The sequence below is a fragment of the Leuciscus leuciscus genome (assembly GCF_965113295.1).
Source record: "Leuciscus leuciscus genome assembly, chromosome: 18".
Classification (NCBI taxonomy): domain Eukaryota; kingdom Metazoa; phylum Chordata; class Actinopteri; order Cypriniformes; family Leuciscidae; genus Leuciscus; species Leuciscus leuciscus.
In genome coordinates, this window is record NC_138742.1 from 10728634 (window position 1) to 10841056 (window position 112423).

At 37.8% G+C, this 112423-nt stretch overlaps 6 protein-coding genes across 10 annotated transcripts in view; 3 read left to right on the forward strand and 3 right to left on the reverse strand.

Annotated features, from left to right (window-relative positions):
• The window catches only part of coq10a (coenzyme Q10A), a 14624-nt gene extending 7740 nt beyond the window's left edge, over nucleotides 1-6884 (forward strand). Inside the window, exon 5 of the mRNA XM_082146276.1 lies at nucleotides 5228-6884. Coding sequence (XP_082002402.1) covers nucleotides 5228-5395 — 168 coding nt within the window. The 3' untranslated portion in view covers nucleotides 5396-6884. The remainder of the gene's footprint in view (nucleotides 1-5227) is intronic.
• A 2009-nt stretch (nucleotides 6885-8893) lies between these two features.
• cs (citrate synthase) lies at nucleotides 8894-25829 on the reverse strand. Its single transcript, XM_082146229.1, has 11 exons — nucleotides 25671-25829; nucleotides 19659-19706; nucleotides 19296-19403; nucleotides 18183-18248; nucleotides 17493-17624; nucleotides 15311-15499; nucleotides 15000-15199; nucleotides 12011-12140; nucleotides 11810-11911; nucleotides 11450-11659; nucleotides 8894-10783 (listed from the first exon to the last, which is right to left on the reverse strand). Exons 1-11 carry the CDS (start codon nucleotides 25719-25721, stop codon nucleotides 10613-10615), a joined length of 1407 nt encoding a protein of 468 aa, XP_082002355.1. The 5' UTR covers nucleotides 25722-25829; the 3' UTR covers nucleotides 8894-10612.
• A 476-nt stretch (nucleotides 25830-26305) lies between these two features.
• On the reverse strand, nucleotides 26306-84016 carry LOC309481317 (inactive dipeptidyl peptidase 10). 3 transcript variants are annotated; one of them, XM_082146195.1, is made up of 25 exons: nucleotides 83844-84016; nucleotides 63184-63298; nucleotides 61837-61932; nucleotides 59894-59988; nucleotides 57061-57132; nucleotides 50758-50810; nucleotides 50134-50215; nucleotides 48314-48434; nucleotides 47877-48031; nucleotides 47599-47696; nucleotides 41548-41671; nucleotides 40187-40231; nucleotides 39886-39990; nucleotides 38198-38289; nucleotides 37550-37597; nucleotides 35693-35811; nucleotides 35565-35612; nucleotides 33575-33673; nucleotides 33065-33131; nucleotides 31410-31604; nucleotides 31063-31117; nucleotides 30463-30562; nucleotides 30157-30215; nucleotides 29093-29165; nucleotides 26306-29007 (listed from the first exon to the last, which is right to left on the reverse strand). In XM_082146195.1, exons 1-25 carry the CDS (start codon nucleotides 83880-83882, stop codon nucleotides 28784-28786), a joined length of 2379 nt encoding a protein of 792 aa, XP_082002321.1. In that variant the 5' UTR covers nucleotides 83883-84016; the 3' UTR covers nucleotides 26306-28783. The 3 variants fall into 3 exon arrangements, with proteins under 3 accessions (XP_082002321.1, XP_082002320.1, XP_082002322.1); XM_082146194.1 differs by having other exon boundaries at nucleotides 63184-63301; XM_082146196.1 differs by lacking the exons at nucleotides 50758-50810; nucleotides 61837-61932; nucleotides 63184-63298; nucleotides 83844-84016 and having other exon boundaries at nucleotides 59894-59958.
• A 1679-nt stretch (nucleotides 84017-85695) lies between these two features.
• Nucleotides 85696-95153, forward strand: racgap1 (Rac GTPase activating protein 1). 3 transcript variants are annotated; one of them, XR_014199983.1, is made up of 18 exons: nucleotides 85696-85824; nucleotides 86393-86483; nucleotides 86593-86795; nucleotides 86882-87024; nucleotides 88508-88577; nucleotides 88724-88777; nucleotides 88862-88939; nucleotides 89250-89367; nucleotides 89801-89952; nucleotides 90531-90695; nucleotides 90833-90928; nucleotides 91015-91213; nucleotides 92422-92527; nucleotides 93353-93485; nucleotides 93595-93724; nucleotides 93816-93927; nucleotides 94023-94660; nucleotides 94714-95153. XR_014199983.1 is itself a non-coding variant. In XM_082146198.1 (17 exons), the coding sequence occupies exons 2-17, from the start codon at nucleotides 86399-86401 to the stop codon at nucleotides 94096-94098; spliced, it is 1920 nt and encodes a 639-aa protein (XP_082002324.1). In that variant the 5' UTR covers nucleotides 85696-85824; nucleotides 86393-86398; the 3' UTR covers nucleotides 94099-95153. The 3 variants fall into 3 exon arrangements, 1 of the variants encoding a protein (XP_082002324.1); XR_014199984.1 differs by having other exon boundaries at nucleotides 85696-85820; XM_082146198.1 differs by having other exon boundaries at nucleotides 94023-95153.
• Nucleotides 95154-95373: 220 nt separating this feature from the next.
• On the reverse strand, nucleotides 95374-100147 carry LOC309481361 (uncharacterized protein). The gene is made up of 5 exons (XM_082146268.1): nucleotides 99815-100147; nucleotides 98526-98631; nucleotides 98230-98336; nucleotides 97611-97783; nucleotides 95374-95778 (listed from the first exon to the last, which is right to left on the reverse strand). The coding sequence occupies exons 1-5, from the start codon at nucleotides 99972-99974 to the stop codon at nucleotides 95491-95493; spliced, it is 834 nt and encodes a 277-aa protein (XP_082002394.1). The 5' UTR covers nucleotides 99975-100147; the 3' UTR covers nucleotides 95374-95490.
• Nucleotides 98765-106875, forward strand: bin2a (bridging integrator 2a). Its single transcript, XM_082146230.1, has 14 exons — nucleotides 98765-98928; nucleotides 100891-101046; nucleotides 101575-101655; nucleotides 101745-101799; nucleotides 101884-101978; nucleotides 102375-102470; nucleotides 102596-102703; nucleotides 102894-102979; nucleotides 103389-103464; nucleotides 103554-103636; nucleotides 103747-103851; nucleotides 105716-106163; nucleotides 106291-106369; nucleotides 106492-106875. Exons 2-13 carry the CDS (start codon nucleotides 100954-100956, stop codon nucleotides 106357-106359), a joined length of 1395 nt encoding a protein of 464 aa, XP_082002356.1. The 5' UTR covers nucleotides 98765-98928; nucleotides 100891-100953; the 3' UTR covers nucleotides 106360-106369; nucleotides 106492-106875.
• Nucleotides 106876-112423: the final 5548 nt, after the last annotated feature.

Below are 112423 nucleotides of genomic sequence, written 5' to 3' on the forward strand. Positions count from 1 at the left end.
AGAGCTCTTTGGTGGATCTGCTCAATGTGGCTCCCCGTAGTCCCAGGTCCTTGAGCAGACGTGATGTTGATCTGCCCACAAAGCCTCTGGCTCCCACCTCCACCGGGTACAGCCTCACACTCCATCCACTTTCCCTGCACTCCGCAACCAGATCTGCATACTTTGCCTTCTTTCTTTCATAGGCAGCTTCCAGTCCCTCCTCCCATGGCACTGTCAGCTCGATCAGTATTACTGACTTCACAGCTGCAGACCACAGCACCACGTCTGGTCTTAGGGTGGTGCTGCATATCTCCTGTGGGAACTGGAGCTGCCTTCCCAAGTCTACTTCCATCTTCCACACCGCCCCTGGTGTTAATAGCTTGGCGGGTTGTCTCTTGATGGTATGCCTTGCGTGTTCCCCCTGCCTAATGAAGTGGATCCTGCATTGGCTCCCTGATGGACTCTGGTTGTTTGCCTCCTGTCGACTTTCCTCCAGCACCTCTGCCAGCTTCCTGAGCACTTGGTCATGCCGCCATCTGAGCCGACCCTGTGTCAGTGCTGTTTTACAGCCCGATAGAATATGCTGGAGTGAGGCATTGATGGTCCCACAGAGGTCACAGGATTGCTCTGTTCCAAGCCATTGGTGGAGGTTTTTAGGGCTCGGGAGGGTGTCGTATGTTGCCCTAATAAGGAAACTGAGCCGAGCCTGTGGCAGTTTCCAGAAATCTGCCCAGTTGATTGCTCGGCTCGCAACACCCTCCCAAGTTGTCCACCGCCCCTGCTGCCCCTGTACCACAGACCTAACTCTGATCTCCTCCTGCTCAATCCTGGTGACCTCTGCAACAACAAGGTCCTTCCTCTCCTTCCTACTTGCCTTGGACCATGGGATGGGTGGCTTGCTCCATCCAAGGCCTGCCCGCCCTGTCTGGACCATGCCCACGACTTGTTGATGTTGCAGTCTTACCATCACCTTCTGCACCTCCTCCTTGGCCCTCCACTTCCTTCCAGTCTCAACTCTGGCATTTGCATCAGCCACTGTCCTGTCGGAGGAGTCCCTTAATTCCATCACCAGCCTTGCTTTCTCCTGCCTATAGCCCAGGGTGATGGATTTCAGGGGTAGCTGGAGTGAGTTCAATCCATACAGGCCAGCAGCTGAAAAGCACCGTGGTAGGCCAAGCCATTTACGGATGAAGGAGTTGGCTTTTGCCTCCATCCGGCTTACGGCTGATGAGGTGACTTCACACAGCTTCAGAGGCCACATCACCCTTGGGTACAGGGTGAAGTGATAACACCACACCTTGTACTTTCCAGGTAACTGGCTTGCGTCAATCTTGGATAGGCCTTCTGACAGCTGCAGGAGGATGATTTTCCCCATATCCTTGTCTGAGAGACCAGATGTATAAAGTCTTCCTAGGCTTCGGATGGGCTGATCCACGATGCGGGGGATGTCTTCCCCGCTAATGGTGAAGGTGAGTCTGTCATTTCTCTCCCCCTTTCGCAATGAGAGGCTCCTTGACTTCTGCGGCTTGAACTTCATCCTGGCCCAGGTGATCAGCTCATCCAGCCTCTTAAGTAGCCTAGATGTGCATGGGGCGGTTCGTAAGAGGCAGGTGATGTCATCCATATAGCTCCTTAGGGGCGGGAGCCTCTGGCCTGCAGACAACCGGACCCCACCCACCACCTGCCTTGCCCCAATCAGGATGACCTCAAATGCTGCCACGAAGAGGATGGGGGAAATGGAGCATCCCATTGCGATCCCTACTTCCAGTTGTTGCCAGCAAGTGGTGAACTTCTTCAGTGCAAAGCACATGTGCATGTCCTGGAAGTAGTTCATGATCATGGTCCTGATGTTGTCTGGGATGTAGAAGAATTCCAAAGCGTAGGCTATGAGCAGGTGTGGTACTGACCCATAGGCATTGGCTAGATCTAGCCATATGACGTGCAGATCTTTCTTCTCCCTCTTAGTGGTCTGGATCTGTTCCCAAATCATGGAAGCATGCTCCACACAGCCAGGAAAACCTGGAATCCCGGCTTTCTGGCAGCTGGTATCAATGTAGTTGTTCTCCATGAGGTAGATGGACATTTTCCTTGCCATCACAGAGAAGAAGATTTTCCCCTCCACATTCAGTAGAGCTATGCTCCTGAACTGCTCGATGGTCTTGGCGTTCTGTTGTTTGGGAATAGAGACTGCCACTGCCCTCTGCCACTCGGATGGTATGGTCTGTTTAGTCCAGGTGATTCTCATCAGGGTCCATAGCAGCTTCAGCACTCCTGGGCAGTTCTTATACAGCTTGTACGGTATTCCGTTCGGGCCTGGTGCTGAAGCAGATCTTGCCCGCTGGATCACCTGCATGACCTCGCTGAGCTTGGGTGGTGATACGTCAAACAGGGCTGATGGTTCTGAGGGTCTAGGCACATACCCTGGCGAGCCTAGGGGGTTGTTTCTTGCTGGGTCACTGTACTGAGTGCGAATGTGCTCCTGTAGTTCTTCTTTAGAGATGTCCAGGGTTCCACTTGTCTTCTCCTCCAGGAGCCCGTGTGCATGCCGAAATGGATTCCTGAAGAAACTCGATCTTTCCTTCTCTTTCCTTTTTCTCCGTCTTCTAATGCGTTCTGCCCTCCGGAGGTTAGCAAGGCGTCTTCTGATCTCATCCCAGAGAGCTTTCAGGCCCTCCTTCTCAGACTCCTCTGCCTTCCTCCAACGTTTGCGAAGCTGCCTTCTGCTTGCCACCAGGTCATCAATCTCTTTCTCTCTCCTGCCCTTTGATCTTATTGCGGCTTCTCTGATGGTCACTTCGCCATACCTGTTGCTGCATTCTTCATACAGGATTTCTCCGAACAGATTTAGCTTGGCTACCACTGACCCGCGCAGAGCTTTTTGCAGCAGCCCGCTCAGATGTTCGTCCAACTTTCTCCACTCCTCAGCTTCGTTGGCCTTTGGCCACTTGATCTTATTCCTTCGGAGTGGGTTCTTCAGGTTCCTGGGCCCCTGGCTCAACTCTGATCTTGAGTCACTCGGGGGTGCTACTGGGTTCACTTCTTGGGGTAAATCAACCTCCCTTTCTTCCTCCTCCTTCCTTTCCTCCTGCTCTACCTCTGCAACATTGGGCCCGTTGGCACTGTGGTTGTCAACCCGGCCTTGGATCCCATTTGTCTGACCTGCCCTTACCAGAGCAGTGCAAGGTTGCATCAGGCTACCACCACCACACTTCATCTTTCCCATGTGGATGTGAAGTCCCCTCAAAGTTGTTGTTTTTTCCCAGCCACACCCACATTTCCTTGGGATCTTCTCTTTTGCCGATATCCTTGCGTTCGTTACCGTGTGGTCCATCCTTGTTGGCCCTTCTTTCATCCCGCCTCTCGGAGGGCCTTCGGGTTGAGGAGGGCCTTCGGGTTGATTAATATAGTACTATACTGTTTATTAGGGGTGTGATGAGACGCTTAGCTCACGAGACGAGAGACGAGATTGGGTTCACGAGAACAAACCGAGACGAGATTTTTGCACTGTATTTTTAAGAAATCCTCAATGACAAAATTCATGACTGGAAAAATAGTCTGCAGGTGCATTTTGAAATGTTTTAACTAATGAATGAATGAATGTAATTTCGGTTATGCATTGAAAGACAACAAAATACAAGAACTGTAAAAGTTTTTGCCACAAACTCAGCTGACTGGCTTCTCTCCTGTATGATTTGATATGAGTCTCTTCAGACTTTACTGTACATGAACAGTACTGTACAGGGAGCTCGCGTTTTACTTTCACTTTCAAATTTGCGATCGCACGTACTCTGTGTATAGGGAAGCGGTGGTGTTTAGCACGCATTCATTTATCAGATGCTTAGGCTCTGTTACGCAACAAATCCTCCGCCATGGTCTTGTCATGAGCGGAGCAGACGTTTACAATTGAAGCGACCGTTATCCAACTGAATTAAATAGTTTTTATTTCTATAAAAAAGGCAAAACAACAGTGGAGGCTCAATGTAGCGGTGGTATACTCTATGCTAATTTCACCCTCACTCTCCGTCATGGCAATATCGCGAGACAGCTTTTCATCTCGATGAGAAATCTCGTCATTTTTTAATATTGCATCACACCCCTAGTATTTATTAATATTTTTAATTAGTTATTATAATATTTTAAGTCCTTGTTAGTTTGAGTCATTTAGTTTTTTTGGTCAGTTTTATTCATTTTTATATATATCAGTACAGGCCAAAAGTTTGGAAACATTACTATTTTTAATGTTTTTGAAAGAATTTTCTTCTGCTCATCAAGCCTGCGTTTATTTGATAAAAAATACAGAAAAAAAATGTAATATTGTGATATATTATTACAATTTAAAATAATTGGTTTTCAATTTATTATACTTTAAATTATCATTTATTTCTGTGATGCAAAGCTGAATTTTCAGGATCATTACTCCAGTCTATCACATGATCCTTTAGAAATCATCATAATATGATGATTCATTATCAAAGTTGGAAACAGTTCTGCTGTTTAATATTTTTTCATAACCTGTGATACTTTTTTAGGATACTTTGATGAATAAAAAAATAAAAAAAGCAGTTTTTTAAAAAATTGAAATCTTTTGTAACAACAATATACACTACTGGTCAGTAATTTTTTTTTTTGAAATAAATCAAAACTTTTATTCAGCAAGGATGTGTTAAATTGATAAAAAAGTGATAGTAAAGAAGATTAATAATATTATTAGAAAATATTTTTTTATTTTGAATAAATGCAGTTCTTTTTAACCTTTTATTCATCAAATATATTAGGCAGCAGAACTGTTATTACACTCATAATAAATCAGAATATTAGAATGATTTCTAAAGGATCATGTGATAGACTGGATGTCACATGTGACACTGAAGACTGGAGTAATGATGCTGAAAATGCATCACAGAAATACATTATTTTTCTATTTATTTATTTTTTATTGTTTATAGTGTTTTTAGTTTTAGTAATTTTAGTAAATTTTTATAAATGCAGCTAAACCAAAATAAAAACAAGTTCAAATTATAAAAAAAAAAAAATTATTTCAGTGTAGTTATTGTTTATCTCTACATTTTCAAACGTTTTTCAATAGTTTTAGTTAACAATAATAACACTGGTGGACGGCAGCAGTTTCTAGGGTGGGAGTGTTCGGTGATGTTTGATCAAAGAATCAGTGTTTGTTAGGAAGTAAACCTACCATGTGTGTAAATGTTTCTCTCTCTCTGTCTGGATGTCGTTGGCTTCCCCCCCACAGATCTCGTTCGAGTTCCGCTCACTTCTGCATTCGCAGTTAGCGACGGTGTTTTTCGACGAGGTGGTGAAGCAGATGGTGGCCGCGTTTGAGCGGAGAGCGTGTAAACTGTACGGGCCCGAGACGAGGATACCCCGTGAGCTCATGTTTCACGAGATCCATCAAACGTGAGGTGCATCGTCACACCGGACTCGTCTGCATCTGGAACTCGCAAAACTCTTTAGATTATCGCATGACAAATCACATCACTAGATTTACATTGGGATGGTACGATGGATACCATTTACTTATAGATGATATTTCAGTTCATTTGAGGTATTGGACCTTGAACATTTGCTTTTTGACTGAATGAAGATTATAATTGATTTCCGTAAGATTTAAAAGTTGAGCAAAACACTCGAACGTTTCATTAGGGTTTCATCTCGTTTACATATTCTTTCCTGCTAATGGGTTTGTTGGGGCCAAATCTGAAGAACTTATTACTGAAACTGAAAGGGATGTTTTAGGTGAAATCTGTCGCACGCTGTTGATTACCACACGAAATAATTTCGGTTTGTACCTCAGTTTTTAAAAACAACCAATAAAACACAGCACAACCATTGTTTACTTGCCTCACTGCAAATGCAAATGCGCAGCTTTGACGCATTTTTATGCTTTTAAGTCAATATTATTTTCTGTGGTGATTGACAGCATGCGAAATGCACGGATTTAACCCAGAATATTCCTTTATACAACTAGATATGAACATACATAGTGAGAATTCAAAATGCTTGAATTTGAACACGCTTGCAATGAGTTACTTGTCTTTCACACTGCACTGAATTTATAATATTCATCTCAAGAAGTCGCACTCGAGGTTTGAGACTTCAATCACAACTGTAAATATAACGAACATAAATTATACAGTTAGAGTGACGTCTGACGCCTCCCACCTATATATTTATGCTTATAGACAACAGAAAACCTTGTTTATAGAAGTAGTGTATTGTAATGAAGGTGAATTATAGTTAGCATGCTAACTCAGGGCTTTTGGAGAAATCCAAATGGAAGAAATGGAAGACAGCCTATTGTTCCCTAATAGTGATCCCAGTTTGTGCCTGTTCATGTAGACTGTGCCATTTTTTGTTTTGTTGCTACATCAATGTCTGTTTAAACACTACTTTATTCATTTATTGTGATTTCTTCGAAAACTACAGTATGAGCTGGTAAATACAAGCATAGTAAACGGTTTTGTTTTTGTGTTTTTTGAACGCTTATTTTATGAGATTTTATTTTGAGCCATTTCAATGCCTTATCTAAGAGTTCATGGCATGTATAAATGACTTCAAATAACGTTGTCGAGATGTCGACTGAGTATCAAACACCCGTCTAAGAGTCTTCCATGGAAATAACGTCACCATCAGTAGATTCATTGGGCGTATCATAAAATAAAAAAAAAGACCTTGTTAAATGTCTGTAAAGTGAGAATGTTTGGTTGAACAACTGTGAATAACAACCAAAGAGATAATCAGTGCTTCATAAGAGCAAGTGGTTTTAGGAACAAATTCTCCATGAAGTGAATGTTATCTGTTCAGTAAACCTTAATTATTGTCAGTGTTATAATCTTGCACAAGCATTTATTTTAATTTGAAAATCTATAAATTTATTTCAAAACCTATAATTTGTGTGTGTTTTAATTGAAGTGCTTGAGAACAGATTAATTTGAAAGCAAAGTACAACTTGTTGGATTTGGATATGCATTGACCCTTTTGTTTTCTTTCTTGCCTCTTAAGTTGAAGCACACTGCTAGCTCACCTTTAAGGACAAAGGTCTCCGCGCTGAGGAGATACTGGAGTACTTGTGAAAACATAACAGTGGTGAACGCCAGGGGACAAAGAATACAGCGTGAAGCTGGCAGTGGAGGTTGAGGAAATCTGAGTAAGGTGCTGGTATCTGGGTCATGTATTTATAACGGCGTGAGAGACTAGTGGAGTTTCTTATTCATGCTGCCTTCTTGACCTGAAGATCTTTACACAGAATTCACCATTAAAACCGAACTTGAGTTAACCAATCCACTAACTCTTTCCCCGTCAGCAATATATCAAAAGCAAAACAGTTTTGACGTTAATTGATGGAATTTTGTGTCTCAGGAAATTAGTGATTTATGACATTGTATTATGTTGAATATCAAAGTTTTTTGTCTATTTGCTAATGAGGGATTTGTGGACACTTTTGTTTTGAATTTCTAATTAATAAAATTAGACCCTTGGGTAAGATGACCCCCCTGAATGGGCACAGAAGGCCTATAGTAGCATATTACGTTTTTTATTTCATTTTTTTTATTTAACACATTGTAATTAATGGGGTTATTATTTAATTAGATGTACACTTCAGATATCTTCACTTTCATTTAAACCTATAGGTGTTAATTGAGTGAAATCATTCAATTTGATTTCAGTTTCTATTATGACATATCTTCAATTCATTAAGTAAATATCCATATATGCCTGTATACAAGTCATAGAATAATTTTTCTTTCAGATAAAATTTACTGGGATTCTGCTTTGTCTGTCATTGGTTATTCAATTATTCAACTAAATTGTCAAAATAAAATTAAATAGTATAGTTGATTTTAGTATTTTTACATTAATTCCACTTTAATAAATACATAAATAAGAATTATATCAAAAGTAATTTATACATTCTGTACATCTTTAATATTTGACATTTTGTGCTATGACATAAAAATTAGCAAATGTGTTTATATTTATTTCCTATAATAACACATCATCGCCCAGCACATGCAAACTTTTATCTAAATATGTTAGTTTTAGAAGTAAATCCACATTGATCTTAAGGGGGGCATCTTTCCCCATGTAACCCTAATGACTCCTAGTTGCAGTTAATTACCGTTAGTAGAATGTCTAAAGTGGACCATCAAAATAAAGTGCTACCATATTTTGAATTAGCATTTTTTTTTAGATTTTCAGTTATAATTTTATACTTTGTTAGTTGTTTTTATGAAATAGTCAAAATTAAAGTTCAGTAAATCTCAGTAAGTTGCAAAGGCAACAGTTTTTCATATATTCATATTTTATTTCTGCTTTATTTCAATTACTGACATTTTTAACAGTTTTAGTTACCAATAACAAAACTACTCTAATGTTGTTTTGTTCCCAATGTTCTTCAAAATATGTGTTCCGCAGAAGAAAGCAAGTCTTAGAGGTTTGGAGTGACATGAGGGGTGAGTAAATGACAAGAGTTTTCATTTTTGGGTGATCTCTATCCCTTATATTTTGGTTAATCCTTTATTCCTTAAAAGTAGTTTAGATGTTCCAAAGCTATCGAAATATGGCATTTCTCTGTTTCCACTAAGAACATTTCAGTGAACAGTTCTTGAACCAATTTTATAATCTAAAGAATTCAATTTTGTGGAATGTGAAAATATTCCTTGGACCTTAAAGGTTCTTCATGGAAACACTAAAGAACCTTTATTTTTAAGAGTATCTCTTATTTGGGTGTCTACTAGTAACCAGAATATTGGCTTAGGTTAATATGTTTACATTGGCAATTACATTATGGACAGCTGAATGGTAGAATGTGATCAAATTTGATAAATATCAAAATCTTGAGCATATAAAGACATTGAAAGTGTTTCATGTTGAAAAGAAGAAAAAAAATCCTCAAAGGGTTTGTTAAAAACATTTATTGGTTTTCCTTTTTTTTGTCAAGTTTTCCCATTTTTTTCTTTTTTGTTCACCTAAGCTTCTTTTCCCAATCAATCCAGACTCATTTGAACCCCATTCTCTTGTTCCCCTCCCCATTTTTCCCTGGTGGATCCGACTTCAACCAATTCTCTCCATATTCACATTCCTCATTATTTAAATTAACCCGACGGAGCATAACCCAGTCACGTACATCATGATGAAAACAGTCACACTGGAACAGGGCACGGCAAACCAGACAGATATTCTCACGCTATTAAGATGAGTGGGGTTATACGCACAGATGATGATGATGGGGGAGGGGGAAAGTGCCATTGGAGTGCTTATGGACCGACTAGCCTAAATAGCTGCTAGATTATCCAAAAACAACCTGAGAGCAAGCGTGCAAGAGAGCAGGACTCGTGTGCGCCACAGCAGAGGTCAGATCAGATGTACAAGTCATGTTTTAAATTCTATTAAAGGTATAGTTTATTAAAAATAAAGGGTTAAATGAGTCATTATAGATGGTTGTGAGGGATGGTGAGACTGTTTTGATATGCAGTTCATACAATCAAACTATATTTACATGAATAAATAAAACCACAAATTATGTATACCTACACAAAATGACAGCTTTTCTCTTTATACAAGACATCGTTCATCAAAACACTGAAAAAAAAAGGGAAACAAACTCTAAACAGGTAAAAAGGTAGCAGATTTTGAACGCTCTTGGATGAACGTACAAATGAATGCCACAAATTCGACTTGCTCTCAAGTTGGTACACGAATCACCTGCGACTACAATAACTTGTGTGAATGACACAAATCTTAAAACAAATCAAAGCCAATATGTCCACTGATTAAATAAAGAGGAAAGGGAGGGGGATTGGAAGGACTGGTTAGTTTAAATAAAAAGGGCACCACATGTGCACACAGGAAGATGAAGACGATTGGTTGAAGTCAGAGAGCAATATGAGAGATAACTTAAAGGGGCAGTACCCTTTTAAACAAATATACAAGCTTCCCAAGTTGAACTGAACTCATAGAATCAATTCTATTGAGAGGACCGTTTTGCCGCCATGGAGTGCTCTTACAAGGAGAAACGTGATGTTAGCTATATATGAACGCAATGTCAAACTTCATCGAATTATCGGACAGGCTCAGAGCAGGGCTTTGACGATTCGTTTCCTCACACAAACAGAGGCTCAAGTGATCTCGGGGAGAATAAAAATACAAGACTAAAACTGAAATAGTTGGTGTGACGGCTAGTATTCAATAGTCATTCTTTAATTTAAATAGGAGAGAAGTGATTTCTGGGAAGATATCTTACTCTCTCGGCTGTGTTTTTGGACAATAACACGGCCCACCCCCACTACATCCATAGCTGCGTCATTCAAGCTGGTCATACGGTCTGGAAAATCGGCATGAAATGCGGGAAAACTGAAGAGGAGTGACCAAGTGATGACTGTAATGCGTCTACACATTTCCTGTGAAAATTTAGCTGTAAATGTGGTTTTGGGAATGAAAGACTAATAAGTGTGTAAATGGGATGTGTAATCTTGACGTTCTATATTAATAAAGGCCCTTTTTAGATGAAATTTAAAAGTGTACTGTCTCTTTGAATCCCTTAGCCCGGAGGCTTGTTTCTAATAGTTTAAGCTCCTCCCCTTCCTGTTCTCACTCCGCTGGCATGGTCTCTCCCTCTCTAGCCTGATTTGGCCCCAACTAGAGAAATAAGTCCATCCGTGCTCATGGACTTGGGACGCTCCAGAGGGAAGCCAAGCGCTCTGCTCCACACCAGCTGGGCGAGGACGCCCAAAGCCCGGGATACGCCGAACAACACAGTGTAATAGTTCATCTCAGTCATGCCATAATACTGCAAAACACAAGAGTGCAAATATGAGAGGATTTCAGAGCAAATAGAAAAATAGATGTAAACTGTACAAATAGAAAAGGGCAACAAAAAAAAAGGATTAATATAAATAAAATTAAATGTTTAAAGTGTAAACAAACATTAAATGTATTTAATAGATTACATATATTTTTTTTTTTAGTTATACGTGACAAAACTACTACATTAAATTGTTTGCCTGGGGAAATGTTTACAGCGGTCATTATAAAAACATTGTTTTTAAGTGCAAAGTACAAGTGCAAAATGTCATGCTTGACTATTCAGAATCTAGTATTCAAAAGTAGTATGTAATAGGACCAGGTATATTTATGACTAACATAAATTGGGTAAATTTAAATTTCATATATATTAATTACTTCTGACAAATAAATAAATATAAATATTACATTATATATGGTTATTTTATGCTATTTTCACCGCAAAAATAGGGTAAAATAATAAATGAATTAACATATTCAAACTAATAAATATTTTTAAAAATAAATAATTTACATACAGAAAGGTAAGATAGATATACAAGATAATTTAGGGGCACTTGACAAAAATGATACAGACCTGTACTAAAAATGCCACGGATCATCTTTTAAAATCACATTTATATGTATTATCGGCTGATTTCTGGTGTCTTACTTGCAACAGGACTCCGCTGTGAGCATCTACATTGGGCCAGGGGTTCTTGGCCTTGCCCTGCTCCAGAAGCACATTGGGTACGATCTTGTAGAGTTGAGCTACCAGCTTGAACATGGGGTCATTGGGAAGGTGCTTGAGGGCAAACTCGCGTTGACAGGCGTAGCGGGGATCGGTCTTCCTCAGCACAGCGTGGCCATAGCCTGGGACCACCTGAATAATGACATGAGAGAGAGAACAATCAGTGTGAATAATCATCCATTATACTTTGATCCATCTGTACTGAGTTTCACAACCCCATCTTTTGTAAGTTCATGCATTTCCTATTGAAACAGTGAGTTGGAACATATCAAAGGCACTCACTCTGCCTGATTTGAGTGTGTTCCAAATGTAATCTCTCATTTTCTCATCCGACACCTCACCCCCGAGCTCCTTCTGCAGGGCTGTCAGCCACACCAGCACCTCCTACAGGACAGAGGAGGAAATGCATGAATGAAATGCAAAGCTGGTTAGTATTTCATAACCAAATGTCCTGTGCAACACGAAGCACATTAAGGCACAAACCTGATTGGCCAGTCCGTGCAGGGGTCCGGCCAGGCCATTCATAGCAGCACTGAAGGAGAGGTAGGGGTCAGATAGGGCACTGCCGACCAGGTGACTAGTGTGCGCGCTGACGTTTCCACCCTCATGGTCACTGGAGAGAAACAGAAGCACACAAGGTTAAGGACACTAAGCTAGATTGTAGACTGGCAAACTAACACAACCACATGAGGGCAGACTTAATTCATTTGAATATTCTATACAGATCCCCTTCTTTCCTAACAAGTACACTAGTAAGTTGGGTGTTGTTCCTTGCTGACTGAACAATGCGTGTACAGTCTAAAGTCACTGGCCAGTGGGAGATTAAGTTAGATCAATAAACGTATAAGTCGCAAGCCAAACACCACACAATCATTTTTCAAAATGTAAAGTTAATGAGGTGTGTCAGTTTAACGCCATTAACGGTTATTAGAGAATTTAAATACACAGATGTTTTGGGAATTTTATTGGATTTCAAATACAATATTTATTAGTATATTTTGTTTATTATTAATTCAAAGAGTTTATTACCTAAGGCTTTTTATGTAACTCATTTGCATCCATTTATTCAGCAATAAAAGTGACAACTGCTTTTGATAGCGTAGATTGCATGTCTCACCGGTCTAAAGTCCCATTCAACACTGCTGTGTGTTAAACATCTTATCTTGATTAATCTGTCAGTTATTTATTCGTCCACTAATCAGACAGCTAATCCACATCCTGATCAATGATGGTTGCAGCCCTAGAAAAAAAAACATTTCTTGACGTTGTTGAGCATGTTCCTGCAGAGGAAGGTAGAGCAAATCGTTTGCTTTTAATATTACACCACTGCTCTTCACATCATTTTCAGTGTCAGATTGTGGATGTTTTTCCTATTAAGAGCCAATTTACAGTATTGTACTTGTGCTATTGATGTTTAATGGCATGAATGATCCAGTCTGGTAATAGACATCAGGTGCATTCAGGTCTCCACTGGAAATACAAGCTTTTCTCAAAAAGCTTGACGACTCCGAGAGAACACTAGAGAGCTTTTCTGAGAGCAATCACAAAGGTTAAAAGTCCAAGCTGACCTTATTCCTCATGACTGCCTAGAACCTAACAGTGGAGGAGGAGTTTACGACGAATGAGTCAGTGAGTTTTGTAGGTCATATGATTCGAACTAACGAACTAACATTAGTTTTTCTTGCAGGAACAACAATCAAATGTTTTTGAACTATGTATGTGTCGCCTTTTGGCTAAAACTCGTGACTTGGGTTGTGCGAGTTTAAAAATAACAAATATGGGAAATGAAACTAGAGAGATGTCTAAACTTGAAACCTTGTGGTTACCTAGTAACAAGAGGGCTTGTCTATGAAAACCAATCAAATTGTGGGGAAATTATGTAATGTTTCATGTCATTTTGCCATACCACTTATTCTATAAAAACTGTTGTATTCGTGTTTGCTGGTGGGATTCTCAATTAAATTTGTCTGAGATCCTCCGGCCATGATGTATTATTCTTTTTGGGGGAGATTCTTTGAGAACTGCTCGGGATCTCCTTCGGCAATGATTAAAGCATTTAAAGGACATATACTGAAATCTGTTGGTTTATTATTGCTGTGTAGCAAGTCAGATAAGGGAGCAAGCTAGTTAGGGGAACAAGTTAGTTAGGTGACTCGGCCGATGTCGACTGTAGATGTGCTAGAGCAGGGGTTCTCAAACTTTTTGAGTGTGTGGACCACTATTTGTAATCAAGAATTTTCGCGGACCACCTCATAATACACATAATAAAATATGTCTACACACAGTCCTACCTGAATTAATCTGCACCTCTAAATAGGCTTACTAGCACTAAAACTATAACTGGTCATCACATCACAGGCTTGTTAAAGGAAAGTTTACTGCACACAACGGCTGCCACATATTTAATTTATTTATTTAGGCTACTCAAGCGCCCAGGGCATAATCAGGTTCATTTGAACAACAGGCTTATTTCCATAGCAATGTAGTATGAAATCTATACAGTAATAAGAACACTGGAATATAGTCAACATTTCAAAACCTTTGGCGATTTTAGGGGATTATTATTATTAATCTTCACAGTTTTACAAGTCCTCAAAAAGTTTGTCCACTTAACAGCACATCTGCAAAACATTTCAGAAACGCGAGATCAAGAAACTAACTGGAAATTAAATAATAACAGGCCTTATTCATTCCATTTATAAACATTTCGTTTCATATAAACTGCCTATGCCTAACTGTGCGTTCACACACCGGACGCGAATAGCGCGTCAAATTCAAAAAGGAATTATGTGAAATTCGCGCCTACCGCGTCTAGTGATACGCTTGACCACTTTGTATCAATTCGCGCGTCAAGAGCTAAATTGACGCGCGTAAAAACAAAAGTTTGAAGCGAAATTTCGTCCGTTGTGAACGCACCATTAAAGGCTATGCGTGTGATGTGATAATGAGAACATATTTGCCTCTGCCCTTTTCTCTTCAGAGAACCTGTTGCTATCCACCGAACCAATGTTGTGGTTCTAACGGCACTGAACTTGAATGTCACGGCCGAACACCACTAGGCTATTTTAGTAATCACACAATAACTTGACAATTTAATTAAAATGTTATATCAATATAGGCCTACATATTCTTTTTACTTTTCTTTTTTTATGGGAATTTCCTGGTAAAAAAAATATTATTTTATATTTTATTTAGCCTTTCCACGGACCACCTGCAGTACCCTCACGGACCACTAGTGGTCCGCGGACCACAGTTTGAGAATGGCTGTGCTAGAGTATAAATATTATTGAACGGGGACGTCGACTGTAGACGAGACCCAGAGAAACTAACGTCGACTGTAGGCGTTCGGGGACGTCGATTGTAGATGAGACAAAGAGAAACTAACGCCGACTGTAGACATTAGGGGACGTCGATTGTAGATGAGACCCAGGTACGTAGTTAGGTTTAGGGAAAAATCTACCACAATTATCACCTGTGAATGGTGAGGTACAGCCTCATGAGTTCTGTGAACTGTGGCTCGCTGTAGCCCAGCATGTTGGTGAAGTTGTGTGACCAGTCCAGGTTGGAGTCGATGGCACCGATGCTGCTGCCTTCACGGTATAAGTTGCGGTAGATCTTGGCCGCCACGCAGGGGAGCTTGGCGATCAAGTCCATTGAGTCTTCGTACACAAACTATAAATAAGCAAATAAATATCTTAGTCAATAGTCATTTTAGTCTTATCATCAGGATCTTTACACATTTAACCAATAAAGTTTCTAGAACAAATATTTTCAACCACTCACCTCCCAGTACTTGGCCTTGTTAACTCCCTCAGAGTAAGCCCGAGCAAAACTACTCTCACTGTTCAGAGCCGTGATGGCGGCGCTGAACTGAGACATTGGGTGCAGGTTGGTGGGGAAGTTGTCGAGCATGGTAACCACATGAGAGGGAAGGGCCGCGCGCTTAGCCCACTCCTTGGACAACCAACTCACCTGAGGAGTTAAATGAGGGGAAATAGATTTTTGTGGCAAGTTACTACATGGAGATACACACATATACACATACACAACAACTAGAAGCTCAAGAAAACAAAAATAATCACTTACAAGTTTAAAAAAAAAATCTCAAATAAGTTTATCAATAAAATAATTTTGGTAAGCAATCATGTAAGTGGGATGATTTTTTCTGTTTTGTGTCAGAATCGTAAACACCTTATTGGGGTTTATTTTGTGATACATACAGACCGACTGTACATTTTCCTTTATGTTAATATTAGGGGCTTTCGCACCGGTTGTTCTAGGAACTTGGTTATAGCATCTCTAGCCACTAGGGTCGTTCCCCAAGAACAAACTGTTCCCCTAGGGCAATTTTCCTGGTTGCATTCACACTGCCAGTAGGAACTCTGAAGTGACGTAAGCCACACTTGTTGTGACTTATTTTGACTGCACTGAGAACGGCAGAGCCTGAGCACACATCGCTCCCATTCTCCGTATTCATTAGTTTACGGTTTGTTTAACAGTCCTGTCTAATACGTTATTACTGTTACATGATTGCTTACCAAAGAAAGTAGACAGTATATGAAGTATTAGGCGTTTGCCGTGCAGTTGATGCCCAATATCGCTAGCTGGGCAGAAACACATTCATGTTTCGCTTGGTCCGCTCAATGTTGCGTTGGATTTTCTCCTTAGCGTAAAGGTTGAGAGGCCCTTCTAATCACTGTTTTCCATGTTCGTAGAGTTAGTTTATGGAGTAAATATATAGGCTATAAACTGTGTTTACACAGCTTTTTTTTTAAATGGTGGGTGCTGGTGTTTCACGTGCATTCAGCCAATCATCATACACTAGGGCTTGCATAGACTAGTCGAGTAGTCGATAGATCGACTACTTCAACCACTAGTCGACGCTGTCGGAAACAATCGACTACTCGAGCGTCCATTAACCATAAATGAATTAAAAATGGCGAACGTCACCAACAGACGCCACACGTCAGATGTGTGGAAGTATTTCATCAAGGATGACAAAAATATTGTAATTGGCCAACTCTGCAAGAGGCCGTTCACATATTGCGTTTAAAAACGTGTGGAAAGCGCGGCCGCTGTCTCCTACAAGCGCTCGCGCTCCCATGGCGTCTGTCGGTGCTATGCAACCGTGAACTGCGCTCTCCATGATGACGATGAAGAAGTATCAGCAAAGGATTAATTGATTTCTAGCCCTTGCATTAGCTTTACTACTAGATATATTTCTGGAGATGAGAAGGAAAAACCCGCCTGGAAAAACTAGCGCACCACGTTGTTTCCATATGAGCGCGCTCGCCGCGCTCCTACATTTGAAATAACGACCTTGAGCGCGAAAAAGACGCGATATGTGAACGGCCCCTAGAAGCAGACGTCTGAAATGAAAGGCAAGAACGGCTATTTATTTGGCTTTAGACTGTTACATGAAAATTTAAAAATGAAATGTCATAATTATAATGTTTTGAGAGTTTACTTATGTAATTGTTGCATTAGGCTATGAATTAATAAATGTTTATTGATAAGATCTAGCTATTTCATGTCTTTTCATTTAAAGTAGCATGAACCACGAGTAGTCGAGTAACTCGAGTATTGTTTTGATAAGGAATCGACTAGCAGAAATCAGTAGTCGTGCAACCCCTATCATACACTTACGTCACTGGTAGTTTATTGCACTAGGTTAGACCCTACTCTGAAGTAGGAGCTAATTAAGTGTCCCCAAAAGGAGTTCCTAGAACTAAAATCGTTCCTAGTTAGTGCGGTGCAAACACGCCAAAAAACGGGTATTTCCACCATTAATTCTAGGAACTATGATATGATTCCTCCGGTGCAAAAGTCCCTATATTAAGATCTACGCAAAGAGAGCTGGAACAAAACTCTTTGTTTCTCAATAGATATTTCCTCTATTGCACCATGAATTTCTTTAACGGGTAACACTGCAGTGAATATGAAAAATGAATGAATTCCTCCTCACCTGCTCATCAGTGGGCACCTGTCCTGTGATCAGCAGCCAGAACAGACCCTCTGGCAGCGGCTCCTCTCCGCCGGATGCTTTGGGCAACAGCTGCTGACATTCTGGAATGCTGTAACCACGGAAACGGATGCCCTAAAGACGCGATCGATAAACACAGGGAGGGCATCAGTACGTTTGACTGAATAAAGTAAACAAGGAGAACTGGCGCTTCAAACTCTGACAGGGTTCAGGGGTTAGTAGGATAAATACTAACCCAATGTATATATTTATCCAAGGCACCGTCGTGCAACTATCTATTTTTAGCATACAGCAGCACTGTGTGCAAATAATGAGCTTATATGACATCATTCATGGTACATTTTCAAAACCTGAAATGCCTATTTTACGTGTCAAGGATAAATGCATATTGACGGCTCAATTTTATGGGAAACAGGAGCTTTTAGTCTGTTTTGAATTAAAATAGTATGTATAACAAATAAGAACAATACAATTATATTCTAATAATAATAAAAAATAGCAATAGTAATAAATTACTTCTAAGACTTTTATTAATATTATAATTTCATGCCAAAAAAAAGGCATTACATTTATTTATGATTAACAAATGTTTAAATAAATATAACCTGGTTTTAAGCTACATTTTAGCAACACCGGGTTGACAGCACATGACGTGTGTGTGTGTGTTCTCACCTCATCAGGGTCGAGCACAGAGGTCTCGTACACTAAACCCTTCATGCCTCTCATTCCTCCATAAACCTGTTGAACAGAAAAACAGCACTCAAATATTACTGAGATACGTCTATCATCACCCTTTTGTGATGTTTTCCAGTCCACCATCTCACTTCTCTGCCCTATATTTCTTGTGTGTCACATTTTGAGTAATTATGCCCCTTGGATGCAGTTAAGTCTGCAATGTAGAATAACTGGCAGTGAGACAAAGACCACATGACTCAGCTGAAAGAACAGCCATGAGAGCAGCAGCACTCACACCATAGCCTGAGGGTCCTTGAGAAAACAGTCGTCCAATCAGAGGGCAAAACACTATTACTGTGTTTGTGGGGGTGTGCAGCACCATATCATGTGAGATAGAACTGGTCAGGCATGTTAGGCAACACTTGCTCGTGTCATCAGTCAGACGAAACAGAACCTGGCTGAGTAAGGGGTGATAGATCCTAAATTTAAGCCAATGACTCCTAGCCAGTTACTCAGAAAGAATACAATATTAGTAATTGTATTAATAATTGATTTACTTCACTAATAAAATGACCATCTTCAGGATTATTAATAATCCTCAATGATATCCAGTAAAATATGAGTAACCAGGAAACATTTCTGATTTGTGTTGATAAAGTGGTATTTGAGTCTTAAATGGGGCTTAAAGGTTAGAAACATTAAGTAATAAGGTACTGTAAATATCACGATTTAAGTGTTGTGTGTACAACACGGAACAGCCTTATTGTTTTTTACACACACACATTTTTTTAAAAACTATTCTAAGCATAAAGAACAATCCTCTGATAAAAGTGAATCTCTGATATGTAAGAAAAGTGTGAGTGGTGTTGAAGTGAATTACTGTATCAGTGTTGATTCTTAACAAAAACAAACTACTAAAAATCGTTTGTTAAAATAAATAAAAAAATATTAGAGACTAGAATTTGTTTTAATGTTGAACATTGAACAATGTTGCCTTGGCAAGTAACTGAAATAAAATGAGTTTAAGTACTAAAATGACTAGACTTAGTACTATAAAAACCTTCCAGACATGATTTACAGTAATGGTGAGTGCAGTGATGTTTCTCTCACCATGTCCACCGTTATCTGACCGATTGGAGTTTTGCCATGCTGCTGTTTGAAGTTTTTGATCCTGCTCTGCTCTTTAGGGACGAGGTCTGCCAAGACATCTTTTAAATTCTGCAGAAGTTCAAGGGAAAAAAGGTCAGTGTTTGGTTAGTGAATCTGGCAAAAACAGATTTAATAACTGCCTAAAATGCATTATAAAGGACAAAGTGCTGTTTGAGGTTCAAAAAAGTATAGACAGACATTTGATAGTGACTCAGCCTTTCAAAAGCAAGGCTGTGATCTAATCTCAGTAAGTGCAATTAATATCTGAAGTCTGGTTCTGGCTGTGATTATAGATCCAGGATCTGAAACGATGCAGATACATACCGTGGATGCGCTGACATTTCTGGCAGCCACAACAACGCATGCTGCATTCTGGAAGAGAAAAGAAAATACAGACTTTGATGAAAGATGCAAAGCAGGGGAAGTTCATCATCACAACCAGGGTTAGCAGAGATTTCACTGCAGAAGGTTTGCTGACAGCTGCAAGGCAGGTGGACTTTAGTTACACAATGCAAAACGTATCAGTTGCCAAGGCAATGCTTTTTCTTTGGACTCAAATTACAAAGCTTCTTATTACAATTCGTTTTGCTGGACCAAATGCTTTCAACTGGGTCTGAAGTCAAAAACCCAGAAAACAGTTTACGTCTACAGTGATACACACGTAAAACAACATAATCTGTAAAGCATTTCTCTATTATCTATTACAACTTTGCCAATTAGCAGCTGTTTTTTTCTGTCCAAGAGAGGCACAGCACACGTATTACATGATAGACCAGAAAGACTGCCAGAGAAACCAGATGTGTGAGTGTGTCTTAAACTTTCACCACTGTGCCATTGATCATGATCACCTTGTGTGGGATTCAATCCTACAAATGTAATACCGAGATATAGGACCTAATACAATTTAATTATAGCATTAAGAAATAGGCTATGTAATGGCAATATTTCAAGAACAGAAAGGAGCCCATGTGCAACAGAACACAATGGATTCTGACAGATCCAAGCTTATTCTATTACAGAATTCCTTCAAGAAGAATGATGAGTTTTTCCTGTATGGCCCATCCCTTTCCTACATCAAGATACATCCTTAATTCTATATATAGCTTTAGATTAAGAGCCCTGTCTGATCGACACACAGCAGGACCAGAGATAAACTGCCACTGCAGAATGACTCAAGCACGGACGTAAAGCCGGGTCAGATTGGCAAGCCTTCTGGGGAGATGATTCTCCTAACAGAATATAGTCACTGGAGTCATCATTAATCCTCTACACACACACACACACACAGGCAGCTGTTTATAGCATTTAGCAATGGATTGTGAAATTGAAAAGATGTTTAGCTTAAAAAAAGGTAATTTACCTACAACCCAATACAACATGTCAGTGAGTATTACAAAGAGAAGCAGTGCTCACATTTTCTTTAGCAAATTTAAAAATAGTGATGCACCAATAAAATTCTGGCTGATACTGAGAAGCCAATAATTATTTTGATGGTATGGGCGATAACTGATAAATGGATATTAAAATTGTATACTAGTATTTTGTCCAAAGAAATTTCAAAATAAAACACTAAAAACAAAAAAATTATTTTAAATGCTACAAGTGACAATATAATGTACAGTGTGAAAAATGGATGTTCCTTCTGAGATTTGCAAAAGATTACAGTTAATAGTGTTATTGACTATGATTTTCATTTTGAATGATTAAAGCGTAAGAAAGCACCAATCAATTTTAATGTAAAAGGAGTAAATGAGCATGCACAATCAAATAACTAATATTGACATACACGCAAACTCTCTAACATTGCCCTTGAATGTATTATTGATATATTATCAATTGTGCATAAAAATGCTGTGAAAAGAGCTTACTTTTATTTATTTTCTATCAGTCTTTAATATGCAAAACAAACAGCACAAGACAGAGAAAGCAGGGCTGCAGTGCACACACTGGTTTGCTTTCACCTGAAGGGTCAGACTAAGACTGGGCGATTGAGCTGGATTATACAGGGAATGACTGCAAAGCCAATACTTCCTACACCGTGAGCCTCCTGATCGCCATGCAAGTCAGTCAGTGCACCAACATCAGACACACCCGTCACTCTGTCTGCACTATAGCTAAAGATTTCTCTTTGTCCAGAAATAAAGAGCAGCCTGACACACCTTGCATGACATACAGTAGCTGTGTGACCAGAAAACCATTCAAATCAGTCAATCATCATTTATGAGGTGGCCTTTATTGTTGCTGATAAGAAAATGCTTGTCTCTGACCTTCCCTCAAGTCTATGGCCGTAATCTGTGGGAAAGGTGATCATACTGGCAGCTGTTAGTTTGACCCCATTGCAACGAAGAGGAGGGCGATTACATAAGCCTCTGTAGTCTGTACTAGTGGCGGAATTCCTAAATGAAAACGATTCCACTGTCTGTCTATTAAATGTTTGACAAGTACGATCACAGCGGAACAATCAAATCCGCATTGCGCTGCCGTTGACATGTCTAGGTATGAAACAGCTTCACAAACAGTATTTTCAACCACACAGTTTCATTATTTCTGGGTTACAAACATTCAAATTATCACAGAAGCACTGGTATTAAAGTTTATAGTTCGGATATAAACACGGTCTACGGTAGTGAATCTAGCGATCAAAATAAATCACCTTTTGAAAGGAACTTGATGCTTCAAATAACAATTGAATCGATTACATTGACACCAGTAGGTGGCGACAAGTGACTTAAAACATTTATTTGCCATTGAATCATTCAAGAGATTTGTTAAAAAAATCTCAGATACAGCCAGTAATTAACTAAGTGAAGTCCTTAGGAGTGAGTCATTAAATCATTCATTCAATCCGTTCATCATTCCTTCAAAAAAAATTTTTTTTAATTAATTAAATATATTTTTAAATAGACTGCAGCAATTAACATTTGGTCAGAACCTCTAGTTAGTAAATTAGGCTACACATTATTTTGTTTAGTTGTCTATTCAGAATTGTGGGATAATGGTGAACAATTTGAATTGTATTTGAACAATATTTGAAAAAAAAAATGTATTCTCAATATATCCACAACAGGGATGGAAATTATTTTGTCCACCGGCCACTGTGGCTGGTGGATTTCAAAATCTACCAGCCACTCAATGTTTTTACCAGCCACTTTCTTGTTTTTAACCGACAATGTGTAACTGCATGTGAAAATTAATACTACAAGATCTACAATACTTAAGCAGTTTATTTAATCTCAAGTCTCAATGAAATACTGACATTTTCTCTTTCTCTCTTATATATATTTCTCTTTTTTACCTGGATGTGGCATTTGAATGATTCGTGGTCTTTTATGGCTTCCAGTTTTAGGTTTTTAGTCCCAACAATGAAACTAGGGCTGGGCGATATGGACCAAAAGTCATATCCCGATTATTTAGGCTGAATATCGATATACGATATATATCCCGATATTTTTTCCGCAAAGTGAGAGCAAATGTTCAGTCAAAGTCAAAGCCAAATATGACATGTCACAAGTAGTTTTATTGAAACCGGCTATTTCCACACACACAAGTACTGTCCCCCTTTACTTAACATAAATTGTAAGAATATGACTAATAGTAAAGACTAGTACTAATAAATAAACATTAGGCCTATGCTAAAGCTATTAAATAGCAGTTCCAAACTAGTTTTTGTTAATACAATGTTGGTATGAGCCACTAGAGTCATTTAAAAATATAAAAAATAACACAAAGAAAAATAAAGTGGCATTTTGGGGTTAATATGGAAACGACAGTTACCATGGTGAATACACAATATTAACAATAACTGTTAATGAACCATGGAAACTGCTTCTGGTGAATAGTATGAAAATCATCCCTGCATTACTTTTATTTTGTGTAATTTACAACGTAACGGCGTTGCATGCTCGTAGTTTATTTTGCACTTTATATACAGTGAGGCGATACACAGCGCGCGCCGCCACATTTGCGCGTGCATTTGAAGAGTGTTCGCTATGAGAACAGGATAACGGCTGACGTGACAGGACAAGAAAGTCCGTTTTTCTGAGGTGAAAGACTTTATTTCAGCGTACACTTATGTCCTCTAAAAGTGTCCGCCGTCTGTGTGAAACAGTATATTTTTATTTACCCGCCACGGTGGCCGGTAGGTGAAGCGAATTTACCCGCCACAACACAAAATCACCCGCATTTGGCTGGTGCTAATTTCCATCCCTGATCCACAACCGTGCAGCTCTAGGTGAATGAAAACATGAAATAGCTTATACAATGTAATGAGCCAATACAATTCATTAACAGTGTTTCCTATTAATTACCCAGACTTGCATAATTTCTAACATTTCTATGGAAGTTTACAACATTACACTAGATTTGTAATGAGAATGTCACAAAAACATAAAAGGTCTCTGCAGTTTTCCACAAAAAAATAAAAGCTAAAGGGTTTAACACTTGCAAGTGAAGAAATTAAGACAATTTAGTAATTTGACAAAAGTAAAATAACTATTATACTTACTATGAAATATCCCTTTTTTTATTTTACAGTGTAGTTTTAAAACAATGTAATATGCATTTAATTAATTCAGCTTTTAATTATGTATTTTAATTAAAAAAAATGCTACATTACATTTTTGGAGGAAAATGTGACTGTTTCTACAAGGACAACTCAAAAATGTACAAATTAAATGCACAACTACAAATCCTATGGTGCAATGTATGCTATATAACAATAACCTTGGCAACAGCATCAGGACCACGTCACAAATGCTGCAGAGAATAGGTCTAGTGCATTTGCAAAGGGATACTGGCCAGCTAGCAATCTTGTTGACTTTTCACTCATTTCCTATTGTGACTACTGCAGCACAGACTATTCTACAGAGCCAGCCTACATCCAGAACAGACACAAGGGTCGGCGTGTTAGCAGGGATCACTAGTAATACCATATGGAGGAAACCCTGCACAGACAAAAGGACTCTTTGTGAGTTTTCTTTAGGAAGGGAAAATGTATAAAAGATTGACAGGTAATGCTCTATTGTCTTCCAAAACTCCTCTGTGCTTTGTTTAGATGAAACACCTTGTCTTCCTATACTCAAAGCAGATGACAGGTGGACAGCTGTGTCAGACGGGTCAGACGTGCTGAATAAGTTGTCCACCAACTGAATGCTTTATTAGGAACGGCTCTTTATGGTACCACTGCATAATAATCCATTCACATAGCCAAGCAAATCTCCCAGCAGTGTCATTTGATTTAAGTCTACAAGTGTTTGCAAAGCAGACTACTAAATCTGAACAAGGTCCACCACATTACCAATAAAACACGAAAATTATGCAAGTACAGTACAGAAATGCACCTTGGTCACTCCTGTCCTATGAACTGATAATCAGCAGATTACATAAATGTAATACAATGCAGAAGAAAAGGCAGAGAAACTAGTAATGGTGTACACAGGTCATCTAGGGGTGCGAACGGAGGGTTAACCCTGAATGACAAGAGCACAGTGACCTATATAATACCATAACGTCATTCCGACACAATTGAGACAGTAGGCTATATGGATAGGCTAAGTGCAGGTTTCTTTAGGTTATATATAAGTGACACTTTTTCCACTCATTTTTTCTCATCTAGATGTGACATGTTAAACATCACCAGTCACACATTTTGTTCAAGGGAGTTCATAACAAGGAGAACATAACTATAATGAGGTATTGAGCAACTCTGCAAACTATTGAAACTATTCAGACATTAATGAATGAATGACAATCCTGAAGGTCAAGTCAGCCACAGAGAAAAACAAGAAGAGTGACCTGTCAGACTACAGCTAAACAGGTGCAGATCGAAGATGTCAAAGTGACTGTTCAATTTTAGTTACATTAGATCAACTGAAACTGGTTAAAGTGTTTAATTTCATGTGAAAGGACGTCAACTACGCAACTGGGCTTCAGAAACACCTCAGTAAACCAAATATAACGGTGTATCTTTACATAGCTAAATGAAAACATTCTTAAAACTCAATTTTGTCCGTTTCCTTAGACAGCTTGATTGAAGTGCGCTTTAAAAGTTAAAATACAAATTTGAACGTCTGATAACATTTTTGAAAGCCTATAACGTTAGTCAAGCACAATTGGTATTGAAAGACAGCCACTGATTTAAATATAGAGTTATAGGGGGAGACACAAAAACAGAATATGTTTCATGCATTAATGACCTAAAGTAGATGATCGATATGGTCTATTATTACTGGCTGTCTGTCACTACGGTAATCTATGCTATGCTAAGCTAAGCTAAGCTAACCTAACCAGGTAGAAGCCTGTGTTTCCCTCACTCAATTTAAAATAAAACTTTCCTACCTTTGAACTGAGGAGCCTTGGGGCTAGTCTGCTGATAGAGAGGAAGGACATTGTTCGTTTATGTGTGTATAAATATTACAAGTGGTTCTTTATCGACCCCTGCTTGAAGGTGCCCCTCTCGCTACCGTGCTCGCAGTGAAGGTTGAAAAAGGAACTCGAGGGCCTGTTGTAAGCGCGGTTTGAGTCAGCCAGGGCCTGGTGAGGTTTGGAACGGCGAGACACGTTCTGATTGGTTGAAAAGGAGAGAGATGTTTTTGATTGGCGACAAGTCACATCGCTTTTTCATTTGATTGGCTCAAAGACAGAACGGCTATAAATTATTCAGACGTATACGTTCAGCTGTAGGTTGTTCTTTAAACTGCCTGTCTAGAAATAGAATGACAGATATGCTCATGTAAAGTCAAGTGTAGTCATGTGGTTTTTTTTTAACAGTTTCTTTGTTAATTTTGTAACTGTAAGGGCACCTTGACCTACACAAATAGAGAACGTATCTCCAAAATTAAATGCCTTTAAAATGAACAATATTCAATAAAGGTTTGAATTATATCAATATCAGCTAGTCTGGTGTGAATAACATTCCTTTGGCTGCTTTGATATGGGCATCGTCCTGCAATGACTTGAAACTGCATCTACACAAAGATTTCAGACTTTATTGGAAAAGGGTCATTAGATACAAATATATAGATACAGAAGCTCAAGGACGTTCATTTCAGACTTCATGCTGCCTGTAACATTGTCATTGCTCTGGTTGGAAGGATTTTCTTGGACCTACAACACAACAGAACATTCTGAGATATGTAACTTGCTTAGTTGCATCACAATGTCAACACACATAACTTACAAGATTTCTACATATACATTTCAGCAATACATGAAGGTCACAAAAAATAGGTTTAATAAAATATTTTTTTGATTGGTGAATGAGAAGGTTGAAGACTGGTGGGACGACTGAGATCTTGTGTTCTATGACTAGAAACTTTAAAATACTTAAAACAGTTTTTTTTTTTTTTTTTGCCAAACTGTTTTCTCATAATCATTATCATCATTAGTTGATGGTGTTTTAAAAAATATGATGTCACTGTGTTATGAGCTGGTGAACTTCTGGATTCTCAAACCTGCATATATTGATAAAGACTACTATTCAAAAGTTTGGGGTCTGTAAGATTTTTTAATGTTTTTGAAAGAAAAAAAAAGTGTAATATGCTGATTTGCTGCGCAAGGAACATTTCTTATTATTGATGTTGAAAACAGTATTTTTTATTTATTTATTTTTTGTGGAAACCATGATTTAAAAAAAATCATAATTCTTTGATGAATAAAGAAAGTTCAAAAGAAACAAATTTATTTGAAACAGATGCATCCTTGTTGAATAAAAGTATTAATTTCTTTAATAATATCTTACTGACCCCAAAGATCCGAACGGTAGTGTATATAAAAGCATATAATGCAAATACATGCTTTTGTTTTACATAATTTAGTACCATGGTGTATATAAAAGTACTCTGTTTTTACCAACCAATAACTTTACCATGGTACCACCACAGGACATTTTTGTCACAAATATAAATTAATGAAATGCTGCACACAATTTTTAAATTTTTTTTAACTAAATGCACAAATTGCCACATTCAAAACTGTAACATAAGTCAGTACCAAAAGGTTTGGTCACAGAGTATTTGGCACATTTGATCTGTAAACATAAAATCTGCATATGCATGACAATGGCAACGGAAATTGTGTTTGCTTGCCAGCTAAAATATAGTTACTCTCGGTGTGAAATTGCACACAGCAGGGCTTGACGTTTATGAAGAGATATGATGTATGCTGGAGAGCTTATGAGGCTTCTGTAAACAGCAGCATGCAGTGTGATTCATTGATTTTGTACAGCAAGGACAGCCTGTGTACTCATACCGCAATGCTTTGGAGATGTTTAAAACTCGCTGTCTGTGCACATCGTGCGCTTTGGTTTAGCACACTGTATGCAATTTCTACATTTTTATCATCAATTTCTATTGAGTTTGGCACAGATATTATGAATAGTCAGAGTATACAGCACCATGCAGCCGATTTGTCATGCATATAAAGAACCAGGTTCAAATAACATGTTGCAGTGTACATTTTATCAAATCTTCCACAGTATAGGCTAGACCAAAACACTGGCCATTTACAGCCAATAACAATGTCTGTTTGGCTGATTAACAGATGTTCGGTTTGGTCAATGAATTGGAAACTACTTCGGATTTTTTTGTGAATTTGAAATAAATATTGTTTAAAACGGGCAATAATTTCATGTCAGCAATCTCATTTGCAGTCATTATTGTAGTACCTATCAGCATTATCATCCACTCTTCTTTTATAGATATTAGCATAGTCCATAATGAAAAAAACATATCAGTTCAGTGTTATTTTAGTATTCTTAATATATTATAGTATTTAATATTTGGTTTTATTTTTATATGTTCAGCTTTAATTTTAGTTTACGTTTTAGTAATTTTGTCATTTTTAAATATATCTATCTAGCTTTAATTTATTTTAACTATTTACATTTTAGTTGCCAAGACAACATTTCTAATTTTCGTTTTAAGTTCTAATATTCATATTGTATTGATTTCAGCTATAGCTTAACTTTAGCTTTCAGTTAACAAAATGACTTTTAATAGTGTTACAATACTGTATCTGTTGACTACTGGTACAGTATTTCCAACTTCACTATCCATGCTGGACAAACCATTAGTTCTCTCTCACCACAAGGTGTCGCTACAACATCAAGGCTAATCAACATGCCTATGTATGCAGCATCTTTTACCCATTTCATACATAAACTGACTAAAGATGTTGATTGTCCTTAGGCATTATACTGTGTGTGATTTACTTGAAAACTGTATAAACCAGACCAGTTGTGTTTCATCTTCCTGGACACACAAGAGACATTTACGGTTGTAGTCTGAACAAAAATAAAAGCTTCCCAAAGTTGAGTTTGTGGTGAATAGCTGGTGGATTTGGTCCTCTTGATCTCCATTTTGCTCTCTTTTCCTTTGGTGAAATAATGCAACCTGAAGTTAGTCACCATAATGGGCACCTTTGAGGACCGAGAGAGGACACGGTGGACGAGATCACTCTTCCTCCTCGTCCTCCTCCTCTTCCTCCTCCGTGATGAGGAAGGGGTCGTATTTGAGGCAGTTGTGGAGGTACTGAAGGAGGGTGCGGTGCAGGTGTTGAGTGCTCCGCTCTTCTCTCAAGGTGTGGCCTTCATCTGGGTACAGCTGAAGGGTGTAGTTGGCCTCTACCTTCACCAGACGACTCAACAACTCGGCGCTGTGTTGGAAATGTACCCGCGCTAAACACACACAAACAAGTAGAATATTACTTAAAATCCACAAATGATGTATCTGATTTTAAATTTCATTATTATGTAAGCTAACCATCTGCTGTCCCATGTATGAGGAGGAAGTTTTCGTCTTTTAGCGTATTGATGTTGTCCAACAAAGACGCAGTCTGCAAAGACACAACAGAAACGTGTGACTTTGTTAGGTCAGTGAATACAGTGGCAGAAGTTTAGTTAGTATATGTTATATTGGTATCTCAATCACTATATAAAAAGGTAATTGTAGTTTTGTGACTACAAATGTGACTTTATATCCAATTTTGGGTATAAATAACTAACTTTATGTCACAATGTGACTTTAAATCTAAAAATGTTGACTGTTTATGTAACTGTAACATATGTGACTAAATTTCACAATTGTGATTGTTTCTCATAAGTGTATCTTTGTGTCACAATGTGACTTTATATCTCACAAATGTGACTGTTTCTCGTAACTGTAACTTTGTCACAATGTGACTTTATATCTCACAAATGTGACAGTTTCTCGTAACTGTTACTTTGTCACAATGTAACTTTATACTGTATATCACAATTGTGACTTTGTTTCTCGTAACTGTTACAATGTGACTGATTCTCATAACTGATACTTTAAAGACTTTAAATCTCACAAATATGACTTTGTTTCTCTTAACTGTAACTGTCACAATGTAACACTATATGCCACAACTTCATATCTCACAATTGTGACTGTTTCTTGTAACTAACTTTGTCACAATATAACATGTCTTGAAATATCACAATTGTGATTTTGTTTTTGCTCTCAATTACCCGACAATGTGACCTTAAATCTCACAATTGTGGCTTTATAATGTAACAATGTAACTTAGTGTCACAATGTAGCTACAATTTGTCACAATTTTACTTTAAATCTCACAACTGTGACTTTGTTTTCCATAACTGTAACTTTGGATGTTACAATTGTGTATTTTTTTCTTGTAACTGTAACTGTCACAATGAGACTTTGTTTCTTGTAACTGTAACTTTGTCACAATGCAACGTGTCTTATTTTACCTTTTTTATTTTTTACTCTGTGGCACAAATAAGCGTCTATAACATAATGCTTGATAATGAATGAAAAAGTTATTGATGCAAAAAGCCCACCATGTATGAGTGCTCCTCTTTAGTTGGAAGGCCTAGATATCTCTCTGAGAAGGCAGCACCTGAAAAACCAGGTTGAAATTATTTTCACCCATAAATCTGAAATTAAACTGCAGTACACTACAGATTATACCATTTATCAAATGTAAAAAAGTAGTACCAGGACACTTTGATATATACCATGGGACTGAATGATTACCATATCACATACCATGGTATTTTGAAGTACTCCAAGGCACTTCAAAGAATGTCTAGAAATACTGTTCTTCCATAGTGCAGTTTTTGCTAGTGTATGGATCTGGAACTCACTATAGAGCTTGAAGTCTGTGATGGGAGCCATGACAGCGGCACATTTGAACATCTGATCGGTTGCAGTCAACATCTTTAAACCTAAATAGCCACCGAATCCCTGTGAGGACAAATGAAGGCTGATGTCAGAGCTCTGCAACTGAAGACTGAAATCAAAGTACATATCCTAAGTGAGAATATGATGCAAGTCTACAAAGGGATTCATTTGCTTAGAAGATGTGTATTAAAGCAATAGGCCTTGAGAGGCCTTTAGATTGGGTTGACCACTTTTAAGTGCTGCTATTTGAAGTTATGCAACATCGAAACCCCATTAACCACCAAAAAAAATAAGAATCAATGTAATGCTGTAAAGTTTATCTGTGTTTTTTAAACACCAATTTTCTTGGGTGTTGAATGTCAGGGGTGTTTGCCAGGGCATTGCTATGCAGTTGCTAAGGTGTTCTGAGTGTTTTTAATACATTGCTAAGGTGATATATAGCTCATTAGCCTAACTGTAGGCTGTTTACTGTTGCCAACATGCAAAAATCAGCTATTTATTCAAATGCTCCTCCAATAAGATGTTAGAGCTTGCATTCTAAAATTTCACAACATATATTTTACCTTTCCATAAACAGCAATTCTTCTCCCATCAATGTATGGCAGCTGCATTAACCATCTGTTATGAAACATGCACATTTTAGGTGCTATTTAGCAGTTATGATAAATGGCTGGTCTTTTAAAAGCAGCCAATGTATTAATAACTATGCTGAGACATACACATCGCCTTGAGCAAAAAGTAGGTTCAATTAAATTAGGCAAGCAAGCGTTCAACAAAATATGGAAGAAAACCCAGCGTCTGCTTTAGAGCATAAAGCTTTTCCTAATCAGATATTTTGTGGCGTAATGTGCAAAATGACTTTTCTATTACAGGTATTATTCTTAATAACTGATAAGAGAGAATGACTCACTCCACGACTCCTAGCTTGTCTTTAAAGCGGAGGGAGCCCAGTTTACGAGGGTCCAGGATGCTGCTTTTCTGTCCCTGCGAGGCCCGGCTTTTGCTGTCGATCCAGGCCAGCGCCACTCCATGCAGGCTGGACAAAACCTCTGGCCAGCCCAGGGTGAACTCCTCTGTTACCGACTCCCTGCCAGGAACACTGTCACTAGAGGTGCAGAGACCAATGGATGGATGGAGGTGTTGACACAATGTCACATTGTAGATTAAAAAGACATTAGCACACACTTCTTGCATCTCAATCAAGCATGTGCATATTGCTTATTAATAACGCAGCATTCATAAATCATGTAGCCTAACCAACTACGGCAAGGGAGAGTCTTAACTAGATTTGCATTTCCAAAAGGAGATATAGCTGCTTGCAAGGCAGCAAAAGAAGTTATATGCTAAAAATTAGAGCTGCTTTGTCACTGTCAAGACACTCAGCACGTATCTTGTTTTCTGAATGCAACACTGGCTTATTATTACTTAGTAGTATATGCTACAGTATAGAGTATACACTGCTTACTATTTAAAAAATAGTTATTAAAACATTAAGCATTAGCTCAGCATGAACGTTTTAAGTAGAAGCATGCTACATTCTTGTCACATTACCTTCTAATGTTGCAATTTTAACTAATATTATTTTTTTATTAAACAGCATACATTATTTTTGGTTTATCCATCACACTAGAAATGGAAGGTCAAGTCGAGTGCATTGCATTGTGGGATGTATAATTTAAGTTTCATATATGCCAGAAAGACCAAATGCAATTCAGTATGCAAATGTTTCATTAAGAGGAGCTTAATTATGATTATTATGCATTTGAAAAAAACTGAATGTTTAATAAATGTAATTACTATGGACGTTTGTACCTCAGAATAAACAAACAAGAAAGGTTTCTACGACTTAACTTCTCGTAGAAGTTGTAACTGTGACTTCATATCTCACACATCTAAAAAATTCTTTTTTTTAGAAACAGCAAATTTATTTGTCATGTTTATTACTTTTTGTCTCAAATTAAATCAAGTAAAAAAAAAAAAAAATGTTTGGCTACCGTCAACTGTTTGGTTACCAACATTCTTCAAAATATCTTATTTTGTGTTCAACAGAGGAAAGAAGTTTGGAACAACATAGGGGTGAGTAAATGATGCTACTATCCCTTCAAGCAGCACAGCTGTTTTCAGCATTGATAATAAATGTTTCTCGAGCAGCAGATCATCATAGAATGATTTCTGAAGGATCATGTGACACTGAAGACTGGAGTAATGATGCTGAAAATTCAGCTTTAGCTATCACAGGAATACATTAAATTTTAAATAAAACATATTCAAATAGAATCAGTTATATTAAATTGTAATATTATTTCACACTATTGTTGTTTTTACTGTATTTGTGATCAAATTAATGCAGCCTTGGTGAGCAGGAAAAAAAAACAAAAAAAATCTTACCAACTGCAAACAGTGTGACCTTTTATATCTCATAATGCGACTTTTTTATTTAAAATTTTATCTCATAATAACCTGTCTTTCTTTTTACTCTAAAGCAGAGATGGGCTTCCATACAATATAAAGCAGCCTTACTAACAATATCATACAGGTGCTAGTGAAATGCTGGGAGACACTTACATGATAATAAGGAGAGGGTGCAGGTTTCCCTCGTACCCAGGGGGCAGGGACATCTTCAGATCTAGGTCTGTAATTATTAGCAAAGGCAGTTAAAACAGAACAAACGGCCGTTTCTACTGTACCATACTGCAAGGAAGTCTTGGTACCGGCTCATCAATATTCCAACCACTGGCAAATGAGCTCCCATGAGCATGTTGGTTTTAACAGACTCTCAGTAACACACACACACACATGCACAAACAAATACAGTCGGGGGACCTGATGCAAAAAGCATGTGCAATTTATATACAGAGATGTGCACATGTGCAAACCCCATCATACAAGCAAAAACACACACGCAAAGAAGCCACGATGGGCTTCCCCTAAAGGCAGGTACCGCTGTGAGGATCCAATTAGCAAAACCGGAACAATTACCTGATTGATTCTTAAATCTAGTTGGCTTTGTAAAAGGTTGAGATCAATTTATGCTAAAAGGAGGAATGTAATCAGTTACTTAAGAAATCTTTTTACCGCTGTTGTCGGAAGATAGCGTCTGGAAAACTGTCTCAGAGAGCCTCTTGGTTTCAAGAGACATAGCGAGGAGGCTGTTGTCTTCCACCAGCATGTAACCTGGAAATGCAGCACATAGACTTAATATATTTTTGGCATTAAACCAGAACGATCAACCACCATGGAGTATTTAAATGTTAAGACTATGAAATAAAGGATGAAGCCAGATAATAAAATTTAAAAGATATTATGCAGCACTTTTAGATGTTTTAGTGAACTCTCTCACTACAACAAACTCTTAAAATACTCAGTGGGGTGCTTTCATACTAATACAATCTATTTTCTTGAAAGAATAATTTTCTAAAGCAAATGTGAGTGGATGCTTGGGTGTTGCTTTGTGGTCACCAAGGTATTCTAGACTGTTTTCTATTTTAATATATTTTGAAATCCTGTGATGGCAAAGCTGAATTTTCAGCATCATTACTCCAGTCTTCAGTGTCACATGATCCTTCAGAAATAATTTCATTTAGTGGGCAACCACTCACCTATCATGATCGACAATGAGCAAATTAGAAAGGTTTCTTCGTATAAGCATTTAGGTTTATTTATTGATAATAACCTATATATTGACATAACGTGTCATTAGGTGCAACAAAAAATGTGCTTCCTTTGGAGGCTTAGGGAGGCGTTCATTTTTGAAACACAATGAAGATTTTTTTTTGATGAAATCTGAGAGCTTTCTGTCCCTCCATTGACAGCTACACAACCACCACTTTGATGCTTCAAAAAGTTAATAAAGAGATCGTAAAACGAATCCATATAAATTGAGCGGTTTATTTTCTGAAATTTTCTGAAGAGATTTGATTACTTTATACTATGAACACATTCAATTTAGTATTTTACCCTCATTGGTACTCATTGGTTCTTGCTGAGGCTGAAACGTGCTGCGTAACACGAGAATGAACCTCATTGGTTCTTGCGGAAGCTCAAACATGCTGCGTAACATGAGAATGAACCTCATTGGTTCTTGCGGAAGCTCAAACATGCTGCGTAACATGAGAATGAACCTCATTGGTCCTTGTGGAAGCTCAAAACTGCTGCGTAACACATGAAAGAACCTCATTGGTCCTTGTGGAAGCGCAAAACTGCTGCGTAACACATGAAAGAACCTCATTGGTCCTTGTGGAAGCTCAAAACTGCTGCGTAACACAAGAATGAACGTCATTGGTCCTTGTGGAAGCTCAAAACTGCTGCGTAACACAAGAATGAACCTCATTGGTCCTTGTGGAAGCTCAAAACTGCTGTGTAACACAAGAATGAACGTCATTGGTCCTTGTGGAAGCTCAAAACTGCTGCGTAACACAAGAATGAACCTCATTGGTCCTTGTGGAAGCTCAAAAAACATGCTTGAGCTTCCATCTACCACAACTGATGTGTGAGTTGATGAATGTTTATATGTAAATAAAAGCCTAAATTCAATCTGTTCCATCATATATAGTGATCGAGTCTCTCCATAAAATTTGGACTAAACCGCTTAATTCATATGGATTAGATTTACGATCTCTTTATAAACTTTTTTAAGCATCAAAAGTAGTAGTTGCGTCAGCTGTCTATGGAGGGATGTGTTCCTAAGATGAACAAAAATAGTACAGGTTTGGAACGACATGAGGGTGTGTAATTAATGACATCATTTTAATTCGAAGTCAAGTACAATTTAATTTAACATTCATGTTCATAGTAAAAAAACATCCTAGATGAATTACGCAGACACATTTTTTACGTAGGATTGTGGGTTTATTTGAGTTCCTATCCTAACTCAACTAAGTATGAACAACAATAATTGTAATACTTGCCTTAGAAGCAGAAAAATGTTCACCAGGGTGCATTTATAAAAAATATTTGTCTACTTTTTTGACACAATTTTATTAGTAACCAATATCTTTCTTTCCCACAGCCACACATGGCTGACTAAAAAACAGCTTGTAATGAGGAAAGTATTAATTCTACTCACTGGATGGATCACTTGTGCTGTGAATGGTCACCTTTGGGACACCTGGGCCTGTAAAATTATGACAGAGATGAGACGTGCATCTTTATTCATCCACCTAAATGTGTGTTTGAGAGAGTCAGTGACCTTACCCAAGCAATAGAGGGTAAAGTATGTCTGATTGTGGCTGAAGTCCGCTTTGAAGAAGCTGCATCGCTCAAACAGGTTGCATGTCAGACACTGGCGATGAAACACTCCTCCAAGCTCCACACTAGTCAACAAGCATGCATTTCATTATTTTACAACCCATCATCTTTATGCCATCAACCTCTGCTAAAAGTGTTCTGCGTTTGTACAGCGATTAGAATATACAACTTACAAAATGTTTATCATAAACTAGCGCCAGGCCCAGAATCTGCCCTACCTAAATTTACAGGCAGGAGCCGCTACTGCCATCGATAACAATCACAGTATTCTTCAGTACAAAAATGAACACTGTCATAATTTACTCCACCTCATGTCTTTATAAACCTGTCTGACCTTCTTCTGTGAAACAAAATGAAACATTTTTAACCCTCTGGTTGTGGATTTAATTTTTTCCCAAAAATGCTAGTCATTTTTAACACATTGGACAAAAACATACTGAATTTGCTCACACAGGGTATATCAACTTCTCAAAAATTATTTTATCATTTTTAAGCATGTTTTCCCTGCCTTCTTCCCTACACTTGTGGTGTTACTGGTTAAAAATTACGACCTACAAATAATACTTAAATATTTTGTTATGCTATGCTATTGCCAAAAAATGGATACAATCTTTTCATCAGCTTGTTTTCTTTCAATTAGGAAAGGTTTTGCATTTCGTTTTTTGGAACTGATTGAGGCCTCACTGATCTGAGCTTATGCACCTCTGTTTTTTTGAGGTGAATAAGGCCTACGATCAATCAGTTCCAAAAAGAATACAAAACCGGTTCTAATTGAAAGAAAACAAGAATATTTGATAATAAAATAGCATAATGGGACATTTAAAAAGGCCAGTATTTTTGACTGGGAACACCAAATTAGGTAAAGGATTTTCAACAGAGCACAAGAGTTAATGATATTCATGCTGCTCTTTTCCATAAAATGAAAGCATATATTGACCAGGATTGCCAAATTCATGAAGCATAAAATGAACACTAAACTTTTTTGTCTTTACTGTCCCTTTTTGATAAATTGAATGCATCCTTGATAAAAAATATATATATTTTTTTTTTTTAACTTAAAGACTTTTGAACGATAATGTACATGTTTGGCTTAACTATCCCTAGAACTTCCAGTATGTGAAACACACACGCTGAGCTAGTTTTCAATTATCCACTTGCTTGAGCCCAATGCTGGACCTTTGCACTTTCGCCATATATTGCTCGGATGGTCGCAATAAAAAATCTATGAGAAATTGTGGCCCACGGAGAGCAAGTGAGAGGCTCAAAGCATTAATCAAAGGTTAGAGAACACCGTTTAAATCTTTGTGAGGTTCAGCACCTCCCCCTCTGCCCGTCTCCTTTTCAACCTTCTCTATCTCTCTCTGCCTCTTGCTCTAGCTCTCTAAGCTGCCGTTTCTGTTAAACGAATTAGCTGGGCTTCTTGCCTGGAGCTCACTAGGGGTAAAAAAAAAAAACTATTGGGTTTTCACGAATGTCCCCGAAAACGCATCTCAGATACGTTTCGATGTAAACTGGAAGGATTTAATTGATTACAGCACAAGCCATCGATGAACATTCACACTGAGAAACTGGACCGTCAATGCGCATAAAGAATATCAACATGTAATGATGATAAGGACGTCCAAAACCCACAAACCTATTGAGGAAATTAAATATCTCACAACACAACAGGGTGTGCAAATGCTGTCAGACTGATTTAGATGCAAATGCGCAGCACAGCATGAGAGGTGCAGAATTCCTAGACAGTGATGATAAAATACTCAATTACAGCTTAAAAGACATATCGTTCGGGACAGAACCCACCTGTATAAGTGTCTACTCTGCTGCGACTCCTCCGTGCTCAGAAAATAGCTACAGGGGAAAAACACATTAAGGAAATCTGAAAAGGTTTTTAGAGTTACTATGTAGTCAGTCATTTATCCTTTAATAATAGAGTCTACTTCCACATACTGCCTTATTTCAGCTGCATGCTAAGTAGGATTGTATCTGTTACACATGCAAAGTAGGGAAGACTGTGACATGCATTCATTTCTGTCAGTACCAGATTAATTGTAAGTCATTGATTTACGGGCCTAAACTTTGATTTGAGCTATAGATCTGACTATTTATAAATATTCATGCATTGAAAAGATAAAAAAGTCTTTTTTTTTCTGAAAAAGCTATCACTTCTGGGATGGTTATTCAAGAGGGTTTGTTTTATGCGGCCGCAATTAGAGAACAACGGCGTGAGAAAATGACAGAGTCATTACAGTCAATTCAGCATTCAATTACTGTATTCATTTTAATTAAGTGCCATCTATGCTGATTCAGTGGGATAAATTGGATTGCTAGGAGTAAATAATGCTATAATTACTCGTATTAGGTAGTTTGGTTGACTATGAGATGCTTTACGACACAGTCTTGAGGCTTTTGAGTCAAAATGGTTTGCTCATAAAATTCGATCTGTCATACATTTTATCGTTCTCCTCATCGAGCGCGCACAGCGAGGTTACATCCCAGTTCCCTGACGTTAGAAAGCGAGGAGATACAGAAGGAGTGGAAGCCTGAAGAAAAAGAAAGAGAAAGAGATAGATAAAGCTTATATGAGGTCTAAAGAGAAGGCGGGTTGTAATGGAAAGCAAGTGGACAGGAAGATGAGGAAACATTAGACAATGTGAAATATCCAATCTAAAGAAAATGACAGAAAAAAATGTATATAATAATGTACTGTATATGTTCACTTATTTATTTAATTTCAGATTTTATATACACCACTGAGCCAAAACACCTGCCTAATATGCTGTTGGTCCTCCACGTGCTGCCAAAACAGCGCTGAGTGGTCAAGGCATGAACTCTACAAGACCCCTGAAGGTGTCCTGTGGGATCTGACATCAAGACATTAGCAGCAGATCCTTCAAGTCCTGTAGGATATGAGGTGGAGCCACCGTGGATCGAACTTGTTGGTCCAGCACATCCACAGATGCTCAATTGGTTTGAGATCTGGGTAATTTGGAGGCCAGGGCAACATCTTCTGCTCTTCATTGTGTTCCTCAAATCATTCCCGAATAATGTGTGCAGAGTGCATTATCCAGCTGAAAGTGGCCATTTCCACCAGGAAACACCATTGTCATCCACGTGATGTAAAAGAAAACAGGACTAGAACTAAGACGGACCAGGCGACCTTCCATGGTCCAGTTCCGACGCTCACGTGCCCATTGTAGGCGCTTTCGGCAGTGGACAGGGGTCATCATAGGCACTATAAGCTACTACTACTCTAAGGAGCCACATATGCAGCAGAGTGCAATGCACTGTGTGTTGTGACATTCCTCCCATAACCATCATTAAAATTTTGAGTGACTTGTGCCACAGTAGACCTTATGTTGGCTCGGACTAGACAGGCTGGCTTTCGTTGCCCTAGTGCATCAGTTAGCCTTGGGCGTCCAACACCCAGTAGCCAGCTTGTGGTTTGTCTTTCCTCGGACCACTGTTGGTAAATTCTCACCACTGACCGTGAGAAACTCGCAAGCCTTACTGTTTCAGAGATACTCTGACCCAGTCGCCTTGCCATAACAATTTGGCTTTTGTCCAAGTCCCTCAGATCTTGATTCCTGCCCATTTCTTCTGCATCCACCACGTTGATTACAAGAACTGATTGTTTGCGTCCAATCCAATCTACCCAGACCTTAATATGTGGCCTTGTTAGAAGATGATCAACAGAATTTGGATCACCTGTGACTGGTCATAATGTTTTGGCTCATCAGTATATGTATAGATAAAACTTATATTAGGTTTAAAGAGAAGGCGAGGAATAATGGAAAGCAGTGGACGGGAAGATAAAGGAAGATAGATATATATTAATATATGTAATGTTTTTATATAGGAATATAAGAGCAGATTGGTGTATGTAACTCGTGATATAAATTTGTAAATGACTTCAAAAATTCAAAAAACTAAAATCTAAATTAACATAACTATTTATTCAAATGAAAGTCTAACAGTTAAAATGAGAGAAAGACAATACACAGGGGTTCAACATCGCCCCCACTTGCAATAAAAAGTCACATACACGTATGGTACTTCAGGTTTCTAATCACGAAGTTTATAAGTGCATCTAATTTCACTGTGCATAGCATGAGTACGAAATTATTCCACCCACAGACCTGAGCGGGGAGACTGGCGATGTGGAGGAACTCCCCACGGGCCCCTTGCTTGGCAGGCAGAATGAGGTAAAACAGGGAACCATCTGCCGTGAACAATGGCTCCTCCTGTAGGACAAGCCACCATCAATATGCATTCCTCCAACAGATCAACGAGAGACAACACCATTTTGATGCAATTCATTTCTTGCCAAGGTGGATGCAGCTTTTAGGAACCAAAGAACAGAATCTGAGAACTGAGAGAGAGAGAGAGAGAGAGAGAGAGAGAGAGAGAGAGAGAGAGAGAGAGAGAGGCTGAACATACCTGCCGCTGGTTGTTGTGCCAAAAGTCCATCACCATTTGGTGCTTCTAAAGATTAAAGATGTTTTAAAAGGATTAGACATGTTATATATTAGAAGTAAAATATGTTTTTTAAATCATTTGTTCTCTTCTGCCTGCCAGGGAGAGTAGTACATCATAACAAACTCCACCGCTAACGCAGAGTTTCAGGCAATCCATCATTCTCATTGGCATCACATTTAGGAAGTGCATGTTTCATTTTTATCTGCAGTTTAGATGTGCTGTCTGCAACAACTAGAGTTCCACATCAATTCCATTAGGCTGTTCTAAATTTTTACTTTATTTATGAATTATGGTACATAATAATTTCCTCTTTTTACATTTAGATTGCTGTTATCTAACACTTAAAGTTAATCTTAAAACAGATTAACTGTTTACCCTAAAGGGACATGTAGTGGAGTATGACTTGTTTTCATGAATTTTTAAAATCTCTATATAAAATGAATGGGAAAATACACTATCATTGACATTTTTACACTATCATTCAAAAGTTTGGGTTCAGTCAAATTTTCATTTAGTTTTTAAAAGAAAATAAATTAATACTTTCATTCAAGCAAGGGTGCATTCATTTGATCAAAAGTGACAGCAAAACCATTTACAATGTTACAAAAGATATTAATATTTCATATAAATGCTGTCCTTTTGAACTTTCTGTTCATTAAAGAATGGCATATATCATTTTTTGTATGTAATACTATAACAATGTTTATTTATAAGATTTGATTGCTTAAATATTTGTATACATTTGAATATTAAGTAGTTTGCATGGAGATTAATTTAAGCTAAAATCACGTAATAAAAGAATTGTGGCTTGTCCAAAAATCTTCGATCACCGCTCAACAACCTCAGAGCTCATGGTCTTGAGATGTTTATAAACATTATTGTTAAAAATCAATTTCTCTATGGAGAAAATGAATGGGAGTTTTACTTCCCGTGCCAAACTCTGTTATGTATTTCAACACAGCTCCCAATGCCTCCAATTATAAAACTCTGTTGACAGATTTATCAACACACAGGGTGTAGAAATCAAACAAGAACTGCACATCCCTGTCAGACACTCCCGTGCGCATGCATTCAATCACTCGGACATAAAAAGGGAATGACCTTTAGGCATTAAGACAGGCTGCGCATTAAAATTCAGGCTTAAAAGTAAAGCTGAGTTAGTCTTTCACGCCTCCAGAAGGAAATTAAGCTGAGCTGGCAGAAGAGAAGCAAGCGATTCTCTGTATGTTCTGAGCAGAATAAAGAGTGAGAGCCAGATCGATGGATCCTTTAAGAGTAAAGATACCCAGTGGGGAGCAGTGGATGAGCTGGAAACCCCTCACCTCTGAGCAGGCTCCTGTCGTGGCCTCACACACACACAGCACGGACTGGTTCTGGACACGGTTCAACCAGCGCACAGTCAGACGGGTGCTGCTTATCCAGCTCACCATAGAGATGTAGCTATCTCTAGAGAAAGAGAGAGAGATTCAGAATCACCACTTTATTCATTATTTCGGTAACGCTTTAAAATAAGGTCTCATTTAACTGTCACCCCCCTTTTTGAGAATGTACATTAAAATGCACTATTCAAGCTTAAATGGTTGTAATTCAAGAATGCTTTGGAGTATAGACCTAAGTTTGGTCTTGTTTTAAAGGGAAAAAATAGCAGATTATTGCTGAAGTGAAAGCACTTCAAAAAATTAAAGTATGAAAAAGTTATGGAAGTTTAAATTTACATTAAATCAAATATAATTTTTTTCATATTTTTCTTTTATATAAAACATATATTTTACAAAATATGTTTTACAAAAAAATTACTATAAAATCAAAGCCATATATCTAACCAAGTTGTGTTCCAAATGTGAAGTTGATATCACAAAAATTGAAGTTCCCATGAGATTTTGTTTAGGCGTATTACCAAAAATAGCCACCGGGTGTCATTGAATTCCATTGAATTTAACTGTATGCATTCTAACATAACAAATGAATAAATTTCTGTCCAAATATCACTTCTGTCACAAAATATGGAACCTTGAGACTCAGACCTTTCTGACAATATGTGTTTTGTCAAGATTAGAAAATATTTTTATCATAAATTATGAAACATAATGATGCCCAAAAGGGGAGGAGCCTGATCAAATAATTTAGAGTACCGTTTCTATGGTAACACAATGTCCAATTTCAAAACAGTTTTCACAGGATGAATTCTGAGATCGTAAGCTTTCAAATGATACCTAATTTATGATAACTACTAAAATATGTAATGTAATAAAAAAAGGCGATAAAAAAATATAATATAATATTTTAGAGGATAATATATATATTATACTTTTTAGAAGATAATATTATTTTATATTTTTTTATTGACAAATACTAGATTAAATGTTTTATTATGAACTTTTAGCATGAAAACCAAAGTTTCAATTATTAAAAGTGTGTGCGTCGACTTTTTGTGACAAACGCCAGAACTCCTGTTATGATGTAGATTTTTTGAGGTGCACTCTTGTCATAAATTCATCTTTTACTGTTCCTGCATAAATTGTAACAAAAAACAGTGCTGAAATATCTGTTAAGGAGTCTTAGACCATTCCAACGATATATAATTTGTCATGATTAAATTAGGATTTAATTGTAATATAGTGACGTAAACGTAGGCGTCCCGTATACGGGACGGTGACAGTTAAGGGGTTAACATTAGTTAGTGCATTAACTAATGTTAACAGATACGACTTTGATTCTAAAAATGTAGTTGTGGAAATTAAATTGAACTAACAGTTCTTGAACAGTACTTTTACAGCATTTATTAATCTTAATGTCAAGTCAAGTCACCTTTATTTATATAACGCTTTGTATCAAAGCAGCTTCACAGTGATAACATGAAAATAATACAACAAAGTTTGTTTCTAGAAGAAAATTGCGTCATCGTCCACCCTAAGTAGGGTAGATCAATAATATTGTTGAATATTAAAAGTCCCCAACTAAGCAAGCCAAAAGCCAAGGCAACAGTGGCAAGGAACCAAAACTCCATCAGGTGACAGATTGGAGAAAAAAACTTTCATGGGTGGAATAAACATATGGCAGGATATTTACTTTCTGAACCCTAGGCTTTACACCTCTGCAAAATCAAACTTTATTGAAACAGTCTATTATAATCAATTTTGAGTCAAGAAGACTATATATTCTAAATGGTTTTATAACACAATTCCAAGCCTTTTTCATCAGTAATGTTGCTCCGTGTCAGTTTTTTTATGTTTAGCTAGTACATTTCCCCAGTTTAGTTGGCTAAAATCTTTTTTAACCTGTTTTCTTGTCATATTTACAGTTTATCATCTAGCAGATGCTTTTATCCAAAGTAACTGGCAAATGAGGAACACCACAAGCAATATTAGAGCATTGCTTTATGTTTGTTAACATATTGTGATGTTTATTATGACCGCCGCTAGCGTAGCTAGCCGGTCATATAGGGATTGTCAAAGTTTTTTTTTTTTTTTTTTTTCGTCACCTTACTGAATTTTTCGTCAACGATACCAGGGACACCGAAGCACCGGGGAACATGAAATTTGGTGGGCATGTAGCCCCACTAGACTTCTAAGGAAAAATTTCGTTTGGTCCCCGGGGGCCACTCCCCCCCCGCGCTGGGGCCCCCTTAAATTTTTCGTCAACGATACCAGGGACACCGAAACACCGGGGAACATGAAATTTGGTGGGCATGTAGCCCCACTAGACTTCTAAGGAAAAATTTCGTTTGGTCCCCGGGGGCCACTCCCCCCCCCGCGCTGGGCCCCCCCAAACCCAAAAAAATGCAGTTTTTCCTAAATAACTACCTGAACCGTGGCACCGAGGATGAAGACATTTTTATGGTATGTTGGTCTACTAGACTTTTACGGAAAAATTTCGTTTGGTCCGCGGGGGCCACTTCCCCCCCCGTGCTGGGGCCCCCGTAAATTTTTCGTCAACGATACCAGGGACACCGAAACACCGAAACACCGGGGAACATGAAATTTGGTGGGCATGTAGCCCCACTAGACTTCTAAGGAAAAATTTCGTTTGGTCCCCGGGGGCCACTCCACCCCCGCGCTGGGCCCCCCCAAACCCAAAAAAATGCAGTTTTTCCTAAATAACTACCTGAACCGTGGCACCGAGGATGAAGAAATTTTTATGGTATGTTGGTCTACTAGACTTTTACGGAAAAATTTCGTTTGGTCCCCGGGGGCCACTTCCCCCCCCCCCCGCGCTGGGGCCCCCTTAAATTTTTCGTCAACGATACCAGGGACACCGAAACACCGGGGAACATGAAATTTGGTGGGCATGTAGCCCCACTAGACTTCTAAGGAAAAATTTCGTTTGGTCCCCGGGGGCCACTCCCCCCCCGCGCTGGGCCCCCCCAAACCCAAAAAAATTCAGTTTTTCCTAAATAACTACCTGAACCGTGGCACCGAGGATGAAGAAATTTTTATGGTATGTTGGTCTACTAGACTTTTACGGAAAAATTTCGTTTGGTCCGCGGGGGCCACTTCCCCCCCCGCGCTGGGGCCCCCGTAAATTTTTCGTCAACGATACCAGGGACACCGAAACACCGGGGAACATGAAATTTGGTGGGCATGTAGCCCCACTAGACTTCTAAGGAAAAATTTCGTTTGGTCCTCGGGGGCCACTCCCCCCCCGCGCTGGGCCCCCCCAAACCCAAAAAAATGCAGTTTTTCCTAAATAACTACCTGAACCGTGGCACCGAGGATGAAGACATTTTTGTGGTATGTTGGTCTACTAGACTTTTACGGAAAAATTTAATTTGGTCCCCGGGGGCCACTTCCCCCCCCCGCGCTGGGGCCCCCGTAAATTTTTCGTCAACCATACCAGGGACACCGAAACACCGGGGAACATGAAATTTGGTGGGCATGTAGCCCCACTAGACTTCTAAGGAAAAATTTCGTTTGGTCCCCGGGGGCCACTCCCCCCCCGCGCTGGGCCCCTCCAAACCCAAAAAAATGCAGTTTTTCCTAAATAACTACCTGAACCGTGGCACCGAGGATGAAGACATTTTTATGGTATGTTGGTCTACTAGACTTTTACGGAAAAATTTCGTTTGGTCCCCGGGGCCACTTCCCCCCCCGCGCTGGGGCCCCCGTAAATTTTTCGTCAACGATACCAGGGACACCGAAGCACCGGGGAACATGAAATTTGGTGGGCATGTAGCCCCACTAGACTTCTACGGAAAAATTTCGTTTGGTCCCCGGGGGCCACTCCCCCCCCGCGCTGGGCCCCCCCAAACCCAAAAAAATTCAGTTTTTCCCAAATAACTACCTGAACCGTGGCACCGAGGATGAAGAAATTTTTATGGTATGTTCGTCTACTAGACTTTTACGGAAAAATTTCGTTTGGTCCCCGGGGGCCACTCCCCCCTCCCCGCGCTGGGGCCCCCGTAAATTTTTCGTCAACGATACCAGGGACACCGAAGCACCGGGGAACATGAAATTTGGTGGGCATGTAGCCCCACTACACTTCTACGGAAAAATTTCGTTTGGTCCCCGGGGGCCACTCCCCCCCCGCGCTGGGCCCCCCCAAACCCCCAAAAATGCAGTTTTTCCTAAATAACTACCTGAACCGTGGCACCGAGGATGAAGAAATTTTTATGGTATGTTGGTCTACTAGACTTTTACGGAAAAATTTCGTTTGGTCCCCGGGGGCCACTTCCCCCCCCTGCGCTGGGGCCCCCGTAAATTTTTCGTCAACGATACCAGGGACACCGAAACACCGGGGAACATGAAATTTGGTGGGCATGTAGCCCCACTAGACTTCTACGGAAAAATTTCGTTTGGTCCCCGGGGGCCATTTATTTTTGTGGAAAGCCAGTGCAGGCCTGAGCGGCGGTCATATTTTGTACCGCGATGCGGTACATCTAGTTGTTGTAATTTTGGCCAGGTCTCTCAAGCAAAATGAGACTTTAGCCAGACTCGCTCTCCCAGTTTAAAACTAGATTAAAGTCGCATATCTTCAGCCAGGCATTCATATAATCCTACAGTTCAAACTACAATCCGGCCTCTAGCTCATAAATGCCAGAGGAGAACTGGCCCCCGACTGAGCCTGGGTTCTCCCAAGGTTTTTTTTTTCTCCATTAGGTCACCTGATGGAGTTTTAGGACACCATTAGGTCACTTGATGGAGTTTTTCGGTTCCTTGCCACTGTTGCCTTTGGCTTGCTCAGTTGGGGATATTTTGGGGATATTTAATTTAATTTTATCAATCAATAAATTCCACTTGAAACAAACTTTGTTGTATTATTTTAATTTAATACTGTGAAGCTGCTTTGATACAATCTGTATTGTGAAAAGCGCTATACAAATAAACTTGACTTGACTTGACTTGACTTTAATCTCAAGGGACTAACCTTGTAAAATAAAGGTTTAATTGAATCACACTCAGCGAATGATTTTTAGAAAGCTGACTGCCATCAAGAACAAAAATCAGCATGAAAGCTATACGTTTAGAGTGAGGATTCATTTTCCAGCAGGACAAAGACTCAAAGCACACAGCAAAAACGAAAAATGAAGAATGGCTTAAATACAGAAGGTTGGTATTCTGGAGCGGCACAGCCCGAGCCAAGGCTTGAATCCAATTGAAGATCAGCAGTAAGACCTGAAATTGCTGTCCACTGCCATTCTCCATCTAATCTGGCAGAGCAGGAGCATATTTTCTCTGAGGAATGGCCAATAATTCCACAATCTAAATGTGGAAAGCTCACACCGACAAACCTAGGATGATACAGGCTGTGCTTTTTGGACTATAGGGGTTGGGGTAAACAACAAAAAATATTCATAAAAAAGTAACTTACTAAAGACAAGAAGTTATCACTGCAAATATAATAAAATCTTCAGTGAGTAACATCAAACCACTCTTAATAATCCAATGCACAATGTTGCCACAGGGCAACAACCCCGTTTTCTTTGGTTTGCATATGCATAATGCATTTAAAATGGTAATAAAAGTGTTAATAATGAAGGAATTACTTTGAATAAAATACTAAAAACTTCATCTTTATAACACTACATCCATTTTCAAGTCTTATTCTGGCAGTATGCACAGTGTGGAGAACAATTGATCATAATGTTCACCCATTAAAAAACATTCACATTTGGAGAGTTAACTTCATTTTAGCATCATACAAATTATTTGCATATCATGAAGAACTTCTTAAATGTGTTTGGTGCCTAAGCAACACTTGCAATGTTTTTAACATCATGCATAAAAGATTTAGTTTAATAAATAGACAGTCAAGATACATTTTGGCATATGTTTAAAAGGATATTAAAAATTAACAGCTCTGTATCCACAGCATGTGCACTGCATATGTTGCATGTTCGCAATTACGGACACATGTTAATGAAAGATAAACTTCACCTGCTGTTCTGGGAGTCTGGAGGAATCATCTCTAACGTGTGAGCTGGACCGTATAAATTCACCACAAACAGACTGGCTGATGGGATTCTGGAACCTGCCTGTACAGAGCAATACTTTTAACATTATCAAATTAAAGACAAAATGCTCTTGCAGTCTGCAAATAGTGCAAATGCTTGCATTCATTATTCAATATAGACTTTTATTGTGGTTTCCGATTCATTTTGAGGTTATTTAGCCATATAAAAGAAATTTGTGTGCTGCATGTCAACTGTTTTTACCTTTGGATATGGGTAGAGGACGTTAGAAGGGTAGACCCCACCCAGGAAGTGATGTATCTCCATAAAAGGCGTGGCTGAGTTGTTAATGGACAGATACGCCAGGCGTGCGCCGTCTTTGGCCCACCAGAACGCAGGATATTTCAGCAATATCTCCTCTAAAGTTGAACAAGGTAAGGGAAAGAAATTAAATTTTGATGAGGCTAATTAACCCACACACATATCATCATAGACCTACGCTTATGATCATAAATCTCATTTACCTTTCTCATTGTGTATTTATAAGGCCAAATGAGATAATAATCTCTTCATGAATACTGGAATGTCTTCAAGGGACTTTCAAAATTGTCTCAAAGTACACACAGAATTAAGGTGACTCATTATAGTGATGGACTGAAAGAGAGAGTATTGAAGGGGACGACTCATCCAAAATCACTGACCCTCATAGGTCCAATCAGACAGCCCATTAACCACCATTCCATTTCTGCCCGTGGCTGTCAGACGCATTGCCTTGCTAGACACATCTGGCTTGTAGTAGATGTCATTCTCAAAGATATAGACCTGGAATCAACAAAGAGACACAACCAGCATTAATAGATGAAGTCATAATCCAACACTCTTAAAAATAAGGTTCCAAAAGGTTGGGGTTTTTTTCACAGTGATGCCATAGAAGAACCATTTTGGGTTCCACAAAGTTTTTCTTAGAGTGAAGAACATTTTTATAATCTAAAGAACCTTTTTCCACTATAAAGAACCTTTTGTGGAATGGAAAGGTTCCATGGATGTTAGAGGTTCTTCATGGAACCATCAACGCCTATAAAGAACCTTTAATTTTAAGAGTGAAGACTAGATGTCGCCTTAAAGACATTCGTTCCAATGAACTGCCGTAGACAAGGCGACATCTAGTGTTTATATCTATGCACCAGTCTGCGTACACGTCAGATCAGATCACTTGGACATGGCTGTGTATAAGTGGTAAAAACAATATAAATACTGTTCGTTTTCTCACACAAACCGCTCGTTTCGTGTCTTAGGCCATCAATGTGTACTTACGATGGGGAATTGTTTAATTTGGACGATGGGGAATTGTTTTAATTTGGACTCTGTGCATGCTCTTTGAGACAGTGACCATAGACCTGCATTATATGACTGACAGACAAGAACGGTTTGACCTAAAAATATAAAAATTGAAACTACTGCGGAAAAAAAGCATCTTGGATGCCCTTGAGGTAAGCTAAAATTAATTTCAAAGTGAACTATCCCTTTAAGACCAGGATTTTGTCGGTCAATGGCGAAGTCTATTTCAGTCGCCTCAAAATAGTAACGCGCCAACAATGTGCCTGAACCAAGCGGCAACCTCCACTTGAAACCAACACGGAAGTGAATTAAACGGCAATTCATCAACTGGCCGCTTGAGGCTGGCTGCAAAAGTGAGTCAAATCTGCATCTCTCCCGTGTTGAAATGCCCAACTTTACAGCAGAAAAAAACATGTTTACAGCCTGGAGCAAAAAGTGGCTTTGGTCTATACAGCTAATTTTGCCCTTCATGACAACTGTGAGGGGGTTGAATTTTTTTTAGAACACATCCGTTTAAATTATATTAAGCCTTAAATTTCTGCATAATTAAGGGTGTGTCCACTTTTGAGTGACAGGTGGATTCCCGCTGCTGTGGTCATTAGTCATCATTAGCCGTTTGTCTGCTGTCTGTTAGCCGTCACGTTAGGGTTTTTCGCCCATTTTCGTTTATCCGGGAGTGACGCATTGCCAAGATGGCGACGGTCGGCTACGCCCACTTTAGGCTTCAAAAACGGTCTTCAGAAACGTATGGGTGACGTCACAGACACTACGTCCATATTTTTTTACAGTCTATGGCCTGAACACACCTCGTTTTCAGACCAGAACGCCCATGGGCGCACAAATGGGCGCAAATGCATTTGCTATTTAAACAATGTGGCGCAGGACGTGAAATGATAACTGCGTCAGGCTGAAACTAGCAAAAAACACTTGCGTCGATGCATTGCTCTGAGTGTATGATAGGGGACCATTGGATCATTCTGTGATAATTTTGCGTCTTTTAAAAAAAGCTTGATGCTGGTCACTATTCACTGCCATTATATGGACAAGCGCAAGTGTGACATTTAGAAAGAAAAAAATTAACACCATTGTGAGTAATTCATGACTTAAATTTCATTTTGGGTGAAAAGGGTAAACTATCCCTTTAAGGAAGCTCGCTATAATACAATAGAACAAAGATCCTCACCAACTGGTTCCCTTGAGGTCCCCACGCTGCATACTGAAGTACAGACGTATCCTCCTCTGAAGGGGTGAGGTCCATAATCTCCCTAAGATATGCAGACACACACACATGGATTGAACTATTACATCACAGACATTTGAAGCACTACATAACACAAATTAATCTGGTTCTGGGTCATTTTTAGAGTGCTTGAAAGGGCTCGTAAAAACAGCACGATGCAGATGCAGAGTTAATACGAAATGAAAGTGAAGTATACAGAGAGGCAGGGGTCTGGACATGCAATGAAACCACAGCTAAGGCTAAATGATCTGTGAATTCTGCCATAACAAGCAAATGGGCTTCAAGACATTCTTTTAAGTTTCACTGCTCTTTCACAACCACAAGCAATAATCTCAGGCTTTTATCAACAAACAGAACATAGCAAATCCCTGTCAGGGCATTCAGGAAATTGCAGGTTAGTGAAAAAAACAATTCATCCAGCAGAGACCTGTCAACATCAGAACAAATAGTACCTTTTCCATACTTTTATGTAATCAATGCCAAACACAGAGGGACCTGTGGACTGGTTTTCGGTTGTGCACATGCCCAGTACAGGCCATGCAGTGAGGAACCTCTGTCTCTACCTACCCGCTGGCCACTGTGTAGATTGCAAAGGATGCTGTGAAGGACTGTGAGAATACCTGGAAAGGGGCAGAGGACATGGTGGATCCCTAAATTGTACACACAAACTATGTACGGAATAGCATACCACCACACTATTTCTGCAGTGTTTATGTGTATGTGACTGTATTAACATTTTCTGTATGCATGAATTTTCAGGATTATAGGATTATACTACCTTATGCTGCCAAAATGTGCAGTATAAGAACTATAAAACAAAGAATATATGCAATCCACTCAACTAGACCGTCAATTTCCAGTGTGATGAGTAAACCAAAAGTAATATTAATCACAATATTAAACATTTTAAAAAAGTTTGGAGGCAGTAAGACTTTAATGCTTTTTAAGTATTTTATGCTCACCATGGCTGCATTTATTTGATATGGCGGAAAACAGTAAAAACATTAATATTGTAAAATATTATTGCAATTTCAAAAAACTGTAATTTGACTATATTTTAAAACGCTTTGATTAATTTTCAGCATCATTACTCCAGTCTTCAGTGACACATTATCCTTCTGAAATATATGCTGATTTTCTGCTGAAAAAACATTTCTTATTATTATCAATGTTGGAAACAGTAATGCTGGTTCATATTTTTGTGGAAACTGTGATACATTTTTTCAAGATTCTTAAATGAATAGGAAGTTCGAAAAGAACAGCATTTATTTGCAATAGAAATCTTTTGTAAAATGATAAATGTCTTCACGGTCACATTCGGTGTTGGGGGAAGTTACTATTAAAAGTAATGCATTACAATATTGCGTTGCTCCCTAAAAAGGTAACTCGTGTATTTGCTGTGCTTAGTTTTATTGAAAAGGTTGTGCTACTTTTGCATTACTTTTTCTCTGCTTGTTTGTTTTTTAATACTTTTGCCGATTTGTGTAATATTCTGAGTTTGCATTTCACTGTTTTTATTCATTTTGAGGAATACTGAATCTGTTTTTGTGCAAGTGAGATGAAAAAATGCATGTTCACGGTAAAGTCTAGAACAACAAAAACCATCATGTTTTCACAGCCCACACAACGCCTTTGCACTTACGATATCTTTTAACATGGCAACAGGAGAGGTGTCATTCAGTAAATGGGAAAACAAAGTAACATGCGTTACTTATTTTAAAAAAGTAACTCATATTTTGTTTTAAATTTAAAAGTAATTTGTTACTAAGTAATCTGATTACTTACTCACATTACTAGTAATGCATTACCCCCAACACTGGTCACATTTGCGGATTATAAAATGGGTAGTTCTGGTCGTTGATGCTGATTGGTCTATGTTTTATTTAAGGCCTGAAGGGGTTGACTATATTCACAATACAGCACAGCCTCTCGTACCATATTGCTTAGATAGAAGTATTAATTTCTTACAAAAAACTCTTACTGACCTCAAACTATCGAAAGATGTGTATGCTCTGTAGTATGCAGTATGCTAGTATCCCATTCTGAACATAGCACACGCTTGTGCACACGCTCAGTTCTTACAGCTCATAATATCTTTCACTCTCTCACTGCATGACAGCACAACTATGGGTGGTTAATGAATCATTTAAATTCATTTCAATTTCAAGCTTCATTCAGCTGATTCAATTGAGGAGCATCATGAGTAAAAGAAGCAATTCTTTAGAAAACTATTTATTTGATTTCACAATCAAATCTGGCCCCCAAATTGGTTTGACTCTTATGAGAACGGTACATCACATGTATGGGGTCATATGACAGAATGATAGCGGAACATGCCCCATCTCTATCAACGTGATCATTGGGGTCAATATCCCTCCAAAAAAAAGGATCCACTTGCGTAACAAATTCACAGCTTGAAAGTCACTCCAATGGATTAGCATGTCAAAGATGACCTAAATCAATAGAAGTGTCCTTTAGGCCTCTAAAGACAATTGTGCATTTTGTCAGTACAGCATGGTTTATTGCAATGCATTTGGCTATATGAAGATTTGTATATTGATCAGTTAGGTCTGTAATGATTTGTGTAAAATTAGATGTATGGATTGCTGCAGCATCAGTACAGAACGCAGTGTGGCGACAAGCTTCAAACTGCACTCGTTTCCCAAAAGCCTAATAGGATTGAAAGTCATGCCCTGCACTGCATACTAAAAACAGAACAGCCGACTGTCGCACTGTCTGGCACTGTATAGAAGTGAGCTTAAACAATTATTTCATTAAAAAAATGAATGTTTGAGGTCAGTAAAATAAGATTTTTCTTTTGAAAGACATTGATGTTTATTTAGCAAGGACACATTAAATTGGTCAAATATGGCAGTTAAGAAATTTTAAATATTATTTAAAAAAGTTATATTTCAAATAAATGCTGTTATTTTGAACTTATATTCATGAACGAATCCTGAATAAAAATGTATCACTGTTTCCACAAAAATATTAGGCAGCACAACTGTTTGCAACATTGATAATAATAAGAAATATTTCTTGAGCAAATCAGCATATTAGAATGATTTCTGAAGGATCATGTGACACTGAAGACTGGAGTAATGATGCTGAAAATTCAGCTTTGCCGTCACAGGAATAAATGACATTTTAAAATATATGCTATAAAATAAACAACAGTTATTTTAAATTGTAATAATATTTCCCAATATTGCTGTTTTACATTTTTGATCAAATAAAACCAGCCTTATTGGTAAGTAGAAGAGACTTATTTCTGAAACATTAAAAAAAATCTTGCTGACCTCAAACTTTTGAACAGTAGGCTACTGTATCTCAATATTAAAAAGGCAGACACAAGTGTTTGTGTGCATATGAGTACAATCTCAAAGTGTGTAGTGTTAAGTTTGAGCACATTTTCTCTGAGTGTAAGACTCTGTGTGTTGATTATAGGAAAAGAGATTGTGGATTCCCGCTGAGAGTCATAAATCCTCTTTTTGCAAGGAATTAATATCCCTACGGCAAACAGTGGAAGAAATATTGCTAATGTGGGAATTTGGATGGTTGTGACATTGGCATAGTAATTGCACAAATTTGCTCAATAATACTGAATGCGGTACTAAACAACCCACACAATTCTCAGTGCCAAAAGTGCAAGATCTGCCCTAGTTTGCCTTTCCCGCCTGCCTTTTTTCATTCTGTTCTCTTCTCTCTGTAGTGTTGATTCTCACTGTATAATCTTTCGATTCATGTTCATCACAACACGTCTTCCTCTGGGCTTTAAGTCTGAGGTTGCTCTGGTTCTCATAATACGTGCCTCTTTATTTGTGAATCCCTGTAGACATTTTAGCTTTTTTCCACTAACTCTGACTTCCTTTAGCACGTACTGTGCCTTAAAAGGGATAGTCCACAAATATAAACAATCATGCAGCTGAGATTTGTTATAGAGTATATTGATTCAAGTGAGTATACTGTACACAGGTAAAGTAGGACTCAACTTTTAATATATCACTGGGCAAAAAAAGAAGCAAAGCGGTCATGTACAACTTTAGAGAAGTGTTTTGAAGTCCAAGCTTTGTGTGAGAAACAAACCAAAATTTATGATGTTATTTACTGATAATTTTCCCCTCCAGTGAGCTGTTAACCAATGTGACTGAGAATCAAATCAGTCTGATTGAATGAATCATTCAAGGCTGAATTTCCAAAAAGCATTGCAAACCCAAGTAGATCTTAGAGACTATTGGAGCCAATAGTTTTTATATCTACTTAGGCTTACAATGCTTTTGGAAAACACAGCACAGACTAGTTTTGTGAACAAACTGTTCATGAATCAGATATTTGCTACATCTTTAATGAACTCTTACGAAAGTGCTTAGAATGGGCATCAAATTGTCACACACAAAGCTTTCGTATGACGTCAGGTGACTTGGAATAAAGTGTATGAGACATATCTGTGATGGTTTTGTGAGTATGAGACATATGAACTACTTCTGTGATGCTTTTGTGTCATTTTAGAAGTTCAAAAGCCTTCTTTTGTGTTCTACAGAAGAAAAAGTCATACAGGTTTGGATTTGGAATGACATGAGGGTGAGTAAATGACAGATAGCTTGATTTTTGATGAATTATCCCTTTACATTTGACATCCTTTTCCCACCCTCAGCATTCTCTTTAACTCTGTGTCTTTTGATTTGGCTCAGGCTATCCCTCATGCTGTCTTTCTCAGTTTCTATTTCACTCTCTCAATATACATTTCGCTTGCACCCTCGTTTTCTTTGTGACACTCGCCTTCCTTCCCTTTTGCTTTTTTCCTTTTCCATTTTCTTCCTTCCCTTGCAATTTCACCTCACTATGCTGGTGTCCCCTTTTATATTTTCCTATGTCCCTCTTTTCCTTATCTCCCAGTTTCCAATCTCTCTGCACACATTCACACATCCAATTCATTCCGTCTCTATGATTGATTTCGATTGGACAGCGTGATCTAAGGGCGACTGCAGATCACATCGTTTTTATCCTCGTTTCTTCAGTCACCGTATCCCCCCCCCCCCCCCCTCCTCACTCTCAGTTCAGTTGCTTGAGCCGTAAACTGCCTCAGTCAGCACATAATCTCTAGAGATAGAGGGAAATGGGGGGAGAGAGATCAAGGAAGAGAGATAGCAATTGTGACTAGAAGAGGTGGAGAACTAACAGAGAAATCCCTTGTTTCCCTGCAGATGTGACCACACAGATTGGCTTTATTTATCCTGTGAGACAGGAATGTACAAAGAAAGAGTAAAGGAATGTACAAAGAGACAAAGAAAGAAAGAAATGTAAAAAATCCTTTAAGATTTTTTTGCATTGTGACAATTTTCTCATGATAATTGTAATTTTAGTCCAAATGAAGTGCTTTTAAATGTACAGACTATCTTTACACTTTATGTATTACACTGTATACATACATACATACATAAACACACACACACACACACACACACACACACACATAAACACACACACACACACACACACACACACACACACACACACACACACACACACACACACACACACACACACACACACACACACATACATACATACATATACTGTATACATACATACATACATTACATACGTACTACATACAGTCATTAAATTAATCTCAATGCAAACCATAAATAATAGTGATAAAATAGGCTCTACTTAATATTCTATTTATGCAGAAATAATTTCTTATTTTGGTGTGAAATGTGAGGTGGACATGATTCACCACATCCACCACTTGTCACATTCTTTGAGACAAATGCACGATACAGAACACATTTAAATGAGCAAAAAAAAGCAATATTCACAAGAGACGGTGAGAGAGAGAGAGAGAGAGAGAGAGAGAGAGAGAGAGAGAGAGAGCGCAACTCAGGAGAGAGTAAGAATGGACTGTCAGTGTTTTCACTCACTGCCTGTTTTTTCCTATTTTTCTTCTTCTCTATTACTCATGTCTATACCCTGCTTAGTTGTTCTCTTTTGAGAAGAGAGAACGCTACTCCAGAAATTATTATTTTCTGAAGTGGAGGTTCAGCAGGGGGATAAGAACTACAGATTGCTGTGGTTGCTCAGACAAATAGCCTACAAGGTGTTTATGCTCAGCCTGTTTCTAAAACCTGCTGTAATCACAAAGGCTTGCCCTAGTGCGATGCTACAATTCAGTGCCAAACAGCTCCTCTTCTCTGTTTCCATCTCTGAGACTCTGCCTGTCAGTATCCCTTCTTCTTTCTTTCTATACACCCGAGCTCCTTTGTGTTTGAATATTCTATTCCGTCCACGTTTGTTGTTGATCGTAGCAGTGTTCATTGTTGAACATGCTGCAGAAATTATGGGGCTGAAAGAGTTTCCTCCAGTCTAGATAAAAGTTTGTAATTCATCTTTAAAAACACATAACATTATTGAGATATCTTCTTCAAAGTAATCACAATATAATTATCGTTTCATAGCAGTTCATGTAATCTAATTAAAAAAAGATAGCTTCTGATATTATATGTGACATTTAAAGGGCATTATTTGTCATATTTACATACAGTAGGCGACATCACATACATCATAAAGCGATTTTGCCAATAGAATTGCTTTGTGGTCCAGCTGGGATATGATTCTGTGTGGGATAAACAGCAAGACAACAGCTGTCTAATGCAGTGGCTAAGTTGGCTAGACGGGTAAAATTGCTTGTACAGCACATTTATTAAAAACAATAGACAGAGAGCCCTCATCTATGATATAAAACCTTGTGTGTTGCAATGGCACAAAAAGAAGATAATCTGTGGAAGCAATAAAAAAGCCATTTTCTCTTACGGGTAATGTGGAAATGAGACCACTGCTTCTTGGTGTTTTTCTGCTCATATTACTCACATGGTGGATATTATAAGCCATCAGGATGAACCTCTTATCAGCTGAAACCTGGAACTTCATGGACTTCAGATCCTAAAACGGGAACCCAGAAATAACTTTTAACATTTCGATCGCCCCCTGGTGGTTGGCTGTAGTATATATCATTAACACTGCCTTCTTTAGAATAACTTTATAACGGTGACCGGGAAGGGACATGTTCGGTTCACTTAGTTTTGTCGTGGCCACAACATATAAACTCGTGGGAACGTGATAATATGTTGTTGCCACGAGATATTAATTCGTGGGAACGTCATATTAAGTCATGGGAACGTGATAATAAATCGTGGCCACGAGATCATGTTGTTGAGGTAACGACATCATTATGTCGTGGCCACGCGATGTAAAGTCGTGGCCTCGAGATCATATGTTGAGTGAACGATATATTTTTCTCGTGGCCACAACTTCATATTTTGAGAGAACGACATCTATTTCTCGTAGCCACGAGTTATGTTGAGGGAACCACACTCCGGTCTATAACATATACAGCAGTCGGAGATGGAGATGACTGATGAAATAACATTTTACTTTGAATTAGGAATGTCATATAAAGATATAGTGCGCTCTCTGGCATTAAAACATGGGTACGTAAGAAGACACCTGAAACACATTCTTAAGTTGAATGGGCTTTTTCTACGGAAATTTCCACGAGAAACGGATGACGTTCCCTCAACATATTAAGTCGTGGCCACGAGAAACGGATGTCGTTCCCTCAACATATTAAGTCGTGGCCACGAGAAACGGATGCCATTCCCTCAACATATTAAGTCGTGGCCACGAGAAACGGATGCCGTTCCCTCAACATATTAAAGGGTTAGTTCACCCAAAAATGAAAATTCTGTCAGTAATTACTCACCCTCATGTTGTTCCAACCGCGTAAGACCTTCGTTCATCTTCGGAACACAAATTAAGATATTTTTGATGAAATCTGAGAGCTGATAACTTCTCCGTAGGCTGCTAGGTGGCCCAAACTTGCTGGCCCAGAAAAGTTATTAAAGAGATCGTTAATATAGTCCAAGTGACTACAGTGGCTCAATCTTAAGTATATCAAGCGACGAGAATACTTTTTGTGCGCAAAAACAAACAAAAATAACGACTTTATTCCACTATTCATTTCCTTCTCTCTGGGCCTCGTAAGTGTTTTTGCGCAGCGCGTCTGTGTTACACGTCACCACGTAGGCTCACTATTGGCCGACGCTGGTCATGTGTGTGACGCGCAGCGCAAAAACACTACGCAAACCAACTAGAGGCCCAGAGAGAAGGAAATGAATAGTGGAATAAAGTCGTTATTTTTGTTTGTTTTTGCGCACAAAAAGTATTCTCGTCACTTGATATACTTAAGATTGAGCCACTGTAGTCACTTGGACTATATTAACGATCTCTTTAATAACTTTTCTGGGCCAGCAAGTTTGGGCCACCTAGCAGCCTACGGAGAAGTTATCAGCTCTCAGATTTCATCAAAAATATCTTAATTTGTGTTCCGAAGATGAACGAAGGTCTTACGCGGTTGGAACAACATGAGGGTGAGTAATTACTGACAGAATTTTCATTTTTGGGTGAACTAACCCTTTAAGTCGTGGCCTCGAGAAACGGATGCCGTTCCCTCAACATATTAAGTCGTGGCCACGAGAAACGGATGCCGTTCCCTCAACATATTAAGTCTTGGCCACGAGAAACGGATGCCGTTCCCTCAACATATTAAGTCGTGGCCACGAGAAACGGAGGCCGTTCCCTCAACATATTAAGTCTTGGCCACGAGAAACGGATGTCGTTCCCTCAACATATTAAGTCGTGGCCACGAGAAACGGATGCCGTTCCCTCAACATATTAAGTCGTGGCCTCGAGAAACGGATGTCGTTCCCTCAACATATTAAGTTGTAGCCATGAGAAACAGTTGTCGTTCGCTCAACATACGATCTCGTGCCAACAAGATATCATGACGTTCCCACGACTTAATATCACGTTCCCACGAGTTTATATGTTGTGGCCACGACAAAACTAAGTGAACCGAACATGTCCCCTACCGGTCACTGTACTTTTTTAACCGCTTCTGGGATATTTTGGCTTTGTTTCTCTATTGTGGAAGGAAGTGGAGACAGGTCCTTCATCTTTTTTTACAGTCTCCATTACAAAATGCCATGGAGAAAACTTGAATTCTTCCCTTTAAAACACCCATAATCTGCAATCCATGAATGCAGAAAGTGTATTGTGGCTAAGAAATGTTGTTGGGGCATAAAGCCAATGTGACGAGTGTAACAGCGTTGACTGTGGGAGGCTTTAGAGGAGAAGTATCTGCTATCGCAACAACATTCCATTGAGCGTCTGAGGCAATGACCCATATATGATTCTCAGTGTAACCCAGCTGCAGCGTTCAAAGGGTGGCCCTGCTGAAACAGTCTCTTTGATGACACATGCTGTGGGATCAACTGGGGAGAAGTGCAGAGAGGTGGAATAAAAGACAAAGCATTAACTATTAGAGCTTTGGAAGCCAAAACACTATTTGCTCTCTCTTTGCTAATTTTTTTGGCATTCTGATTCTTTCTTCAAAGACATTCAGCTACCAGTCCATACACTCTCGCTATGAAGTGACCCATTTGTCAGGTTCCATAAGAATGGAGCTAATGGAGTTGTACGTCTTGTCCTGCTCACATGCCTCAAGGGGTTTGTAACTCTCCAGAGAGCTGCTTTACGCTGGTGGTTTGGGACGAGGACAGGGCTTGTACAAGTATGTGCCTTTGCATGGCCTTTATGTGCTATGCTGCTGTCTTCAATGTGAATGCATGCATGTGTAACTCACCAGGGTGCTATTGTCCAATAGCGTGGTGGTTAGATTTGTGCTGAGATTGTGGATTAAAACGTGACCCTCCTGGGTGCAAAATGACACCTCGTTCTCTGTAAAACATGAAAATTAACATTCAGTAGCTGAGCTCAAGACTGGCCTGCACCTAGACTGCATCCTAATAAGAACATGTGCTTCTCTGGTGATGGGAAAGTCTACTATCATACCATTCATATTTTTATCCAGAAAGGATGCACTGAAATTACTAAAATCGAGAATAATATATATATATAATATATATATATATATAAAGTATATGTATTAGGGCTGTCAAAATTGCTCAAAAATGACGTTCGAATATTCCCTCTAAAAAACACACGAATATTCGAACTATTCGAACATCTGTTTGCGCATTTTTTCAATGCCGCGCATTACGTCAATAACAGGACAAATTAATACAAAGAGACATACATAACTTGTATAGGTAGTTAATTTAAGTTTAAACATATTTGACAATGTATTACCAACACAAAACCAAGTAAATAAATGGCCAAGACCGCAGACCTCAGTCTCGCTCACTCGCAGGCACTCTCTCTCTCTCTCTCTCTCTCTCGCGCTCACGCTCTCTCTGCTCATTTAAATGAACAACAATAAGCACATGTTGAGTGCTGATCAAGAGTTTTGTGCAAGCAATTTAAGGTCGCGACTCTTGCCCCAAATATAGCAGGCTTCATTCAGTAATTGAAACAAATGTATTAACATTAATTGAAGTTTTACAGTATAGAACCGACATTGAACGCTCCGAGCGAGCTGTGGTAAACATGGAACTTTTCTGTTTAACGTTAAATAAAATGAGGCACACAATTCCGAGAAATATGACAACGAAGAACTTTTACCCTGAGGTTCATAAAAAATAAAGTGCTATTACAAAAAGAAAAAGGCTACTTACATTATTGGTGCTTGTATTAAAAAAAGGAAAAACTGACTGCAATTTATTCCATTGTCTTTTAGTGCACTGTCAACTTTCAGCAGTGACGCTGTTCTAGACAGTGCGACTCGTGTGACCTGTCCCTCAGGCAGCGCGCGCGCCCACTCACAAAGCAGACAGCCGCGCCTCTGCTTCCGCGGGCGTGTTTTTCCATATTCGAAATTCACATTCGAATATTAATTTTCACGTTCGAATTTCTGTTTTTTAAAACTATTCGAATATATATTCGAATTTAGAATATTCGTTGACAGCCCTAATATGTATACAGTATATACAGTCAGTATATACAATTTTGATAATAATTTGAAATGTTTCTTGACCACCAGATCAGCATTGATGATAGAGGAATGATTTCTGATTAAGGATCATGTGACACTGAAGACTGGAGTAATGATGCTGAAAATTCAGCTTTGCCATCACACAAATAAACAATAAAAATCGTACTGACCACAATTGTTTGAACTGTAGAGTACATACTTTTGAGAAAACTTTTGAGGAACTCAATCTATAAGTGACTTTCTTAAGTCAAACCATATCAAAATGGGGTAGGATTATTATAAAATACAAATACACGTCAATTTTAACTTTTAGATTCATATAGTTAACTTCTGCAACTCACATTCCTTATATTACTACATAAATTTGAGAGTGTCAATGTGTCAGGGGCAATATTAGCCCTACAGACACCTTTATAATACTATTTTCAATGTATTATGATTTAGGATGCACTAATATTAATTGTGCATGCTATATAATGAAGAGTGAATAGAAATGCATCCTGATGAATGCCACGTTTATTGAAAAGTAAATCGAACATTTCAACTATTAGCAGAAAAACACATCCAGTCTCCCATTACATTTCAAGACAATGAATTGTTGCACTCCAGGAGCTCTAAATGTCCACATAGATCAAATAAATGAACCTAAGACATTCCCCTGAAACACTGTTTGTAAAATATAATGACGTTTTTACCATTTAGCCACGTCGCACATGGGTCGTGAACTCTGAAATCCTCGCTCTCTAGGTTCTCCAGAGTGAGACGAGACCGCAGCAGGAGGTGAGACTCGTCTGAAATATAAAATCAGGCAATCAGTTAAGAACAACCACAACTCCTGAGGACAAATCCTGTCTATTAGAAAAATCTACAGGAATGTCTAATAAAATCAAATATTGATGCTACTGATGCAAATGCAGTAGGCTGTTAGAAAAAAAAAAAGATAAAAAATAAATAACCAATTAAATGCCGGAATGTGGTTCCAGACATTGAAAAAATGTGCACTCAGCATTTTTTTTTTCTTAATAACATTTTTACACAAAAATATTTTTGCATGTAAATCATAAACCCCCGGTTTCACAGACAAGGCTTAAGCCTAGTCCTAGACTAAAATGCATGTTTGAGTTGTTTTAACTGAAAGCAACTTGCACTTATATTTCTAAAAATGTGTCAGTGCCATTGTTTTGTCTCAAGATGCACATCAGTAATGTAATGGTTTTTTTTTTAAGGCATGTTTATAAAAGCTTTAAGCTTCTAAAATCTCCTAATTGAACTAAACCCTAATCTAAGCCCTGTCTTTGAAACCAGGCCATATTGTTTTAGTTCAAAATTAAGTTACCATGCAATTGGTTTTATTTACTGAATATGACTTTTAAAAAAATATATTGTTTAATATTCTGTTATGCTATGATTTAGAAGAACATGTTGTGTGTCGCTTCCAAAATGAACGTGCCAAGGTAAAACTTAGATTTGGCCATTTGGACCCAGCTGACAATATAACTGAAACTCTTCTATAACCCAACATAGCAGATCATTAAACATAACTCTCCCTTTTCTCATCTTCCTCAACAACAAATAAAATAATTACACTTAATTTCAACTTTTATTCTCCCTATCCCGTCTTCCGCAAAGCATGCTGGTAAAATAAAAAGCTCAATGAATGCAAACAAAGAAAAATCTTGTAGGTACTGTAGTGGCAATGCACACGGATTGAGCGAAGTTCTACTATAGAAATGTATGTTATTTTGCACCCAAACAAAAATACTTCTGTTGCACAGCCACATTTTAAGAGCTAACCTGAGCACGCAGCAAAAATCTATTCTGAGTGTTGCTTGCTTTGTTTCCTCTTGTCTTTTTCGTATTTTTATTTGTGAATGGATGTCTTATATATGAGCTCGCTCACATAAACCCTCTATAATCTTCTTTTGTATTTCCCATCTCTCTTTCTTCCCTTATTGTAGCTGATCTCACATCTCTCTTCCTTTATCCTTGGTTCACCACCTCATTCAATTTATATTCATTAACTTCTTCATTCTCCAACTTACCGGGGGTGAGGAGAAAAATTGAGAGGGTGACCAGAGACATGACCCCCAGGATGACCACCATGGCGATACCAATTCCCTTCCAATTCCGAGGAGGTCCTCCCGAGCTGACATGATCCTGCTCAAAAAACAAAATAAAAGTAACTGCATTAACTTTCCTCCCCTCATACACATAGTCTCCCCACCGCTGAGGGAGAATGTATTAGTGCTGCCTCATTTGCACTGCCTCAGAGCAGGGATTTCATGTGAGACGTGTGTATCAGTGCAGCAACCCTCCGGGGAAGAACAAAAGGACTTCTCTCTGACAGAAATCTGTGTCATTTAGAACAATCCTTCATAAAGCCGACAAGGAAAGAATTCCTCGAGTGAAAAATTAGAAGCTAATTGAGTCTCAGATTTCTGTTGTGTCTTAATTTCCACCGAATGGTGCCTCATTTCACCTTTTTAATGGGGCTTGTGTATGATAAAGTGTGTGTGGGGGCGTCATTTTACACTATGAGGGATGCGATGTTAGCATTTCGGGGTTTGGAAGCTTGCAGAGATGCGTTCTCGACTGTTTTTCGAAGCTGAATCTACACAGCAACAAAGCAATGCGGATGAGACGAGCCAGAGTTCTGTTACGAAACAGTATATTAGATGTGTTTTCAGCTCCCAGAATGCCTCTGTGACAGCCAAGGCTGAAGCAAAAAGCTTTAGCGGTGTATCTGACGGGCAGGTTGGGATGGTTACGAGACCATCAGTCATGATCAGGAACAATAAACAGCCACTTCAAGGCTATAGTGGAAAATCACTGCTGGTGGCAAAGAGGGGAGGACCGCAGAGTAAGTGTTTACTCATTGACTGTCCATAAAACTTAGTCTTCATTATCTCTGTGTCTTATGTTTGTGGTTTCAGAGGGAGAAGTTAAGCCACCTCTTCTCACCTTCCCTCGGGGTAGAGGTGAATGAGAGATCTGTGTTAGTAGAGGGGGGGGGGGGGGGGGAGACTCATATCTTCACCAGCTGGCATCCTGGCAGACTCTAACCTCAGCTGTCCCAGGACAAAAAGAGCAGCACAAGAGCCGACTGCCTGCCATCTCTCACCTAAACACCTTCTGACTGGCTGCCTGTAGTGCTGTATGCACCATCTCAGTAAGATGATGTGAAGGGTGTTGTCGTTGTTGTCAAGTCCTGACAATAAAATTGATAAAATTGGATTAAAACTGCTAAATAAATATTTATTTTCCATGTTGATAACTAATAATATTAACTAATATATATTAAAGACATATTAAATTTTTTTTTTTTGATGAGTTTATTGAACCTTTAGACAAAATGTTTCTTTTTGTTGAGAATCATATTTGATACATTAGGCTTTTATGGCTCATAACAGTATGCTATTGTGAGAATATGGAGCTCATACTTAGGGTGGAAAAAACATTATTTTGTTATAAGCACAAATAGGCAATTTGGTGCAGATGTTATTATTTATAAGGCCAAAAGTTATGAAATTCTGATAATGCAAGCAGACTACTACCATAACATGCATATAAATATCAGTTGTCACTCTATAATATATTTTTCAATCATTTGTCTTAATATGATATTAGTGTCATGTGTTAGTTTTGTGATCAAAACTTTAATTGTGGGGGCAAAACATAAAGAAATCCAATTCAATGATGATTGAGATATTTACAAATAAACGTTCCTCAAAAGCCTGATATACTCACATTTTAAAATGATGGATAATCAAATCCAAATTCAGTCCAGTGAGTGTTCATCTTGACATATTACTAACGATATAAAAGTCATTCTTACGTTTACTTTATAAAAATCAGTGAAGAAAAATCAAATGAAGACTTCACAACTAAACGACCTGAAGGGGGACATTTTTTTAATAATACTATGTAATGGAGGACAGCTATAGTAAGAGCTGTGCGAGTAAACCTCACTCCCCTGATCTCAAGAGGCTCACTAGCGACTGGCCCTAGTGGCTGCAGTCTTTAATGTCCATGTTAGCGTGCATGCTTCCCATGCCGGAAACTCCGGTTTGAATCCGGCTCGGAGTGATGCGATTATAAAGGTTACAACTACAATGCCTTTTACTTGCAAAAAATTATAAACAATCAATCAGACGACTAAACGCATGTAGTTGTGTGCAACAGGTTTCATCCAAGTTTTAATCATGTTGATAATTTAGACGCCATATTTTGCATATCAAATATAATATAGTAAGCTTTACATAGGGTTAAATGTTTATCATTGTATAAAGGTTATGTTCAGATCAGAATGAAATAGTTACTGCTATGCTGTATGATGCCTACTGTTTATTACTATGAAACAGGAATTATTCTATGTAGCATTCTACAATTACATGACCTCATCACTTTGCATATTTAATTCACCAAGCAATGTTCAGCTATCATCTTGCAACATTTTTTATCCAAATTTGTAAATTGGCAAAAATGTATTTATTATTTCAACATGTAAGCAGCAGCAGCACTATTCTCATTTGGCAAGAACAAAAAATAAGTTTTAAAAAAAAAATCTCAGCATACATTTCTCAATAAGCAATAATATCACAATGGAAATTGACAGTCAAGATGAGCACACTGCATTGTGGGATTTAATTCAGTTATCCAGATATTCTATGACTGAATTTAGAGTAGCATGCTTTTACTATTTCAGTCATATCTTTATATGCTAAAAATAGTAAGAGTAGCATGCTATTCCAAATTCAGTATTTGCATATACGGTGTGGAGTATTAAAGTAGTATGCTATTCCACAGTTAGTCAATGCATAACTGTTTTATTTTATTTTATTAGTAGGCGGTATTTAGTGTACACTGTGCAGTCTGCAGCATGTTAGTATGTCTGCAAACTATTTTATTTGCAATTTTGATGGAGACAAAAATACAGCTTCCGCCAACTTTAATAAGAAAGTGCAGACAATCGTAAAATTTCCAAACATACACGCACGGAAATTAGCGGTTATATTTCTGTGGCCTAAATTCACAGCTTTATCAAATTTAATTAGAGCCTCAGAATTCTTGGATACTGTTCATTGTTGTTAAACAAAAAGATAACTTCAAAAGCTTCAGAGGTTGCCAGCATGGATTCTAGCCAGCGGCTCATTATTAATAGATCTTACTGAAGCTTCACACAATTAAAACATCTGCTGATAGTGTCTGATAAATCTATCTGCACTCAGCACTCAGCAGCAGAGAGAATAAAACAGAATCATAACACAATTGGCTCTCTTTTCAGATTCTACAGATCTATAACACTTGCACTTCAAAAAGTAATTTCCTTACATCAAGCTCATTCAGAATCAGTTCAAGCCCCCTGAACTTCATTATCATGAGACACAATGCTATCAGATCAGAATAAATGATACTGTCTGCTGCACTGAAAAAAATCTTTTTATAAATAATTTTTACTTGGTTTCCATAAAAACTTAGGAGTTGGTAAGATTTTTTTTTTTTTTATTGATTATTTTATTAATCAAGGATGCATTTATGTTTAAAAATGAAAAATGCTGAAAAAAACTGTTTTCAACATCGATCATAATAAGAAATGTTTCTTGAGCAACAAATCCGCATATTAGTATGATTTCTGAAGGAAGGCTTTGCCATCACAGGAATTACATTGTCAATAGATAACAGTTATTTTAAATTGTAATAATATTTCACAAATTACTGTTTTACTGTATTTTTGATCAAATATATTTAAGAAGCAAAATGACACAAAGAAGACTTTAAGTAATTTTTTTCTTGATCCTATTTTAATCCTATTTTTTTAAACTTGTTTTTCATGTATTAAGTGCAAAAATATAACATCCTTTAGAGCGGTCTAACACGATTTGCCAGTTGGGTTTAAAATAAACTGAAAAACAAGAAAAGAATACAGATTAAGATGATGCTTTTGTCAGTATAAGATTGTGACCCACTCACACTCCCCCGTTACAGCCACAACAACACAATTAACGTAATTTGTTCAGACTGTTGAATACAAGACTGAGACTGTTTTCATTTCAAAGGCGTCTCTCTCATTACGGGCTGAGAGCCCAGTATTTTCTGTGTTAAAGCTTCATCAGCTCGGTTTCCGCAGGTCCCCTGAGCCCTGAAATGATACTACACTACAAATTAGGATGACTCTGTTGGCAAACAGGGGAGAACCCTGCATCATAGATGAGAGAGTATCTTCAAACTTGCATGGTAATGCATAAACTGGGAGAGAATTCCCCATCTGAGGGATGCAGTGCTGTCTTAACTCCCAGATAGTGATAGACTGATAGATAGGTAAACTATATGACCAATTTCATGGTAACAATTAATCACAACTAATCACAACATTTAATTAGTTATAATTAGTAATAAATAATTAATTTAAAATTGAATTAACTTAAAATTGACTAAAATTGGAGGGGGGGGGGGTTGTTTTGTTTTTGTGGATAATCAATGAATGAACTACTTTACCAGTGATCAAGGAAACCCTTTTTTTCCCCATTCACTATGAATACAGAACAACAACAACAACAATAGCCTAATAATAATCAAATAATATTTTAATTGTATAATTTAAATTATAAAAAATAAACAAACAAATAAATAAATAAATATATTACTATTGCAATAATTCTATTATACTATAAAATATTAAAATACAGAAAAATCACAATCACTAGGATCAGGGAAAAAAACAGCTGCTTCACTTTATGCAACTTTTCTGTTAAAAATATTATCTTTTTGCTAGATTGCAAAAAAAAAAAAAAAAAAAACATTAATTATGTTATCTTCAACTTTTAATTTATATCACATATAAGCCTATCGGTAAACTGTATATAATAATCAATATATGAATGTAACTTGAATGTAGCTTGAATGTAAGCTTGAATGTAACTCTACACCTTTGCCTCATTCCTATAAGCGGTTTCATGAATATGCTAAATTAGCCCCGCCCCCAATCACTCACACCAGCTCAGAGATCCACTTGTCTACTTGCATGACGTATTTCCTCTATTTGGCCCAAGTCTTCAAGTTGGCTTAAAGTCCGTGTGAACCGGAAGTTGCAAACGACTTTTCTCCAGTGCTGTGACGTATTTCCCAGTGAAAAGGAATATTGAACAGAGGGCAGGGTTTTACTCTAGCGCTCCTCCTCTCCATCTCTCGCTCATTACAGACTAACGATTTGAGGGGAGTGGTTAAGCGTTTCCCAACCAAAATTCTCAAACCTACGTCATCAGGGAAGGTCCTCCAATGCAGAGGAGAGGGGCATTTTCAGATTTTGATTAAAGATTACGAAGCCCCAAAAAAATGTTTGGTGTTTTAACTTGCACGGATTAATTGTTCACCACAAGACTAGTAATATGCGCTAACAAAGTAAATACGGTCCATTTTGATTTCAGTTGGACTTTAAAGACTGAAAGTGTGTGTAGAACCTTTGATTACTTGATGGGACAGAGGTGTGTTTACAGAACTTTTATTAATTATATTTTCAATACTTTGCATTTTAAAATAAACTTCTACATGTCTGTTCAGTAGTCGCTATGTAACTAACAGAAGACGCAAATTTAAAATTGCTCCGAAGCGGTATTCGGTATTCATTTAGGGCACTGCACTTTGGCATTTTTAAGACATGGGAAAGTCTTGCACACTTACTTCCTGTCGCGTACACAAACTATTAAGTGGCCAAGACAGCAAGTGTGGGTAGGCCTATTTGGACAAGGCATGACTTTGGTTCACTGCAGTTTTAAGGAGAAAATACTCAACAATGGTGTTGACTTATGAATTTGCATATGGTTTGTCTTAGTTGTAAATGTTTGTAAATCTGGCCCTATATCTTTCATTCTATTTAAATATATACCTTTTAATCTATATATTTTAATCAGCAGTAGTCATTAGGTGACATGTTCATTACAGCATCATCTCGGAGATCTCGAATAGATTGATTAACAGAAGTTATTACTCCGCCACCTGTGAGCGACGTCATATTGTTGAAACAATGTGGTTCAAACCACAGAGGTGTGACCACGTTTCGCGAAACAGTCGTGACTAGTTGGTTAGTTTCACGAACGATGCATCGTATATGGTAGTTAATCAGCGGGTTACATTGGTGTATGGGAAACGCACCTCAGATCAAGAGATTTAACGATTCTGATAGCCGTTGTGAAAAGAAAGGTGACAAATAGAGCCATGGAGTAAAAGTGAAAGCAGCTGGCCTGCAAAAACCTTGGCATGGTTGTCAAAGTGACACATTTTTCAGCCGGGCAGAGTCCCAAGTAGACAGATTTCTCATTGTATTCCCCTCAAGCACTCAGTTCACAGAGCAGCGCCTCTACAAAGCTGTCAGTCACATATATTGTGCCACTCCTGCAATGCAGAAAGCAAGGCTCCGCGTGGGCGAAAAATCTCATTAACAATGCTCCTGTGCTATAGGAGGAAGAAAAACATGTTTAGAGGTTTGATAAATGTACATCACATAGGAAAGATCTACCTAACCTCAGAGCAAGCAGATGAGATCGATACAAAGGGAAGTGAGGGGAACTCCAGCGGGAAATAATTAATATGAGAGCGGGGAGCTAATGTGAGTGTTCTGAGAGACATACAAAAACCTGTGCCGAACCGTGAACTGTGATCCTTTGGGATTACATGTGGGCCAATATGGGTTTGTTAATGGGGGATGCTGATATAGAGACCAAAGCGGCTGGCTACCTACACAATGCTGCTATAGCTATACATAATATAATTTAATAACAGCAAATGAAATGTACACCAAATTGCTTAAATGAAATGAATGCTTATTTTACTTAGCCTACTATATACTCGATTTAAAGAAAACACCTTTTTTTAGTATCCATTGTAATACCTTGAGAAAACTATAGCATTCCCAGTCTCAATAGCAGTAGATCCACTGGAACTTCCTCCGGAAGTACGCAGTTTTAATACTGAAATTGATTACGGGAAAAATGGTGTCCTGATTGCAACAAATTTCATGCTTTTAAAATCCCTCCCAAAAAAATCTTGTTTTGTTATAATAAAATACTTGTGATTCATTTGTTGCTTTCAAAAAATTGCCGTAACCAGGTATTTAAAAAATGGATCTGTTACACATGCAGTGGCAGGGAAGAGGAGAGGCGAGAATCTAAGTTCAGCCGTTTTTATTAAGAAAACACAATGAAAAGCAGGTGAAAAGCATGAAATGCAGATGCCAAAAATCCAAACAGAAGAAGCAGAAAGAAACTGAAAGAAACATACATCACAACAAGGCTGAAGATAATCCAAGCAAAACACAAATCCAAACAGAAATGCAATAGTCTTACCAGGGGAATGTAAAGACACAAACTAACTCAAAATATCAGAGAAATACAGAACATCAGGAGCAGAACTGGAAACACAGAGCAATGAATGACACAAATGAGTGCATCAACAAAACAGCAATGACTGGACAAGACAATCAACACAGGAAACACTAGGGTATAGCCCTCAGGGTGTCTTGGAGGAGTGAAGTGCTGCAACATCTAGCTACTGAAGTGCCTCAGGGCTCAGTGCTTGGACCACTTCTCTTCTCCATCTACATGACATAGCAGCAGTGATAGTGGTCTTTAATGAGCCGAAGAGAGCGCATGTCACACCTCTCTTCATCAATTTGCAGTGGTTGCCAATAGCACCTCGCATCAAATTCAAGGCATGTTTGCCTAAAGAATGACCACTGGCTCTGCACCCCCATACCTAAACTCACTTTTTCAGACTTATGTGCCTTCCAGAAGCTTGCGTTCTGCAAGTGAACGGCACCGTGTGGTGCCATCCGAAAAGTCAAAATCACTTTCACTGACCTTTACTTGGGACTTTTCCCAGCTGGTGGAATGACCTGCCTAACTCAACCCGAGCAGCAGAAACGGCTAAAGATGCATCTTTTTCATCAACACCTGACCTGTTAATACTAACGCTTCATATTCTATTATATTTCTATTCTAATTATATTTATTTTATGTAAAAAAAAAAAAAAACTACGTGTACTGTGCTACGCAAACTTGGACTTGTCACAGCAATACATCTTACTGATGTCTGAGTGGCTCAATTTACTGATGGTTGCCATTCTGTATAACATTAAATAAAGCAACAGCACAATTTTTCACTTTGCTCTCTAGGGATTCTGCACGCATCTGTGGGGACCGAGTAATTTATAAATGAGACTCATGGGAACTTCTGCACTGCAGTGTTTGGCCATGATGAAAAATCACAGTTGTATTTTATTTCACAGTACGTGCACTTACGTGTACTTACCTAAGAAAGTACTAGGTAATATAAGGTAACTACATGGGTTAAGGTTAAGGTAAGTTCAGGGTTAGTACTTTATTACCCAGTTATTGCAATTACTATAATAAGTATATAGTATGAGGAACAGGACTGTAAAATAAAGTGCTACCAAAATCACTTGAGCCAAATCACAGAGCTAATGTGATGCATCTGAGCTTTGCATAATCCTGGAACATACGGTGGAGTCCTGTTAAGCAAACTTTAAAGCAGTCTTTCAAACCCCGAGGGCAAACAAATTATCTGCAATCCAGTAATATCAGCTACGGCCAGTAAATAGATATGAAATGAATATTGACAAATTCATTATACTGAATTGAAGCCACACCATGTCTAATTGTGATGACTGATGCTGACTAAATAGACGAAGCAATAACTGATTTCCATAAAATGAGCCCCTAAATTGTTATTTTGTTAATGTGTTAGCTCTTGATAAACGAGGAACGTTAAATTGCTAAAGGTGTTTAAAAATAATTTGACAGACACATTAATGTAGTCATTCTGAATGATAGCAAGCATTGAACACAAATGTTTTTTTGGTTTTTTTTTGGTGTAAAAGTCCATCCACATTACTGATAGCAACTTTTTCTTTTCCAGTTTTTTTCAAGCAACCCACATTAAAACATAATTTAATCAACTACAGCTCCGCACTGATTTCTGCCAGGAAATAATTACTGTTGTTTTGCCACCTTCCCAGAAGGTAAGGAAGATAGGATGGATTGATGGATGGATGGGTGGATGGATTATGTAACCTCTGTATTTACATGGGAAACGATCAGTGAGGTGCGTACAAGAAAACTAGATATGTGACCCTGGATCACAAAACCAGTCACATGTCGCACAGGTATATTTGTGGCAATAGCCAACAAAACATTGTATTGGTCAAAATTATCGATTTTTCTTTTATGCCAAAAATCATTAGGATATTAAGTAAAGATCATGTTCCATGAAGATATTTTGTAAATTTCCTATCGTAAATATGTAAAAAAAAATATTTTTCTGAGTGAATGAAGCACAATTGCAAACATAAATGGGTAGCCTACTTTAAAGACGATTTTCTCAATGTTTTGATTTTTTGCACCCTCAAGATTCCAGATTTTCAAATAGTTGTATCTCGGCCAAACACTGTCCTATCCTAACAAACCATCAATGGAAAGCTTATTTATTCAGCTTTCAGGTTATGTATGAATCTCAATTTTAAACAATGTACCCATATGACTGGTTTTGTGGTCCAGGGTCACATATTCATAACAGCCAGTGCACTGAGCATATGAAAGTTTTCAGTTGCATAATTAAGCAGACGTTTCTCAAATTTTTCTCGTTTGCAGCTTTCACGTCATGTTCACACAGCAGCAGAATACAAAATCACACCAGTCAATTTTCAGGATTTACAACTGCATTATCGGAAAGCCCTTGCTGTGTGAACGGAACCGGACTGGACAACTATAGTTGTATGTCATACAGTATGAGAGAGCTGTTCTGGTTTCGGTAACATATAACGACAGAGATTTGATTTTGCTGCATTCACACTGTACAGCGAGACAAAGCGAGCGACACAATTCAATTAATTTCAATGGAGGGCAGGCAATTTCCTGCGACACAAGCGACAGTGACTTTTGGTGACAGGATGTAGGCGTGTCCAGCAATGATAAATTTGTAATATGTTGAACTTTATGCATATTAAGAGCGACTTTTGGGAGCGACAACCAATAGGATGGATGTCAAACTCCACCCATTGGCTCTGCAGTTAAAGGTTGTATCAGCGATTTCAGGCCCAAAAAAGGCCCAAACATAAATGATCACATTCATGTAATCTTTCCTAGCGATCCGCTAGCTGCCCACCCCATAAGCAGGCCGTCAAAAAAACGCGTCTCTGTAGGCAGCCTAGGCTCTGAGATCTGCACACAAAAACTATTGGTTTCACCAACCACTCAAAACCAATCACCGACAGGCGGTGGGTGTTGTGAGGTTTTGCGCTCGTGTACGGCTGCACGCGAAGTCGGAGCTGAAGAAGAAGCCAGCGTCTATCAACGAAAAAGAGAAATTGAACATGGCTGAGTCAATCCCCAAGAGGAGGAGGAGGATTAGGGCGAGGGAATACCATCGTGATTATTCCAAGACTATTTATTTTGGTTTTGAGTGGTTGGTGAAACCATAGATATCATATATAAACGCTAGATGTCTTATGGCGCCGTTACTTCCGGCATCACCGTTCGGCCATCTTGTCACAGTGAAGCTGTGAATTAAGGTGAGTGATCAGCATGCACACAAATCCTCTTATCTCGCTGAAATCTTGACGGATTTACAAACGGTTTGGTTTCTTACAAACGTTATTAACGTGGCTATAATTCCGAATGCTTGAACATGTATGTTATAATTATTCATATGTATGCAGTGTATGAATGCAGTGTCATAACTACATCTCTGACGTTTATAACAAACCAAACCGTTTGAAAATCGGTAGAAAATTTAGCAAGTTATGGTTATTTAAAAGTACATACACCATTAAACGAGTGAGCGAGCGCCCTGTGATAAGATGGCCGCCACATGCGGACGTCGACCTCCATTGGCCAGCAGCGCGCACGAGACATCTAGCCTTTATATATGATATCTATGGGTGAAACCAATTGTTTCTGTGTGCAGATCTCAGAGCCTAGGCTGCCTACAGAGATGCGTTTTTTTGACGGTCTGCTTATGGGGCGGGCAGCTAGCAGATCGTTAGGAAAGATTAGATGAATGTGATCATTTATGTTTGGGCGTTTTTTGGGCCTGAAATCGCTGATACAACCTTTAACAGCCACTCTATATTCTTATAATTTAGGATACCTCTCTGTGTACATATTGTGGTACTCGCCCTGCTGACTAACGGTGCATTCACGCGGGACGTCAGCATTAATACTTCACATTTACTTTGAATGGGTGACTTTATCATGCGTTACCTGAACTGAATTGTGGGTTCCCTTGCGTAACATCCATAGACTGTAAAGAGGTCATGTCACTTGTGGCAAAAGTTGAAACATTTTCAACTATCAAGCACCAGCGCAGCCGTCAGCCTATCAGATCCCCTTTATGCAAATACCAGCACGTTGCAGTCCAAGCTGGAACTTGGCAATGTGATTGGCTGTTGTCACTATGAAGGTCGAATCAGCACCAAGCTTCAGACACGTCCTCCGTCAAGCATCGAAGCCCCGTGTGAATGCAGTGTAAATAGTTTTGTGAACCCAGATAGACCACCGCTTGCGTTTTCGCTGCAGATAAATAGCCGCAATTGCAAAAAGCAATTTGCTATTTCTTGTTAATCTTTAATATTAAGCATTTTATGATTCCATTTATATTTAGGATAACGTGTTTTTTCCCTCCAAAATGTTTGTTTTTAGAGGCAACAAAACTGAATAAATAAATAAATACATGACACTAATGGTCAGTGTCTTGTTGTGATAGCACCAAAGAGCCACAGAGTTTACACTGCTCTGGAGAATCAACCATATTGCCTGTGCTCATTAACTGGGATAGGTGTTTTTACAGAAAAATAACACTTTTAACAGCATTCAAGATTAAATTGAAACATTCCGACAATCCTATCCAACAAAACAGATCAGCTGTAAATTCATAATGACCTGCTCTTGATGTGAGTTCAACACATTGGTGCCAAACATATGGTGAACTCCATATGCTCCGCTTCCGTGACATTATCCAAACTGCAAGCACTATTCCAGGACAGTCTACATACTGTAACCCCCTGTGTGCAACTTCGTGACACCAGCAAATGTAGCGTAGCATGATTTCTCCTCTAAATTTCATCATTTGAATATTGAATTCTTTCACTTTTTCATAGTTTGAATGCCTGTTGTTGATGTCGAGTTACAGCATGTTGCTCTATTGCTCCTGCAGAAGCTGTCACTGGCCGGATGGGAAGGATATCATAACACGAGGAGGTGGAGAGAAGGCACCTGCAGACCTTTTATTATCCATCCACAGTGTAGCTCTGGATTCAGAGTCATGACAGTGTTGGTAGTGCCTCCTCTGTGTGCTCCCTTAGCCATCAGAAAGTCTTACCACCCTCCTTCACTTTTCAAACATCCCACAGGTCCTAGGCTTCACAAAGGACACCGTGGATGGAGCGCGGCAGCCCCCGCAAATCTGTCTCCCTCATTCTAGCTACAGACAGGAAAACAACTCAGAGATGGTTTTCATGCCACTGAGTGAATCATACATGTCAAATGTAAGCAAGGATGACAGATTTATGTGATGTGAACTCTGAAAAAGTTTGCATTAGTGTCAAGTTTACACATCATTAATAAAATACATCAATGATATTGTACAAATAATAAGAGGAGACGAATGTGATGCAGCCGAACGTCTATATGGGGATGATTAGGAGGCCATGATGGACAGAGGCCAATGGGAAAATTTGGCCAGGATTCCGGGGCATACTCTTTTCAACATACTATGCGTTGGGACATACTTATTTTAATCTCACATACTGTTTAGGATGGATAATATGGACATTGAGACACAGGGTATAATCATATATATATTTAAGTAACTTTAATTCATTTAACTCACTACTTGCTTATATGATTACATTTTCAGCACTATAATGTGAAGTGTGACCCAATCCTCATTAGACAATTAAATGATTTAGAGAAGTCATCACAGAATAGAAGTGAGTGTTGTACTAGTACTGTGTGACAGGGCTCTACATTATGCCTTTACTGTGGTAATGAGGGGAAGCTAATTCCCACAATTAATTTTGAAAGATTTCACTTCATGCAAATTGTCTGACTAATCACTGCAATTTAAGCACCAACCTCAGAATACAAATATAAATGGGCATGAGATGTTTTCTAATAAAGTCACATTTGTTGATGGACTTCAAGAGTGGATTAGTAGTGTTAGGAGTGTCATTACGCTCTTAAGAGTGTTTTTCTCATTCCCTGGGTTGTCTTTTTTCACTTCATCATTTTTACCACTTTCCCTTACCCTTTTTCCTTGGTCTCTACCTTTTTTATCTTCTTAGTGCACAATAGATGCTCAGGTCCATATTCATATCCTTAATGAATAAAGCCACAGTGGCACAAGTGCAGATTGTGAGCAACACTGATTGGGCTGTAATGTGTTTGAACTATACAGAGCAAAATAAAATAGGACAAAATAAAAATACTGCTACTATTATTTATATTTATGTGTATATACATATATCCGCATATTTGTATGGTATATAGGGTATATTTACCCTCTATTTTAGATATCAGCATCAGCATTAGTCATTAAAAAACTAAAAAGAGGAGGAAGCGAAAGAGAAGAATATGGAAGTGGTCATGGCTAGGGAAAAAGAGGCTAACTTGGCATGTCAATTTTGATAATTGAGCTTGAGGTAAGTTAGAAGTTTTAAGTTTTAGCACCATGTCGCGTTGATCAATACAGCATTTTATGTTGAACTTTTATTGGCTAGTCAGTAGATGTAGGTCGTAGCACCAAACACACTGTGAAATGATCATGCTAAATTTCGAACACTGTCAGAAAATTATTGCAGGCTATCTTTGGTCGCAAGACCGTGACAACGGTCGTCTTTGAAACTCTCTCACTGTACGACGACCACCATTTAGGAGCCACAAAAATCGCCACGATTGGACATCTTTCATCTGGGACAGCCCAAAATCGTATAATGTATACTGTACATTAGTAATACGTCACCCCAAAAGGAAGTCGGCTATTATGGGTAGTTTGAAAAACGCATGCTCTGGATTTTGATATACTCCTCCAAGTGGATTCATGCGATTGCCACCTAACTTGGTCACCATGAAGCCGAGACAAAGATGATGCTAAATTATGAGCGAATTTGAGATATCTCGAATGGTTTGGCTGTGGTGAGGCAACATTTTATGGCAAAAAGAGAAACAGGAAGTGTGTTATAACTTCTGCATACTTACATACAGTTTGACAACTGTATGTTCTTTTAAGAAGGCTGATCACAAAGTTATAGCACCAACTGGCAGCAGGAAATTTGTCATTTTCAAAATGCTGTGAAATCGGCCACTTATTTTTACCAGATTTACATCAAACATCATCAGAATAATGCCAAGACCGGCAGAGTAGAGAGGCCGACGGACCAGGGCAATTTCGATGGCCTAGAAGCCTGAGGCTGACGGAGGTGGCGACAGGAATCGGCTGACCGGGGCGAACAAGGATGGCGGGGAGGTCGGAGAAAGGTAGGAGCCTGATGACGCCATAGGGGTTGAGGGTGTAAGCGCCGCCGGAATCCCAGAAGTCCGTGCTGAGCGACGACCACTGGAGCTGGACCTGAAGAGATGAGTGAGTCCAGCAGAGTCTCAGGGCAGACGGGAAGATCTCTGAACGGGACCGGAGCAAGCAAATATACGGACCGGACCAGCGAAGAAGGTGAGGATTTTGAGGGTGGGGATCTGGGTGGGAACTGGATACGCGGACCAAGGATCTATTAGGTTCAGGAACGCTCCTGGCTCCAGGGTGGCTGATCAGCAGACTTAGACTCCAGGGCTTTGATGGTATCTGGCTCTGGTTCCTGGACGAGATTCGTGGGTGCCTCGGGCTCGCTTGCTGTGAGGGAGAGGCCGTCATCCTGGAGCATTCAACCCAAATACCCCAGCAACCTTCGTTTCTCGGGGAAGAGGAGATGCAACGCTGGTCAGTCCATAGTTTTTTAATTACTTGTTTTAGAGGGTTGGTTATTCTGTTACGGACTGATGGCTGTAGAAAGCGCATGACGAAGGAGAGGATTAGAAATCAAATAGCAAATTTAAAAGAATCACGACCACATTCAACACAAACAATAACCGACAAAGGACTGAACAGAACAGGGAGTATATACACATAGTAAATGAGGAAACTAAACAGGAACGGCTGAACAAGGATAAACTAATCAGTAACCATAGAAACTAATTAGAACTCATACAGACACAACAGGAATGAACTAAACAAAACATAATTGTGACACTATGACATGAAATTAATCTAAATTTAAATGATCTCATGGATGTGGCTGTTGTGGTTTGAGGTCATAGTGGCTCCAGCTGCTGCACTAAATATGGCATATTTAAACAACTTTGATGCAATCCTTTTATATTTACCCACATTAAATGCATATTGCCTACCATGCACAGTTTCCCTAAAGCCACCGGGGTGGCAGGGGCCCAGAGGCTTGGGCCCGGCATCGCTGCTTGCAGCTATATTTTTCAGATTTGGTTCTCTAAACTATTTGATTTGTTTTAAAATGTAGATCATAATAATCATATACATTTAGTTGTAACTTCGAGGAAAACTAATTTAATATGCTTTTGAGTAATTACTTTTTAAATAACATCAATTCAATAACAAATAACAACATATTCATTCCCAAGTAAAATGTGTAGCTTAACAATTAGAGATAGCCTAGAAAATTAAAATGGCAATACCTTAGCTTAAGTAATAATAATAGAAATACAACTAATAATATTTTTTATCTTATGTCGGAAAACAGAAAAAAAATGTTATTATTATAATTATTATAATTATTATTAATAACATAATAATATATAATAAATATTTATTATTTAAATATAATACAAAATAAAGAATAAAATAATACTACATTAAAATAATAATATAAAAGCATATAATATTGTTCATATATAATAACAATATTATTATAAAAATAAAACTATAAAAATGAACAAATCAGTTCTGTATTGTTAAATAATCTGTAGCAGACAGAACGAACGAACGAACAAACAAACAATCGATAGATCAATAGATAGATATTGTGCAATCTCTAATAGCTATAGATTGTCTCATGGACATTAACAGAGTATGTGTATTAAAAGAGAAAGCCAAAAAGCAAAAGCTTTGTTTAATACAAAGTACTGACATCAGCAACATAGAAGTTTTGGGGATGAATCATTTACAGCTGTCAGGCAATATTGTCTAAGAAATATGACTCGCATTTAATTGGCATCTGGTTAATGAGAAGACACTAAGCCTTAGATATTAGACATAGAATGCTTTATTAATGATCTTTCAAAGCAAACAGAAAGCCCACTCAATCATGATCAGTCTAGGGGTAACTGTCAGGATGTGCTCAGAGTATCTGCCTAAAGCGGATAGCACAAAGTCAGCGCAAATCATGGTTTTCCTGCGGCGGTAATGAGATGCATTGGTTCTACTGAGGTTTAGGATATGAAATATTACCATCAGAAAGCAAATCTGCATTCTGAATAAATAACATCTAACTGGAGGTGTTTGCAGTCATATACTTTCACAGATATACGCTATCTATGAGGAAACTTGTCTATATCAATTTGCAACTGCTAAAGCCTCCTAAATAGTGGGACCAGAAAAAGAGCAAGGACCAAATTATGGCTGCATTTGAAAATGCAAAGAGCAACCGCACTAATCTCCAGCCAACTCTGGCTGTTTGATCCAACACCTCCTGAATAGAGAACGCTTGCTGTGAAACAGCTCCTAGTGAATAGAGAAAAAGCAAAGCAAATGCTTGAAAGGTTGTTATGCAGTTCGAATCAATGATACAAAGTACTGTTACATAATTAATAAGTTTCCTGTACAGAATCATTCACGTTAACATTTCAAGCAGGTGAGAAAGTGGTCACTGTCTCAGGAGACCTTCCTCCTGTAAATGATCTAAGAGGAAAAAAGATAGAATTCTAAATATCATTTCCTCATGTAATGGACTATAGGATTTGTTGATGGATAACACTTTCCAAATGGATCAATGTATTTTGCTATACATAATATTTTAATACGTATTATTTGATGGACTAGATTCAGTGTTATTTAGTTTCATTAAGATACTATTATATAGTTTTTCATTAATATTTTGAATTATAGATTGTATTTTTATATTTTCCGGTTTTTAATTTTTGTTAAAGGTTTAGTCATTTGACATTTGTATTAGTTTATTTTTTTATATGTACTATATTTTAAGCTATATAGCCTACGGAATAATACCATATCGTGTTCATTAATTTTAATTAAGTTTAATCAATTTAGTTTTAATTTTAGTTTTAGTACTTTAAGTTAAATTAAATGAAAATAAGACATTTTGCCTTGGTTCTTGTATATTTAATTTTATTTCAGTTAACATTTATTTTATTTCAAGTAACTAAAATGTCTTTTTTTTATGGTTTTGGTTTTAGTTTATATAATAATAATAACCCTGACTAGATTTTTTTTACAACTTTATTTATTTATTTTTGCCACCACAATATAGTTGCCAGGGTGTTGATTTCTTGACAACATACTACTTTTATATTATATTATATTATATTATATTATATTATATTATAAATATTTGGGACAAAACACAACTTATTTCCAAGCTACATTGTAAAATGTAGCCTGGAATGTTCATTCCAGAACACTTGATGAGACAGATCTTTTCTTGCTTAGGTCAGCAAGCATAGGTTGATCTGACAAGAGGAGAGAGTCATCTCAAACCTTACTGTCATGTCGATAGAATAATTTCCCATCACTCATCATTTAGATGACAAACCATCATTTTAAAGGTGTACTCAAGGTCATTTTGAACTTGACCAATTAAATAACCTGAATAGTACTTTTGTAAATATGTTTGAAATCAAATCACTGACCTTATACAATCTTTGTTTGTGTTGTTTGATTAACATTAATGAGCTGCGCGGATCCAATATACTGTTACACATGCATTTTCTTTTTTAACTGTTTACGTTCACTTCATACATAACTAACTGTTTACATGAATGATAACCAAGACAAGCATTTTATTTGGCCATATAAGCTGCGGAAGAGAACTGAATTCAGGATCGCTTGATGTTCGAGAGGTGTGTGCAAGTACTGAATTGAGTTATTTTCCGCGGCACAACTCTTTTGACCATGTTTGGGGCAAATATGGACAAACCCAACCGTTGGGTTTAAAATTTGTATTTCAAAAATTAAACCGACGGTTGTTTTTTTCCATATTCGATCCAAACAGGGTTGAAACAACCCAGCATTTTTTAGTGTGTACATTTGCAATATTTTAATAATTTTGATATATTGTGCAGCCCTACTAATTGCACATTGAATTTCATCAGTGCCGTAGTTATTTGAAAAACAATTTACAGGAATGGTGCAGAATATTAGTTTTCAGATGTGAAGGGGGAAATACAATGCAAAAGAAACTAATTACTCTGGGTGTTTCTTATCGGCTGGAAACAGAGCAGCATGCACAGTCCCACTCACTCTAGATACATGGTAATAAAATGTATTATGGATGGAGACATAATAGATTAATATAGAAACTGCACATTGCATGTTATATGACATGTATCTTATCTTGCATTTGGCATGAGAGTATTGACAGACGTTGTGCACCTAGACTTAACTGTTGTTGTTTTCTACCACTTTTCTCTGGCCGTTTACCACCAATCTTTCTACACTCTTAATGGTCAAGGCACCATGCAGAAGATATGCAAATGAGGTGGAGACTACAAAAGGAAGGAGTGATTTGATTATGTTTCAGTTAAAGATGCATCATATGAGTCATCTGCAACCATCGATGAGAAACACTGCTCCTTCACACTCTCTTACACTTACAACATTCTAGGCTCTTACACAAACATTTTAGAAATAAGTGCCATTTGCTAGATAACAAATGGTGATCATCTTTATCAGTTAAGCATGAATTACTATGCAAACACTGACTAGGCAAGGAGGTAAAAATCTGTTTTTGAAAGAGATGTGAAAATAAAATTGATATGGGTGAAACCTGTCAATAACATTTCCAAGTCATATTTCACCCCAAAGTCAAAGGAAAAGGAAGAAAATAAAACCTGTTTAAGACCTTTTGCATTGACATTTCACAACAATTAAAGTTGGCATGAAAATATAGTTGTCATGGTCTTTTCTTGTGGCGTATATCCGAATGAAACAGCTTTTCGAACAAGCAAAAATGTAGGGTGGGACTAGATTTTTGGTCTATCGAGAATTGATTGGATCGTTGTGGTTTGCTATTGCTGGGATTTCATGTGAGTGACAGGTATTTTTATATTGAATTTACATTCAAGAACAGTTTGTTATGTTATCTGATGTTGAAAATGGGTATTTGTTATCATATTATTTTTTATTTATTATCGTAATCATTAACACACTGGTTTGTCGCACAAATATTTTATCGTTTACTGCACTTTGTTGTCCTAGTATAGAGGCTACTGAATTGGAAGTCTCGCACATTCACAGGAAACAGCTTACTTCTGGATTTAAAAATAAGGCGGATATCAATATTTGTCATTACTAACTTTGATTTACAGTGATATTTTGTGCTTAATTTTGCTTAACAATGCAAATCCCATACAGTAATAAAGAGGTCATCTCTGTTTTGACGTTTTCTCAGTCACATGACAACAAAATGGCGTTTTACATGCTGCAAACACTTTGATATGGCAGACTAAGTTTTTTTTATATTTCATAAAAAGATAGTACTATTTTAAAAGAAATTAGAAGAAATTTGCTTCACTGCTTATGTTTAATAAATATATTAACACACATATATATATATATATATATATATATATATATTGCCAAACTACCATTTCCTTACTTTTCTGGCTGTTTAATGTGACTTGCAACCGCAGCCATAGCAACATTTTTTTTTACTTTAAACCTTACAAATAATATTAAAATGACCTTTAAACGTTTTTGTCATAATGTATTCGAGCAATTTTTGTATGCACATAATAGAAATGTTCGTCATTGAACCATAGATATTTGTGCAGGCTATGATTGATAACTTGTCTCATTTCAGTTTCTTGGAAAAGATCGCGGCTCTGAGGTAAACGTCCAGCAGCTCTTGCCATCTTCACAGCGAATTTACACCAGTTCAAGTCAGATATCTGATTCGTTCAGTTTGCGCTACTAAACAACACACATTTCGAACTCAGATATTAAAATCTTAATGTAGAAGTTGAAACGGCAGCCTGATATTAAGCTCTGTCGGAAAAGCCCTACTTCAATTAATCAATGAGTCACTGGAAAGCACTGCAGTAGTAACTGGTGTGACGGACCGAAACCGACAGAGGGATACGGACAGTTCCTCTGAAAGTATGAATGAAAACCGAGTCGAATCAATGTGACCAACGCCTGTGCTGAGCAAGCGTTTGTTTAATATACTTTGACGGATACATGAGTTGAAACAAGCTTAGATACAGTTTATAAACAGGATTTGAAAGGGTCGTGTGCACAGATTTGTATTCTCTCGCACGTGCACGCGCTCCCTCGCTGCGGCTAGTTCACACAGATGTGTAAAAATAAATACAAAATATCGTCAGTCTGCATTTAGTCTTTGTTCATGCAAAAGATACAACATGCTTTTTATCTTTACCAGCTCTGTTGTCATGTTCTGCTGTGTGGTGGCAATCATGTTTGCAGGATTCAGCACCGATATCTCCTGATGCAGTTCACTGCTCTTCCAGCACTTGAAAGCCTTGTTTGAGTTGGTGTTGCTGCAAGTTGCACTGCACACCCCACTAGCGGATCTGTTTGATATGATGGTGTAAAGTTGGCCATCCCTCTCTCTCTCTCTCTCTCTCTCTCTCTCTCTCCCTCTCTCTCTTCCACAGTTACAGTTGGATATTAATCAAGACAACACGTTGCTTTTTCTGGCTTCAGCCCCTTTTTCGACTTTCACTGTGTCTGAGCGATCAGTCACACTGTGCACACTTGATGAACAGTGATCTGGAAGATAGATAGATAGATAGATAGATAGATAGATAGATAGATAGATAGATAGATAGATAGATAGATAGATAGATAGATAGATAGATAGATAGATAGATAGGGTGCATACAGTCACATACTATTTTTAAGGAATAGGCATACATAATAAAATATGAATGCATCAACAGAAAGGAAATATTAATTAATTAATTTATCTAATTAATTTATGTATGGCCTACTTAAATTACCAGCATGAAAAGCAGCCCAGGACAGGGGTTTTCAATCTTTTATGCCAGGGACCCCCAAATATGATCATCCCCACACAAGGGACCCCCATCCTAAAAATGTAAAAGGCAGCTTGTATGTATAATGACCCGCATTTACACTGTTAAGATTAATATCTTAAACAAGAAGGGTGGCTGGCCGCACACTGATCCACTCAAGACTGACTTTTTTTTTATTTTATTTTTTTTTATTGCATCGTGCAAAAAAGTGCAATGTGCATGTGGGTTAAAAACAGAATAGACACCAGCAAGCAAAAGTTTCAGCACATTGCTATCTTCAGTGCTCCTTCGGACCCCCAAATATGATCATCCCCACACAAGGGACCCCCATCCTAAAAATGTAAAAGGCAGCTTGTATGTATAATGACCCGCATTTACACTGTTAAGATTAAAATCCTAACATAAATATAATTTTAGTTTTGATTGTAACATCGTTACAGTTCTTTTTCCACTCAGAATAATGGTTAGGCCTACTGTATTGTTTTATTTTATTCTATTATTTATTTAAAACAAATGTAGTTGTTTATTTTAACCTAATTGATTTGGTTAGTTAGTTTGTTTAATTTGTTTTTAATTAGGCTATTTATTTAGGCTATTTTAAATTTTATACACTGCCTTTCTCTGAACTTTTCCACAGAGACTTAATTGCTACTCCTGGGCGGTGAAGTCATTCACACATATTTCATACTTGCACCAACACTGATATTTTCTGAAATCTGGTCTAATTATTTTACTTCTGTTGTAGGCAATATTATTAAACATTTTTGCTAGGTTTAAATTATAAGATACTAAAGCCAAACAAGAGCCAAAAAAGATATCAGCCAAGAGGGAGCATTTTAATTTTACAGTTTTATAATTCGATTTGATTATTATTATTATAGTTTATCAAGTGAAAGAGATTGCAGTTGCCTATGTCCAATTTGTAGCTATAAAACAATTCTATAAGCCTATATTTAAATTATTATAGTTTGTTGATGGAAACCCGATTTTTTCGACACCAACAGTAGGCTACAGCATGGTACAGCCATAGGGTACAGCAGACCAAAAAAAACAACAACATAAAAACATGGTAAGCAATTTCTTATACTGCTACAGCCTTTTTTTACAGTCTGTTTTACAGCAGACGCGCTGCATGTACGTACTGCGTCAACGTGCTTACGTCAGCATGCCCGAGTTGCGATGATTGGCTGGCGGGTAAATTTGAAACGCAACTTCTTTAGACGCTAACGTTAACAAGTAACAACACATCCGGGTAAACTCGGTTGGACAAACCGGTGCTGTGGTCCCTGGAAAATATATATGTTCAAGTTATAATCTTGCGTTATATCGTTTACACACAAGGCTGGGCGTCTACAACAGTACGTAAGTTATATTACATGGCAAACCAATGTTTGTTTGTTACTAATGACGAGCCGTTTAGAAAACACATGCTAGTGTTTTACTGTAACTTACTTCTATTGTTCACCATTAACGTTAAACCTATTGTGATTTAAACGTGTTTGGACTGTTGTTGTTTACGGTTGTAACGTTACTTTCATCATCCTAGCAAAAACAAGTTTTATACTATTTTATTAATATTGTTACACTAACAGTGTAGTACACTTATGTATTTTTAAAAGTAAGTTATTACTATTTTGTCACTTTATCCACTTTCACTATTTTAGATTGAAACTACTTCTATTATTCTATTATTATGTATCTTATGCAGATACATAATATCAATGTTCATCATTGGCCACGCCTATAATATTTTGAATGACCGAAAAGCCACAGATGTCCAAACAGTGGGGTGTGTGATCTCGAGATATTAACAATAATTGTATACCAGAAATAAATTGATTGGTCTCAAAAGGATGTTACTGGAAGCAAATTAAATCTAGCAAGTTGTTTGAACTGGTGCACACAATTAAAATGTTTTTCTGCAATGCAGGAGGACATGGAGACTGCTGTGATCAATCTTCACAGTGTTTTTGAAAGCCTGCGGGCACAAGCTGATGTTCTCAATGAAAGCATTGAGCCCCGTAAGTACTGGCTGTGTTGAATATTTGAAATAAAATGCATGCATGCTGTAGTACACTGTCTCAATCTCTCCCATTAAATATTCACTGCAATTCTTTGTCTCATTGTCAGAGTTCATTCAGATGGCCTTGAACTTTGAGGACAGTCGTCGTAAATGGCTGAGAGTCGAGCATGAGCTAAATGCATGCAAGGAGGTGCTCACCAAGGCCGAGACAGAGCGAGGAGCATTGGAGGTTAAACTCAAACATGCCCGCAACCAGGTGGATGTGGAGATCCGTCGGAGACAGAAAGCTGAGGCCGACTGTGCAAAACTGGTTTGTAGTCCTCTTTTTGCATGGTACTGTAGACCTGTTCTCTGAATTTAGGCTCAAACCAGACATTCCTTTTTATTCCTCTGCAGGACCGTCAGATCCAGCTCATCCGGGAGCTGTTGGTGACTGAAGGCTCCAGTAACAGCATCCAGTTAAATGAGGAGCAGCGCTCCGCTCTGGCCTTTCTAAATGCCCGTTCCCAGAATCCCACAAACCTCAACACTAGTCGACGGTAAGAGAAAAAGCAACCCATTTTACTTCTGTAATATGATGCTTTTCTGAGTTTTCATTCCATTACTTTTGTAATATTACTATGTATTAGGTCTTTTGTATTGAGGCATGACTTTCAATTAACTTTTCAGTTAGACTGCATAGGGATTGGAAGATTGGAACTAAATCTTAAACCCTGTCATTTGTATGTGTCATTTAAAGTCGGCATTAAATGAAAATAAATCCTTTTAATAAAAGAAATGTATGACTACTTTGTCTTTTGAGGCAGCGGCAGAAACATAGGATGCTGGTATGCGTAGCTTTATTCCGTGCTCTTGTCTCTGCTGGTTTCAAAACGCATCTCCGTTATATTGTTATTTTGTACTTATCCGACACTTTGTAACAGCACAACCTTGTTTCTGCAGCGACTTTCAGCATGTTTCCTATAACAACAACGTCTTACGTTTACGTTTTACGTGGCCTGAGAAAGTCTCACAAACCATGCGAAATCCAATCAGAGCAGTTGGATTGAAACGGATTTCCAGAAATGCAATTTGAACACGATTTCAAACCACATATGAACAGTATGTAGCTCGAAATAGATTTGTAAAAATCATGTGTTTGCTAAATCTGATCAGATTTCAGTCAGATATGCACTAAAATCAGATTTGGACTGACAGTCTGACCTACAAAAGACCCCCGCTCTATAAATTTTCTTTTTTGACAATCCATTATATTCGGCCGTATGTCACAATACGGAAGAAATAATCTGTCGCCGCTACATCAGTGTCATCGCAACTTTAACATCATGAATTTGCGTAAAGCTACTTTGAAGCAATGTGTATTGTGTAAAGTTCTATACAAATACCTGGGCTCGTACAATGTGCTTGAAGCACTTGAATTTGACTTTTTCTGTTTGCTCTTTTATGCATTGAAAATTCTAGTGCTTTAATGTTCCCATACTGAAAGTTGCCACAGTCATTGCATACCTTTCATGTGCTGCACTTAATTTGGACCATTTTGTTTTAGCTATTAGTATATTTTTATTTATTTATTTACCTTTTTCAGGGCTCCCACTCCCTTCTGCGCTTTGCGCTCTCACGCTAATTTGCCCTGCTTAGTAAATCTGGCCCTTAGAAATGGAAAGATAATAAAGATATTGATTAAGTGAGATCTCTGATTATACTCCTTGAAAAGCGGTGCGTAAAAAAAGTCCTCGAAAGCCCTGGAATTTCATTTTACAATATCTGTATGAACCCTGAAATAAGATAATTTGAAGCTGGATATTACAGAAATCTGTCAGGATATAATTGAATCATAAAAAGTTGTATTGTTTTTTTCTGCTTGAGTGACTGAAAAGGTATTTTTAAAGCATTTTTAATGTACTCTATCTTCAAAGATTTAATTAAATGTCATAAAAGACAGAAGAATTGGTTCGGTTTTTATGATTGAATTGTTTCTTACTGCTGTAACCTTCATTTGTTTTTTCACACCGTCTCTTCTAGACTGACCACCATTGATGAATCCGGGTCAATCTTGTCTGACATCAGCTATGATAAAACTGATGATTCTTTGGTATGTCATTTTCTTGAATATTAAAAATATTAAGGTTATATGTATTCCTGTCTCAAACTTGACAGAGAGAAAGAAATTTAATCTTTGAAATTTAGTTAGCCTGACTCATCCTTTATTGATTTAATTTGACTTTTCTTTAAATAAAGGACTGGGACTCTTCTGCAGTCAGGACCGTTCGTCTCAAGAAACGACAAAAGAGAGTAAGCTTCCAAATAAATTCACATTTAATCTAAATATTTCCAAATTTCAAGCAAGATCTTATTATTTAATCTGTCTCAATGCAGCGCTCCTCCCGAAACCACACAGAAGGCCCTCCTGCTGGTGCCAAGAGGTCCCGTTCCACCGGCCGCACCTCTGAGAAAGTAAGAGCTGGTTACAGTACATAAGCACATGACTGACTGTTTAATATTGGAGAAAGACTCTTTAGTAAAAAGGCTCCCTGCAGGCATTGCTTTAGTCATTAGAGGTATAATGTTTCCACAGTTCTCCTCAGTCCCTACAACCCATTGAAGTATGAATATTGGAAGATTTTGTCTTCTCTTGACATTGTAAAAGACAAGTTAACAAGCTATTCCCGGGTTGATGTTAATGTCCAGTTAATACCGCCCTTATTTTAGGTGAATGTGTAGTAAGTAGTTTGACAATTAATTAATTTGAGTTCTGTTTTATCAGGGTAATGAGTCTCTGGTGGCTAAGACCACCGTGACGGTGCCTGCTGGTGGCGGATCCATTGAGGCTGTCACCACAGTGGAGACTGTTCCGTACTGGACCAGGAGCCGCAGAAAGACTGGTAAGCTCAATACACTAAATTTATTATGGTCATTTGTGAGACTGCAAGTGCAGAGGAAGAGAATATTTGCATGAGTCATTGATTATATGATTCTTGCTATTGATTGAATAATAATGTGCAGGCTGCTGTATTATAAATAAGATCCGCATTGAGTCATGATGTGTGGTTGCCGTATCATAAAAATGCGTTGTTTTATTGAACAGGGTCAAAGATTTTCTTTTTTTATATAATTCATTACGTGGTTTGCAGGACTCTGGGGTGTTTTAAATTGACCCCTTGATGAGTCTTTAGCCTGGTACTCTTTTATTTGTTTTTATTTGGTCTATTTTGTATGGGTTTTTTCCCTGGTCATTTCTCACACCCCAAGCCTTTGCATTTCTGTTTAAGTATTCTGCAGTAGTTAGCAGTGCTTCTCTCTGCTTTTGTTCTTCAGCTGTTCAGGAGTGGGACACTGCTGACACCGACTCTGTTCAGTCTATGGATGTGTTCAAGCATCCCAGTCAGCCCAATGGAGAGAGCAGAGCAGAGCCCAGCACTCCCCAGGGCAACGGAGGTGTCCGTCTGCATGAGTTTGTCTCCAAAACGGTAGGATACAAATCTTTCTGAGATGCGAAGATGCACTGGATGCATTGCTCTTGAGTCCCAACTATAGAGGGTTGTTTACTTTTTAGATCATATTTGAAATTATTCATCCATGCGTTTTAAATTTGACCTTGTAAATTAATCAAAATGATAACTGGACCTTCCCAGTGAAACAACAGACTTCTCTCTAGTGACGTATGCTGGACTTTTCCATTCGTTCAGGCCTCTTAAGTGCCAACGCTCTTATAATCAACTCCAAGCTTGCATTCAGGTCTGCCTAATGGATAGAACCAAGACCCCACCCAACTTTTTTCCCATCTTTCTTTGGACCATCTGTTTTACTATGTTTATAAAAGATCTATCACAACTTTCATTACATCGTGACTAAGGGGGTGTACTTGCACTAGGCGATCTGAACTGTGCCGATGTCCACCCCAAATAAAATAAAAAATGCTCTGCAATATTTAAAACTGACATAAAACAATGTAATTTCCCATTATAATAAGTGAAGTTGTCTAGATAAGTTAGCAGTGGCCCGTGTTTATAGTCCTGACAGCTTATATCTGCCTGGCTTTTTTTAGGTGATCAAGCCAGAGTCTTGTGTGCCATGTGGTAAGAGGATCAAATTTGGGAAGATCTCTCTGAAGTGCAGGGACTGCCGTGTTGTGTCCCACCCCGAATGCCGCGAGCGCTGCCCTCTGCCCTGCATTCCAAACATGACTGGGACTCCAGTCAAAAGTGGAGAGGTGACAAATCTATATGAAGCTTTATCATCCAACTTGAGTATTTTCTCCCTCTTTTACATGCTGAAATTTCAAGTTTAAACTAAATGGCTGTGTTGTACTCTTCATTAAACATCTCAACCTGGTGTGATTTTCGATAGGGCACCCTTGCAAGCTACGTGTCCTCCACTTCTCCCATGATCCCTTCACTAGTGGTGCACTGCGTTAATGAGATTGAGCAGAGAGGCCTACATGAGGTAAGTTGATAAAGATGCTGGATTCAGTCTAGAACACTGGACAACAAGACCAATATGTTCTGAAAACCTGCGTATCTCTTCGGCAGACTGGTCTGTACCGGGTGTCTGGCTCCGATCGAGTGGTCAAGGACCTGAAAGAGAAGTTCCATCGTGGGAAAACCACTCCCCTGCTCAGCAAGGTAGACGATATCCATGTCATCACAGGCCTCCTCAAGGACTTCCTGAGGAACCTCAAAGAACCCCTGCTAACCTTCCGCCTCAACCGTGCCTTCATGGATGCTGCTGGTTAGTGTTGATGTATGAATGTACACAAAATGAATGAATGTGCAATTCAAAAGTTTAGGGTCAGTACGAGGGCTGGGCGCAAAATTTATTTTGTTTAAATTTTCGAATAATTGTTTTTTAAAATGCGGCCAATTCTATATAGATTCTCAAAAGCCACGAACCCGATTTTTATATATTTTTTTTACATTTTTTTTATATATTTATTTCTGCAAACATTGAACATTATCTGATTAACATCAATCTTATTTCTAGTCTTCTTGTTAATAAAACAACAAAAGACAGGGAAAATCACTCCCTGCTCTTCACTGAATAACTTTTTTGTAACTTTAATAAGGATGAACCTTTATTTAATTTGTACTGTGAAGATTATATGCAGTGTTTTTACATTGGATTACTTTGTTCAATTTCTGTACCTGGAAAACTATTGTTAGACAAACCTGAAAAACGTTAAAAGCACTGGTTATTTCATTTGTGTCTTTGTTATATTGCATTTTTTTATTTGTGGCATTTGCTTGTAGTTTAATTATTTAGCCTAGTTTTATTATTTATAATTATCAAAAACAATAACTAGGCCTATTTTATTCAGTTATTACTACTTTTTTTGCGGTGGGGCCAGTGAAAATGTTATTAATTTAATTAAATCGAGAATCAAATCGAATTAAGATCTTGTGAATCGAAATCTAATCGGGACATCTGAATTGATACCGAGCCCTAGTCGTCGGTATGATTTTTTTTAAAAGTCTCATGCTCACCAAGACTGCATTTATTTGATTAAAAAAAACAGTAACACTGTGAAAGAAATACTGTTTAAAATAACTTATTTTAATACTAAGTGACATGTATTCCTGTTATGGCAAAGCTGAACTTTCAGCATCGTTACCCCAGTCTTCAGTGTCACATGATCCTTCAGAAATCATTCTAATACGCTGATTTGCTGCTAAAACGTTTCTTATAAATGTTGTTCAATTATCAAGAGTTGTGCTGCTTAATATTTTAGTTTTTTATTAAATATTTCATTTTCTTTATAAAAAGTTTAAAAGAACAGTATTTGATCAATTTAATGTGTCCTTGCTGAATAAAATAATTACTTATCTTATCTTAAAAATCGTATCTTACTGACTCCAAAATGTTGATCCGTGGTGTACTTGCGAAGATGGGTTTGTTAATATTAGTACACTCAATAGTAACCATTCACTCTGTTCTCATAGAGCTGTCTGATGATGACAACAGCATTGCTTTAATATATCAGAACATCAGTGATCTTCCACAGCCCAACAAAGAGACTCTGGCCTTCCTCATGATTCATTTGCAGAGGTAAACATCATACACCATCTCTGACTCTACTGTCTGGTTTATTGCCTTTGCAATTTGTAAATATTATTTAATTATTAAAGTCAACACTTACACTAACATTTGTAACTTTGAAAGGAATATTTCAGGTTCAAAGCAATTTGATCAGTTTGTTAAAAACTGTGCATTTGGGGGGCAATTACCCTGGTGTAAAAGCAGAAATATGAAGCCTCTATTTAAGCATTACCTTAAACTTTGCTTCTAGTGTGACGCTTATACTCCTGACATAGTGTTGCAATTTTTATTTATGCTGCTGTAAATGCTTTATCCAGCATCCTGTTGAAAAAAAGGTTTAATCTGGAAGTTTAATTTTTGATATTCTTTTGTTTAAACAACATAAAAGTATTCGATTACCTTGATAGGCATTGTTTCTACAATAACACAAAACATTCATATTGTGGTTACGAAATTGTTACCAGATATTATGGCATCAATTCTGGAAACACTATTTAAAATGAGTTTCCCTGTTTTTTAACAGCAACTGCGTACAATGTAACATATGGAGCTAAATAAGGAACTACCTTGCAGTCCATTTACAGTTCAATAAAAGTGTCATTGTATGGTTTTGATGTATTCCGTCCATTTACACCAAATTAAAAAGCTATTACATATCTTTTTTTAATTATTATAATTTGTGTAATTCTCCTCAGTTAAGTACCACTATCAATCCAGCTTAATTTAGAGCAACATTCTTGTATTTGATATATTAAAACCCAGCACTTCTCTCTCGGAAGTTTTTAGGCTGTGAGACTTAATATTTAACTTGAGTTTTATTTCTGTCATCATTAGAGTGGCCCAGAGCACAGATACAAAGATGGACAGCACTAATCTGGCTCGTGTATTTGGACCTACACTTGTGGGTCATGGCGTGCCCGACCCAGAGCCAATGACCATCCTGCAAGACACAAAACGACAGCCAAAAGTAAGTGCTCATGGCTGAAGGTCCCCACTTTTCTTTTCCCCAATGGGGTCTAGTTTGTAAATGTATGGTGTTTTTGGACCAGTTTTTCACCAAGCTCTTTCTCTCTCAGGTGGTTGAGCGTCTCCTCGGTCTGCCTGTGGAGTTCTGGAGTCAGTGTATGAACAGCAACAACGACCAAGCTCACAACAATCACATGATCATTGAGAACCCCAATGTCCACGCAACTCCTGATCAGAAAAGTATCCAAACATTTAACAAAACTAACTATTTCCAAAACATCACCTGTCTGATAGTGATATTCTATAACAACATGCTTTCTTTGTACTCTAGCAAGTATGTTTGGGCCCGTGACGACTCCTGACCAGCAGATGAGCAAGACCCCATCGTCCAGCTCTCTCTCCCAACGCATGAAGAACGCAACTCTCAACGCAATCACTCCAAAGTATGTTTGAACCTTACCGGGTTTTATAGGAGTATGACACACAGCTGTTTGAGTATTTGTGAGTTAACAATTATGAACATCCGTTCTGTTTTCAGGTTTGCTAGCAGGAGCAGAGCTCCAGTCAGCGTCTCTCGCCAGGGGAACTTCTTCGCCTCTCCTCTCCTGAAGTAGCCCTGAAGCACTTCAGCTCTTCATGGCTAAGAGTCTTTCTTTACTTTGGGAAACAGCTGCAATATATTACATTGACCTACTAGCATATTATATGTCGGATTTGTCCATCAATTCAGACCATTTTATCACTACTCTTTTTATTTTACCTCTTTTTAGTGTTCTTGTAACATTTGTATTTTAAATGTTTTAATTTTCTTTTAACGTCCTCACAACCAAAGCGATGGGTTGATATAAGCACTTCCATCAGTCACTGAATCCTCATAGAATAACAGAATCTGCATCAGTTTGGGAGTTCTTTATCAAGAAACCTGAACTTGATTGTAGCATCTAGAACAAAAACCTTGTTTGTATATTCTAATTTTATGCTTTACCTTAAATGTCAATCTCTTGGAGGGTTCAAGGATGTAGTGACTATATCAGATTATACTATATAGTGTAAACTGTGTTTTTAAACATGGTCAAGCTTAAATTTCACTGCCAGTAGGTATAATACAGAATTTGTCTTAAAATGATGATGATGCTGCTGATGATTTTTTGAATTTGTTTAAATGATCCATTTATGGTGTTTGAAATGCATTGAACCCTCTGAGTTTTTTATAGAGGGATTCAGGAAAGCAAGAAAATTAAGATAATTGAATGCTATTTGAAAGCAAAAACACTTGGTTGCTGTGGTGGGCATTTTAGCTTTCATAAATGAATATGGCCAGAATTATTTCAGATTTTCTCAATGGCATTGATTTGTCTATATGCAGTTCTGTCTCAGTGTATTTAATTGTATACCGTATTTAAAGTAGAAGCAAAAAAGGTGCCCTCTGGGAGAATTGACTGATTTTGAAGCATCTAATGTACCAATAGTATAAAAGACTTGGACTGATTGGATGCTTTTCACTGTGCAGTAGTCGTGTGCGTTACTAACCTGTCAAGTTTTCATTGTTGTTTTCAAAGTGCAACTGTTTATTATGTTGAACAATGGAGTTATATCAACTCTAGTTGCTTTTCAATTTGAGTGGTGTGACATTTTGTAATACTTTGTAAAATACATTCATTTCTTGCAAGTCCATTGTGTCTTTTTTTTAACATTGCATTGGGGTTTAGAGTTAAAAGTGGTGAGATGTAAATGTTCACATTTAAAATACAATAGACAAAGTGTGCCAGAATGTTCGATGACTGGATAGTTGAATCAAGGGGAAAAGTATAGATAGATTTCTTGAAGAAAGTTCTTGAGGATTACAAAGTAAATAGGTGTACTGAAACTTATAATTAAGAAACTTGATCTAGGGCTGAGGACATACATATAGTTGGGTTTTTTTTACTCTCACTTAGGTGTCTACATCATCAGACATTCACATAAGCTTTCATTCATTTGTCATGAGCAAGTGCTGTAAATATGCTTTATTCTCCTTTAAACTTGGGAAAGGGCCATAGGAGGGGAGTGTTCTTGATGTAGTTCTGGAAAGCTGGGTCTGATCCCCATTTCTTCATAGCTTGCTTCTCAAGGATGGGGATCCCACTAACATGTCTCAGTAAGAACCAGACGAAGAGCGGAGAAACTGCACTGAGGTATTGAGGTCCGCGCATGACGGAGGAAGCGGACAGGAACAGCCCTGACCATTGCAGGATCTCCCCCAGGTAGTTTGGATGTCTGCTGTATGCCCACAGTCCATGACTAATAAACTTTCCCTGCAAAAACATGCAAGCTTATAGGATTAATGCCTTTGCCCCATGACATTAATTAAATTGTCACTTGCAAATAATAAGCAGGATTTCTTGTTGCGAGTGTAATTTCTGCATTACTCCCCCTGTCTGCCATTAATCTGACAAACAGCCTGCCCCAAGTGCACACAGTTGGTTATGCCAATAGAGCCGTTACAGGCTGACTCCCCCTGTCTGCCATTGGTTGGCCAAACATATCCCCACTCCAAATGCACATGGTCGGTTAAGCCAATATAGGGCTGCGTCTTAATCAGCTCCCAAGCTCATTAATCAGTATATTGTGTTCACAAATTCGGGCACTGGTAAGACAGTAAAGGACGCTGGCTCACTACATAATGGGACACTGATGACTCTATTTCTGGTGACATGACAACGTCCTCCTTGTACACAATCATAACTGTTTTTTATGAACAACAGCAAAGCTGATATATTTCTAAAATTCATTGTAATGTTATTTTAAGTGTTATGATAAATATTTTGCTAGTTGCATATAGTATAGAACATTTCAGCCGAAAATAAATAGTAAATGTTAGCTAGGTTATGTTCATTACCTGTCTAGCCATGTATGTTTATGATGACATAATTAAATAATGGTTTGTATTTTAAAAAACATCTATCGCGTGTCATTATGTGTCATGAGTTGGCTCACGTGATTTAAGTTTTGTTTCAGAACTTCCGTAAGCTTCGATGCTTCCTTGTTTTCACGGTGCATTGTGGGACTTTTTAGGGAGCGAATGTTTCAGCGATTGAGACAGCCCTTAAAATGTCTGACTCCCTGGTCAGTGCCCTGACTACTGAACTAGGGAGCTGATTGAGATGTACCCTAGCTATTTCATGCTGACTCCCCCTGTCTGCCATTGGTTGGACAAACAGATAACCCTATTATGCCAATTTAGATGTTTCAGGATGTTACATTTTTATTTTATTTTTAAAGAACACACAAATGGTTCACATTTAGTTGTTTTTTTGTATATTTAGCCCATATGAAAAAATATGCCATTCTTCTTTAACCCTCTGGTATTCCTCACTTAGGGCTCACACTTCCTCAGTGGTTAAAACAGACTAAAGACAATAAACGTAAAAAATTCGAATGAAATTAATGTACGATATTTTGTTTCAATAATATTTATTCTTTTATATTTCATGGCACTAGACAATATTCACCTCAAAATTAGGCAGCATGTATTATTATTTTCAATTAATACAGTATTTAAGTAAAAATATAGCAAAGGTATTAAAAAAAACAGATTAGTGCCATCTGCTGGAAGAAATAAAGAAAATAATATGTAATACCATTGCGTAACCACTAGATGCCTGTATAGCCAATATATAGGGCTGTGTTTTTCCCAGTTGCTAATAAGAATAATTATTTAATTAGTAAATAATTAGTAATTACTTACTTTTATTATGTTTTGCATTTGGATATATATTTAGACATTATCAAAGACTACTTTGTTGCTGATTTGTAGATTGCACCCCAAATTTTTTTTCATGTCTACATTTTTTGTGTACTCTCATGGCAAGTGCCACAAAAGTCACCAAGATTTGTATCATTCCGATAATGTAACAATTTTTCAAAACGCATGTTCTTTTGGTTTATTATGACCAAAGACAACCAGAGGGTTAAGATAAACCAGTTTGATCCAGTTTGTAATCTGTCAAGAGTGCAGGTCTCATAAAACTAATTATGTTAAAATATATTTTTATTATATGAATTATATGATTTACATGTCATAATTTAGCTTTCACAACTGAGTAGTCTTATCAGCCTATTATTATCAGTGCAAGTTATTACTCACAGCATTATCTGGATCACTCTTAAAATTCCACTTCTGCTGGTCGGCAATGGCCTCTGTAGCAAAACCCAGCCCCCATATTCCCCAACCGATGTAGTCACGTGGGCCAAGGGGCGCGTCCCTTCTCTCACTGTTTAGAATTAGGGTGGGCAAGAGGGTAACAAATACCCACAGAGCTGGAAAGAAGGAGAAACAAGTTTCAAGTGGCAGTCTATTACTCTTCTGGGTTTAGTAGAATTTCCTTTTAGAGGTCTTTTTTTTGTTACATTATTTAAGTGTGATGTTTAAAGATTGGACAAGGCCTGCTGCAGCCACCAATTAACAGTAACTATGCAAATAATAAATAATGTAATAGAATAGATGCTAAATAATTTACATACACTTTTTTGATTCAAAACAGAATAGAACAGAGATATAGGATGGAATAGGTTGAATGATTGTGTTATATAGAATAGAACAGTATAGAATAGGTGCAAAACTTCTCCTTATGTGATTCATAATATAATAGAATTACTTTCCTAGTTGTCTCTTATTGTTGTGATAAGGATTGGATACGTATGGCCAACTTCAGCCATCAATTAGCAGTAACTATGCAAATAATCAATAGCCTTAGTTGAAATACCTTGCATGGTCCAGTACACAAAGAATGTCCCAGGGCTGTCTCTGACATTGTTAAACCTCCGGTCTTGTCCTTCCTTTAGGATTCTAAGAAAGAGAAATGTCCCAAGTCTGCAGGACAAGGCCCAATCTGTTACTTATTGACTTATTAACCAGACCTTAATAGATACTTTAATACAACATGAAGCTGGACTGACTTCACTTTTATTAACGCTGTTAAAGCAACAAGACTCCAATAAATAGACACGTCTTTTGTTATAGATCACTTTATCTATCTATCTATCTTTCTATCTATCTTACCTCAGGCCCCAGGCAGTAACAAGTCCAGTTTGTACGTTCTGTCTAAGGTGTCCATTTCCGCCCCATACACGACTCAGATGAGCCAGCAATATATAGGTACCAGATCCTACAGAACAACAAAATTAATTTATGGTTAAACTGATAAGGCATTCAGTATCCCTCCAGATATGGGCAGAGCAGCCAGTCACCTGTGTCCGTCCATTTTAAAAGTGAGGCGTGTTCACTGAATATTTTACCAATGAACATAGAGACAATTGGTAGCAAAGTTCAAGGATTCTCAAGAGCACACTTCTCAGAGAGAAAGAAAGAGGGAATAGCACTCAGGAACCTGGGTTTGAAAAACTGAAATGGTTGGATAATTGTTGTACTCCATTGAAAAGAAATGCATATTGAATGCTGACAGGTAAGTAGAAGCTAATGTTTTGTTTTTTGTTTTTTTTTCATGTAGAAAAAAGAATTAGCTTTACATGGATAATCATATCCTAATGTTCTCAAGGTATGATCACTTTCTACATGCAATGAATAAAATTATAATCAGTATAACTGTCAAAATTCTTAATATATGCTTTATAAAACTGTTTATGTATAACATTACTGTTGTGTTGAAAATTATGATAGCATGTGTGATAAAATGTATTTTAAAATCTGTACAGAAGTTTAAAATGTATGTTTCAGTGTTAATATAACTGATTTTCGAGGTCTATGCATACGTTTTAATTTATAAAAATTAAATAGCATATATTATTGCACATGTAGTTATTTATATAAAAGATCACATATCCGAGTTAACGTCGTTATTTTTTTCCATCCGTTTTTGACAAGTCCCGCCTCTAGCTGAATGATTGACAGTGACGTAGCCATAGTTTGGCCAATCAAGCGACGACTACTCTGTAGAGTAATTTGTCTGATTGGTTAAAAGGACGTCTTGTCGAAATACGGGTGGGGGAAATCATGCTCTTCAGTAAGCTGGTTTAAGATCATGTCTTGTGGGTGGAGACGTATTTATGGTGGTTTCACAACACCTCATTGTAGTTTAGATAACCACCGTCTCGTAATACATGATAACAACCTATTTTTCACAATAAACAAGTAAAAAAATAAAATAAAATAAAAGACATCGCTTGTGTTGCGACCCAACGAAACACATACAACATTATTTAAGACGAAATACCATGTACAATCTGTGCATGCATACTAATGCATAAACATGACAAAACCGACGAAAGCAATACATATTATATTACTATATCAAGATCGTGATTACCACGCCTTTTGGATAAATAATTTACCTGCTAAGTCGTAAAACTTTTCAGTTTTGAATGCAGACGCTAGTGACCATCCAACCCACTGAACGGCCAGGTCGATGGCTGCACATTTGGCCAACGTGCTTCCCATGATCATCTCCAGCTGGTTCTGAAGTAGCAATGTTACAAACTTGAGCTCAAACATACAACCCTATAGAAAAAAATACGGCAGAGCAAAGTTCATAACATACAGACTTCAGTGAGGAGGAGTGGCCAATACTGATTCTGTGCGTACGGTGGCTTATGGGAACTGTAGTTTGAGAATATCTATAATGCTTTTTATGTATTAGGTACTGCTTGAATAGAATAGAATAGAATAGAATAGAATAGAATAGAATAGAATAGAATAGAATAGAATAGAATAGAATAGAATAGAATAGAAATACCCTTAATGGACCCATAATTGTAGCCTAGAACAGAACATAATATGTAGCAATATGCCAAATTGTACTTCCACTTATTTGATTCAGAATAGAATTGAACAAGTTGAATGTCTGATCTTCATTGTGTAATATGAAATACAATAGACTAGTATAAAATAGGTACAAAGGTGACAAACTTCTACTCATCTCTTTTATTACATTTAGTACTTTTCACAATATAGATTGTTTCTAAGCAGCTTCAAAGTAATAAACAGGAAAATAATGGTGTTAATGTTGCAAAATTCATCAATTTTTAAACAACTTCAATTTTAGCTGTGAAGCAGCTCTAAAGAAGATACTAGTGTCATTATTCAGCTCAGTTCAATATAATATAATATAATATAATATAATATAATATAATTAATATAATATAATATAATATAATATAATATAATATAATATAATTTCAATGTTCTGACTCCACTAGTGGGCCCTTACACCAAATACCCATTCACAATGAAATATGACTCAGGGGCCGCCACAGTGCTCAAGTCACAACCTGTAAAGATAAGAAATTTATGACTTATGACTGTAAAAAAAAACAGGAGAAGGTGTGTTTGGGCTCAGACAGAATACAGGCGAAGGTAAAGACACCAAGTCAACTTTCTTTTGCTCTAAATAGTTCCTTTTATTCTCCAGGGTTGGCCATTTAATTCAAAGGGCTATTGAAACATTATTCCAGATTGAATACAAGTGAAGAACATGGCAGAAAGCAAGGCCAGCATCAGCTCGAAAGGAGGGGCCAATGTGCTTGCTAAACAGGTGCAGAAAAAATTCAGCAGGGCACAGGAGAAGGTACGTGGCTGGAATCATAAAACACAATAGAGTTAAGAGAGCCAGTGTGCTTTCCAATGCTGTCAGTCTTCCTGTTTAAGAGCGCAGAAACTTTAGTGTTATCTTGATCCAGTAATCGATTCAGTCACCTGACATGGGAGTAGCTGACACAAGTTGCTTTATCTACTCCATCAATAAGAGCCAATGTAAACATATAGCTTCCTTCTTTGCTTAACAGTGTCCGTTATTCCCCGAATTGTTTTAATTTGTCTGCCAAGGCTGACCAAGTCTCCATTTACTTTTCTGTTTTCACCTGTTAAACCCTTCATATCTTGTCATCTCAAAACTGATCGTTGGTGAAGTCAGATGAATAGGTCTTAGGATCTAAAACTGTAAGGAAGCTTTTTTTTCGTTGTCAGTGTGAGCTTATCAATATTTTAAGGATCAGGTGTAACATCCATTGCACAGCTGGCAAGTACACTTGGAGAATACCCTTGTCAAGGCTGTCAGGTGTTTGTAGGCACGTTGTAACATGTGATGCCTTCGCAGGTTTTGCAGAGACTTGGCAAATCCGAGGAGACCAAAGATGAGCACTTTGAGCAGTGTGTGATGAACCTCCAATTTCAACAGGTAAATTATACATCTACTATATGGTATCCAAAGTAGCAGCTTCGAAGATCAAAAGTTGACCTAATTTTTCCTTGTGGTTTCTATTGCAGAACGATGGATACAGAATATACAAGGACCTTAAAGCGTACATCAACGCTGTCACAGGTTGGCTCTTTACTGTGAGACTCGTGCAGGACATGGGCTTAAACAGGAATACTGACATGCTTTCTTGTGCTTGATGTTTAACAGTAATGAAGGATGCTTCAGGTCGACTGTTTCAGTCCTTGTTTGATGCATATGATGATAAATGGGATGGTGTAGAAGATCTTGGGGAAGTTGTGGAGGTAAGTCTCAGAGATCACACTGTAAGAAAAAAATTCTGTAGAAAAACTGATATGGCTGGTACATTTCTGCCAGGACATTGTCCGTTAAAGGAATAGTTGACCCAAAAATGAAAATTCTGTAATTAATTACTCACCCTCATGTCGTTCCAAACCCGTAATACTTTCGTTAATCTTTGGAACTCAAACAAAGATCTTTTTGATGAAATCTGAGAGCTTTCTGTTCCTCCATTGACAGCTACGCAACTACCACTTTTACGCTTCAAAAAGTGCATTAAATGAATCCATATGAATTGAGCGGTTTAGTCCAAATTTTCTGAAGAGACGTGATCGCTTTATATAAGATGAATAGACTGAATTTAGGCTTTTATTACAAATGTGTCTCTCTGTGTTCCAAAGGGAGAAGAGCTTCTGTGGAAGGATTACGAGTCCAAGCTGCATGATCAGGCATTAATCACTATGGAGTCTTACATGAGCCAGTTTCCAGATGTCAGGGTAAAAACGGCTGCCTGATATATTGGCGCATAGCCTACACCTCGCACAAAGCTCTCAATCATTTTTTAAAATTTTGTTTTTTAATGAGCAGTTTCGTCTGTCAACTATTTTTCTTCATGATTCAGGAAAGAGTGGCCAAGCGAAACAGGAAACTCGTAGACTATGATTCTGCTCGTCATCACCTGGCAGGGATGCAGAACGCTAAAAAGAAGGATGATATCAAGATCGGAAAGGTAGGCCTATATTTAATGACTGACATTGAGAAACAGTCACTCAGTAAATTTGTTTGTAACCTTACAGATAAGTTCTAACCTTCAAATCATGTTCTTTACTACCAAACATGACATTACAAGCATCATACTGACATGATTCAGATTTATGAAGACCAGATATGGGACTTTCCTTTGTGCTGTTGTTTTTAAGGCAGAGGATGAGATGAATGCAGCCAAGGTGATATTTGAGGACATGAACAGGGAGCTGAAGATGGAACTGCCTATTCTATTTGACACGTGAGTTTTGGAGTTGTTTTTATAGTACACAGACGGAACTTGTTCAAATGTTAATTAATTAAACAAATGAAATATCATAAAGATTTTGAATGGCTATAATTTTATAAACTATATGGTTTCACTTTATTTTACAGTACATGCACTTACTGTACGTGTACTTACCAAAGAAAGTACTTGTTAATAAGTTCAGGGTTAGTACCTAGTTATTACCCAGTTGTTATTACTACAATAAGTACATAATATGTACAAGGGGAACATGACTGTAATATAAAGTGTAGTTACACCTAATTTTATGGTCAGTAAATATAGCCTATATATAGATATATTAATTAATTTTAGATTCATTTTTGTTGTTGTTGGCATCTACAAACTGAAACTTGGCCAATATTATTTGTTTTGCATTCTATAGTCGTATTGGTTGCTATGTCACAGTCTTCCAAGCCGTTTGCAACCTCAGAGACATCTTCTACAAGGAAATTACCAAGGTAAACCAAAAGTAAAAAATACAGCTTGAATCATTAAACAGTGATTCATCATGATCTGCAACTACTTTTTTTTTTTTTTTTGCCCCAAGAACAATGAGGTTCTACAGACTGTGATGAAAGAGCTGAGCACCCAACATCCAGACAAGAGCTTTGTCGTGAAGAATTTGAACCGGTATTATATGCTGTTCTTATATACATATTTTTTTAAATAAACAAGTTAAATATCAGTAAGAATTTAGCTGGCAAATATGGTACAAATGACTCTCTTTGTTTCATTTTAAGCTCAGGTTCCTTGAAAAGAAGGTCATTTAGAGACACGTTGTCTCCCAGATCACTTAAAAGCTTTTATGATATGCACAAAGGTTTCAGCCCCAGGGACTCTCTCAGGTAAAATCATCATTTCAATTTCTCTCTTTGCCTTGCAGATTTAAAAGTTGGGAACTAATGCCATCTGCTGGTGAATGTGCATGATTAGTTATATAAAGAAGTGTTACAAAATATATTTTTTAATGTTTTAAATTACACAAATACTTGTTTACTATAGCAGTGGTTTGTTTGTTTATTTGTTTAATACAATATAATTTGGCCAAAATAATAATGTAGTATTTGTTTTCTTTTTACCTTTCCCATTATTGCAGAATGAATGTTTTGTGGCTCATAATAGTTTTACTATTTGAGTTTAGCTATATAGACATTTAAACAGCCTATATTCAGGTATTTATTAGTTCCCTATTGTGACAACTTAACCCATTTAACTTGGCATATTTTCACCACAAAAAAAAATGTAAATGGTTTAAAATACACTCACCTAAAGGATTATTAGGAACACCATACTAATACTGTGTTTGACCCCCTTTCGCCTTCAGAACTGCCTTAATTCTACATGGCATTGATTCAACAAGGTGCTGAAAGCATTCTTTAGAAATGTTGGCCCATATTGATGGGATAACATCTTGCAGTTGATGGAGATTTGTGGGATGCACATCCAGGGCACGAAGCTCCCGTTTCACCACATCCCAAAGATGCTCTATTGGGTTGAGATCTGGTGACTGTGGGGGCCATTTTAGTACAGTGAACTCATTGTCATGTTCAAGAAACCAATTTGAAATGATTCGAGCTTTGTGACATGGTGCATTATCCTGCAGGAAGTAGCCATCAGAGGATGGGTACATGGTGGTCATAAAGGGATGGACATGGTCAGAAACAATGCTCAGGTAGGCCGTGGCATTTAAACGATGCCCAATTGGCACTAAGGGGCCTAAAGTGTGCCAAGAAAACATCCCCCACACCATTACACCACCACCACCAGCCTGCACAGTGGTAACAAGGCATGATGGATCCATGTTCTCATTCTGTTTACGCCAAATTCTGACTCTCACTCTCAGAAAAAAAGGTACAAAAGCTGTCACTGTGGCGGTACCTTTTCAAAAGGTACACTTTTGTACCTAAAGAGTCTGAATGTCTCAACAGAAATCGAGACTCATCAGACCAGGCAACATTTTTCCAGTCTTCAACTGTCCAATTTTGGTGAGCTCGTGCAAATTGTAGCCTCTTTTTCCTATTTGTAGTGGAGATGAGTGGTACCCGGTGGGGTCTTCTGCTGTTGTAGCCCATCCGCCTCAAGGTTGTGCGTGTTGTGGCTTCACAAATGCTTTGCTGCATACCTCGGTTGTAACGAGTGGTTATTTCAGTCAAAGTTGCTCTTCTATCAGCTTGAATCAGTCGGCCCATTCTCCTCTGACCTCTAGCATCAACAAGGCATTTTCGCCCACAGGACTGCCGCATACTGGATGTTTTTCCCTTTTCACACCATTCTTTGTAAACCCTAGAAATGGTTGTGCATGAAAATCCCAGTAACTGAGCAGATTGTGAAATACTCAGACCGGCCCGTCTGGCACCAACAACCATGCCACGCTCAAAATTGCTTAAATCACCTTTCTTTCCCATTCTGACATTCAGTTTGGAGTTCAGGAGATTGTCTTGACCAGGACCACACCCCTAAATGCATTGAAGCAACTGTCATGTGATTGGTTGATTAGATAATTGCATTAATGAGAAATTGAACATGTGTTCCTAATAATCCTTTAGGTGAGTGTATGTTGCCAAAACTTTATATTGACTTTTGGCAACTAGCCCGGTCTACCTGTATATACATTTTCGGCATGCATTACTGCACGCATAACATAATTGAATAGGATATCTGTTTTCAAGATGCAAACCAACATAATTCTCCATACATTTGCTATTACAGGAGAGGCAACTCATCCAGTTTTAGGTCTGACAGACCAACATATGGGTCATACAGCCCCACCAGCCCTCTACCCATTTATGAAAACGTCTCTGGTGCCAAAGATGCAAAAGGCAGCCCTATAAGATTAGACGATACTACAGAGGACGAGCCACGGGTGGATGACACCAGCACCTCTGAAGATAAATCAGTGGTAGAAGACAAGAGAGCCGAAAAGAAAGAGTCCTCGCAAGCCTCAAGTCAAGATGGACGAGGGGAAACGGCAAATGAGGAGGGGTCTTCTGAGGAGGACAGTGATGAGAGCGAACTGAAACCAAACTCGAGTCCCGCCGAATGCTCCAAGATCAAAGATCAAAAATCATCTGAGAAGGTGGAGGATGATGGGCCTTCTGGTGTGGAGAATGGAATAGCTCGTGAATCAGATGTGGAAGAAACTGATGCTTCAAGCTATGTGAGTTCTGTAACCCTAAACATACATATATTCCATTCTGAACATAGCCATTATATTCATTCATCAAAGAAACATAACAATGTAACTCAAAAAGAGGTGTCATTTTATTTATCTGACCTGTTTCAAGGCTCTAAACAAGGGAGACCATCCGTCAGGAGAGGTGAAGGAAGGAACGAAAACAGAAGCCCCTAAATAGTAGACAAAAGGTCAGCATAATTTGAGAGCACTTACATCTCACACTCATGTTGTGATTATGTGTTTTATTTAATCCATGTGAGCAAATGGCTTAATGTGCATTTCATTTCATTTCAAATTCATCTGTTTACAGAAAAGACACGTTGTTTGTTGGAAATACACTGGAATTGGACAGCAAATTCACAACATAACAGAGGATTTCCAAATGCTGCACTGACGTGGATAAAAAAAAAAAAATCCCATCCCTGATCTTTTGAGATATGTTTTTTCAGAGAAATGTTTAAATTCTGGGTTTTAATTCAATTACAGTTTCTTTTACAATATAATAACTTTCCTGTATTGTCTTTTATCCTTCGGTGTTCCTTATTATGGATTTGAATGTTTTTAGATAGGCTATATTACTCTTTACATGATATCCATTTATCTAATCGACAAATGATCACAGGACACAATGGAAATGTTTATAATGTACTTGACAATCACCCCAAAACTTTTACTAAAAATTAACTTACCACTCGCCTATTGTTTTTTTGTGTGTTTTTTTTTCTTCATTACACACTCAAGCAATTAAACTAATGATCCAAATCCCCGTTCTTTATTTTCAGAGGTTAGTCTAGCATGCTGGTGTGGTTGCTGGTTAATATTAGTCATTTCGTGGAATGCGACCAGTTTGATTCTTCACGGGAGCGGGCAGGAGGAAACGCTTGTGAACGCGCACAAGCTCATCTCGTTTCCGCGAATCGGCTCTTTTGAACTATTTGTTTCAAAGAACCTGTTTATAAACGAGTCAACGGTTCTTTTACTTCGTGACGCAACGCAATTACGTCACCTGGTCGCATGTTATCGCATGTTATGCACTCAAACAATATTACGTTTTATTAGTGAGGTTTTTAAATCCACTTTCACGAGTCTCCGCTATGATAGGCTATTAGAAAACTGCATATTTCATTTAAGAAACGGAACATATTTTGAATTTACATTAGGCCTAAACAGTACTAAAATTAATTTAGTCACACAAATGTTTCTGCATGTTTTAATAAATAATAAAACTAAACAAATGATCAAAATAACAATCAGTCCCGACGTTACGGACATGTTTTTACAGTCTATGGGTTGAATTCGGTTAAATGAGTCAGTTATGGTTATTGACTCGAGAAAAGATTCGACTCTAAAGAATGATTCATGCAAAATCGGCATCGCTCAGTGAGCGTGTGGTGGCTTTACGTTGTTCTACTTTGAATAGAACGCAGTCTACTTTTCATGATTTATCAGTCTGAAGTTTAACTTTTATCCCCGTGATCGCCATCTTTAGTTGAAAAGTAGTTCATCCGCGACTTTGACACTCAAGCACTCAGGTAAGTTTTATTTTGTTCCTGTTGGACTGAAAGTAGATCTGACGGTTTCAAATGGCTGAACAGCTGTTAAATTATTTGTAAGATTTTTGCAGCTTTTTAAAGTGATCGTTCACAGTGTGAGAGGGGTTTTCCGACTGCCATCGATAAAATAATATAATTCGTTTTAGGTTGCCTCTACAAACACACTGTTTCTTTGAGTATGTGGCGACCCCAGTAACGTTACCTCTAGCTTTGTGTTTACTTTGCCTAAAGTTAGGCTACATCACGACGAGATCCTTTATAAAATAAGCGTCGTGTGTCTCGGAACCCTACGAGATTTGTTACAAGGAAAGTTACATTTTAATTAAATTTAGGAAGTGAGACATGTGACTGTTGCTACAGCATTTATTTATAAGATAAGTGCGATTCCATAAAACGGGTGAAAGGGTGTACATTATATACGTGTGTGTGTGTAAATATGAGATAAATAATGAAGAGCTAATTCAAACTTTTAATGTTTGTTTATATAGGCCTAGACATTTTCCTAACCACTTCTAAAAATGATTTTTTGGTTTTCCTCATTGTCTCCAGCTTTGTGTGTGGGACACACACACACACACACACACGTTGTTTTCAAGTTTTATAGGGACTTTCCATATACATGGACATGTATTTCCATAGACAAACTGTATAATCTATCTCCTTACACTAACCCGACTCCTAAACCCACCCATCACAGAAAACTGAATTTATATATATGTATATATGTGTGTGTGTATATATATATATATATATATATATAAAACATCACTTATATGATTTATAAGCTGTTTTCCTCATGGGGACCCAAAAATGTCCCCACAAGGATTGCAGATAATGCCATCTTTATGGGGACATTTTGCCCCCATAATGTAGGGTTTACCAGGCCACACACACACACACACACACACACACACACACACACACACACACACACACGTTTACTTAGCTATCTAAATGGGGACATTCCATAGACATAATGGTTGATGTACTTTACAAACTTTATATTCTATCCCCTTACACTAACCCGACTCCTAAACCTACCCATCACACAAAACTTTCTGCATTTTTAAAAAACCTTTAATCACTTTATTTTTATACCAGATTTACAAATAAAGACATACCTAAAGGGAGGTTTTTGTCACTACTGGGTACAAATTAGTCCCCAAAATATAGTTAAGTAGGTACCCACACACACACCCGTACACTCTTCATGTTTTATGGGGCTTTCTTTGTGCAGTTTTCATCATTTAGTATGATGATGACTTATAAGCTGTTTTTCTCATAGGGACCCAAAAAAGTCAAGAATACAGCTATGGTGCGCACTGAAAATTCAAAATCCTTTTAGTCAATGTATTTCACTTTTTTTTAAGGGGTAATATACACACTGAAGAAGGCCTGCAAGCTGAAACGTCTGTTGTATTATTCCCCTGTTAAAAAATTTGAAATAAAGTGACTAAAAGCTATCATAGTTGTATTCTTGAAGTAATTAAATAGATTTACGCACCAAAACAGGATACAAGGTATGAGACGAGAGAGCACGGTGTAAACGACTCAGTGGACAAAAAAAAAAATGTCCCCAAGGATTTCTGGTATTGCCATCATTGTGGCGACATTTTGTCCCCATAATGTAAGGGAATACATTACCACACACACATACACAGTCATTGTATCTCTGTATATTTTCCTCTTTAATAAATTAATTTAAACATTTTGTGTAGTGAAACGGCAACATTTGTAATGTCAGTTTCATCTTTCATTTAAAAAAAGACATAATTGTGGTCCAACATAAACAATGTATCTGAAAAATCACTATCAAACTAGAAAAGGCACCTGTTTCGTAGAACCTGTGATGTATAGTTGTAGAATTATTTTGAAAAGTGGGTTGATGCAAGTCTTTGAAAAGCACTTTGACCCAAAAAGTCCAAATGTAGAAAGATCGATTAGGCTAAGTCCTCAAACTTTTATAGGCGTCCCTCGCTTCAGTCAGTGTCAGTAGACCTTAATGTACTTACTGTACAGGTTGTTGAGTGATGCGTCTGTCTCACAACCCAGTGATGTTTGTCCATGTTTAATAGTTAATGTATGAGGTTTACTCAATAAGTCATATGACTGTTTCACACACTAAAAATGTGATTGTTGACACAAGTCTGTTTATTTTGCTCCAAATAGGTGTCCGTTCCAGTACAAGTATGACTTTCACCATGACTAGCATTGTACCTAGTGGTAAGTTGTGCACATTGTCTTCTAATATAAAGAGCAAACTATTAAAAGCTTCCCTCACAGGCTTTGGGTGTGTCGCTCAAATCAAACAATGTATCCGAACAGTATAATAGCCTAGTGCAACATAATCTGTCTTGGCACCAACACATATACGTAATACATGTACGCTTTTCAATCCTGGCCTCATTTTGGTGTAGTACTGAAGCATTAAATAAAATCTACGCACAGTTAATGCCTGACATCGTGCCATCATTTTTTTTCTTTCTCCTAATCTGATTACTCCTCAACAATGCTGATCATGTTCTCCATCTGAAATGGTTGTAATTCCACATTTTAGTGCATGTAATCTTCTTGACATACAGGTTTTGTGTCGTCTTCAGTGTTTTTGTTCTTTTCACAGTGACAGATGTTCCAGCAAATACTACAGCTGCTACACCACAAACAGACTCGACTGTAATAGGAGGTAAATGTCTGCCAGTCTATTAATCTAGTTTATACTATAGATCATGATATTAGACTAAAGCCACTGAATTATATTGTGTTGGACACTCCTAGAAAGCTTTTGTGGGGATGGTTTCAGATTTGTAAGGTACTGTTCAATGAGACTACATAACCTATTATAGGAATGCTATTTGACTCTATTATTATTGTAATATATTTTTTAAATGTAATGTATTCCTGTGATGGAAAAGCTGAATTTTCAGTGTCACATGATCCTTCAGAAATCATTCTAATATGCTGATTTGCTGCTTAAGAAACATTTCTTATTATTATGCTGCTTAATATTATTGTGGAAACCGTGACACTTTTTCTCAGGATTCTTTGCTGAACAAAGTAAAAAAAAAAAAAAAAGGCATTAATTTAAAACATAAAAGTTTTGTAACATTATAAATGACTTTTGATCAATTGAATGCGTCCTTGTGAAAAAAAACACACAAAAAACGTACTGACCCCAAACTCTGTGTGTGTTTACATTCAATAACTGAATTTTGTTTATTTTGAATCTGACTCATTTTGCACTTAGAAATCTATTTATATTCACTGTATATACATTGACTTAAAATTTGGCTGTACTGGTCAGGTCGGATTGTGTGAATCATGCTTTATTTTATCAAATGAATTATGCTTATGTCATACAAATAGTTTGTTTATTATGTCATATGAAACAGAGATGAAACAGATAAAGTTTGATTTCCAAATTAGGGAAAAATGCTGTGTGCTTATGTGCTTATAATTATCTTTATGCCTTAGATAAAAAAAAAAACCCATTCGATTATTTTTAACGGTTTTCTTTTCTTCACTTTATTATTTTGTATAGTACTATATCTTCATTTGTTCTATTGTACATTGACAGCTGTTTAAAATGTTTTTTTTTTTTCTTCTAGTGGTAATTGCCCTGATCCTGGTGACCCTCGCCCTCTGTGGATTCCTGTTGTACCGATACCTGTGCCACAGTAAGGGTGTTTACAGGACCGCAGGTGAGCCGGCACCAGGAGTAGACCCAGAACAGGTCTACAACGACACCGTCACTGACAACAAGAAGGAATACTTCATCTGAACTGCTCGGCATCAGAGGGATTCAACCAATGATCTGGCTAAAAATGCATGGATTGCTCCAGACATCTAAATAGTCAATGTAGAGAGGTTTATATGCAAGGACATATGGGACATAAGCCACTAGTCTGTGCTGTGGGGAAAGAATGTTTAGTTGAATGGATACAGTTTGAGTTTGAGTTCAGTTTGAGCCAGAAGTAAAAGGAGTTGTTTATTCATGATGTCAATAAGCTCACCATCGATTTTGATATGGTAAAGTTACTCTCAGTTACTGGGACAATCTTTTTTTTGTTGTTGCAGTAAAATTGTTATGCCTGTATATAGTTTATAGTCCAATCCAAACTGTATATTCCCTACTTCAGCAAAAATGACACGAAAGTTAATACGCAAGAGTTATAATTGGAATTATTTATCAGTTATTACCAGGTATTATTAGAACTCTGCTAACATTAGCGGTAAATGCTAGACATTAGAGTTACCGTACAAAGTTGATTTTGAGTCAAAAGTCACTTTAGTGTTAATTTGTGGCGTTTCAAAGTTACTTTTTCCCTTTGACCATTAAGCGTGGCTTTTTATTATTTATTAATGGCGCCATTTTTAGAAGGAGTTTTTTTAAATGTATGTTTTATAATTCAAGTTGTGTTTTTGTTACAAAGCCATGCTGTAACGGTGCCAAATATAATTATCTCTTTCATTATTTGTAAAACAGACAGATGCTGATCATAATGTCAAACACATATGACACTGTATATTGTTTTGTGCAGGGTTACAGTTGTATCTTAAGAAAATGAATGTAATTTATATCGGATTCTGAGTCATCTTTTTTTTTTTTTTATTGCTCTATCAATACGTTACTGTGGTTATTGATGATAACACCATGTCAAATACAAGTGGCTAGTTCAAATTTGCAAGTAC

What these genes read in the sequence shown, in the direction of transcription:
- bin2a (XM_082146230.1), top strand. Translation starts at nt 100,954, where the DNA reads ATGGCAGAAAGCAAGGCCAGCATCAGCTCGAAAGGAGGGGCCAATGTG. An exon ending in TCAGCAGGGCACAGGAGAAG is followed by an intron (nt 101,047 to 101,574) that starts GTACGTGGCTGG and finishes ATGCCTTCGCAG; the next exon opens with GTTTTGCAGAGACTTGGCAA. An exon ending in AGCCCCAGGGACTCTCTCAG is followed by an intron (nt 103,852 to 105,715) that starts GTAAAATCATCA and finishes TTGCTATTACAG; the next exon opens with GAGAGGCAACTCATCCAGTT.
- racgap1 (XM_082146198.1), top strand. Translation starts at nt 86,399, where the DNA reads ATGGAGACTGCTGTGATCAATCTTCACAGTGTTTTTGAAAGCCTGCGG. An exon ending in ATAAAACTGATGATTCTTTG is followed by an intron (nt 88,578 to 88,723) that starts GTATGTCATTTT and finishes CTTTAAATAAAG; the next exon opens with GACTGGGACTCTTCTGCAGT. An exon ending in TCAAGAAACGACAAAAGAGA is followed by an intron (nt 88,778 to 88,861) that starts GTAAGCTTCCAA and finishes GTCTCAATGCAG; the next exon opens with CGCTCCTCCCGAAACCACAC.
- LOC309481361 (XM_082146268.1), bottom strand. Translation starts at nt 99,974, where the DNA reads ATGTTTGAGCTCAAGTTTGTAACATTGCTACTTCAGAACCAGCTGGAG. An exon ending in AAAGTTTTACGACTTAGCAG is followed by an intron (nt 98,632 to 99,814) that starts GTAAATTATTTA and finishes GTTGTTCTGTAG; the next exon opens with GATCTGGTACCTATATATTG. An exon ending in GTTACTGCCTGGGGCCTGAG is followed by an intron (nt 98,337 to 98,525) that starts GTAAGATAGATA and finishes CTTGTCCTGCAG; the next exon opens with ACTTGGGACATTTCTCTTTC.
- cs (XM_082146229.1), bottom strand. Translation starts at nt 25,721, where the DNA reads ATGTCCTTCCTCTCTATCAGCAGACTAGCCCCAAGGCTCCTCAGTTCA. An exon ending in GAAATGTCAGCGCATCCACG is followed by an intron (nt 19,404 to 19,658) that starts GTATGTATCTGC and finishes GAACTTCTGCAG; the next exon opens with AATTTAAAAGATGTCTTGGC. An exon ending in TGCACGGACTGGCCAATCAG is followed by an intron (nt 11,912 to 12,010) that starts GTTTGTGCCTTA and finishes TCTGTCCTGTAG; the next exon opens with GAGGTGCTGGTGTGGCTGAC.
- LOC309481317 (XM_082146194.1), bottom strand. Translation starts at nt 83,882, where the DNA reads ATGATTGCCACCACACAGCAGAACATGACAACAGAGCTG. An exon ending in TGGCTTATAATATCCACCAT is followed by an intron (nt 50,811 to 57,060) that starts GTGAGTAATATG and finishes GCCCCTTTCCAG; the next exon opens with GTATTCTCACAGTCCTTCAC. An exon ending in CACAGACTTCAAGCTCTATA is followed by an intron (nt 30,216 to 30,462) that starts GTGAGTTCCAGA and finishes CTGGTTTTTCAG; the next exon opens with GTGCTGCCTTCTCAGAGAGA.